At 41.1% G+C, this 144,179-nt stretch overlaps 2 protein-coding genes across 3 annotated transcripts; one reads left to right on the forward strand and one right to left on the reverse strand.

Annotated features, from left to right (window-relative positions):
- Window positions 1-2,283: 2,283 nt before the first annotated feature.
- ARFGEF3 (ARFGEF family member 3) lies at window positions 2,284-99,461 on the reverse strand. 2 transcript variants are annotated; one of them, XM_020778763.3, is made up of 34 exons: window positions 99,221-99,461; window positions 92,681-92,732; window positions 67,627-67,708; window positions 66,837-66,968; window positions 52,773-52,841; window positions 51,938-52,060; window positions 51,565-51,607; window positions 50,318-50,396; window positions 46,989-47,093; window positions 45,701-46,025; window positions 42,844-42,956; window positions 40,662-41,572; window positions 36,300-36,466; window positions 34,882-35,047; window positions 32,634-32,741; window positions 30,560-30,775; window positions 29,976-30,086; window positions 28,573-28,723; window positions 27,077-27,391; window positions 25,742-25,875; window positions 25,396-25,541; window positions 24,109-24,288; window positions 22,226-22,370; window positions 20,810-20,932; window positions 19,033-19,136; window positions 15,926-16,070; window positions 15,219-15,347; window positions 14,747-14,923; window positions 13,740-13,854; window positions 12,851-12,953; window positions 11,974-12,105; window positions 10,723-10,853; window positions 6,954-8,181; window positions 2,284-5,328 (listed from the first exon to the last, which is right to left on the reverse strand). In XM_020778763.3, the coding sequence occupies exons 1-34, from the start codon at window positions 99,303-99,305 to the stop codon at window positions 5,137-5,139; spliced, it is 6,537 nt and encodes a 2,178-aa protein (XP_020634422.3). In that variant the 5' UTR covers window positions 99,306-99,461; the 3' UTR covers window positions 2,284-5,136. The 2 variants fall into 2 exon arrangements, with proteins under 2 accessions (XP_020634422.3, XP_020634295.3); XM_020778636.3 differs by having other exon boundaries at window positions 29,931-30,086.
- A 23,644-nt stretch (window positions 99,462-123,105) lies between these two features.
- PERP (p53 apoptosis effector related to PMP22) lies at window positions 123,106-135,842 on the forward strand. Its single transcript, XM_072996195.2, has 3 exons — window positions 123,106-123,587; window positions 132,780-132,923; window positions 134,273-135,842. The coding sequence occupies exons 1-3, from the start codon at window positions 123,374-123,376 to the stop codon at window positions 134,491-134,493; spliced, it is 579 nt and encodes a 192-aa protein (XP_072852296.1). The 5' UTR covers window positions 123,106-123,373; the 3' UTR covers window positions 134,494-135,842.
- Window positions 135,843-144,179: the final 8,337 nt, after the last annotated feature.

Below are 144,179 nucleotides of genomic sequence, written 5' to 3' on the forward strand. Positions count from 1 at the left end.
TTGGGAAGGCATTTTTAAAATTTAAAATCACAAGGAAAGTTAGGGAAAAGAATTCCAGACACTGCGATGACAGAAAAAAAACTATGCAGTTATGAATACCTAACTTTGTAGGGTGACTCTTTATAGGGAGACAAGCCAAGGGGACCAGCCAAGGGCCTACTCCATCACTGCCACACTGTACTACTATATCGCTAATCTCTTCCTGTGCTTGGAGTACTGTACTTGCAGAAGGTTTTGCAAATCAAAGAACACACGTACTCTAGGCTGGTGGAGACACCAGATTTACAGTACTTTCTCCCTTCAAAGTATTTTTGATTCTTATTTTATACCTATATGGATGATGGAGCAAGGCTTCATACAGTACCCACCAGCTTTGTTTTCCTTATGTTCCCTTCTGAACAAGTTAGATCTTTGGCATAAGAAGGTCAAGAGCTTTCTTTTCACTGTGACAACTACAGAGAGTGTCTTCTCATCAGCTTGGCATAGCATTTCAAATAGCAATCAGTAACCATTATTGAAATGGCCCAAGGTATTTTATTACCTCTTTCTCATAAAGTAAGCTGTAAGAGTGATGTTGCGATTATTTAACATATTTCTTTCCCTTTTAGTTAAGATAAAATTCTGTCCAGATCTTAGTTACAGTAAGAGAGGAGAGGGGGCTAGGAGTGGGGCATACCCTAGCCCCACTTACCCCACTGACACAGCTATGTTGTTGGGAAAAGACTGAAAACGAGAAGTTAACTATGTCTGGCTGATTGTGATTACAAAGTTCCATCTAACTGGAGACCCTGAAAAGCTGGACCTTCTTACCATATGGAACTATGCAAGAACATTCACTGGACAGCTCCTTTTCAGTTCTTCCTTTGCAACACAAAAATGTTGTTGGGAGTAGAAGTGGGAGGAGTTGAAGCAATCCTCTTCCACCAGTTACGTACATACTGTATGAATAACAACTACAATAGACAAGGCTTATGTGGATCTATAGCACTGGGATGTGGGCAAGGTAAAGGTAAAGGTTCTCCCTGACATTTAGTCCAGTCATGTCCAACTCTAGGGCGCAGTGCTCATCCCCATCTCCAAGCCATAGAGCCAGCATTTGTCCATAGGCAGTTTCTGTTGTCAAATGGCCAGCGTGACTAGATATGGTACGCCGTTACCTTCCCACCGTGGTGGTATCTATTTATCTACTTGCATTTATATGCTTTCAAACTGCTAGGTTGGCAGGAGCTGGGACAAGCGACGGGAGCTCACTCCGTCACGTGGATTTGATCTTATGACTGCTGGTCTTCCAGCCTTGAGGCACAGAGGCTTCTGTGGTTTAACCCGCAGCACCACCATGTCCCAATATAAAATTGTAAGTGGTACAGTCCAAATGACAGACCTGTGTTGAAACTGTCATTCTGTTATTGTGTATGTGTGTGTGTGTGTTTTACTTCTACCCTCAAAGCCCCACCAGTTGCTGGCAGAGAAATGTTTACAAGCCAAGACACAGATAAGAGGAACACCACAGTACAGAGGTGAGAAGTGGCCTCTATACTGTGGGATTAGAGATCAAAGCTTTACATGTGAGGTTACAGCTTACCTCAACACTGATGATGAGACATTGTCCTCTACAATTCAGTGGTCCCCAACCTTTTCCCAACTGTGGACTGGTTGGGGTGTGTGGCACACTTGTGTGGGGGGTATGGCATGCCCACATGGGGGTGGAACGTGCATGCGTGCATGATTGCGGTCCCCCCGCTTACGTGCATGTGCACGGAACGCTTGCAGGGAGCAGAACGCTCTTGCATGTGGCGGTGCTTGCAGGGGGCGCTCACACGCATGTGTGCAGTGCACTCACAGGGGGTGGAGTGCACTTGCGCGCATGCGCATGGTGCCGCTTGCGGGGGGAGCAGGAGATCTGTGTCCGTAGCCTGGTCCTGCCTAGGCTGCGGATCACTGCCCGGTCACGGGCCAGGGGTTGGGGACCCCTGGTCTACATCACCTGCGGGTAGAATGGTAGCCTATGGAGTGAAGAGCAGGCTGCACTGTGTACACAGCTTCGTCAACTCCCTACCCTTGAGCTTCTGTAACCTGAGGCACCTTCTCCACTCTATTTAATGATGCTTGTTTCCTGCCCATGCCTTTTTCCAAGGTACAGCACACCCGAGACCAACTTACATTAACACTCCCCACCCACCCCACCCATATTTGGTGTAACATCAGGGCAGTATCTAGTGTTTCTGCCTTGGTCGACTGCATAGGAACAACACTTAACTCATAGGGCAAGACCTGCAAGGTGGAATGGGGTCAACTTTATAGTTTCAGTCTGTGACAGTAATGTTTAGCATCTCCCTTCAGAAAAGTAACAATGATCCATTTTTACCACTCATGCAGCAATGGCTATGTCACAAACCACGTATCTTCTCAGCATGTGCAGCTCACAATATTGGTTCACAGATAATATACGCCTCAAAATACAGAAGAAAAAAAGCATCTTTTTTTGGCATTCAGTAGAACAGATAAAGAAATCCAATATGTGGCATATCTATGACTTTCCTTGGTTATTCTGTTCAATAGTTGCATATAAAATCCCACTGAGAAACAACGTAGGCGTGCACCATTTGAAAATATTCCCCTAAAAAATCCAACCTCACAAAGAGAGCCGTACAAACACCACATATTTAAAATGAAAACAAAAGGAAAGAACAAAACAATCAAATCAGGGCACAACAGCAACTCCTTTGACAAAGAACTGTGTAGTTTCCATTAGACTGTCACAAAGGTTCAGCAGCCGAGAGAACTCATACATTCATAGTCTTTTGTTATTTTTAATGAAAGAAAGAGAGAAGAATGGGAGGAGCAAAGGAAATGATGATGTTATTCATCAAGGCTAACTACACTGCGTGTTCAGTGAGACTCTTATACTTTTTCAACTCAGTAACTCAGGCCAGTCGTCAGAGTTGGCACAAGAGGCTGTGTTTCATGGTCCAAGTGTTGGATCCCAGTATCTTCTGAGACACTGCAAGATGTCTGCCTGTCTTACCCCTTGAAAAGCAACAACACTTTTCCCTCTCCAAATTCTGTTTTGCCAGTAATCACCTCAAAAAGAGAGGCAAAGAATTGCAGCAGTTGGATATACCTGTTATGTGATGGGCATGTGTATGTATGCGCTCACAGGTCATCAAAGTGCTATTGTCAAATGGCTGACACATGACAGGCAGCTGTTGAGTTTTTGAAATAGTTAAAGGACAGCAAGCCTCCCTTTTGGTTTGGCTTGGCTCAGCGATAACCTGGCTCTTCTACTCCTGGTTAGTTAGTTATGTGCCATCAAGTCGAAACTGACTTATAGGGACTGTAATAGGGCTTTTAAAAGTGGTTTTAAGGAGTGCTTTTACCAGTTCCACCCCTCCAGTGGCCAAGTGAAGGAATCCTGGTCTCTAGAGTCCTAGTCCATCACTTGATACACTATACCACACTGGGTACCAGTGTTCCCCTCCCAGCATTTTCTTAAGGAGCAGGTACATCATTGCTTGCATAAGGGATTGGTGACAACAAGGCCTTGCTGGTTCCTCCTTTCTGGGAGCAGCTTCAGTCAGTGGCCATTTCACTTGGCTACATAAGGGAGATAAAATGGCAAATGCTCAGCTAAGACCAAATGACCACGGGTTCTGTTTATCCTAGAACAGTCTCATACAGTGGCCATGATAAAATGCATTTACTTACTCTTCTATACTTCCCTTGCCCTTTTTCTTTTTAGCATTTTATCTGTTGAATTGTAAACCATTATTTTAAGATACGAACTACCTGGAATATAATGGAAGAAAGGCAGCAGATAACTATAGCAAATAAATGAATAACAACACTCATATTTAATAGGTTGTTTTCTAATCAATGGGCTATATATTCAGCTGCATATATTAACCTGGCTTAAGAAAAGAAGTTTAAGAAAAGAGGGGAGGATTTTAGATTTGGAAGGTGGTCTCAATTTCCAGGTTCTTTACTCTTGAAGTATTTTTTGATGAAGTAATACAAAGTAACATGGCTACAGAATCCAAAAACTGGGGAATTTGAGGTCAATAAATGGCCCAGCCTATTTCATGACCTATTTTCTTCTCCAGCATGCAGACTAGAGAAGATGTGTGTCACAGTAAACAGCTAAGGAAGTGCATTGCTCATTTTGGTGGGAACAAACAGGAACTATATTTTTATCTTCCTTATTGAGCTAAAGACATCAAAAGGAAATAAACAATTTGAAACTTTTGCCATTAGACTCGCTACTTGGCTGGGGTACTTTCAGACATACTGTTAACATCTCCAACTCTATTTCTTACCATTCTAAGAATTGCCAGTTAAGCCCCTTGTAAAAGTATTCCCTTCTTTGTTTTATGCATATGTAGTCATTTTTGGAATTTCTACGCCTACATTTAATTGTCTATTACATAAGCAAAAAGGCAGTCACAATAAACTGGCTCAGTTTTACTACATTTATTTACTCATTCTTCCATTATCCATTTGAATTAGCGCAGATGATTTCAAATGGCAGCTTGCCTCATTTGGATGAAGAGCAAGATTTTGCACTAAAAACACCCAAGTGATCACTCAATCTGAGCCAAATTTGAATGCAAATCATTTTGATTTCTGAGAACATAAATTCACTAGAGTAGAGCTACACTGGCCACACAGAGGGTCTGATACTGAAGTGGTATGACTGCCCCTCCTGCCAAACCTACTTTCTAAGGGTGTCCCTTTTATGCTACCAGCATTAATACTATGCTGCAATCTTTGTTTCCTCTCTTCCTGCAGAGAAATACTTTCGTATATGTTTTTTCACCCACGGAAAAATGTGTAACATTGAACGTGCTGAGTTTTCACGTGTCAGTCTGACAACAACATTTTTAGATTTAGTTTGCAGTATTGCTCAGTGATCTAGTCAGCACATGAGCCACACTGCCATATCACATTCTCATGTGGACGTCAGCAAGACTGGATTGTGCTCTTAAGCAGTTCGCAGCATCTGATATAAGTTGCCACCCATTAATGACCAGCAAACAGGGAGTCACAGACACACCTCTGTGCCACTTTATTCGGATGCCTGGAAATGCTTTAGATTTGGTCTCTGCTTCTGTCCCTACTTGATAATGTGCCCAGTGTCTGCTATATGATAATGTCATAAACTCTTCCCACTCTTCCCAGCCATTCTCTTACAGCCTGACGAACCCGAATATCAGTCACATGACATGTCAGCTGGCTGATGCAGGGAAATACTGCTGGCTGAAGAGCTGTGAAGATCTGGTCTGGTAGAGACTGAATCTGGTTAAGAACTGTCAGTACCATGTTGGTCCATGCCTGAAATAATGCAGGGAAAGAAAAGGGAAAGGATTAAGTAAATGTATTGTTGCACGGAATACAAATAGTAGTACAAAGAGTGACTGGAAGAATGTATTTCAATAGGTAAAGTGGAAAGGATATTTTTAAGAAACAATGCCGCATCAAAATGATGTGAGAACACAAAGCATACCAGTTTCACAACCATGAAGGCCATCGCTGAATCCTGCCTAGGAGCAGCTGGCTTGGTTCATGTTTAAAGATTTCAAGAGACTTTTTTTTAACCTTTCTTCTCTGAAAAGGCCAAAGAATATACAGCGGGGCAAAAGGCATTGGTTAATGCAATTAAACATTTTGAGACAACTTCTTTTGATCTTTCACCAAGTGAATGTTAGACAATTTGGGTTCAATCTCAAGGTGGGGTGGGAGGGAAGGACAGCATGCTTGAAGTGTGAATGGATAGACTTTCTCTCTCAAGCCATCATTATTCACAGAGCTGACCCAAGATGTTTTGCTGCCAGAGGGAAAAGGATGAGATGGTGCCCTCCCCACCTCAATTCAATATACAGCTGAGTTTTACTTCAGCATGAGAGCGAAGGCATTGCCATCCACTGTGGTAAGTCAGTACTGAGACTTAAAAATGGGATTTGTGATGCACGCTACACTATCCTCCATTAGAACTGAAAAGCCAGAGCTTGAGGGGAATATCTCCCTGTGCCACTGGCTTCTCCTCTTCCCTGACACATCGGATGCGATTACCTTGGCAGACACAAGAATTGCTGAGGAGATTTTTAAGGAACTGGAGACTATAAGAAATAAAACTGTGGTGTCACCACCTTTAGGTTTTCTGTTCTTACTCCTGAAAACAATTCACAATTTCAAACACAAAAGATCAATAACCTATGTGTATCTGCACATCTAGTGATTGCCTCTGGCTGGAAAATAAATGTGGTAGATTGGTCTGATGGAAATACTAACAGTTCATGCATGCATCTGAACAACTTCATCTAATTACCATAAGCATTAAGAAACATGGTTCCTGTTTATCAACTATGCCAATTTAATTAATTGTCTCTTGTTTCCAGTTGCAACTCACAATTACCCCTAGAAATATTTATTAAACTGAACTGCTCCTAAATGTAAAATTCCCACCACTCTATTTATGTCAATAAATTGTTTGCTTGTTATGCATGCACTGTTATATTTACTCTAGTTATTTGTACTTTTCTAATTATAATAATTTTTCTTTTGTTGTCTTTTTTTTTTAAAGAAGCATAGAGAAGGATCTGGTATACCTAGGAAGATAAAATGTGCATGGGGATGGCGCATGTGTGTATTGTGGGACTGCAAGCCCCACAGCCTTAGTCAGCATAGCCAAGGGCAAAGGGTGATGGGAACATCCCTCTCGGGGGGGGGCATATACCCCTCAGGCCTGAAGGACAGTGCCCTTGCTGAAGCTTACCAGAAACCTATGAGACAGATTTGAATGGACCACTCTGGGTAAGATCTTGCAAGACTCAGTCCATATGGGACACCTTAATATTTTGGGGAAGGTGCAAAACGAACACAATCAAGGAAAGAGGTCGCCTTAATTTGAAAGGTTTATTTTATACAATGTTAGCCACTCCCTTGTCCTTTTTCCTTACCTGTATTTGTGCCTCACCATCCCGGACAGATATGTTAAGTGAGCTGACTGTTGATCCAGAGCGTGGCCTCTTCTCTGGTCTGAGAATCTCCGGTCCTGCACTGAACGAGTGCCTCATTTGGCCCTGGTCGACGAGATTTTGTGGCCTTTGCAGGAGAGGCGAATCCGGCCCCCTTGTGCTGAGGGGGTCTCCCTTCTTGTCAACTTTCATATCTTTGGCAAAAGTAGCCAAGTTATGTTGCTGCTTCCTTTTCTTATATTCTGTCATTAGCTTTGATATGGTTTTGTCAGTGGCTATGGTGTAGATTTTGTTGCCAGCACTTTCCCACCATTCTTTTTTTCTGCTCTGGTCCTTCCTCTCTGTTTTGGGGCTCAGTGGTGGAAGAACCAGTATCTCCCCGCTTCCTCCTTTGGGTGTGAGGTTCTCTGACAATGAGTCTCTGATCTGGCTTTTGTCATCTTCTGAAGGAGTGTCCTTCCCAGAGAGACCTCCCGTGGACGGAGTGGATGTTTCAGACTGGAAGGATGGGAGGATGAAGAAAGGATCTCCTCGGAAAACCGGGAGTTCATCTGCACTACTTTCCAAATCCAGATGCATTTGAATGTAGTTGTTGCACAATTCCATGCACAGCTTATGAAGTCTTTTGATTAACCAAGCCCAGTCTGCGTTGCTAACTGGCTGAACACTCAGAGATGGCAGTCTGGCTCTCCACTGTCTTTTCTCCTTCCCTCTTGGTGGACTTACTTGCGCTGTCTCTTCAAAAATGTCTTCATCTTCTGAAGAGCACTGTTGGGATGAATCAGTACTCCTTTCATCGTCTTCAAAGAGGATCTTCTTCACTTGGTCCGCAGTGATGTTTTCCTGGTTCGTTACAATTGCACAGATCAGGGCATGGAAGTAGATGTTGAAGCTCATTGCTGACTGACGGTACAAGTTAGCAGCTCCACCAATTCCCGATACCTTCTTAAGCAAACACTTCAGTCCTGTCCTTGTGTCAAACTCTCTGGCTGTTCGATAAGAATCCAATAGTAAGTCAAAGATGACTGCCAAATTCTGCATAGAAATGTACCTGAGGAAGCCAGCCAGTTTGGTTTCTGGTGGCTGTTGCACCATCTTCTCTTCAGACTGAGAGGGTCCTTTCACAAACTCTTCCAACAAAATATCATATAAATTCTGCAACAATACTTGGTGGGACAACAGGCTCACTACAATTGTTCTGAAAGGGATACTTCATGCAATCAAAAGATAAAGAGAGGAATAAGATTTAGAATTTCACTAGTATCATTTGAATTACCTTGACTACTTGGAGAATTGTTTGTTCTCCAAGTAGCTTGCAACTGTTTTCTTTCTTTCTTTCTTTCTTTCTTTCTTTCTTTCTTTCTTTCTTTCTTTCTTTCTTTCTTTCTTTCTTTCTTTCTTTCTTTCTTTCTTTCTTTCTTTCTTTCTTTCTTTTTCTTCCTGTCTGTCTGTCTGTCTGTCTGTCTGTCTGTCTGTCTGTCTGTCTGTCTGTCTGTCTGTCTGTCTGTCTGTCTGTCTGTCTGTCTGTCATAGATAGCTAGATAGTTGTGAAATATTCCTCAAAATATTCCTCAAAACAGCTCTAGATCATTTCTTCCTAGCCTGATGCCTTCAATATGTGTTGAACAATTCCCATTTCTTCCCTTAGGCATACACAACTGTAGTTTTCACAGCATCAGGTAATATTCTACTGTTGTTTATTGTGGCAAAGCTGATGTTTGGTTGATTTGCAGGTGTTTTTCTTGTCCATAGTTTTGATTTACAAACTTTTTTTAAAAAACAAGACAGAAATTGAGATAACTAGTCTGTCAGTACTAGCTGGGATGAGGTCCAACACCATCTGGAGAGCATCAAGTGGAGGAAAGATGGTATAATATATTGTTTCCCATTCCTACAGCAAAACTTGCAATTCATTCGTTTCCTCTACATTTTCTTTTCCAATTGTGCACAACTTCAACCTAAACTGGTATTTAAATCTTCATGTCTTTTTCCCCAAAGAAATGTAAATTTATATCTTACTTTCCTACATGGAATTCAAGCAAATGAAAACTGAACACATAAGTTTTAAAAGAGAAACCTTCACCAGTCCATGGGTAATGTTATCTCTGATCATATGATTTAAAATAATTTTCATGCCAACTATCCAAACCAGTTAATGTTTTCAAAATTTGAATATCTCTATTATAGCCCCAATCATAAAGACATCAAACACACAAACCAGAGAAGCTATGGATTAGTTTAGTCCCAATTTCTATCAAAAGAATTATAGACCAATTTATGGTGTCTATTCTCTGCTATTTTCTCTTCTGGGGCAAACATGTAAGAAGATAAAGTAGGCACAGCATAAAGACTTAAGAGCAGCAATTCTTCATCAGTTACTTGGTTGGCAGTCCCATTTAATTTCATGGGATTTATTTGTACACAGTAGCACTGCAGCCTTCACCAAGAACACAAAAGTAGCATTTTCAAGCAGGAAAGATATTTATTCAGTGGGTGAAAATGCAAATAAACAGATCTGTTTGCTGTTCTCTGTTACCAATTTTGCTGCCCTTACACACACTGTAATTTGTTTTCTGTGTTCCTCCTCCATGCCCAACTTTCTCCCCTATTGCTTGTGTGTTAATACACTCCTTCCATTGTCCTTTGACACTCTCTAGTGGTTGTACTTTGTCATTCATGGGATCAAAGCACTGGCTCTCTGCAAAAAGTTCAGAAAAAAGCTATTGACAGGTGAACTGTCCTGGGACAGGCAGAAAATATGGATCCTTTCATATTGTCAGCTGGACAATAACAACTTATTTTGTTCTTTATTCTCTGTTTAAAAAAGACATTTTTCTGTGGAAGAGTATATGGATGTATTTCAAATATTTCCCCCCCCCGTCTAAAACCACATGGAAGGAGAAATAAAATGTTCCCTTACCCAAGCTTCCTAAGCATTGATGGCAGCATTATAAAAACAGAGAGGGAGAAAATCTACTAAGTAAAATCAACATTTCAACACTGTTCTGTATTTGCACATGCAAAACAGATGGAAAAACAAAACCCAAGCATGCAAGCAAGCAAACAAGCAAATTCACTGCAGTAGCAAATCTTGCAAACAGGTAGAAGATATACTTTTCCTAAAATACATGAGGGATGGCAGACCCTGGAAAAGTTATTTTGGAGATTACATCTCCCAGAATCCTCCAGCCAGCATGGTGAATGGCTGTGGGAGATTCTAGAAACTGTAGTCACAAAAAGCAACTTCTCAACAGTCTGGAATCTGGATGATATACTTTGAATACACAAATAAGTTCTTTATGGACAGATGTTCTTCAATCTGCCCAATCTGGGTTTTTATCCCATGTAATGAGAATAACAAAAGAAAGCACCTTCTTACTCACATGCTCAATGAGCTGCATAAATGATGGCTAATACTTCGTTGCTACTTGGCAATTACCTCCAAAAAAGGAGAGCATGCTAAACTGACCAAAATCACTTCATTAAGCGCAAAACCTTTGCAAATGTTACCTGAGACAAAATTGGAACAGGAAGGTTGATTGGGTGGGTGGGTGTATTTCTTCCCACCGTGTCTAGGCAAAACTATATTCATTCTTGGGATTCATAGAGACTGCCTTTGTCCTCCAGTAGATGGGAAAAAATAGTCCAGCTTTAAATATACTGTACTGTAGATGTAGGTTTGCCCTTTAATGCTTCCATCTGCCTCATGCCTTGTCCTGCTTTCCCCTTAACCTTAAAAAAATGGCCTTACCTTTTCTGTGTATGCCCATTGGGCTTCTTGTCAGGAGGCAACTCAATGATAAGCACACAGGACTGGGCGTGTTCAAATCCTTCCTTGTTGTTTGGTGTTTTGGGAGAACACTGAGTGTCTAACATGAACACCTATAGAAAAAAATCATGTCAATTTGCTGAACCCCTCTCCTGATTCAAGGAGCAGGTGCAACACAACAGCAGGGCACACAAACGGGTCATGTAATGTCCCTCATCCAGTCCCTTCTGCTGAACGGACTGCAGGTAAAAACATGAAGCTCAGGGAGCCAGCAATGGCCTGGGGTCATAGTACTGCACTGGATCCCTGGAACCCACAGAGGCTGGGCCATTATTGAATTTCATCATCACCATCTTAGAACTGCATAGCTGGAAGGGAATTTGCCACCATTACTGCAGTTATCACTACATTTTACCAACAACTGTGTTGGTTCTGTGTGCCAGGCAGAAGAGAACAACAGGAAAGGAGGGATACAGGAAGCAAGAAAGAGGAAGGAGGACTGGAGAGAAAGTAAGAGACAAAAGCCATAGGAGTGAGATTTTGCTTCTTGGGGTGGGGGCACACACCTGTTATATGTTGGATGCATCACCAAATTTCAATGCAATGTTTGTTTGTTTATTTAATATACTGCCCCATTAGTGTAAATGCACTACTCTGGGCCATTTACAATCAACCAAACAGTACATGTAAATTAAAAACAACAATATATGCAAGGATACACCAAAAACAGACTTTGTTTAAGGCTTGTGGGACTGTATTTTTACAGAATAAGACTAAGATTTTCAAACCAATTTTAAAGTTTCATTTTATATAACTTTCTATGTAGCTTTTTAATTTTATATAGCTTTCTCAGGCTGCAGACTCTATCTCAGCCAGAAACAGTGAGAGGCATGGCATAACAGAATGGAACAGAACATGTAAAAAGCGAACCAAGACAGCTGAAACAGAGACGACACCTGGAAGTAATGTCCACAGCATAAACTCCAGTTTGGATCAGGCCTTCTGAAGCTGCAATACCTCCAGACTTCCACACTTCTTTTAGACTATAGTTCGCCAAATCCTGCAGCCAGTGTGACCACTGCTCAAGGCATATTGGGGATATTGAGGTCTGTTGTCCATAAAAGTGACATTTCCCTACTCCATAGACTTTCACTAAAATGCTAAGAAAGTATAAGTGCTTGGGTTGTTTTAATTGAGCAGAGAATTGTTCGTGTCATAATGAAAGCCATTCACCTGTTGGGCCATCGCCCTTATTCTCCAGTACTCAGCTTCGGCACTAGGGGAGAGGCAAGGGGCTGCCACTTTCACCTCACAAGCGTCCCCACTAAAGTTTTCAGAGCCACTATGAAAATAACCCAGCAGATTCTGCAGGGAAACAAAAATACAATATCGGACTGTTTACCATGTTTACTATATGTGAAGCCGGCAAAAGCACAGATGAAAAGAAGAGTGAGATTATGTCTTGTCTTAATCTCCCCACACCCTCCCATATAGCATCCCGCCTGTTAAAACAACACATTGTATATCAAGGAAGTTCCTTCCTTCTTTCAAAAAAACAAAAACAAAAAAAACCCCTAACCTCCACCCCCAGGCTTACAGATATATTCAGTTCCCAGAGAGGCAGGCATGCTAGTCGGTGGTCTGTTGTAACAAAAATAACAAACAATCTGGTAGCACCTGAAAGACTAAGAGGGTTTATTTGTCACAAGGTTTCATGGATCGTAGCCCACTGCTTCAGATTCAATGTACTGTGTTCAATGCACTTCTGAACTTTGTGACAAACTTCCACTAAGGTTGTTGATGCACCTGTCTTCTCCATGATTTGCAACAGTCTGTGACAAGAGGATTTAGCACAGGCTGTGGGATCCTTAAGAGGAAGCCTGACTCCCCCAGGAGTCCTACAGAGATACAGAGATCTCCAGGGCAAAGAATGCTTGTCATAGCTGGTATCTGTCCCAGTAAAGGGTTAATCCCAGGAAAAAAACAAGACAGTCATAGACAAGCATTTTAAAATTCATCTGGGTATCTGTATAAGTCTTTGTTGCAGCAATTTCAGACCATATTAATAACTTATTTCTAGAGATACCTATAGCATCCATGCAGATTTTACCTTCACGGGTTCAAGAGTGGCTGAGAAAGCATCCTGTAATGCACAGCATGCAAGCCTCCACATTTCTTCTGTAAAAACAGGACCAGCTGTCACTAGTACATATCTATAGGTAAGAAAAAAAGACCACAAAACACATTATCCAGTTTTGCCTCTCTCACTATACAATTGATGGCTCCCTTGAAGGAGCCAAATGAGACCTAACTGAAATGGAGTTACATTTAGACCAATGCAACTGGGGAGATGAACTGTGAGTGCTTTTGTTTGTACCTCCTATGTAACATCTAAAAGAGATCCTAATGCATCTTTTAGCCAGGGTTAAGTGTATAAATTTCAAGTACAAGTATTTTTCAGCAGTATAATATAATAAAATAGAAGAAGAAATAATGGAAATATGAACCATTAATGATAGAGAATGTTTCAACAAGAGTATCATTTGGGATACATTGAAAGATGTGATGAGAGAAATTAAGGAATGAAATTGTTTTAAAAAGACAAAGACAAAAGCACTTAAAAAGATGGAAGAAGATTGTTGGAGATGAAATACATAATTAGCAATGTCTGAAATTACAGTTCAGGCCTAGAGTTGTTGAGCAGCCTTATTTTGTTAAAATCTCAGTTTCCTGTTTTCACTGTTCTGCTAAGTAAGATGTAGAGACAATACCTTCTTCAAGCTTGAAGTAGGTATTAATCGCCTCATTGTTATTCTATATTAATTAGCATGTTATTCAGTGAAAAGCAAGAGCCAATCATGAAACAGCAATGCAGCTTCCACAAATTATATTTTGCTAAGAAACAAACCAAGGTTTGCAGAGAGACAGGACATTCAAACATTGACTTAATTCTACCCTTGGATTGCAATGAACTACTGTAGAAAAGAAATCTATATTACCTGATACATGAGCACCCCACTCTAGAGATGGTTTCTGTGGGCTCTGCTACACAAGCTACCAGTAACTTAAAGAGGTCTTTCAGCATTGTGTTGATCATATTCTCATAGCCAATATCTAAAGAAGAATAAAGTTATTACCAGAGGCTTTGGTGGTAGGGAATTACAATAAAGAGGGCCCATGATTACTTATTATAATCATCCTTCTTCAAGTATATTCTGTCCATTCATAGATAAGGACATAAGTCATGCACGAAGACCTAAGGTATATTTTTGTTTACATACACAGTGTATGTGTTGAATTATTTCAGCATGAGGACCATTCTCTTTTGGTACCCTTTAGATGAGGATCCTTTCTTGCTCTTGGCCTCTGGCCTGAGGCCCACCTTAGAAGCAGAGACAATTCAAATGCTTTAATCAGAGTAGAGATGCTTGCCTACCCAGGATCAAGTTTCTATACAGTGAAACAACCAGACGATGTTCTATTTTTACAGTTCTGTGATATACTGTATGGTATTGGGGGAGAAATTCCTAACTACTTCCACCACTGTTTTAGTTTTTCTATAGTTTTCCTAGGTGGAGAACTATTGTGGTCCTTGACTTGAGCTTTAGTAAACATATTCCTCGGCAAGCAGATATCTATGATGCAGTGTACCTTATACTAAATCTTAGCTAGGGATGCCTGGCTATAGAGAATGTTGTTGCTATTCTTCAGCATTTTATCCTGTTTACTGAATCCAGTGCCTATGTTTTTCTCCAGTCCCCAAAACATGGGAAAATAAAATCAGCATATGCAAATCAAAATCAAATGTACAAATAAATCAACATACATAATGTGTACATAAACTGAAATTATACCTTTTTACTTTTAACAGAGCACTCTCCCCACTCTGATGGTAGCTCATTCATGTTAAATCTCAGTCTCAGTCATGTTGCTGTTAAGAATAAACTCCAAGAGTCAAGTGTGGCTGTAACAATTAAGTTTAGTTGCTGAGAAACATTTCTCTCACCTGAATGTATGAAACTCTGAATGTGCTCCACTACCAATTCACATGAAAGGCCAATAGCATGCTTGAAGTTAGCAGATGCCATATCCCAGTACGAATGATCACTGTGGCTGCGATGAAGCCAAAGCGACATTGTTGGGAGCAGAAGGTGTACAACCGCATAGATACCAAATCCAGGTCCTAAAGGAGAAACACACAATTATGGACATCAAATACGGCTCAGGCTTACTTATGTTACTTTATGTCCTAATTCAGATTATTACCTTATATAAATACATTCATTTCCCCTTTTTTTCCTACTGGCTAGGCAAAGAAAACACAATGCAAGACTAACTTTTCAACTTTTAACTAAGGCTCCAGAAAAAAAAAGAGGAAGAAGAAAAAGCCCATAACAACAGCAACTTCCACCTCTTCTAAACAGAGGTAGAAGTCGTACATGCTTTTCCAACATTAGTCTGACAGTTCAATCAATTACCAGGTGTTTTTGTAACATCCCTCAATAGTTCAAAGAGGAGATCCAGAGTGGGAGGCTGGTGCTGACGAGGACAGTTGGATATAGCAGTGGTCAACTGTTCTAGCAGAATGATCCACACATTAATAAGGCCTAGGAAAATAAAACTTCACGTGAGAAGGACCTTGTACTACAATGTATGTTTTCTACATTCTCAGTTCTTTTCCCAGTTCAGTCTAGTTTTCTTTCATTAGCAACTGTGAGATATTGATCCCATTGTTTCGTCTCTGAGGTTCCTGGTTAAGAATGAATTAAGTCATTCAACAAATGCAATACTTGCAGAGAAGAATATGACCAGATGCCTAGTCTGGTCTTCCTTTGCCACCATTTTGCGGACGCCTCCCCATCCAAGTACCGGTCCTGGAAATACAGGAGATTTTTCTGCAGAATACAAGGGTGTGGTCTGCTTCTAACAGGGTGGGGAAGAATAATAGTGTTGGAATTTCCAAAGTCCAAGTCCCTGCTGAGACAGAAGTAGCCTACATGCCTGGGAGCAAATTTATCTTTGTTGTCAAATGGCAACGGTGATGTCAGGCTACAATCTGAGTCTTCCACAGCAAGACGCATTGAAGGCAATGATGCAAAATCACTCATTCTCTCTAACAAACCATGTTCAGTTGGTACCATTTCAGTTCATCCCACCTTTGGGCCTATAGAATGATTCTGCTTACCTGTGTCATCATCAAACTCAGAAAGGACACACTCAATGGCATCCTCACTGCTTGCAGAGCGCTCCTGTATTCTTTGTGGTAAGTTAGAAAGTTTCCCACCAAGGAATATAGGCTTCAATGGCATTTTGTAGATTTTGGCAAGTAACTGAAAGGGCACAGAGATAGTATGACTCAGATGGGACACGCACTAGCATCTCATGTTACTCAGAAAATTGTTCTTAAGTTTAGCGTGGAATACTTACGTATTCATAAAGCAATACTACTATATCTTGAAATTCTATTTATTTATTTAAAATATTTTGACTCCATCTTTCTGCTAAAAAGGACTCAAGGTGACTCACACCATTAAAAACACAATGTTAAAAGTTAAAAATAGTAAATTATTCAAATATTAAAGAATATTTTATTAATGTTAGGTGAAAGCATTGTGAAAACCAAATGCAAACGAAGCAAAAATATATAAACCAGCCCATTTATTGTCTCCTAGACAATCCGTCACTGAGAAAAAGCCTGCCTGAAAAGAAAGATCTTTGCCTACTTGCAGAAGGACAGCAAAGATGTCTAGATAGCAGTGCTTTTAGGACATCCGCCTGGGCTCTTAGTTAAGGCTTCAAGGCTGCCGCAGGAAAAGAAAGGAGCAACACATGCCTGATTTCTAGTTTTAACATGTCACCTGTTCTCATATAGTTATTTCAGCAGGAAATTCCATATATCTGTCTTATGGGGACCAGGCTGGTTTGCACACAGGGTTTTCTTGCCAGAGGGTGGTGAAGGAACACAGACAAGATCAGAGTTTGAAAACATATTGTAAACACTTTCTAGGCAATCCCAATGCTCTGGAAGATAAAGTTCTACTTTGTTCTGCCAGGAGTATGGACTACAGTTCCCATGCTCCTCAGGTCAGCGTAGCCAGTAACCTTTCCAAAGCTCTGGGCAGAACAGAGGCAAAACCTTGGTTGCTGTAAGTGCTGCTTTGTTGTGCTTTCAATTGGGAAACAATACAGAACAATACAGAACACTGCAGCTCCTGTGCCTGCAAACTCCCACTGTCTCCCATCTGGCAGTCGAAAGAACAGAGAAATGGGTGGCAATGACATCCGTGCTCCCTGTAGCTGTGGAGAGAAAGCCCACATGGCCAGGAACGACAATGGCTTGCTGTGTCTGTCAGCCTGGGAAATGCCACAGAACACAAAGGCTCTTAATGCTCCTTCTTTTCTTTCTTTTATAGCAGAAATGAGGAGGGAGGGGGGAGGGAGGGAGCAGTCCTGGCATTCCCTGGACTGAGTGATCTCTAGGACCAGCCTCGCCCTTTCGATTCTTCTCCTTCTTCTGCCACCTGAGATTGGACATCATTATTTTAGCCCTGACTTTGGATGTGGCACCTTTTTTAGTCTCAAACCATTCCTCAGTCACACCGTTCTCCTTCCTGAAGTTCTTTCCCCATTTATTTTACCCTGAATTATCAGCTAGAACAATCGGTACTTTTCCTTTCTCATTATATGGCCAAAATATTGTAGTTTCCTGCATTCGTGTATTTTAATTTTTGAGGTGTGTATGTGTGTGTATTGATTTGTCCTAGAACTTCTTGGTTGTTTACCTTCCTGAGTCAAGAAATTTGCAGCATTCTGTAATAAATGCACATTTCCAATGCTTCTGTCTTTTTCTATAGTAGCGTGTGTGGAAGTCCACATTTCCATGTGATACAGTAGAAGTGGAAATACGTAGAGTCAGAAGATGGACATTCTCAAAGCCAGATTTAAGTTTTTATCATGTATTGGCCACTATTCTATTTCAGAGCTCTACTGGTGCAACAGGAATGACATCAGTGGCTGACAGATTGTTGCTAAGTACAGAGTTCTTGTTTTGATCTGGATGTGTGCATAACATTTTATAATTCTGCATGTGCACTTCGAAATTGAGGAAGGAATTATTTTAGTTAGTAGCAATCGACTGCAGCCAGCAGTATAATTCCTGTGGCACCTGCAGAACTCTGCAAGACAATACTGGCCATTATATTCTTCAACTTACAAAGCTGCTCTAGGCCATCTCTGTTCAAAGCTTTACAGAAAGCTGTACTCCCACTGTTCATTCACCCACCGTCTTCACGTACGTAAGTCTATAATGGCTGCAGAGAGAGGAGATGTTGCTTTTTTGGACAACAACTAGCAGAATTCCATAGCCACCATGGACATCCCAGCTGAAGGATTTTGGGAAATGTAGCCCCCAAGAGCAATGTTTCCCATTTCTCTGAAGTTGCTTCTCGGTTACCTCTCTCTCTCTCTCTTATGACAGGACAAATGAAAAGACTGGTTGCCAATTAGTCACTTGTATTCCCCATCAGAAGAAAGGCAATCATATGCAGCCACGAGGAGGAAGCTAGAGTGACAACTGGAGCAGAACATGGGTACTGTACAAGTTTGAAAGAGACTTGAGGGAGAAACAGCTCTTACATTTAAGTTGACCCTGAGCTTGGAGTTCAGGCCAAACTATGTGGTTCACCAAACCACCATTATCACAACTTTTCAATCACCCTCCTAGCGGTTTCGGCTATTTAAAAGGAAATGTTATAGAAAACTAACATTCAGTATCTAATTTCTGGGGTTTGTCTTTCATGCCAATTCTTCCCTCCAATCCATGTGTATAATATTGTAAAGAAAATAATGTAATGGTGATAAACCTGATCCAAGCACCACTTTTTAATCTAGAAGATACTGCTTGAATAATAAAAAAAATATGTGCTGTCAAGTCAATTTGGAGTTATGGCAATCCTTTTCAGGGCTTTCTAACAGAGAGTATTCAGAAGCGGTTTACCATTCCCTTCTTTTGGGGGGGGCACTCCGGGGCCGTGCAGCTGGCCCAAGGCCACACAGGCTGGCTCTTCTCCCAGGAGGCATAGTGGGGAATCAAATTCCCAAGCTCCAACTCTGCACTCAGATACATAACTCGCTGAGCTACTGCTTGAATTCCTGTGTGTATTTCTCTCTGCTGCAGTGATCACTATATTCAGCAAAGCTTCTCTCATGGTCACTGCTTTATCTTGCTTAGATGGCACGTTCTTTGTGAGCTGGGTTTAAATGACCGCAGAGAAAGGTGTAATTTTTGTGCACCTGAGAACACCGCCTGAGGTAATCGAGAGCAGGAAGGCACAGGTCTGTTGACATGGAATCTGTTCCCAGCACACAGTCACCAATCTCCTTGCAATCTGCTTCCCCTGGTAAGGGAAGAAAGTTGGATTTCAAAAAATGAACAAATAAACACAACGCAAGATGGTCTGTACAAGGTGATTGTCATAAGCTGAACTGGTCTCTGTGAAATTCAAATGGATTTCTTCAATCACAAAAACAGATGGAGATTATGAGGATTAATGGTGTGTTTGTGGGAGGGTGCTGGAAGCTAAAGAAGTTGTTATTCTAGCAGTGAAGGAGCTTTGTGCAGCACTGCAGTCAAGACTCTGCTCATGACCTGAATTCGATCCTGAGGGCCCAAGTAGCTGGCTCTCAAGACTGACTTTGGCCCTCCATCCTTTTGAAGTTGGTAAACTGAGCATCCAGCTCCCTTGGGGCAAGGCAATGAGTAGCCTGCATAATTCAATTGTAAACGACCGAGATAATGCTTTAAGCACAATGGGCTAATGTATAAGCAGCATGCTTTGTGTTGCTTTGCTTTAATTATGTTTTTACACATATTTATAGATTGCTGAGATCTCATTAATTCTAAGTAGCAATTTGTTATTCAAAAATAATAAAAACATATAATGCCACAATGCACAAAATTAAAATACAATGGCCAAAATCCTCTTACATGGTTGCACTGGCATAACCTTTGGGGTTGAACTGCCTCAAGTTATGTAATCACTGCATCCGTTATCTGTTGCATGCTGATCCTTGCAGCTCATTATGTAATAAGAGAATATCTACAGTGATTTCTTGAAGCAATTTCCCTCCAAGAGTTACAACACTTTGTGTTACGCCAGTATAATCATGCAAGGAGATTTAGACCAGAATTTTACACTGACCCTGAAAGAGATGGTAGGCCTACATAGGGAAGGCTTGCACAAATAAGTAAATAGGTGGTTGTTGCAGGTATGTCTGTCCCATGCCCCAAGACAATGCAAAGAGCAGACACAATGGGTGCAATTCTGGTGGCACAAAGAATCTCTAAAGGAGGGCCAGTATGCCATTGTGTCCCTTCATGACTAGCTGTTACTTTACTCTGTGCACTACACAGACTGACATTCTGTGATTCGCTTCTAATGATGCAGGAATATGCTGGATAGGCTGAGAAGATGATGCAATACTGCATGCCGGGGCCTGAGGATAAGTAAATTGCTCAGAAGCAAATTTTCTAGTTCCAGATGGCAGTCTTTATTATTTTTCAAAACTAGAATCTTTTATTAATCACAATAGTCCCCTTTAGTGGTTCTCTTAGTTAAGAAAAACATAACCAGGAGATTACTCCTGTTCTACCTTTTGTCTGAGCTTAGATTTTGATCCAGTCTAAGCTGTAGTTATTATGACACAATTTTTTTCTTGTTACAGTACACTATTCCATTCTCATTACTAGGAAGGAACAGTTTACTTTACCAACAGAGAATGAGCACACCTATATCTTATTAAACTTTGTGGTTGCTGTAGGTATTTATATTGTAAGCTGCCTTTTAGGGAAGGAGTCAAATAAATAAATAAATAAATAAATAAATAAATAAATAAATAAATAAATAAATAAATAAATAAATAAATAAATAAATAAATAAATAAATAAATAAACTCCTTCATACAGTACTGCTTATCATTTTTATCTGTCTTACATAAACATTAAGTCTTACAGTTAATATGTTTTGTCAGGTATTGTTTTTCAGTTTTTTGTAACTAAAAAGAGCCTTACCTAATCCTTTGACAAACTTCATAAGGCACGTGATATAGCTGGTGGCTGCATTTGCAAAGACTTGGATGTTGTCTGTATTTAGAAATGCTTCAAAGACATCAAAGACAGGAGCCTGACATTTCCCTGAGGGAAGAAGAAAAGATGAATAGGGGTTGGACATTCACATTAGCAGTTCCTAGCTATGCGCTATGCTTCTCAAGAAGTCAGTATTTTATAAATTGCTTCAGGTTAATTTGTATCACAATCCACTGTGTTTTTATTTTGAAGCAAGTTCCAATGTGTTTAGCTGGTTAACGATGATGATGGTGATAAAAACAATGCACTTTTAAATCAATCCCAACTTATGGTGATCCTTTCTGGGGTTTTCCAGGTAGACAATACTTAGAAGTGGTTTATCATTCCCTTCTCCCAGGGACACTCCAGCTTGCCCATGGAACACAGAAGACTGGAAATCAAAACAAGGAGTCTTGTGATGCTTTAAAAATTAACAGGGTTTATTCAATTTTGGTATGTTTTGTTGACTGTAGTATCTGATGAAGTGTGCATCTGAAGAAGTGGACTCCACAAAAGCCAAGTAAAAGAAGCCAGTCTTTCAGGTGCCTCAAGACTCCTTGCTGTTTTTGCTACCACAGACTAGCTACCTCCCCCGCCCCCATGATCTCCTTTCGAACAGCTGATTGGTCTTGTGTTCCTGATGTTCAGGAGTGAGTTACACTCATGCACACCCTCCAGCTAGATGGGGTCATTGTTCTTTACCTATTTGTAGGACTACAACATTGATCACCAAAAAGACTCCCCAAATAAGCCTTTCTCGCCGATTTTCTTTGCTACTCGCTTTGACCCTATGGCTAAAATCCTGTTGCTCAGCATAGTAAGTCACAAATGGAATAGGCCTATTTGAAGCAATAGAACTTACGGAAGAGCCGACTCACCCAATTCCCACTGATTCAACAGGCGTACTCTAGTTGTGACTTACTAGGCTAAGCAACAAAATGTCACCCTATTCTGTTCATTTCAAGTATACTGGTTTGATCCCTTCTCCAACAAATCTGATCATGTGGCAAAGTTAATTCAAAACAAATCCCCCCTCTCCATCTCCAGTTTAGCTACATTTTATTTATGTGCTATCTGCAATTAGTGGAGTGTTTTATAAAACAATGTAATCATTAGTCCCATTGGGCTGACACTGATGTTCATTCATAGCAATGTCACAAGGGGAGATCTGTCAAAATTCCTTTCCAATTCCAAAGATCTGCCAGAACAGCTCAGCTTTTGCACGTCAGTTTTGTCAACTATGTTTAGGACCAATTTACTAAACATTGTTATTTATTATTACTACTTTTATTGTGGTTTCTATTCAAAAACTTACTTTGAAAAAAATGTGAGAATGGGAAAGACAATACAGACAAGACTTACCCATTGAATAGTCTCCAACAAGATAGTCCTTCACCTCTGATTTGCTGCTACTGCGCACAGTTTCTAGAGCACTAAACAGTGGCCTCCAGCCTGACTGAATTCGAGTCGAGCACACCTCCACAAGCTCACCGATTGATGTGACCACCTGATACAATCGGGTTATAAAAGAATCATCTAAATTGTTGCTTTTAATCACTTTAAAGCTGACGACATTTTAATGTATGGAACATTAACAATTAAATTGGAAGAATAATAGGCAATGTTTACTTCTTACTTCAAAAAGCTGTTCTGGGAAGGGTAGTTTTAGAACACTTTTCTGCATTTTTCTGAATTGTTATTTTTTAGATTTAAAATATAGAAAGCAATGCACTGATAAAGACTAGCATGAGTCAGTAACAAGTGAAAGAGACAGATTATTTTATTCAGAAGTAACCTTATCATTAATGCATTCTTTTCTGAAGTCATGTTTCTATGCTCAGGGTTGGCTGAAGACTTATTTATGTCTAGAGCAGATCTACTGAAATCGGTTGGATAAGTAAACTACCATTGATTGCAATTGATCTCTAAGCATAATAAAGTTTGTATCTCACTGACTGAGGCAGAAGTGGTTTTGTATACATAACAGGAGAATGTTACCAAGTTATATTTTCCCATTAGCTAAAACACATATAGTGGTGCCCCGCAAGACTATTGCCTAGCGGGATGAAAAACTTGCTGGACGATTGAGTCCAGTGAGGGTTTTGGTGCCTCACAAGATGATTTTTCCTATGGCCCTGTTTCGCAAGACGAAGCCCCGGGAGGCTTCTGAAAGTGGAGCTTTGCTGGGGCGGGGGGGCGGGCTGTGTGTGCTCTTCTACAGGCCCGCCCCTGCGCGGCAAAGCGCTGCTTTCAGAAGCCTCCCGGGGCTTGTTCAGCAGTGGAAAAGCACCCAGGAGGTTTCTGAAAGCAGTGCTTTGCCACGGGGGGGCACAGGGGGTAGTGGGCATGCCCCTGCCAACCCACCCACCCATCCCTGGCAAACTGCCACTTTCAGAGGCTTCCCGGTGCATTTCCACTTTCTGTTTACCTGCTGGGCAAGACTAGGGAAGCTTCTAAGACCCAGCACTGATCAGCTGTGAGGTGGGGAGGGGCTGGAATGGAGAAGAGCACAAAATGGCTGCCGGCTGCCTGCTGAGTGCCAGCTCTGAGCTGTTTGGCGCTCTTTTTACTGCTGTTCTGAGGCTACCAAGGCAGTGTGGAAGAGCTGGGCTCAATCTACAATTTTTTTTGTTTTGGACTTTTCCCCCCATAGAAACGCATTAATTAAATTTTAATGCATTCCTATGGGAAACCGTGCTACGCAAGACAACACTTTCGCTGGATGGCATTAACCGTGGAACTGATTAATTTCGTCTTGCGAGGCACCACTGTATATTGAATATGTGGTGGGGAACAAAACTCCAAAGCAGCACCATGTAATTGACTTTTGTATCTTAGTCCCCTCCAACAACGTTGTTTATTTATTACTGATTTTTTTTAAAAGGCTTAGCTTTCATGAATTTAGTGGTTGTAATCCTATGTTGCAGTTACACAAATGCTGTACATTTTAGACACAAATTGCCATAGTCAAGAAATTGCTGCACATTTTACTGGCCAAGATCTAGGTTACCTAAAGGAGTGTCTCCTACCATATTTACCTATTCTGAAATAATGAACCTGCAGATCCAGGGTTCTCCCTTCCCAGTGAGCTGAACAGGGTTGGCTATGCAGCAGGGTCCTTCTCTAGACAAGTGTCACCCTGTTTGCGGAATGCCTTCTGAACCTTTTATTCTCCCAAGTTTTTAAAGAGCTACAGTTTAAGTTTAAGAAAGCAAAGCTTCTAAGCCCCACCAGATCCAACTTGCCTGGTCCTGCACATCCTCATCACAGAGTTCCAGCTGCATGATGCGCTCAAAGGGGCGGAACAGTGCCTCATTGAAGTGAAAATGCAGGGGCTCATTCCAGTCTGTCAGAATCTCAGTAAGAATGTCATGGATGAAAGAGACAGCCTTCCGAGAAACATGTCTCTCTTTATGACAGGCAGCCTGCAAAGACAGGAGAAGAAAACACAGTGAATTTTCAGAAGGAATTGGCATGAAATACGGGAGGTCTCTGCCTCGTAAAAATTCAAGTACTAGTCTCAACTAGAGTAGACCCATTAAATCAATAGGATTTACATCATTACCTCATGGGAACCACCCACTCAATCAATGGGATGTACACACTGCAGAATTACCATTCAGCAACTGATTCACGGGGTCTACTCTAGCTGTGACCAGTGATTGAATTTAGGTCTCTGTCTTTACCAATGAGAACCAGAACATTACTCCAAAATATTATCGGAAGAGTCTATTGTGCTTTATTTTGCCACCTTTTATTTGCCAGACCACACAATTCCCTTGAGGACAGGCCTATTAGCATATGGGCACAGGGAAATGTTCTGATCTGATAGAACAGAGCCAGTGTGCAAGTAAAATATAATAATGATCTGCTGTCAAGTCAACTTGGACATTTCAGGGTTTTCCAGGTAGAGAATACCCAGAAATGATTTACCATTTCCTTCTTCTGGGGGCATCCTGGAACTGTGCAGCTCACCCATGGCCACAAAGGCTGGCTCAACTCCCAGGAGGCACGAAGGTGAATCAAACTCCCAACTTTTGCCTCCGCAGCCAGATACCTAAACCACTGAGCTATCCAGAAAGCTTGCAGGTAAAATAAAGAAACTGAAAATAAACAAAACAATTGCTAGACATTCATACAAGAAATGAATGCTACTAATTTTACACTGGTGTTTTTTGGAACTGATGGCTAGGAATGCAGCTCATCATACAGGATTATTTTTCTGACAATATCCAGAGATGTTTTCCTCAACCTGGTATCCTCTAGACATATTGGACTTCAGCTCCCATCAGTCCCAGCCAGCATGTCCATCAGATAGGAATTTTGGGGTGGGGTGGCCCAAAGTACCAAGAGAACAGCCAAATGGAGAAAGCGTCTCTAGATCTAAACTCACCTGTAAGGTTTCTCCCATCTACCATCTTTTAATGTGTCTTAAATTTGCAAAGACTTCCATTCTGCAACCAGAAAACTGTAATAACCCACAGAACGCGTCATATAGTTCCTCCCACCCCTCCCAGCCAGAGTTCTCTCACCTCAACTAGGTGAGGGGCCACCAGGTTCCAACACCGCATAAGATGAAGCAGAGGGCGCGATTTACTCCTTACAATTCGAAGCATGGCCCCTCCCAGGCGGAACAAGTGGAGGGCACTTTTCCTGTCCTGAGTGGATTTTACTTCTCCTACAATGGGAATAAAGTGCAGAACACTTATTAATATATATGAAAGATGAATATCAGTGCACATGCAGGTATGCAGGCATGCTCTCTCTCTCTCTCTCTCTCTCTCTCTCTCTCACACACACACACACACACACACACACACACACACACACACACACACACACATCACATGAATTGCACTTTCTGACTGAGAAGCTTACCTGGCATTGCCAAGGAGTAATCCACAGTGTCAGTGACTGAGTGGAAGAGCTGAGCTTGAGAGGCTTTCTTCAGCTGATACAGGAAACCACACAATGCCATTAGATTCAACTTGTCAACAGCATCTTCAAACAGCCTGCAGGCAAAGTGGCAGGATATTTAGCTAAGACCATTTCCCATAGTGCAGAAGGAATACACTGAACCATTCCTTCCTCCCTATCTTGGCCTCCCAGATGCTCTTGGACTAAAACTCCCAGAAGCCTTCACCACTACATGTGCTGACCATGATTTTTGGGAGCTGCAGTCCAAGAATATCTGGGGACCCAAGGTTGGGAACCACTACACTAAGCAGACACAACTATCACCCTTGTTCCTTATACAATGATTTATGAGAATGGCTTTAAGGGCTGGTGCAATCCAAAAGCAGAGAGAACCTAGATGACATGGTGATTCAGCATATCAAACGGAACTAGAGTGAAAGGAGTAAGATCCAAATATGATTATCATCTATTCCATTTCTGTCCTTATAGGCAACTAATAAAATCCAGAAAAGAGACAGCGCTTGAAAAAGATGGAATTGGACAATAGCATTACATAAAGATCCTCATATGATGTGTAATGAAGTGGTTATTTACTGCAACTATTAAGAAAAACATATGCATTCAACACAACCAATATTCAAACCACAGTTATTGAAGGTGGCTTGTTCAAACTAACCAGAGCTAAAACTAGCCACACTTGTAGGTCCTGATAACAAGAAAAGTTACAGTTAAGGAAAGGCAGCTATGAAAGTGTCTTCCCTAACTTGTGGAAGTAGGAAAGGAAAGAGAGGAGTGCAGGAATACTTGGCTCAATGAGGTTCATTCCTGTTTATTCATATTGTCCTACAGTACAGTTTAAAACAATGTACAAATGTGTCAAAGGGAAGGGGATGAGCATCCAGGAGACACTTCTGCACATTTCTACCTTTCATGCATATTACATTCCCTGACTAATTCTGAGAACAGCTGAAAAACTCCAAGGCTGTCACTGCTGGCTGGAAAGGAACTGAGCAGGACAGTGAGGCCTTTGAGCATGCGCAGCAGAACAGAAGGGGAGGTTCTTGCCAAAACTCTCAACACTTGAGCACTGTGAAGGAAATTCTGTGCAGGTGGGGAGACTCTTACGTAATCTAGGGAGATCATGATGAAGCTACAGTTAAATATATTATTGTCTTTGCACATTTATGAAAGTCATCCAGGACTGTCAGCACCACAGATGAATGCCAACGCAGTAAAGTTTACGCTGCCATTTTCTGAAGAAACGTCAGCTCACTGTCAATGCGTTATTGTCCATACCTGTCAGCCTGGGTAGAAAGAGTGAGGATAGCCTTGGCAGCATTACTTCCACTCATGAGGCTGCCTCCGCGGAAATCAAACGCCCTCCCCTTGCTAGCCTCCTTGATGAGTTCTTGAATGGAAACTGGCTGAATGACGGGTGTGTTCCTCAGTGCAGTCTCTTGCTCCGGGTTCAGTTCTTGGGAAAAGTCAGGGGCCTGATCTTCTTCTTGTGGCCCTCCTGGTGCCTGCTGTGCCTGGGTAATTGTAACGGGTGGCTGAGGTGTGCCATCGCTGAAGTGAGCATGTTCCAGAGTGCTGATGTACTCGCATACTCTGAGAAATCAAAACATTCCCAAAAAATTCACTGATGGTTTCAGAAATGTTTAAAGATTTCACAAAAATGTTGGGAAAGGCAAAGAAAGATCATTTTGAATAGACAAGCATCACAAATATATAATGTGAGAGGTAATAACTGTAAGACACAAATGGTTTTGTACCAAGTAGATATGAGTAAATGGTATAGAGAGGATAAAAGTTGAAAAGTAAGTTTTAAAATAGAGATTTTGTTTTCATTTATAATATTTTTTTAAAATTACAATTTAACAATTTTTTAAAATGCCAAATTGGAAAGAGAATGTAAGAGAAAAAAAACCTAGGAAGATCATGATATATAAACCCATACACTATATTACAGAAGTGAGTACAGCCCCCTCACATTTCATAAATATTTTAGTATATATTTTCATGTGACAACACTGAAGAATTCTGATGGATGTATCTGCCTGCCTGCCTGTGGATCCAGTATCTGCCATGTTGCTGTAGCAGGACACCACCTAGACTATCAACCTTCTGCACAGTATCTTCAGCTACTGGAAGGGGCCTGTGGAACAACCTGCCCATTGAGATCCACCTGGCACCCTTGCTGGATGGATTCAAATGAGCATTGAAGACATGACTCTTCTGCCAGGCTTTCCCTGACCATTAAGATCTCGGGCGGCCCTTTTACCATCCCTTCTGCCATATATATATATATAAATAAATAAATAAATAAATAAATAAATAAATAAATAAATAAATAAATAGGCAGACAGACAGACAGACAGACAGACAGACAGACAGACAGACAGACAGACCATTAGTCATCCTGGGCTCCTATAAGGGACAATTTGATGCATAAGACAGATCTATTCCCTTTTAAAAAAATTTTTAAATCTGTGGTACAACTGTGGCAGGTTACCATTGTCACTTAGTGAAGTACCACGTACATACTAAAATCCTATATGACAATTTCAATTGCTTTTGTTATATTGTTGATTCAGAAAAATAAAGTGAGTAATGTTTTGTGTTATTTTTGTGGCAGGTGTGCTGTCTGGCTGCTTTTATGGCATTAAAAAAGTCACACCAAAAGTGTTGACCAGGCAACCCACAATCAAACACTTGTTTGTAGTTTTCAAGACTACTGTGTGTGAGTACCTCTTGGAACTGAAAATAAACCCACGGTTGCCAGCTCCTACCTAAACACATGTGGCCAGCAGTCTTGATTGTGGCTTCCCATCTCCAGTCCTACGCTGAGAATGGCATCCATGCACAAAACATGAGCTGTGTGGAGGCAGACGCCTTGCGTCTTCCCAATCTGCTCCAGTTTTTGCTCCACCTTCTGTTTCACTGTAGCACATGTGAGAAAGACAGAATTGCTTATTTCTACAAGAGCATGCCTAGTAGGTTTGATATAAGACAGGCTCTCTGCTCTAGGTCTCTCCTTGTACCACCGCCCCATTTATTTAGCACCTCAGATTGAGTGTAGGCATACCCACTCTATTTCAGAACACAATGGGAAGATGGAATCGATGGAAGAAAAGGGATTGTATTTGCCAGCACCTCTCCCAAATTCTAGGTAATCAGTGGAAAGCATGAAAGGAGCTAGGTTTTTCCATGCCATTCAGATTTCTCTGCTACTATAGGCATCTGGAACAGCTTTCATACCCTCCACTAAAAATGTTCAGAGGCTCAGCTGTCCGCAAAGATGTGAAAGTTCAGGTGGAATAACTAATTTCGAGACAAAAGTGGGTGACACCTTTATTAGACCTTTTTAAAAAATCACAAACATATCAAGCTACCTTTCAATCCTGCACATGTCTTCATAAAACTGTGCCCCACAGAGTTTGAGGTGCTGAAGAAAACACAAATGTTCCAAAATAATATCCTGATCTACAGTATGTGCCTGACACCTTGGCTTAAAGTGAGCTGCAAGGCAAGGACTGCAGACTCAGCTTAGAAACGCAGGCATCAGATTCCACCTTTGGTGGTACAGATGAGAATGTCTTTCCAAATCTTGTTAAACAGAGTGTTATCAGTCACTCAGAGTCTGCACTTCCACGGCCCTACACTGAAACTCATGGCTCCTTTTTGGCTGGGTGTAGGGCAAACAAATTTCCTGACATCCTCAGCTACTACAAGCTAGAGTACATTTTCTTACTTTCTTTCAAAGACTGTTGGCACAACCTTACACAAACTTATTTGGGAATAAGTCTTGCTGAAACGAGTACTGCATATACTTAGGTAAGTGCATGTCAAATTACAATTCTTGTTTCTGTCCATGGGAGTCGAGTCTCCTTTGTCTTTTTTTTTCCTGCTCTCTCTCCCCAGCCCCAGCGTTACATCTTTGTGGTGCTTTTGGAAAAACATTGTTTGAATTCCTCAGGCAGCATAGCCAGTGTGCCTGCCAGCTTGCCCGTTCTATTTCTTTGTCAAGAGCCAGCCGTTGTTGTTGACGCACATACAGCGAGAGAGCAATCTCTATCACAGACAGGTTGAAAACAAAAACATTTTTAAAAGGGTTCTAAGCAGTCATAACACTTAACTCAACACTGACCTATGTCCATGAATGAGCATTGAGACAGTGGATGCACTGCTGTACCTTGGGCGATGGTATCGCTGGGTTCCTGCACCTCCCTTTCCTCTTTCTCCTCCTGCACGCAGGAAGCAGCGGCCATTTGAGCAAGGGCAGAGGCACAGTTAGCAGCAACCCCTACAACAAGAAAGAAAACCCCACCCCAAAGGATCAGGAACCAGAGCTTGGACAAGTTACTCTTTTTTCCCCCCGATAACTTCCAGAAACCTGAACATTCAGGATTCTGGAAGTTACAGTTCAAAAAAGTAAAATTCCCAAGCTTTGCTAACAAGTTCAGTAACATGATTGTTAAACTTTTGGCTGCAGGAGAGGAAACATTTCTGCATCATTAAAAGAGGTGACCTTAGGACTTTAACAGGCTCAGGGGTGCAAAGTAGCCCATCCGGAGGCTTCTGGAGGTACATAAAGGCATGCTTGCTACTACTGTTCTGTGGGGAGTAAGGTCAGGGCATCAGAAGGCCCACGGACTACTCTGCCTTCCTCCAAGTAGGAGCAGCCCATTTAACTTACTGCACTTCTGTTTTCAAGCATGGCATCCAATGTGTGAATTCACCTAAAAAATGCAACCTGTGCCGATTAATGCCACCTACCTAAAGCACAGCTAAGCCGGGCTGCTTTCCTCAGACCATCTAGACTCATGCAGATGGCATCCTTCTCCTTTTGGTTCTGCTCCTTGATTCCTTCAGCTCCCAGAATGAATGCCAGTCCTTTGGAACTCCCTGCCATACGGCCGGTCAGTGGGGTCGATAAGGTATCAATCAAATTCTTCCAACAACCAATTAGCAGATATCGGGCAAAAGCAACACCTGAAGCAGCAGAAATATGAAACAGATTGTACCTTTTGGCTCTTAGTAAACTGCATAAAAAAGAAAGAAAGGCGTGCTGATGGGAGGGGAGGAGGGAGAAGGAAAATCCAAAATGCAGAATTAGGCACGATTTTCATTTATGTGAATCAATCAATGTGTCACCAGAGTGTTATGACAAGGATCTCCAGAGCTCTTCATGAGGTGGCATCGGCAACAATGTCCTTTCAGACATCTGTTCAGGGCCAACCTGGGGCCATGACATCAATAGGACAGCCTGCAGCACAAGCATATTTCTGCTATTACATGGGTGACTTGAAAGCGAGTACGTGCGTGGATAAGATTTTGGAAAAAGACCCGCACTCTACAGTTTTCCACTCTTTTAAGCAACTTCAGCAGAAAAGTGATTGCTCCCCATTTCTAACCTTTTCTACTTCTTGCTTGTCTTTTGTCAGAGGATAACATCAACATGGATATTTCAACTTCAGATACTGCAGCTCTGAATAATGATACAGTGTTGCACCCAAAGCATTCTCTCAGATTTTCCAACAAGTATTTATTTATTTTTACTTATATACCACCCCATAATGCTTGCAGAACTCTCTAGGTGGTTTACAAAGTAATTGCACAGAGAGCACTTTGCCCCCCAGCAAGGTGGGTACTCATTTTACCAACCTCAGAAGGATGAAAGGATGAAACCACCTTGAGCCAGCCACCTGAACCCATCTGGATTGAACTCAAGTTGTGAGCAGAGGCTTATCTGCAGTACTGCTATTTAACCACTGCATCGGGTCTCACATGTAAGTTATTGCCTTCCTGCAGTTAATTTCTCATGCATTTTACCTTGAATGATCCCCTGTAACTATCTGGTTTTTTTTTCTTTTTCGTCTTTGTTTGACTGAGGTATTCTGGCTTTCAGTAGTTTGTGTTTCCATGATTTTTTGGGGGGTCTTTATTCACATTAATGCACAGTAATTAAACTAGGAAAACCTGGGAAAACAAAGGTGGATTTTTGTGTGAAATAACAGTGTGTTTCACTTTAGTATTCAGAATGTGTTCCTGGACTCACAACTCCTAATTCTACACCTACATCATTTGCACCAGGCTTTGGCTGATGCATCAGAGAGTGCTAATAAAAACCAAAGTAGACCTAACAGGCTACACATCTACAGTACTATTTGATTGAGGCCACAAAGAAAAAGTTGAGCATTTGGCCAACCACTAGACATGAACGATAAAAGGAACAGAATCTGAGAAAAGATATTTCAGTTAAGAAAACTACATCTATCTCATGAAATTGAACATTTGGTCACATTGCCATTCAATTTGGCTTTAATTACTCTGCACTATTTTACACATATACTGGAACAGAACTGTTTGTTCTAGAAGTAGATTATATCTACCACAGCTTGAAAAAAACACTACTCTTCTAAAGTACAAACATCAAAAACCCCTACTCTGCACAGTTACTGATAGTCAAAAAAGTAGTTTTTCCAAGCTCTGTGTCGAAATATAATTTTTAAAGAATAAATCATACTAAGTGAATTTATCGTGTGATAAATATGATCTACCTGGTAAAGCCCTCTGATTTCTAAAATGCTGAAACAGGAAAATAAATCCTAAATTCGTTAAGGAAGATGCAAACTAGCCCAGAAGCTTAAAATGGGGAATGTTTTGCTAGAAGGCTTCTTAATCTAGCATGCAGTTGAGGCACACATAGGAGCCAAAAGAACAGCAAAAATACCCTTTGATAATCACCAAATAGTCAATGTGAAAATATAAAACCACCTTAAAAGAAATCTAAAATATAACACATTTATGGGGGGGGGGAGTCATGCTTCACAATACGTGTGCTTTCTACCTGCCACAACTGCATCATCTGGCTTCCAATTCTGGGTAAGAGGAGACTGTGTGGATGCTGAAGCCATCAACTGCCCACCAATGGAACTGCTCCCCAAACCATCAATGTCTGGAAACAAACACAGCATGTTTATTATGGATAAGAAAAAAAAACATGTAAGGATGGATTCCACAAAGCATATGTCCTTCTCAGTGCCTCACCATTCCATGAATGTGTGAAACACCCCCATTTAAGAAGCATTTGTATGCAAGGTAATGTGAGGCAAGAAAGCTCTGGCTTCAACATTTGACCAGTGTGTGATGCTGGGCAATTGCAGTGAATGTTCTATTTGTTTATTTATTTCTGTCCTCACCCTCAACATGCTATCTTCTAAAGAACATCTAACAAGAATTCCTCAAAGCAATGCACAAACAAGCAATACAGTGCAATATTAAAATGAATGAGTTATAAAGACTGAAGGGGAGGCCAGGAAGACATAACTTGGCTCCTAAAGGAAACTGAACGAGTGGCCATAACTGATTCATTAATTAAAATGAACACCAGGAAGGTGCTTCTCCCTGCTTGTCAGCCACCTTAGCAGAAAAAATGAGGGAACCTTGAAATGGACCCTCAACAGCACATATGACACATTACATAATATATTGTATTGTATTTAAGCGTAAGTCATCACAATGAGACATGGCAATACAGGCAAAATGAAACTACAAGGGAGAGAATGCTACTAAGGAATATAATTTAAACAAAGCTCTAAGATCAGTCTGGTAGATATATATGGCCAAAGCTGAAATAAGAGCCAGAAAGAAGATAAAATTAAAAATAATTTGAATTTGAAAACAGGACACTGAGTTATGCATTTGTTTTTCACTAAACATTCCATTTTTATGAAAGAGTGGCATAAGTTCTTAGTTGCCACAATGAACAGAAGGATACAGGTGAAAAAAGGGTGGTCCTCATGCAAGAATTCTATTATTTATGTCCTAGGATGTTTTGTCAGCATATTGGGCAATAATACAATGGCTCCATATAGAAGGGGCCATAAAGTCCATAGTGTATGGCTTCCTCAGCCTGGTTCCAACTAAAAGACAAATTTGTTGTGATTGACAAACAGTGGAATATTTCTCTTCTAGATAAGCAGATGGCATAACCTGGAATCTCAGTTGAATATAAGCCCTGCGAACCTGGGAGAGGGTCAATGGTTGGAGACAATTTACCCAAAAATGGGTTTCTTTTGATCTTTGCAAACCAGGATGAGAAACGAGAGTCATAGATTCCCCCACACACACACACACATGATCCCCCACATCCTGATCAAAAAGCCAGTTTTCAAAGTAAGGGTACACCCAAAAACAACCAAAATATCCATCAAGAGGATGAAGGATTGCCCAGTTTTGGCCAAGCTGTCCCCAACCTCCTAATCTCAGTTGCTCAGGATAGCAGTGCCTGGCAAGACGTTCATCCTCCATCTTGTTCAACTTCAGCCAATATCTAAAATGAAGCAAGTCAATCCTAGCAGTGAGGGAGGGTAATCCTAATTCAGATTTAAGAAGGGGGAGGGGGTAGTAGTCAAAGAATATTTCCCATTAACTTGTTCTACAAAATATCTACAGCTGATTTGGCTAATTTAGCTCCTTCACCCAAGATTTCTGCGTGGTGTGTTGCAAGTTTAGTTTTAAAGATTGTAAACATGGATTAAGTAGCTGGCAACCTCTTAGAGTCTCTGCAGGTGGATGATGATTTTGCTACTTGACAGCCTTATGGCAGCTTTATGTTTCATTGAACCTTAAATATTTGTGTACACCAACCTGTTCTGACTTCCATCCAAGGGCCAATTGAATTTCTGAGACCTCCTCCCAAACACAATGACTTTAGGTTTGGAATAGTTAATAACCAACTTTTCCTCCTTATATGCAGAGCCAAGGGTAGTCAATGATTTCCTGAGGCCTATTGTATTACAAGATAACAGAGCCAGGTCATCAGCACACAATAAAGCTGTGACTGTATGAGCTCCCACAGAAAGAACAGGAAGGAAGGTGAAAACAATTTTTTAATTATATGACTACTAGAGAATGAAAAGAAATCCTTGAGAAATCTTTAGGGCCCCAAGGTCCCAACACGGCCATGCACTCAACTGAGTACTTGTCAGACATTTCTGAAAGGAACGAATTACTCAAGCAGGATGCAACTCCAATTAACATCTTTATTCAATGGTGTGCCTTATATTCCGATGGCTATGTGCCCCAGTACTGACCGGTTAACATGGTGATGAGTGGGAGGCTATGCTCTTCTGGGCTTCCCCAATATCCAGCCTCTCCCAAAAGGTTTCTCTCCAGTACCTGATGATAAATTTCTTCGACCCAAGCCTGAGAAAATACCATCAACACTCCACTGGACTGGACCTGCTTCATAAACTCCTTCTGCAGAGTGGAAAAACACAGTCCGGATGGCAGGGCAGAAGCAGACAGGATGGATTTCCTCATAGTCATTTAAGTTGACTACTATTACATGTGGTTGGCATGAAACTGAAATCACAAGCTTATACAAAATTATTCTGATGTTTACGAGCAACATACCAACTTCTCTCTTTCTTGATGTGGTTCATATATAGCACCAAATCCTGATGTTATATCATATGGAGTTACAAACTATTGGGGGCCAAGCTACCTGAGAGACCATATCTATGAGCCTGCTTGAGTATCAATCAGAAGAGGCCTCTTTCTCAGAGGTCCTGCCACCCTCACATGGGTGTTTGGTGAGGACATGACAGAAGGGGTTCTGTGTTGTTGCTCCCAAGCTGTGGAACTCCCCCGCCCCGCATCCCTTAGGTTGATCACTTTGGTTTCTTTCTACGAACAAGCAAAGACCTTTTTCCTCAGGCAAGCTTCTTCTCAGTAACTGGCTGCCTAAGAATGGGTTTCTAAAAATGGGTTTGCTTTTTGAATAATATTTTTTAATCTCTTAAGCTACCTTGGGTGCTTTTGAGGAGAAAGTCAGGGTATAAAGGTTATCAACAAGCAAACAGGCAAGTGGGGCTTTTAAGGTTACATTCTCTCCTCTTCGCACATCAGTTTCTTAAAAAGGTTTTGGATTTTTAGCAAAATATAGTTTAAAATTTTGTTCAAACGACTGTTTGTGCAAACCAGAAGAATGAACAGAGACAAGCACACCACTGCAATTTCTTTCTCCCCATACAATTAATGAAAAACGTATAAAATTTTCTTGACTCAAGAGAAATCATTTCCACTTCCCCCATCATTTTCAATACCTTTTAAAACATTTTGTTTCCCATAACAATTGTTTACAGTGGTTTGTCTCTTGGTTTCTCTCAATTCCTCACTCTTCAGAAGCTATAAAACATATACAAACTTATCCCTGTTCCAGTTACTCTCATTCAAGGCTACAGTATGCATCCAATCTGCATTGAATCTCAGTATTTAATACTTACTATGTGATGAGCTGAGAAATTATACAAGAACTCAAGAACTGCCAAACATAATGTATACTTGTTTTTGTTTTAATTATTATCTTTGAACAGTGCAAGTCACCTTAGGTCCTTCTTAAGGGGAAAGGCAGGGCAGGAATGTTTTAAACAAACAAACAAACAAACAAATAAAGACCACCTCCAGTCAGTCTTAGTACATCTCTTCCCCGTAATCTGTATTCACTCACCACTAGCACGGGGGATTGGGACGGCTTCTTTCTGTAGTAGTCTCCATTAGACAACTTCAGGTTCAAAAGAAGAGTGTAATGAGAGACCAAGTAGAGATTGTCGGCATTCATCAGTGTCTGAAAGCCAAAACCGGCATTCCCCTCGAATCCTGGAGACTGCATCATACCTAACGAACAGGCAGTTATAACAAGAGGTGACATATATCAGAAATCCAAATTTTATGAATCAAAGCAATTTTTTCTCCTCACGGCAAATTACAGTTATTGAACTGCAGTGCACCTTTCGGTAACACATAATTGCCTTGCAAAATCCTCATTTCAGGCTGCTCTAGTTGAAGGGAAATAGGTGCAAGGCTTGGGAAAGTTACTTTTCTGAACACCAGTTCCCACAATCCTCAGGCCAGCATGGCTAGTGGATTCGGAGAGCTCTGATCTTAAAAACACTTTCCCAGCTTTGGAAGGGGAGTCACAATGAGTTAAATGCTCCAGTGTAATAATCAGAATGCTGGATTTGGTTTGGAGAAGTCCTGATGCTTTCTGCACCATCTCTTTCTCTTTCTCACATGCACACATTGAATGACCACCATGTACAGTTGTGTTCAAAATTATTCAACCCCCAATGCTGTAAAGGGGTTTAGGAACTATAGTGTACATTTGGAATTGTATTCAGAATGAAATCCTACAAGGACGTTTTAAAGAACCAAATGCAACTAAAATAACATCAATTGTTTATGTAATACAGTAGTAAATGTTTCTTTTGTGGTTTCTTCATTGCCACAATTATTCAACCCCTTAAAGACTACCACTCTGAAGAAGAGAGGTTTATTCAGGTGTTTTCGATCAGGTATTGAAAACACCTGTGGATGTCACCGAGCACCAATCAAGCATAATAAGCACCAATTAGGCAGCTTTAAAATGACTGTGATACTCAGCTCCTTCTAGACATTTACTGGTGTGGTTACAAACATGGTGAAGTCAAGAGAATGGTCCAGGAAGACAAGAGAAGAGGTGATTTGTCTTCACAGGAAGGGCAATGGCTATAAGAAGATTGCAAAGAAGTTAAACATACCAAGAGACACCATAGGAAGCATCATTCGCAAATTCAAGGCAAAGGGCACTGTTGAAATGCTACCTGGTCGTGGAAGAAAGAAGATGCTGACTTCGACTGCTGTGCGCTACCTGAAGCGTAGTGTGGTGAAAAGTCCCCGTGTGACTGCTGAGGAACTGAAAAAAGATTTGTCAGATGTGGGTATAGAAGTTTCAGCTCAGACAATAAGGAGCACACTGCGTAATGAAGGTCTCCATGCCAGAACCCCCAGGTGCACCCCCTTGCTGTCTCCCAAGAATAAGAAGAGTCGACTGCAGTATGCCAAAAGTCATGTGGGCAAACCACAAAAGTTGTGGGATAGTGTTCTGTGGACTGATGAAACAAAATTAGAACTGTTTGGGCCCATGGATCAACGCTATGTTTGGAGGAGGAAGAACAAGGCATATGACGAAAAGAACACCTTGCCTACTGTGAAGCATGGCGGAGGGTCAATAATGCTTTGGGGCTGTTTTGCTTCTGCAGGTACAGGGAAGCTTCAGCGTGTACAAGGTACCATGAATTCTCTTCAGTACCAGGAGATATTGGATGAAAATGTGATGCAGTCCGTCACACACCTGAGGCTTGGGAGACGTTGGACCTTTCAACAGGACAATGATCCCAAGCATACCTCCAAGTCCACTAGAGCATGGTTGCAGAGGAAAGGCTGGAACATTTTGGAGTGGCCATCGCAGTCACCAGACTTAAATCCGATTGAGAACCTCTGGTGGGACTTAAAGAAAGCAGTTGCAGTGCGCAAGCCTAAGCATTTGACTGAACTGGAGGCTTTTGCCCATGAAGAATGGGCGAAGATACCCGTAGATCGCTGCAAGACACTTGTGTCAAGCTATGCTTCACGTTTAAAAGCTGTTATAACTGTAAAAGGATGTTGTACTAAGTACTAAGATTGAATGTCACTTGGGGGTTGAATAAAAACTAATAATGATGTGAGCACAGAAAAGACATTTGTGGTTATTTCATTATAAACTTAAGGTTATATTTCTCTGACCTACAAGTGCCTCTTTCATGTAAATGTAAGCAAGATGACTGAATGATCAAAATCAATGTCAAAATGGCCAAAACATTCAATTTCAGTGGGGGTTGAATAATTTTGAACACAACTGTATGCCAAGGGCAGGACACTAATGCGATAAAGAAAAGAAAAGCCGACAAAGAAGGAATTTATTGAGAAGATTTTGGAACTAGCAGAAATGGATATTTTGACAGATACACTAAATGACAGACTGGATAATAATAAATGGGAACCTCTTTATACCTGGATGAAATCTACATCAATTTAAGTAGATTAGATTAGATTAATATTATGTTAGAGAGTATAAGAGAAGATTAAATGAATGGAACATATTGTAATGGATCACTCTGGCTGCAACAGATAGAAAAGTGGAAAAATACAATAAAATATTTTTTTAAAAAGAAAAGAAACAAATCTGTAGAATAGTCATGTTTACATACAGGGATATAGAATTATGTGATCCAACAACCACATTTTTTATACAAGCACATAAGTGGAAAGTGTAAGTTAAAAGTCATGAAATAAGGATAATATTCGAAAGAGTGAGGAGAAAGGGATGGAAAGTCATGTGATCTGCATGACCTGTATCACAGCACAGAAGTCCACAAAGCTTGACCCTACACAACAGAAGCACATTTCAACACTGGTGTTGACACAGCTTTACAAAGAGCTCCTTCAGAACATATGGGAAGGCTTCTCCAACATCCTTAATGGCACAATTTTGCATACAAAACAGTTCATCATATTAGTGTGCACAACGAATTAGCTGTATATGTCTATGAAACAGCTTGCTTCTAAAATCTGACTAAGCATGAAAATCCAGCTTCATTCTGAGCAGTCAAGTATACAGAAACATTTGGATTTATGGCTAATGGAACAATCGCCTCTAAAAGTGGATTAGTGTTTAAGATTCATAAATACCAGTGAAACTCCTATGTAATCAGCACTTTGATTAGATACTCCATAGAAATATGTCGCTGAAATGTGATGGTGGCTGAAAAGTTTTGTTAAAACAGTGTATATATAACGGGCAGATCTTAAACATGACCTCTCTAACACTGAAATACACACAGAAGCATTTAAATCAGCATGAAGACTCCCCATGGATTTTATAGGAAAAATCCATGAGAAAACAAGATAGGTATTCAGCACCCCGTGAACAGATTTTCAGAAGTCCATAAAGATAAGGATTTGTAAATTAGCTCTTTTTGAGGAAAGAAGACTACGATCCCTCCACAGAATTGATCCATAAGTAGAAGACAGCTTGAAATGTTATATTTTAGAAGGGACTTGTTACCGTGTTATTTACTAATAAGCCAATAGGTTGTTATATGGTTACTCTGGACAGTCAAGTAATTTGTTGCACTGTGCTTTATTAGCATGTTTCATTGCCATAATCAGCAGCACACGTGCGCACACACACACAAAGCACAGAAAAATATTAATTGGTTTCTTCTAGTAGCCAATTCCAATTCCCCCTGGAAACAGAAAAATAAAAAAGACAAAATCAAAGAATATTTTCCTTATCACTTAGGACTAATAAGAGAATGTCATAAACATCTGACATAATGTCTCTAAAAATGCTTTCAAGGTCTCTTTAAAAGTAACATTTGAAAGTAACTAGGTGGTACTTGTTATGCATAAATAACATAGGTATTTACCTGTTGCATCAAAACAGTAACTTTGTACCTATTAGTTACATTGATTGCCAACTAAAAAGTAACAAGTTATAGGTAACTATGTTGCTTGTAACTAGCTATGTCAGTGCTCAAGAATGTGGATGAATTTTAACATAACTAGATACAAGACCATTCAGTCACTCCAATATAGTATATTTATTTGCCATGGACACAATGCAATGCTACATCTCTGCTCTGCTCTGTTCCCAATGCTGCCATTATGCATCTGAAGAAAGCTACCTTTCTGCTGTGAGCACTCTCCAAGTGGGTCGAGACCTGGAAAAATCAGTGTCCCAACTCTCATACGAGAGAGCACCCATGGATGGAGAGGCTCTCCTTTTCAGACAAATCATCTTCCATGTGTAGGACAGCAAAACAAGGGGTAGGGCTGCAATACTCCTATTTATCTGTGTAAATAAATACAATTTTGAAATGACTGGACTGGGTTGCTATGTCTGATGTATCACAGATTCTTAATCATTGATGTTCCATAATAGGTATTTCCAAAAAGACACTGTGGAAATTTATTTAATACTGATTGTAAAGCAAACAATCTTTTCACAAACCTGAACAAAAAGTTGAGGAGAAGTTCTGGAGGGCCAGATCAACGTCTTCTACTTTTGGAAGTGCTATTAGCCGAGGGAGGAGAGCTTCAAGAGACTGGATAAAGAATCTAGCGCTGTGCTGATCAGCTTCCTGGTTCTTTAGCAGTTTCAAGGAAAGGGCTGCTGTCCGTAAAGACTTGTGTCCTGGACAGTCTCTTGGCGTCTGCTCTTCATCAGCTAATGAGCAGTTGTCTGAACCTATGTCTGAAACATCGGATCTTCCAGAATCCTTCTCTGCTGCCATAGAATATTGGTCACATGAGTCAAACTCAGTCCTTGAAAGATCCTGGTCATCTATGCTGAAATTGCTCTCACTGTACCTGGATCCACAGGAACGTGCCCTGCAATCTACGGACAGGAAGTTAGTGATATCTGGATAGACAACTGTATGGCTCCGTTGAACAACATCTGGTTGGTCAACAATTTCAGATTCTGGTTCTTTATAGTGAATTTCTTTGCCTGATTGTCCAGCTGGTGAATGTAGAGAATTTTTGCGCAATTCCGAATTATCTTCCGGCGTGGTTTGCCCAAGTTCACCTTCCAATGTTGTCTGACCAGTATCTGTGGTGACACTAATACTAATGTCAGGACTTTTCTCAGTGCCTGCATCCCAGGGAGTATGCTCTGAGGAGAGGATACGTCTTTGCCACCTGAAATCCGCGTCATTAATCTCCATGGAATCTCTACTTGTCTCAGCCCCATCCTTCAGTTCATCCAAGCGTCGGAGAAGCAGGTGGACCTGTTCCTCCTCCAGGCCTTTTCCTTGACTTAACTCATCTAAAGTACCAAGAAAAGCACAGACGCAAGACACTGAGGCATAACATGCTTCAATGCCACCTTTGATACAAGCTTCTGTCATCCCATCCAGGATCCTAAAATGAAATGAAGAAGAAGAAAAATCATTGCTGTTTTTTTTTCCTTTGCTGCACTAGGCATTCTATAAAGTCACAGCATTAATAAGGGAAGAAGGTGGGGGAAGGGTCCTGTGATAAAAAGGAGAAAGAATGTGCTTTTTCGCTCTTTACAATTAACCTCTACTTAGCACATGAATAGAATGAATATGAATATCCTCCATATTACTTTACCCAGGCTTCATGCTCTGGAGAGGACACTCCTCAATTCAGAGCATGTTACCATGGTCTCTCGAGACCGAAGGATGCCTATGATGAATGCAGATGGACTCACTATGCCCTTATAAATGCAAAAAAGACTTATTTGCAACACTGGAAAGAAAAATGCCCACCACCAATCACCCAGTGGACAGAAGACCTTACAACATTGTTGATATACAAACATATGGTATATAGATAGCTATTGCAGATGGATATATATATTTATATTTGGACGCCTTTTATAGAAGCCTACGTGTAGACACTCTTGTTTTGTTTTTCTTCTTCCATGCTTCCATTTCTTTCCCCCCCTTTCCCTTGTTTACATTATTCTAATCTGGTGTTTAGACCTATTAAATCTCCATTTTAGCTGTTACATGATTCTTCTTACTTTTAAGTAATCAATACAAAAATCATTTTTTAAAAAAAAAATCTGAAGATAACATGTTTTTTTTTCCAATTGCAACCATTTATTCTTGCTGAAACCTCAATTGTTTTCTTGCCAAAGGTACAGAGAACAGCCAGGGATTCTTGATTCAGGAACTTCACAGAGCCGAGAAGGAAGTCTAGCCTGGCAAGCTACCACGGATGACATCATCCTCAGACCTGGGAAGAAACAGGGGTAGGTGCACTGCTTGTGACTGAAAAGCAAGGAGAATATAAAATGGTGGATAGACCTGGCCTCATCTAAGTACTATCCGATATGTACATAGCAGTTCAAAGTTCTAGTGATAAAATCTTGTGGATTCCAGTGTCAGAACTCTTCCCATTCCCTCAAATGCCTTCTACATATTTTTTAAATTTAAGAGTAAACTCAAATTGTAAACTCTTTGATCAGTTTTTAATGAGGAAGGTAATTAGAACTAGTTCTAATTAACATATTATGTATTAATTATAATGCTATAAATCAGATCCATTCAGTTTTTTTTCATTTTATTTTTCTTCTTCTTTAACAAAGAAAACTTAGCCAATAATATGATAGTCATCTAAGTGGTTAGGTGAAAATATGACTCAAATTAAGAAATGGAGCATACAGTTTCAGAAGATCCAGATGGGATTTTCTTTTTGAAATGGACCTCTTCCTGGATTCTGGTTCAGTGGAGCAGGGGCCTGCCAAATCACAGAAGCGACGAGGACTGCCAAGTATCTAAACAGAATACAGTTAATCTCCGTATGAAAAAAATAAATACTTCATGCAGCTGAGATAAAATGCACAGCACTGGAAGGCAGCTTTATTTCTCCAATAGTCTGATATGCCCAAGAACACCCTGAACCAATTTGTAAGCGCTCTTTAAAGTAGGGACTCTATATTTAGATTGCAAAGCACTGTTTGGAATCCTGTTTGTCCAGGCATAATGTAATGTTATGACGGTGTAAATGTGTTGGGTGTTCCACTCCGTCAACAAGGACTGAGCAAGTTGACTGTGTAATTGGTCACACGGTCCCTGTTTTGAATGAATGTGCAAGACATCAGTAGAAATGCTTTGTAAACAGCACTTCTACCTTGGCACTATTGTCCCTAATGTAAGCATAACTCAACATTATGCCTACATAATGATTCAACAGGATTTCTGCCACTGATAGTTTTAGAGTATATACAGACACATATGGCAAGTATGGGCTGGGAAGTGATACTAGAACTAATGCTGGGCCATGAAGCTCACTGGGTGACCTTGGGCTCACAGTATCTTTCAGTCTAACCTATAACACAGAATTGTTGTAAGGATAAGGCAGGGAGAAAGAGAGTCATGTGCAATACTATGAGCTCTTTGGATGAAAAGCAGAACATAAATGTAATAAATATACAAGTGAACAAGGCTGACTGAGTGGTGCTGTGCATGCTGAACTCACAAAGGATCCTGTTTTGAATTTTTCTAAGAGGCCCTTTAAGGAAACTCGCCTTATTCCTCAAGGGACAGCATATAGATACAGTGGTGCCCTGCTAGACGCTTACCCCGCATGACGACGAAATTGCTTGAAGATGACTTTTTTGCAATCACTATAGAGATCGCAAAACGATGTTTCCCATGGGGGATTTTTGTTTAACAACGATTAGGTCCGTGCTTCGCGAACCGATTGTTCGCAAGACGACAATTTTAAACAGCTGATCGGTGGTCCGCAAAATGGCTCCCCGCTGTTTTCCGGACCAATTTTCACAAGACAGCAATTGTTAAATGGCCGCCCTATGGAGGATCTTCGCAGGACAATCAGGTATTTCCCCCACTGGAACGCATTAATCGTTTTTCAATGCATTCCAATGGTTTTTTTTTTCACATGACAACGATTTCGCTGTACAGCGATTTTAACAGAACGGATTATCGTTGTCATGCGGGGCACCACTGCAAGCAGTTCACAAGTTCCACTTAATATTATCACAAAAAGAGATAATATCCCATCAGACAACATGCAGTCCCCCATGACCACAAAGGAGGAGAAGATCTGGCCATGAGTCTATGAGTAGCTGCTGTGAATGAGCCATTTTAATATACATTTTAATACATGGCTTCGGTTACTGTAATCAGAAATAAATAAATGCGGGGAAAACAGATTCTGATGATATATTAATCAGACTAATGCCATAGCATGAAGTGGTAGCAAAGCAGCATTGCTGCATTATTAGTTTTGCTTTTACAACTATGGTGGAGGGCAACAGAAAAAGCCAAAGCAATTTCAACCATTACATTTAATTCTCATCGGCATCACCATGTTTTCCTCTGTAGACATTTTCCCTGCGATGCCAATTTCGTCAATGCCAATTTTATTTGCATTTCACTTTTCCAAATATGTTCCAGAGATGGACCTGAGGGATCTTGTGGAACAAAATCATCTTTAGATTACAACCCTGCACCTACAAACCTGGAAGTTAAAACCTATTGATCTCAGTAGGACGTCTGTACAGGACTGCTATGTAACAAAACGGCCCTTAGCATGATTACTCACAACACGGCAACTGGATCATGCAACACAAAGAAAAGTACTCTACTATGGTGAACAATAGCTATGTAACGTGTCATTCTAAGTTTGTATTCTATGACCCTGCTTCCATTGACACTCCTGTGTATATATTTCCTGGATACATATATTCCTCAAACCCTCCTGGACTAATTATCAGTTCCCTGAATGCTGAGCAAATTACTTCATATTTTGGCAGATCTATCTCTATTCTCAGTAGTCACCTGGAAGCACTAAAGAAAACAACAGCAGTAGCCTATTCCCTTTACTTCAGGATAGGCTGCTAAGCTAGCTGTAGTTGCATCTTTGTTAGTTTTATTGCCCTGATCATGACTTATTACATGAATGGTCTACACAGGACTACCCTTAAAGCTGATCAGGATAGTTCAGCTAGTGGAGAATGCAGACAGTTTATTCATAGGAGTTGGTTGCAGGGATCACAATAAGCCTATATCTGCTTGGAGGCACCAGCTGCCTACAGCAGTGGCTTGTACTATCTGTGAGAGATCACACATCTCCGCTCCTACTTCATTGGATCTACTGTGGTAACCCTGCTTCGTATCCCTTCTTTGAATACTGCAAAATGGTGTAGGAGTCAGAGAAGGGTCTTTCATACAGGTAGAATCCAACTGCCCAGAGAATCCCCATCACTACTGAAATTGAGGTAAAACTTGAAAACATTCTAATTCTCATGTATTTTGATGAAAATTGTTTCAAAAGTATTTCCTTCCCCCCCACATCTATTAATTTTACCATTGCATCCACCTACCTATCCTTTTAAGCTGCACAATAACCAAATTCTCTAACTGGCTTTGGAAACAGTTTGCAGTGGGTACAAACAAACAAACAAACAAACAAACACGCTGCTGTCCTTTCCTTGAAGTCAAGGAGAAAAAACAAAGAAATAAACGAACCAAAACCTTTCACTGGTTAATTCACCTCTTTCATGATCTTGATAGCTTCCACTCTGTGCTGGGGTGGGGGATATAAAAGCATCCGATGGTAAAGGGACTGTAGGACAGGCTTCATGGACTCCACCGACCCCACTAAACGCACGAGTTCTGCAGCGATGTAATAGATGGTCCGGGCCACAGGGCTACTGAGGGCAGGTGCGGTCGAAGAGCAGCCAGACCCGCGGCCATGATCAGAGACCCCCAAGGAAGGAGAGTCAGCCTCATGGCCGCTGCTGCTGTGAGCGGAGGTGATGGTTTTGTCATGGAGTGGATTTCCCAAGATAACTACCAGGGCTGGGCACAACTGTTTCCTGACAAGTAAAAAGAGGTGGTAGTGGAATAAACAAAGAGATGGTACAGAAAAACAAACAAATGTTGTATTCTTACATTGACAACCAATAATCATCCACATAATTATGGTTATGTGGATAAATGAGATGACTGGAGAGTAAGCTGTCCTATGATCGTAGTTTACTGCTAGCACAATAAAACTTTATACTTGTACTCCCCCCCCCCCACCGCCGCCATGCTGCTCTGCATGCACCTTGAGAACCTGCTCTGGAGAACTGCTTAGCCGTCTGAAAGAGATTTCAAGGATTCATGTGGGGTGGTAAGGAAGGGGTGGAATTGTTTCTCATCCTGGTTCCGCTGACGGAAGCAGCTTTGCCAGCAAAACAAGTCCTCATCCTCTGACCTCGACATTTTGAAAAAGCCAACAAAAATTAAAACAGCAGCAATGAAAGATGTAACTGTACATAAATGTAGTGTTTTTTTAAAAAAAGTAGCCAGGTTAGCCTGTGCAAGCACAGCCAGACAAAACTAAAAATTAAGAAGTGTTATGGTACCTTCAAGGCTAACTGTTAGTTTTTGAAGTGCAATAACATTTTTTTTTTAAAAAATTGTCTGAATGTATACATAAATGTATCCTTTGGGTCTCTGTCCTTCAGCCACTACAATGTACCGGTAACCTGCATGCGTGCCTGACTTGCTTGTGGTTCCATTCCAGACACAATATGCCACTAGGCAAGCAGAAGATGTCTGTTCTAAGTCCCAATGTTATAATGCATGGAAAGAAAGCTCTTGCATTTCAGTCCTGAAGCAGTTTCATAGCATGGTACATCAAAGCCTACCCCCCTCCCATAATACTATTTCTTTTTTTTAAATACTGCAATAAAAACTATTTCGTCTTTGCTCATATATGAAAATCCAAGTCCTTTTATGCACGGCTAAAGTTCTAGTATGTTTGCTGAATAGCTGAACACAGGCCAACCTACCAAATGAGGTCAGTGAATCCTTTATGGTGACGCATGCTGGGAGAGGAACTAGTCAGCATTGAGAGGATGCATTCCAGGTAGAGAAGCTGCAATTGCTGATTCTCACTGACAAAATGGAAGAAAAACAATTAACCTTTCATTGTTCGTTAAGCACAGTTGCAATGAAAAGACAGAGGATAATTCCTCCTGTATCACAAAAGGAAGGTTCTCTACTGAGCAAGTGAAAAGGAGAACAGTTGAATGCAATTATCTGGAGTCCATTTAACCTAAAGAGAAAAATGAATTTATTATGAAGATGGAGGCATCATATTGTCAGCTTACTCATAAAATGTGAATTACATCAGGCCATCCGAACACTTCACAACATTTAAAACAACGTTTTTGTCACTGTTTTTGGTAACCCATTCATTTCAGCAGTAGAGGGTTAAGCTTCTACTTCTCTTTCTCCCAATAACAATATACCAAGTAAAAGCTCTTCCATTCATTTTTGCAGGCTCTGGTTGTGTTCTAGTCATACTCTTGGATGGGGATACCTTTTTTCATGACCATTAGAGATGTGTGAAGTAAGTTCTGTGAATCTCAGGTGAACCTTCTGATGTACAGGAAGATACACAGCAACTATGTACCCATATGTCTGCTTCTGTACATGGATCTTCCGTGAAGGAGTGGGGCAAAAATAATGATATAATTGCATTATTTATATACCCCAAATTCTCCTTCCGAAAAAGATGCTTTCAGTAGTATACACAAAAATAGGACTAAGAATAAAAACAAATTTTACTTAAAACATAACATTTCAAAACAAGTATACTAAAGACAACAAACATAAAAGGGAGGTTTACATTGCCTGAGGCAAAAAAAATGTGTTTGACAATGGAAGGGCAGCAGAGGGAGACCCAGTGTAGACTCCCTTGGCAGGAAAGTTATGTTGACTCCCTTTTATGCTTCCTTTGTAGCTTAACTTCCTTCAGACAAATGTTTGGTATAAAAATAACATGGTGCAAAAATAATGAAATGAACCTATGGCCCATTGTCCTGAAAACTGCTGAATCTGGCTTTTCAAAAAAAAAAATGATGCCAAGGTTGGCGTACTATAGGAAGGACAAGATTTTCTCTGGAGTAACTCTTGCTTTAGAAATGGCAAATATCTAAGCTACATTATGTTTCTCTAGAACTATTTATTTATTTATTTAGTAAACATCCAAACTGCACATGTACATCTTATTAAGGTATAGAAGAGCAATATAACATAGTGGAGCTGCATGATTTAATGTTTTGAAATATATTTCAGTGAAAAATCCAGGGAATTCTTGGGAAGAGACAAATTAAAATATACACTGGCTGCAATCCTGTTGCTTAGTGCAATATGCAGCACCAGAGTAGGCCCACTGTACATAAAGTGTAGATCTAGTGAGTCAACTCCTCCATAGGTTACATCGATTCAAATGGGTCTAGTGTAATTTAGGAAGTCACAACTAAAGCAAGCCTATTTGAATCAATTCATTTTAAGGGTTGACTCAACAAATAACCACTAATTCAACAGCTCTACTTCAGTTTGACTTACTTCACCATACAACCGGATTTCAGACATTATATTATCCCTCTGTCAAGGCAATGGTTGTAAATGATGAATCACTAAGACATTCTATTCTAGCTTTAGTAGTTTAAAATCTTTAGTAGTTTAAAATAATGATATATGGAGAGAGGGATTTCCTACAAGACGGCATCTAGAGGCAAAAAAGAGTTATCACTACAATGCCTCTTTGGAGTGTCTTTTGTGCCTGGTCTTGACAGAAGCAGGGCAGCTGGATCTACATATAAGAGCCTGGAATGTTATTATTCAAAAGTAACTTCTCATTATTTGTTACCATCACCTGGCTTCCAGATGCAAATGCATTGTGTTGCTGGCACATTATTTGTTGGCTTTATTGGTCCTGCTTGCCTTTACTTGATCAGGTGGACCAGATGGATGTGTTGTATTCTATTTCAGCTTAAGAATAATAGTTCTCCAACACCTTAAGCAGTCCAAGAACTGGTGTTCCTCACCGGAAGCTACCATTGCCACGGCCTGCTCCTGCTAATCTGTGAGAGAAGCAGTCTTTGTGTAAGAACCCTACAGCAACTTCGCAGCCCCTGTGGGTCCTGGAGGATTGGGGCAGAGTTGCCCTTGACCCTGCATGAAGGAAACTGTATCCTCATCTTACTGAGCTCATTTTGGTGGTGACATTATTGTGGTATGGAAAAGCAAGTAAGGACTGCCTTATCAGTCATTCAAAAGAGCGACCTTGCAAATACTGCCCCTCATAACAACTGCAATTGACTGTATGATAACACTGGGAAATATATGCTTCTGTGCAGTATTAATAATACAAGACAACTGCACTGGCAAGCCAGTAACAACACATACTGTTCTGTATTAATAATAACAAGAAACTACACTAACAAGCTACTATTACAGTAATTAAGAATGCACGTACAATTAAAATAAATATAAACACTACTATTGCTAATAAGCTCCTTAGTTTTAACAAAACCAGAGAGATACTATCTGCCTATAATTACAACTGTGAAAGTAATTACAGTCTCCAGACGTAATAAAGGATGCACAAGTAAAAAAGTACTATTGAGAGAACTAGACCTCTGCTTTTCCAGTACAATATGTATAACCTAGAGTTTCCCAATTCACTCCTCAGTCTTTCCATGACGCTTTTCATATCCCGCAGTGCAACACATCAAAGAGCACTGCACTTAATTGGGCTGATTACATGTAGGCCAGGAATAAAAGCTGGCTTGCCATTGTCTCATCAAAAAAGACTAATGCTTAGATGGAGCATTTTTATTTGAAAGGAATACTACAAGACTCATTGTGGGACTCTTCAAAATCAAGCCAAGGCAGAAGCAAACTGAAGTTCCACCAGGAGGTCCAGTAACAAGAACTGTGGGTCAATAACTTTTATTATGCACAGCTTTGCCCATAGGTCTACAGCTAGCAAAAACAGTTTTTCTTCACTGAAAATCTGCACTAAGCCCTTACATTTCATAAGATGTTTTGATTGCCAACTCTTGAGGCTTCTGCAAACACTACATGGAACGGTGTGGCCCAGGAGGCACAGTTTGCATCAGAAATGGAAGTCATGTTGTTAGTACACAGTTTTTCTAGCTATTGTCTGTATGCATGAAAGTTACAAGCCTGTCCTTTAAAATGAGAGATATAGCAACCAAGATCCCTAGAATTCTGGGATGGGGTAGGGGACCCACAGAATACTACAAGAGCAATCCTGGCTAGGTACAATGGCCGACTCTCCACCACTTCATGAAAACCCATTTACCTGATGACTGTCTGAAGCTTTTCACAAAGAACGGCAAAAACTGAGACAACATCATCGCAAAGGGATTCTGTTGTTGAATCTGGAAACAGGACAAAGGGCACACATTAGCTGCAACATACATGCAAGAGGTCACTAGGCAGGAGGAGGCAACTGTGTCAAGCAGCTGACACTGAGTTAAGTGGAAGGCCCTCAATTTCTCCCTTCTGTCTGTATGACATTGCCAATCCTGCACCACTAAACTGGCCAGAATTGAAAGAAAACTCAACTACCTGTCCAGCCTGCTACTGGATGGATCAAGAATATACTACCTTTTGCCTCAAGCAGCAAAATGTTTTAGGCCAATCCTCACATTTAGCTACACAATTGCAGAACCATCTCAACTTCTGTAACTGTGGACTTGATAAAGACAGTGCAGTGGGAACCCAATATGACAAGAGAAGCATTCTCTTCTTTGGAATGTCTGTACAGGAGCCTCCATTGCTTCCCAACTACTGCTTTGGCAGAATGTTTTGAATATAACCTTGGTGAGAGAGCATATAGAAGGACCTATAGAGCTTCACACATTCCCCTTGTAGGTCTTCGGGAAAGGTTCTCTTAAAGACATCAAGAAGCTCACAGGAGAGAGTTTGCTTCTGTTGTGGTTCTGCCACTACTGAATGCATTCCCTTTCGGGCTGTGATCTGTTTCCTTCCTGACTGATTTTAAGAACAGAGTAAAAAAACAACGTTGTGGACTGGTATAGGATGTCTATATTCTTTGTTGATTTTAATTGCTCTTAATGTACTCATTCAATTCTAATGGTTCTATAGTATGACTGAGACTAGTGGCAATTCAAAGGCATAAATTCTTCTATCAGATCTCTGAAGAAAGGTGCACTCTTCTGGGATTTTGATGTGCATTCTCTGAATCCACAGCACTCATGCCTTAGCTACCTCTTTCTGGTGGCTCATTTGCTGGAGCCAACCTTTTTTATGCTGGTTACACAATGCTAGAAATTACATGCACTATAGATTTGGAAGCAGTACACATTGGAAAGTAGTATAAGATAAAGGTTGGCAGTGTTATGGGAACAAAAGGAAACACCATTCACTCTGAAAGACTGTCATGATGGCTGAAAAAAGTAAGGTAATGCTCATGAACAGAAAATTTAAAATGCCTGACTGTTTTGCATAAGTATGAGAAAAAAAACTTGAAGGATGGAGGAATCGATCAGCGTTTAAGTAAGGGATAAAGTAATTAAAAGATACCTGGGCTCTTGATCCCCTGAAGAACTCCTTGGCTCTCAATTATCTATTGAGAAAAGATAAATGCATTGTCATTAGCATGGATAGAAGGAAAACAGCAATATTTACTGAGGCCAGATTATACACATACTAGCAATTCTGGAAGTGCATCTTGGGATGGAAATCATAAAAGTCAATGTTCTCCACTGGTTTAGATGACGCCTAAATTAGGGAAGAATTTTCAAGCCTATTAAAGCTCACCTTAGTTTGGAGGAAGGCTTTAATGGGCTGTTTTAAATCATGGCTCTTGAAACTTTAGGCCATTTTAAAATAAAATACTGTATGGGCAGCAGAAGCAGGAAACACTGATCTTATCTACTGATAACATCAAACTCACCGTATTCTCTTGCCTTTGCCGTAACTGTACAGTCAAATCACTCAACATCTGGCTAAGGGTTGCTCGCACAGCTGTATTAATACTCCGCTGATGATAACTGGACACATAGGTTTCAATGCAAACCTGAGGGAGGGAGGGAGAAATGACAGCAGCATGGCGTTCGTATCGATTGTACGGTAAGAACATAAGAAATGTACAGCCCTATTATAGACAGAGCATTTTGAATGAGCATGCAATGTCCTTTATGCCACAACACTACGCCAAAGAAAAGGACTAGATGTTTAACCTAACTGACTACACTACTTGTTTGTGTTCACATCCCCACCCCCATTTTAATGGACGAGGTTTCCTTGCTTCATTGACATATAGGTCCTGAACACTTGTGACGAGGCTGTAACATTTGTGACAACAAATAAAAGTACAACCACCATTAAAATTTGATCTAGCCAATAAAATGTTAGCAAAACTTTTTCAGAGATCCATAGGTGCTCACTGGATCTTCATTGTCCTCATGAACTGCCTAAGAGTGTGTGTGAGGAGTGGGGAAACACTACCCCCTCTGCAGCTTCTGCCTGCAAGGGAATCAGTACCAGGTGCAGAAAAGAGAAAAAAGCATTAAAGAAAAACAGAGAAATGAAGGGAGAAGTCAAGGGCCTGATAAATAAATGGATGCTCTTCCTTGAATGTTTTGTTTATAGATGTGAAAGCAGATCACAATGGCCAAATTTCAAATTTCAACTGAACTGTTAAAAAGATATGTTCTATTGGACAGCACTTTGATTATTTTTATTAAATAACCCAGGTGTAACTTCCAGAGGAAAAAAAAGGTACTCACCTCAGCAATCTTAAGTATGGAACTTCCATTTAGCTCAAATGTTGGAGTGAATGTTATACAAAGCAGGACCTGCAAAGTAATGAACAAAAGCTTTAGTGTCAAGCTAGACATTAATGGGAATGAGTACCGGTACTTCCTGTTACTAACCCTTTATGTTATTTTCCTCCCAGAAGAGGATTTCCTTAGAAAAGGATTTTCTTGGAAACTTTAGCCAACCAGACTTGCAAATTAAGCCTCTGTTTTCATTCAAACAACTATTTACAAAACATAAATATTTACAGAAATATACAGATTATATGTGTCTATCATATAATCTTGCTCTAATTTCTGAGGACATGGACTTGAACAACAAAAGTTCAGATTAAACATCACCATTAGTCTCTAAGGTGCCACAACATTTTTGTCTTTGGTTTTTGTCTGATATATTTGCAAGCTGAAATCTGGCATTATTCCTGACTACTCAAAAGTCTAAAAACGGGATGTCTCAAAACTCACGTTACAAATTCTGCCTTATAACCAGTGGACAATACTATGTGAGCCAAACTGCACAAGTTATGGCACAGTACGCGGAACCGTGGCCTTCTCAAACCACATCTAACTCAGGTAAGGGAGACTGGGAACGCCAGCCAAGAATGTGCAGGGGCTTCCAGATGAGGCTTTTATTGTGCAACTGCCTTGATTCCAACATGGCATCTAGCAAGCTGTCCAAATGTCAACATATTTCATTGTTAAAATGTGGGTTCATAGTGCTATGTGCAACTTCCCCTCTTTTTGTACCATACACATACATAAATGCTCTTTTAAGGAGGGAGAGGGAGAAAAACTGCATAATAACTTTTGATTACTATAGTGTGCCTGAAATAAGCCCAAGACCTTGCTGGGTCATGTTTATATGGGACTTGCCTTTTCAAAGGCTTTAGAGATCCTTGGGTTAATGGATGGAGGAGATTTATAGTAGTCGGAAGGAAGCTAGCTGTACTGACTTATAATTAAATATATCTACTAAAACTGCATACAGTATATCTACATATATCTACCTCGTATTAAGATTGGAGAATACAAATGTTTTCAATGTGGTAATGTTTTAAAGAATAGTTTGGGATTAGTTTTTTCCCCTTCATTTTTAACAAGTATGACTACATTAAAACCTTATGAAAATTGACTATTACTTATACAACAAAAATGATACTGTAACTGAGCATACCATTACCATCATCCCCTGCATTGACTAATCAAGGCATTTTAATCAATGTAATACTACTGTTCAGCAGAACATAACATTAGCTATTAATGCATTGTTATTACTATATTTGTTCTAGTTTTAGTAAAGTAACCACATTGATTATTTTGTATATTGCCTTGGATAGTTGGAGCTTTTTCCTTTCATCTTCACTTTGTTCTGCTGAACAAATAAATAGAAACCAAAGAGCTTCAAACTGGTATAGCTCATCACATTGGAGTTATTTTATTTTATTTTAATGTCTTATTGATATTATTTTCATTTGTCTATATCATATTGACTATTTTATATTATAGTTTCAGGGCTTTCTCAGTAATACATTTAACAATTCTCAGCGTTTTCCCAGTGCAACCTGAGTAATTCAGGGAAACCACATGAATATTAAAAATGGGTAGATGTTACACATCTTATATTGATTGATTGATTGATTGATTGATTGATTGATTGATTGATTGATTGATTGATTGATTGCTTTTATACCCCGCCTATCTGTTCAAAATGACCACTCTAGGCAGCTTCCAAACATATAAACACAATAAAATGTACATATAACAAAAAACCAATACACTATGCACAATAACAATAAGCAGCCAACAATAACCAGTAGACATATTTTCAAGATGCCAATATAACAAAAAGTAAATTAAGGAAGAAAAGGTTAAGAGTTATCTGGAGGGAAAGCCTGCTTGAACATCCAAGTTTTGAGATGGGTCTTAAAAATACCCAGCAACGGGTATTCTGAATATTATTCCTGTCTCCTTCGGCGGCCACCTGAGCACTAGAGTTCTGTCCACTTTACACCAGCTTCTGTAAAAATCATGCAAAATTTGTACACTGTATTTCTAAGATCTCCAAACAGAAAGTTCTAAGCATTATGTATACCATGGACTTGCTTAGAGATGTTGGTCTACAATTATTTACCTCAAGATGGCCAAAGATAATCTTTTTCTTATTCCTCTCCTACCAGACCTTGGACATCACTGTGACTATTTTGACTCTGGGATTATTACAAGAATTTGGAGTCACTACATGCATTGCTAAGTGAAACCCTAATTTAAAAATATTTGTCATATGCTTCAGTTTTCTAACATAAAACTACATTATGACAATGATAGGAATGTGCTAGGGATTTATGGCAGTGTCTGAGTTGGAGATGGCCACCTGCTATTTAATGATTATTCATTATAGGATTTTAAAATTAAACCTTTAGTCAAAAAAGCTGTATAAGCAAAGGTACAGCAACAAATAAACATGCATAAATTAGGTAGATGGCAACAGGCAAAATACTAGTAGGTTAAATAGTCTTTTTGTCTGTGAATAACAGATTCCCAAGAATGTAACATTAAAATCCATGACTAAATAAAAAGGTTTAAACTATACACTTAAACAAGAAAATTGCCTTCAGGTCTCTTTAGGAAGGCCATTTCAGAATGTCTGTGCTAATAAAAATAAAATCCCATCCTACACAATAGAAATCTTCCTTTTTAAAAAAAGATAAGATACCCCATTAGAGGCCCCTCTCCCAGAGGGCACTAAGAACACAAATAGCACCATGGAGACAAGAGCAGAACATGAAAAAGAATATTTTCTTATAGAAAAAGAACATACTGTTATATTTAGTAATAATATGTTACAAAGGCAAACAAGATTAGATACAATCTTATCTTGCAAATACTATGGTGAAAGCTGTTCTCATTAATTAGAGTTTCCTGTCTTGAAAGAAGAAATGTGATTTTCTTCCTTAGTTTCCAAGAATATGGATGATATTATCTTGATGAGGTTAGCAAGTAAATGAACAAAGACTACAGAAGATATTTTCTCTATAAAAACAATTTCTCCCAGGACTGGGTAAAGGAAGATTTTGGAACAGTTTTTGACTGTGGACTTTTTACAGAATCCTAAAACTGCCATTTTTATCCTGCATAATGCACAATATTTAAAAATGAATGCCAAAAAATAATAATCTTAAATTATATAAGAACAGAAGGAACATACAGGCCATATTTTTCTAATATCACAAATTTTACATCTACTAATCAAAATTGTAAGGGTTAATGCTTTTTCAGATTTCAGGAAAGCCCTTTTTATATATTGATATTCTCTATTTGTGAACCTGAACATTCACTTGCCTGGGTAAAATAGCTGTTTACAGTAACCTCAGAGGGAAACATTGGACAGCTCTTTCACAACTACCACAGCTGATGTACACTTCTCTGTGAAAAGGCCAACTAGTAAATAACAGGACCTCATATGAGGAGAGCCATTTTCTAGTGAACAAGGAACAAGAACCGTCTACACCACTTAGGGTACAACTAGCGAATCCTATTGTCCCAGGGTGAATTGCCCTAAACAGGGTTGCTCTGAGGTATGGTATGGTATGCTATCTGAGGGAATTCATGCATCCACATGCAAGGATTGGGTGGTCTGGGGGCAGGAAACCACACGGCACCTGAAACTATTTAACCCAAGAAGTTTTCAATTTAATATATATATATATATATATATTTCCAGGTGGAATAGCATTGAATTGGTTTGATGGGCAACCAGCACTAGATTACAAGGCCTTTAAAACATCAGACCAGTGTGTGGCTCCTGCAGGTGTGGGGGAAAGAAACGCAATTCCGTGTTGCAAATGAATATGAAAAAAACCCTGAAACTAAAAACTGCACAGTCTCAGGGTGCCCCCACAAGAAGGAAATGATACACCACTCCTGAGTATTCTCTATCTAAAAAACCCTGGAAAGTTATAAGTCAGAACTGACTAAAAAGTTGCTGCTGCTGCTGCTATGATGATGATGATGATGATGATGATGATGATGATGATGATGATGATGATGATGATGATGATGATGATGATGATGCAATCTATTCCATAGTGAAGTATGTTACCTGATGCTTAGGTATTATTCCTTTCTCCTCTTTCTCCCCAAAAGACGAGAAGCAAGCGCTTTTTAAACAGGGCTCTGTTTGGCTATGGGCCAAAAAGAAATGCTTTTTCCTTCTTTCCCCATGTGTCAAATTTTATTGACTCTATTCTTTCCAGCCTATATATAGTAATTTATCTCAGTTCAAACAACTACTCCCAGTTATCTTCAGATATCAGTACATATGGTTCAGTGATATGGAACATTAATAGACACGGATGGATTATGTGCTCCTTTCTCAATGTATAAAGCATGGCATATTTAATTATGAAGAGAATGAACAGAGGGATTTCTTATTAATCAGTAGAGCTGTAAAAAGGTTCTACCTTCATTGGAAACTATTACTCAGAGTGATCAATGCTTCAAGCATCAGAACAGTCTTATATCAGGAGTGCAATAATTATAAAGCATGTGACATGTTGAATGTTCTCTAATGAAAGAATACATAATATATTCGCGAAGACTTTCACAGCCGGGATCTAATGGTTGTTCTGGGTTTTTCGGGCTCTTTGGCCATGTTCTGAAGGTTGTTCTTCCTCCCAAGCCAACTACACCAGAGTACAGGTTGCTGTCCTCTGAAGATGCCGGCCACAGAGCCTGGCGAAACGTCAGGAAGAACAACCTTCAGAACACGGCCAAAGAGCCCGAAAAACCCTGAACAACCAAAGAATACATAAATTTGTTGGGTTAAGGCAGAACTCAATCATGTGGCCAAACAAAATGTCTTTTTATGCACAGCAACAATAGTAACAATGAAACAAGATCCTGATAAATTATTTAAGAGTCTTCCTTTAATGGCAACAACTTTGTGTTCAGAGTTGCATCAATGTAAGGAAAGTAGAATGTTGTCTTAAAGCTGTACCCCATTCTAGCTCTTTTTCAATCTCTCAGGTATGAGGTAACCAGCTTAGCCAGCCTTCCACTCTCCCTCTGATGTTGCTAAATGCCAGATCTACCCAGAATAAAGCCCACTTACTTCCTGGATGAAGAGGCAGATCTAGCTTGCATCACTGAAACCTGGGTGGGCACAGAAGAGTGTGTGGCCCTGTCCTTAATGTTTACTCCATCCAATATCAGGGGAGAATGGAGGGACAGGCAGGCAGTAGCCATTGTTTACAAAAACATCTTAGAGTCTGTCAGGCCTTGGTGATTCCAAGGCCGGAGGCCCTCCACATGTCATTGAGGGCAAGGGATGGACTTGGGATGTGCTGGTTTACCATGTTCCCTGTGAACCAGCACTCTCCTTTCCAGAGCTGTTGGACTTCATCTCGGTAGCACTGTTGAGGTCCCCCAGACTCCTGATTCTGGGTGACTTCAACATCCATGCTAAGACTGATGTTTCTGGACCAGCTCATGAGTTCTTGGAAACCACAGTTCCTTTGACATGTCCCAATTTGTCAAGAGCTCCACCCATGTGGCGGGCCACACACTGAACTGTTTTTTTTTCCAACAGGGCAAGAACAAGGTGGCCAGAGGATGACTGACCTGGTGCCTGTCCCCCTGTCATGGTCGGACCCCCACCTGATAAAATTCAGTCTCTCAGTGGCTCCCCCCACCCATGTGGAGATGGGACCCATTGGTCCTCCCTCCAATAGTCTCACCTGTGAACAGTTTGCAGCATTTTTAAAATACAAAATGGAGGTCATTCCCCGGGACCTAGACCACTAGGCAGTAGATCAGGTTGAGATATCCACTGCACCAGCTTTTCAGGTTATATTACATCAATTTCAGCTTGTTTCATCATCTGAGGTTGATAAGGTGTTAGATTGCTGCAGGGTCACCGCAACCTTCCTAAATCTTTGCCCAGCCTGGCTTTTAAAAGCTACCAGACCAATAACTAAGGAATGGACCACCTCTATCATCAATGTGTCTCTCCTTGAGGGTCAGTTTCCCAAAACCCTAAAGGAGACACTTATCAGGCCCATCTGGGGGAAAATGGACTGCTTTAACTGGAAAACCTGTCAAGCCAAGGACACATATAGGTAAAAACTGAGCCTGTGAAAAAAGCCTAGCCTCAGGTAATTATAGACCAAGTTGCGCCCCTAGAAGCCTTGGTGAGCTTCACTGTTTTAAGCTTTAATTAGTGTGTCAGTGGCATTCTCTCCTGGGAAATCACCACCTCAACATTGACATTTACACCCTGGTATCCTAGATAGTGGAAAGTATTACTTCAAGGGATTCCCTTTGAAATGTGTTCATTGGGTACCGGATGTGGTGGTAAGATTGGTAACAGGTCCATCCCGCAAAGAACATAAAATAAGCTACTTAAGGAACTTCACTGGCTTCCAACTGCATCCTAAAGGTACATTACTATTTTTTTTATTATATCTCTCAACTTGCAGTATATAAGTCCCCAAAATGCATTTTCAGTGGCACAAGTGAACTCTGTCCTAGATTTTCTTTTAATAAGTAAGCACCTGTGTGCAAATTGGCATAGATCATCATATTCCCTTGTCCACATTGTCAAGATGTCCCACCTACCTGCTGTCTTAGTTTACCAACCACTTTTTATTGTTGCTATGATGAATTCCTGCTTTTATGAACAAAGAAAATACTATTATTCTCCATAATAAAACCAATCATTGTATATGTTAAGTACCTGAAAAATGTTGTATACAAAGCAGTGCAGTTTATACAGACTTTTTAAAGATGAAGCTTCAGTGCAACTTGCTTCTCAATGAGAAGTACAGTAATTTTAAAATGATCCCTTTCAAGATTTAACTTTGTTAAATGATCAGTCACATATACTGAATGAAGGCATGCATTTTTCAGAACACAGCTACCTCTCTTCAAATACTGTACTCAGTGTCTGTTGGTGTTTATCTCTTGCTTGAAAGAAAAATTTGAATTACAGTGTAAGAAAAATGCCCTATTTTTAATGCTGTACATTCTCTCTAGGTGTGAGTGTGGTGTTTTATGTCCAGAAAGGAAGATAGGGAAGAAATCTCATTGAAATCAGTCAGTTTGACTTTGGGTAAAACAAAATCACCATGGGATACAATTTAATATCCTGAACCTTGTTAGCTTTTGTAACTCCACAAAAGCAAAACAAAACAAAAAACAAAGTAAAGTAGGAGCTGCATGAGTTTAAGTTTAATTTATCACTAGTAGAAGCTTTTGGACAGCTTAATAAAATGTCACCTACAACCCCTGCTTTTACTGCTGTTCGTTACAATAGGCAATAACCTGCATATGTACTTCATATATAAAGTGAGTATGGAACCTGTTCCAAATATCATTTAGACTGCCGCCTTATGTATACTTAGAAATAAGCCTCACTGAATTCAGTGGCTAAAATCCTGTTGCTTAGTGCAGTATATTTATTTATTTGAATTAGTACAACCTCTACATCGGGTAGTTTACACAGGATTAAAAACTCACAAACCCTCAATACACCATAATAACAAAAAATACAAATACAAGAACTATGGCAATAAAACAGATGATAATTGTAATCGTAAATTATTAATAACACTATGAAAATTCTAAAATAATATAAAACAAATAAAATTTATTAAAACATCAACAAAATCACAAATTTATTGACCATACTCAGGAGATTCAGTAGATAAAGGCAGCTTTAAATAATCCAATATTTATAATCTTTTTAAATGCAAGGAGGGAAAAGATCTGGGTATATCTCTGTTGGCATTTTATTCCAGAGACTAGGAGTCATAACCAAAAAGGTGATTCTTCATATTCACTTTTTTGGCTTCCCTTGGTGTAGCAACTTTTAGCAGCACGGATTGAGAGGATCAGGTGAGACAGATAGCTGATTTCTGGAAGAGAGGTTCTGAAAAATATCAAAGTCCTAAACAATTAAGGGATTTATAGGTCACAACCAGCACCTGGAACTGAGCACAGAAACTAACAGGGAGCCAATGAAGGTGCACAAGACTGGGGATATGTGATTAAATTTACTAGTCCCTGTGGTCAGTCTGGCCACCACATTTTGGACCTGCTGAAGCTTCTGTACTGTTTTCAAGGACAGCCCTACAAAGAGAGTGTTGCAATCATCTATTTTAGAGATTGTGTGTGTGAATCCTGTTGCCGGGCATTTCTTATCCAGGTAGGGGCACAGCTGGGCAATCAACCGAAGCTGGTCACAGCAGCTCCTTAGAGAGAGCTGGGTCCAACAGCATTCCCAAGCTGTGAACCCAATCCTTGGGGGAGTGTAATCTCATTGAGGCCAGGTAAATTTCCCTCTAACTCGTTCAACAATTCTCCTAACAGTATCACCTCCATCTTAGTTTATTGGTCCTCGTCCAGTCGATTACTGAAGATAGGCAGCATTCAAGGACCAGCATACTGGTGACAGCAAACTCCAAATCACCATATGACTTCTCCCAGTTGCTTCATATAAATAGTAAAGAGCATTGGGGAGACCCCTGTGGGACCCTATAACAGAGGTCTCAACAGCATCTCCAAGCTGTATCATCTGGGATCTGCCAGAACCACCAAAATATGGAGTTCCTGATCTCAAAGCTCAATAGGTGTCTCAGAAGGATGCCATGATTAATGGTATCAAAGGCCACAGAAAGATCCAAAACAACCAGCAGGGTCACACTCCTCCGTCTGCCTCCCTTAGAATATTGTCTTGCAGCTTGACAAGTATTTCAGTACCATGTCAGAGCCTAAGCCCTGACAGAAATGGATCCAGACTATTAGTTTATTTCAAGAATGCCTGCAGCTACTACCCTCTCAATCAACCTTGTTTAGGAAAGGAATATTTGAGATGAGTCTGTAGTTGTTCAAGCAGCCAACTAGATTATGCCCACTGAACTACATGGCTCGCCACTGCCCTTTTAACCATAAAAACAACCATGTGATACAGGTTATGCTGAGAGCAGCCCCATTCTGTCATAATAAAGGATTTGTTCTCGACATGCAATGAAGGACACCGCTCATTTGAAGAGAGGAAGACTACTATATCTGGGCAAGCTCTCTATGTATGCTGGCTCACACGGACTGCTTAAACAGATACACTCGCTTCAGAGTGTTGATTTTGCATGGTGAAGGGTGGTGCTAACATAAAGTATGTTTGTGTGACCCTCGAGTGTCATGCACACATACTTTAGGAACACTTGGATAGGGCTAGACAGTAAGTAGTGCAAGGTCCCTTAATGAGTTTTGCAACTCAGTGGGGACTTGAACCTTCATATTCAAAATCCTTGACATGACTCTAACAACTGTCCCATGCAAGAAAAGGATGAAGGCAAACTTGTTATCATATGATGGAAAATTCTGAGAAGAAAAACCCCCAAACATCAGGGTTGTTTTTTTTTTTTGGTACATTAATTATGTTTTCAGTATTTATTAAAAGGAATGTAAGATTTCCTAAAAGAAAAAATAAGAAAAACAATGCTAACTGGAAAACATCACATCTGCTCCAGGTATCAATTAAAAGAACACTATGCCCTTTTAAACAGAGCAGGTGACAGACTGCTATGCTCTGCAAGTGAAAACAGGAATTAACAGTCCTTATTGAATCCCAAACCCTTATGTGTAACTGTGTATTCTTTTTGTAATAAAAGAGCTTCTATTTTTAACATGTCCACATGAGACACTGAAAAGATTTGCTAAAATTTACGAAGATTAGTTTTTCCAGAGTCAGGGTGAAAATGAGGAATACTATCTATTAATATTGTGAGAGAAATTCACTGCACCAGCCCAGGGATTCTTTATCACTTTAATTAACAGTAAAGAAAAAGAGTCTCATAAATAGTAGAAAAGGTCACTGCTGACAGTCGTTCAGGGAAACTGTTGAGCAGGGATTAATTAGCAATTTCCATTTCTCCTCTTTCATGCATGTGGCAGCTTTCTTAGCAGTCTCACATTTTCTAGGGCAATGAGGAATGCAGGATTAAGCCACATCAAGGAAAAAGGACACTGAATATCCCACTCAGATCAATGCTGCAGATTGTATGTAACTTGGGGCTGCCAGTTTTTCCCCATGATGGGCAAGAAAAATTTAGTAGGTTTAAAGAGAGACACACACACACACACACACACACACACACACACACACACACACACACACACACACACACACACACACACACACACACACAATAACAGAGAAGGCTTTACCAGCTACATTACTGTGAGTTGAGCTGCATCAGGAAAAATGGTGGAAATGCTAATACTGTATAAAATTAGTAGGTTCCCAAATGGTGCCTTGGAAATCTCCACACAGATATCTTGCAGCTGATCATGGGGTTGGAAATCTCTCCTATGGAATATCCAGAACATGCTTTCACTGTTAGGGGCACCAAGCACCTCAGCTGCTCATCTGACAGGCTTTAAATCCACACTATAATATGATGTGATAAAACAAACCTGGGACTAGCAAAAATAAAAGCATACTTTGTAAAATGTAAAAATAGGATGCACACCAGTACTTAGGGATGAATGCACATCAGTACTGAGACTGAAGCACAACTGATTTGTATGCCACACAATATCATTGTTTAGAGTCGTTGCATTAAAAGTCATAATAGCTATCATGCTGCCTAACTTCTGGGACAAAAAGATAGTTAGGTCACAGGCCTAAATTCAGTCAGTTTTTGTTAGTACAGACCCACTAAAACAATAGGAACTTGGTAAGTAAACATTACTTTAACTGCATTGATTCAATGAGTCCACTCTAGCTGGGACCAACAACTGAATTAAAGGCTTTGAAATTTCAGACAAATACGTAGAAGAGAACATTACTACGTACTCAGTTATCAAACTGACCTGAAACACGGGCAATAGTTAAGGACTTCAGTAATGTTAGGAACAGGATTTTTTGTGAGCTAAACCCAGGTCTACTCAGTGCCTGGGTTTTTCCCCCCCTTACATTATGTTTGTAGTTGTTTTTGCACTTTACCAAAACCAACTCAGAAGGACATTTCCAAAGTTTGGAAAGCTAGGAGGTAATAAAAGATATAAGGAGACAGAAGCAGTGTCATCATCATCATCATCATCACACAGATAAGGTTTCTGTTCTAAAGTAAGTCACAATTAGAGTAGGCCCAATTGAATCAGTGGAGGAGTTGACTAACTAAAGCTCCACTGATTCAATGGTCCTACTCTGGTGCAACTTATTATAAAAAGCCAGTGGTTCACAAACTTGGGTCCCCGGATGTTCTTGGACTGCAACTCCCAGAAATCATGGCCAACACAGCAAGTGGTGAAGGCTTCTGGGAATTACAGTCCAATAACATCTGGGTACGCCAGTTTGAGAACCACTATGCTAACCAACAGGATTTCAGCCATTCATTGTTGAACAAAAGATATAATCCCATACAGAGCTACCTAAGAATAAACCCTACTGAATTCATTGGGTCCTTGTAGGTAGGTAGGTAGGTAGGAAGGAAGGAAGGAAGGAAGGAAGGACTATACTGTATCTTGTTGTAGTTTAAATATTAAGGCCTGAATTCAAGTAGTAGTCCTGATTGCAGCAGACTTATTAAATTAGGAGGATTTATACAGTAAAAGTGTTGATTTAGCATTTGATTTAATGGATCTTCATGCAAGTGATGGTGTGTGTTTTTTCACCTAGCTAGTAGGAGTGTTTCTGTCTCAAGTACCTTGAAGCCTTGAAGTTCTGCCCAGAATTGATAGTAAGGAAACAATATCAGGAGGGAGAAAGGGGTAAAAAAGTCACCTTTGAAAGTAATGTACTATGCATCTATGTCTTGCATCTCTCAAACAATATTAAAAATAATAAATATCAATACTGTACTCTTTCATCCTATATTAATATGCAAGGGTTAAAAATTGTCCCATCATATGAAAGGATTCTGGAAAGAATTATACTAGCTTTTAAAAAGCAAGGTAATCCATGTTTGAATCTCAGAAAGATTAAAGTTCAAGATTCTCACCCTTTGTACGTAAGTGAGACTGCTATGGTTTGTAGGTTTGCCTCTTGGTGGATTACTACTACAAGTGGTGCCTCGCATAACGATGTTAATTGGTTCCATTAAAAACATCTTTATGTGAAAACATCGTTAAGCGAAACACCATTTCCCATAGGAATGCACTGAAAACCGGTTAATCCGTTCCAATAGGAGCCTATTCAATACATTTCAATGGTGAAAAAAAAATCACCAAAAATTCAAAAAGACTCAGAACGAAGCCAAATTACTTTAACAAAGGTTTTATTAGGTGCACTAACGATTCTAAGCATTTTAAACATTTTTAAACATTTTAGAATATTTTTAAAATAGCGAAAACAGGGCTGTCAAAAAAACGTTAAGCAAAACAGGGGACCTAAAACTGTCATCGTTAAGTGAAGCAAGGTCCCAAACATTGTTATGCAAAAATCCCCCATAGGAAACATTGTTAGGTGAGGCGGCAAAATTTCCAGCAAAGGCCATTGTTATGCGAATTCATCGTTGAGTGAGGCACTCGTTAAGCGAGGCACCACTGTATGTGATCTAAGTGGTTCTTTTCTTTCTAGATTAGTCTTTCTAAGCTAACATATCCAGCGGCTACACTGGTATGTTATAATGAGATGTACAAGGCCGTTTGAAACTGTGAGCACGTTTTGAAATCCCAAATGTTTACAGTAAAATCCTGTGTTTATAGAAGAGCTTGCTTTGTACTCTAGGCATCAACATGATGAACCTTTTTGTCATGTAATTGTTCTTGATTATAAGAAGGATTCACCTGATTTTTAGTCAACAGAAGGCCTGTGGTCCTACAAAGTGTGCTTACAGGGGATGGGTAAAGTGCACCCCACAGGCTGCTATTGGCTCCCAAGGGCCCATGCGTGGCCACTGAGTATCCTTGACCCAACCAGCAACCCACTTGAAGAAGAAGGAGAAGGAGAAGAAGAAGGAGAGGGATAAGAAGAAAAATTGGCTCTAGGAAAGTCCCTGCAGGGAACAATTTTCCCTCCATTTTTTACGACCACCACCACCACCTAAATTTTGTGGGGCTTGGTACTCTCTTTTGGAAGCCAGAAGACACTTAGAGCCACTTAGAACAACTCAAGGAGTGATCACATAGACACAAAGCTTGCATTTTGGACCGCTTGTGGCATTGCCCAGAATGAGTTGTTTCTCAGTGATCATGACTCCATCCCAGCCCCGATCCATCCCAAGCTGGATTTTTCTGGTCCAACAGCAGTGCTTCCACTATTTGTGACCAGGCTGGAGTGACTCCCTAACGTATGGGAAGGTTGCTTTAAGGGACATTGTGTCCAGCAAAGCAACCCTTTCCAGCACAATCAGACATGCACCTTTGTCACCATCTGATCACATCCCTTAGAAACAACCCTAAACATGGTGAGATATTTCTCCTTGTGTGCAGTAGAGAGCACAAAAGGGCGTTTTCAGTAAAAGTAAAAGAAAAAAACAATAGAAAATCTATTTGTGGGTGGAAGGGGGCACACAGGCAGGTATGGCCTTCAAAGGTCAAGGGGTGGGCATCTGCAGCCCCTGACCCTCTGAAAAATGCTCATCCCTGGTGTAGGGGCTAGATGTGATGAAAGGGAACATACACAAATATGATAGCACTGTTCTCCTCCAGCCCTACTTCCCTTGCTCTCTGTGTAGAGTGATTAGCCACAAGGAGGACTCTAGAGACAACTGGGGTTCAAAATCATGCAAAGAGTCTCTATGGATATAGGAGTTTCTCCCTGGTAGACAGACAAATAGCAGACAAATAAGACGGCAAGGCTTTGTTCACAATGCCTATGATGATCTTATACACCTTTTGTCAGTGAACTGGTGATCAAGATCCAGATATAAATTGGTAAAACCATGTTCATTTACAGCAAAACCTGGCTTTGTTCTGAGATGTGAGAAGTCTGACTAAGGATGCAGGGAACTTCAGAACAGCTGCAGATCTGAGTCAGACAGGAAGTCTCCCCTGCAATCATGTAAGTACTGACGTCTGTAAAACACTAACCTTCATCACTTCTACCTGCAGGTCTTCATGGAGGGAAGGAGTCACTCTGACTGCATTCAGTATCTGATTAAGCAACTGCTTGTCATCAGAGTCTGTTTCCATGGTTACAAATCTCTCGTCAGACAGTAGCTTCTGCAAAGAAATATGGATCTGTTTAATTTCAAAGTGTCCTCATACACATCATGCATAGAGTTGCTATAGCTTTCATATTTATGAAGAAATTACCTTACTTCCAAACCATATCACAGGAGCCAGGCTTTGATGGGACAAGAAGGCTCAATCAACATGAGCTTATGTTTTATTTGAATTAAGATACATGCATGAACTGAAACTACCTGAACCACAACTTTCAAACTTATCTATATAACCCTGACACTTGGGCTCTTTCAGTCATAAGCAAGAACCATCACTTGTCACGAAAGAGGGATATTTTTACTTGCTATAAATGCTCCTTCTTTTAGGTCAAGGCTGACCAAGGTCATTTTCCAGCCCTGAGACACACAGAACACAGAAGTGCCCAGAAACTCACTTCACCTTCAGGGAATGTTTCAGAAATAACTTCATATCCTAGGCAGAAGACATGGGTTTTGTTCTGTCTAAAAAACCTCCACGGGACAATGAGGGACTCTTGTCTCATTTGCTCTGTATACTCAGCATGTAAATGTAACTGAAGGATAAACTTTCCAGCCAGCTTTCAGACAAAATGATCTACATAACCCAGGGATTGCAACTTGGGCAGGCTTCCTGAAACAACAGCAAACAGAAATCACATTAGGTATCCCCCTCATACCTGCATTCCTGCTAAAGCATGCTGGGCCAACTTCATATTCTTGCTTTCCAAAGCCAGCTGGAGTGGAAGGAGACACTTCTCCCTGGTTTTGAGAGAGAGAAAACAATTTTTCAGAGCTCAATATTCACAATGTATGCATCTTGAAACAAAACCCTCTGTTCCAAAGTTTGTTTCCTTTACAAGATCAAAACCAAAACCAGCAGAATAACACACTTCCTCCCCTTTTTGGCGCAAATGCCTTCCTTCACCCTTAATTGCAATGAATGGATACACTAACGTTTGAAATGAGGTTCCAAAGATGGTTTTTAAAAATTCAGGTAAGAGAGAACTATGGTTAAAACTGGGGGGCAAATCATATCCCAATTTGTTCTGCAGAGAGAGAAAAAACTGAGGAGAAAGTACACACAATATTTTGACCTTCTATCAATTTCTCAGTTGTGGTTGAGCTGTCCAACATCATGACCAGGTTTTCCAAGGCTAGACCTATAGTGGGCTAAACTGTGTTCTCATCTTAGCATCTGTTAATCCAATGTTGACTCAGGGCTTGACTACAGGTCGTAATCCTCTTTTTTGTGTGTCGGGTTTAGGAGTCAAATTTAAATTATCCAACTACACGGCAAAGTGCACATTTTTTTTGGCTGGAAAGTGGAGTTTTTTAAACACGTGAGTAAATAGTGTCTGTGGGAATCTGTGGGAGCTTCTGAGTTTTGGGTGCCAAGCAATGTTCCCTCTGAACTGTGTGGCATCACGGTTGTGCAGCAGAGCTAGTGTTGCTGCCCACTTGCTTCCAGTCATAGCCAAAACCTCACGTGCACAGGATGGGGCCCCTGCCCAGTGCTCCAGATAATTAGAAGAAATCTTGGTGCCAAGTACAACAGGTTTTGGATTCCATTCTTCATCCGCGCCCTCATCTGCTTCTATTTAGCATGGCATTCATCTAGCACGATGCCATTTCAAACCTTATACTGTACCCTGTTTCCCCAAAAATAAGACCTAACCTGAAAATAAGCCCTAGTGTGATTTTTCAGGATGCTCGTAATACTGTATAAGCCCTACCCCCCCAAAATAAGCCCCAGTTAAGTGAAACCCCGCCCTCCACCATTGTGCAGCATTGTGTAGCAACCAGAAGATGACATGACTGTAAAATAAAATATCCCCTGAAAATAAGCCCTAATGCGTTTTTGGAGCAAAAATTAATATAAGACCCTGTCTTATTTTCAGGGAAACACAGTATTAAAAAAATTAAGTATTAAAAAGCACAATTTAGATCAGTCATAATGGTTCTTAAAGAACAGAGGAAATGGCTGATACAATAGTTGTAGGCTGTGCTGTAAGCGGTTGATGCTGGCTTTGCTGAATAAAAGCTGCTGAGTCTGGAGTCAGCTGTCTCAAGGCCGGCAAGCTCTGCCTCAAGAAAGCTGAGGTGGAGAACTGTTTCTGGTATAGAGGAAAACCCAGGATAAACAGGATCTGGAGCACCAAAGCACCAATTACAACCACACTAAAAATTTTTTCCTTGAGGAAGCATGTGCCAATGCAAAAAAAAAAAAAGACATGAAATCAATTTCTAAAAACCTGCACTAGCTCCCAATTTAATTTTTTTTTAATATATCTTGTTTCCCCTAAAATAACACCTAACCTGAAAATAAGCCCAAGTATGATTTTTCGGGGTGCCCCAGTTAAGTGAAACCCTGCCCTCCACCACTGTGCAGCATCCAGAAGAAATGACTGTATTTGAATAAATGCAGATTGTTGTACCTGAAAAAAAAAGTCCCCTGAAAATAAGCCTCAATGCATTTTTGGAGCAAAAATTAATATAAGACCCTGTCTTATTTTTGAGGAAACACAGTATATATACTGCCCATCTGGCTACCAAGGCCACTCTGGGCGGTTTACACAATTAAACCACATATCATTAAACAACAGTTAAAACAAAAAAAAAATATAACAATATAAATCAAAATTAAATATAAACATACCAACAGAATTTAATTAACAATTCAACAGAATTTTCACACTGTTGGAGTCGAAAATGCACATTGTTTCACATTAAGGGTGCCATTCACTTGCCAGAAGGTGCTGAGAAGCAGTGGTTAGCAGTTCTAGAAGGTGACTAAAAGGGAGACCCTAACAGCTGGTTGAATAGAAAAATGTTGAGGAAAGGATTTGACTTGGATGCAAATAGAACTGGATTTGTTGCTTTAGGAATTTATTTGACACATTTTGGTCTGAATTGTTGATGGAGCCAGACTAGAGAGGAGAGGTTGGGGATTCTGACTCCTTTTGAACTGGCACAGCAGAGTATAGGCATGAGGTAGTCAGGGTGGAGGTGATATTAGAATAAGTGTGGCAGCAAGTAGTGGGGAATGGTTTCTCAGCAAGAGTGGAAATGGGATTTTAGAGATGTGGCATCCCAGTTTGGCTGTGAAGGACTCGGAAGGGGGACATGAGGCAAGCAGACTGGCAGTGTTAAAGGGGCTATGGAAGACATTGAAAAGGACAGAATGAGCAGCACAGAGCTGATTTCTGTCAATACAGTGACAGAATGCTGTTCTGTGGCAGCATGACAGTAGGAGGAAAAAGTGGGGGGGTGGATTTCCAAGTGAAGTCATGGGAGCAGTTCTATAGCAATTGTCCATAATGTAGTAGCAGGGGAGCAAAGTGAACACTTCTAATGATATAAACACCCATTCAATATGGAGAGTCTCCTCTATGCCTCTCCAAAGCCTTCAGGGACTTAAAAAATTGACAAATGAAAAGAAATATTGAGACTTTTTTAAAAAAAGCATGTATGTGTATTCCAAAAAAATGTTTATTCTCGGCCCATATGTATCCACAGCACCTTAACAAATACAAGTTCCAATCACTGTCATCCTTTTGACCTGCTGGCAGTCACCCTGATGTCCTTTTCTTTTCTTTTCTTTTTTCAACAGTCATGGAAGTAAATACATTCTGGAAAAAGCCAGTCAGTTCATTACAATCGAAAGCCACATAAATCCTTTAAAACTCACTATATGGCAACAGCACATTTCACTAGAACAGCTGGTCATCTCCAGTCACACTCTTTTAAATGTTAAAAATGAGATTTCCCCATAAATCCCTAAATCTGAGTACAACACTGCAATATAATGGGTTTTAAACCAGGCCTGGTTCAATTAGTTAACTTCCTATCCTTGAGAAAAGCATTTTGCAAAAGCTTTAACTGATGGTAGCAGAATCTCCCTGTTCCAAGAATGGCATTTAACAAAATGAATGCCCATTATATCATTTCCTGTCCTTATCTATAAGGCTTCTTACCATCCATCGCTTAATTGGAAAGCCTATTTCTACACTCAGCAAGCTAGTCAGGCTGCTTGGCTAGCTCAGATATGAACAATTTTATTTTTAAACTGAGATTATTTATTTCATAAATTTATATATCATATCTAAATATACTGAAATGCTTATTTCCAGGTTAAATCTTGAATTGCATCAGAAAACACCAGAAATCTATGGGTTTCAAATGGACCACAATGTTCTCTATCCAACTATTCACTACCTGAAAAGGGTTGTCATAAGTCAGAATTGACTTGACGGCACACTATTATTATTATTGCTTTTTTTAGAACCGAAATTGCTGTACATTAAGTACAAAAATGAGGGGGGGGGGAGAGAGGGAGAGAGAGGAAGAAAGGAGAGATTAAATATTGCTTCCAAAACCCCATTTCCACAGACAGAAATATCTCCTGCATCACTTGCTTTCTGATAAATACTGATCGCATTTTTGGAGCATCTGTTAATTTAAGAAATATACAAACTAAGTTTGGGGAGCAGACATACAGCCAAGAGACGAGGCAAGATCTTGCAAGCAACAGCAGTAGTCCCATAAGCAGCTACCGTACATGTAACCCTCAAGTCTAGGCAACCTTCTGCAAAATTTCAAGCAACATTCCCACTTGCTCCTCCATCATACCGATCCTACTGCAACCTCAATCAGGCTGGAGAAAGGTAGTTTTGGCCTTAGCCATGACTAGTAAATATGAGCTGTGCATCTTAGTAAACATTCTGGAAAAGAAATCAGCTATCCAAAGTCATTAAAGTCCTGTACCAAATCAGGTGAAAAGTAACAGCAGCCATTTCATCGAACACAACACAATTCCCACAACAAAACTAAACTTTTAGCTGAAATTGTTGCCAAACTGAAGTAAAATAGGAGTAAGTAGACACCCATTGTAGAGGCCTGTATATGGGAAAGTAAAGCACTGTTGGCAACTTTCTTATGTCCTCCAGGCTGGTGGGACATCTCCTACCCCCTCCAACCAGCCTGGAAAAAATGGGCATAACCAAACGTATACAGAGGGACCTCATGGGGATGACTGAGTCTAGTCCCATCATGGCCAGAATGTTTTTGCCTATTTATGATTGCATAAGGGAAATTGTGTACATCTTGATGGCAAATTATTACTCATTAATGAGGTGCTGGTTGGCCCATAAAACAACCAGTACCTCATTAATGATTAGCCATTTGATGTCAAGACTTACATTACTTCCCTTATCCTAGCATCAATCCATAATAGGATTCTGTCCATTTTCGGCTGGCTTACTTAAAAGCAAGTCTCATCAGACTAAAGAACATACTTCTGAGCAAACATAAACAGCATTGCACTGCAAATTAAATTCAATGTCAAGTAAGGGCAGTTTCGCCATTTGAAACGGCAAACATTTGCAATACGTTTTCCACGGGAAGCATGTAAGCTGTTGGCAATATGGAAGAGTACAACCATGTCCTTGAAGACCCATATGTGCACACTTTTGTATTTCATCTGCATTTCCAGGTGTGTTGTAGAGAACATATTGGCAGCATATGTAGCTGTCTGTGATGATCGCCCACGTCACTCATGCTATTCATATTCATGAGCTGATTTGCATGAACCTATGAGAGGTGGAGTCAGCAGTTACACGAGGCTTGGTGGGAGAAGGAGGAGTCAGATAGGACTGGTTAGTCAGAAAGAGAGGGAACAGATACTGAGAGAGATAAAGCTGGTTAGGAAAACAGGTAGAGAAGGTGGCAATGATATAGCAAGAGAAAAGAAGTATGTACTGACAGAACTGTTGATGAATTGCTTATGTATAATGTGTATCTGAAGAACTTCGCTTACTATTCAATCTGCTTCACTCCAATAAATAAGTTCTGTTTCTGTTCACAAGTGTTCTGACAAACATCATTTATATTGTGGTTTGAGGTAATCCACTGGTGGGAGCAAAAAGAAAACATGTGAGCCTTTGTGAGGAAAAGACAAGCAAGGGACCACAAGGGCAAACACCACACTGTCCTAATTCTTTGGAAGATATAATGGCTAAGAAATGACAGCACTCTACAATGGCAGCAAAAGCTCTCCCTAGGAATTTCTGCACCCTGTACTGTGCTGCCTTATTAGTCAAGCTTGGGCCTTGTGCAATTGACACATACAGGAAGAGGATAAAGGCACGTAGAGGAAGACACTCTGAGAGTGTGGCACCATATTGGTTTGACACTGAGTCCCCCTGTTTTTTGCTTCCTTTTACCTAGAAAGAAGCAGCTGGAAGTGGTGTAAGACAGATGGCTTCACAGCCTTCTAGTAGCAAAAGGAGGGTTTCATGTTCCTCCAACAGCACATTTTGGGGGTCCCTAAATTCCAGGGCCCTAGGTCAAACCCCTAGTTACTCTTCCCTAGTTACACCTTTGACAGCCATGCAATTCTGTGAATTCTTATTCAAATTACAGCAAGAAAATATCATGTGGAAGCCAATCTTCAAATCAAAACTACGAGAAGAACAGAGAAGATCCATTTGCTGGCTCTTGGGAAGGATGATGACCGTCCTTCCCTCCTGAAATGTCTTCCACAAATAGTCTTTGCACAGACAACATGATCTGAAGAGCCATAAATATGAGGGAGGGGGGGAAACAGACACAACTGCTGAAATAGTTATGTACAAAAATGCAAATATCAGTACGTACTGGCATTTCCCACCTTTTGTTTTTGGAACTGGCAAAACTGCCAACGTCTTGTTTACAAGACAGAGAGGCCATTCTTACAAAGGAGGCTTCATGACAGGCCAACTAGAATCACAACATTGGCAAGGTCACAAAAAAGACAACAGCTGACTATGCAAACTGGTTCATAAAATGAAAGTTCAACTACCCCATTTTAGCTCTATAGCACATTAAATGTGAAATGACTAGCAATGGCTCATTAATGCACTCGCAGAATGGAAATTAATATGGAAATGAGAATTATCACAGTTTGAAAACTCCTGCCCCATGACATAAAGAATATTAACAACCCTGGTAGCAAGTAAAGGCTGATAACAGCACATGGGGAAGGTGTATGGAACACACAATTTTTATTTTCTTTATTTTCTGGAGGTAGCCACATCAGTGTGTTGCAGCTAAATCAACAAAGACTCTTGTGGCACCTTGAAAGTTAACACATTTATCTGACACTAAGCTTTCATAGACTTTAGCTCATATATACAGATGCATCTTTATTTGTTTATTTTATTTATTTCATTATATCTCATCTTTCTTCCAACATAGGGCCCCTGAGTAGGGGCCTATTGTTACTCCATTTAACATCCAAGAGCTTTGCTACCTGATTGGTTAAAGTGTCCACCCAATACCATTTTAGCTTTTGAGCAATACTTCTATTAAGAGTCTCCAACAGAAAAATCTCTAAGGAAATGGAGAAAGGGCAACTGGTAGCTGCTATTTACACTTTTTTTTTGGTTTGTGCATGACTAAATGGACACATTATAGGGATGTGGTGGCATTGCGGGTTATACCACAGAAGCCTCTGTGCTGCAAGGTCAGAAGACCAGCAGTTGTATGATTGAATCCATGAGATGGGATGAGCTCCCATCGCTTGTCCCAGCTCCCACCAACCTAGCAGTTCGAAAGCATGTATAAATGCGAGTAGATAAATAGGCACCACCTCAGTGGGAAGGTAACAGCGTTCTGTGTTCAGTCGTGCTAGCCACATGACCACAGAAACTGTCGACGGACAAACGCTGGCTCCCTGGCTTGGAGACGGGGATGAGCACCGTCCCCTAGAGTTGGACACGACTGGACTAAATGTCAAGGGGAACCTTTAGCTTTACAAATGGACACATTAGCACATATGTAAGCAGGAGTGTGCTGTTTCTACATAGTTAAATTTATACACTTGATATAAATTATGTTTCACAAAAATGGCACAGTGTGCATGTAGGGGGAAGCTCTGGCTAAGCCTTGCATATATTCACAGTTTCCTTTAAATATACCTCTTCTGTGATGCTAAATCATTAAGAAAGGATGTTGGTGTCCCTTCCTTCTTTCTCTCATTTGTCTTCCTTGTCCTCTCTCTGAGAGAACAGAGAAGACATCTTGCCTTTATACTTGTGCCATGATGAGCTGCTGCTTGGGTAACAGCCTATCCTCCATATTACCTTACCCGGGCTTCATGCTCTGGAGAGGACACTCCTCGATTCAGAGCATGTTACCATAGTCTCTCGAGACTGAAGGATGCCTATGCTATGCTATGCTATGATGAGCCTCAAGGCATAGTGGTTAAACTCCAGTACCACAGCTAAGACTCTGCTCATGACCTGAGTTTGATCCCAATGGGTTCCAGCAGTCAGCTGAAAGTTGACTCAACCTTCCTTCCTTCTGAGGTCAGCAAATTGACTACTCAGCTTGCTGGGAGGGGGCGCAATGTGTAGCCTGCATAATTGAAAGGTAAACACTGGAGAGTGCTTAACACTATATGGAATGGGATATTAGTAGCACACTTTGCCTTAGCTAATAGTTTGCTGCATTTCTCCCTTAGTATGCAATTACAGTGGAAAATACTTTATAGTTTACTCCAGATTTGGCACGGGTGAATTTGAAGTATTTTTCAATGATCCGACAACATAAAGGTCAATGCAAATCTGCCTTTCTTTCTTTCCAACCGAGACTTTCCCCCCAGCTGCTATGGGCTTCTGCTTTTTTCTAACTGCAACAAGTTGAATTGTATTCTCGAAGGCTTTCATGGCTGGGATCCGATGGTTGTTGTAGGTTTTCCAGGATGTTTGGCCATGTTCTGGAGGTTTTTCTTCCTAACATTTCGCCAGTCTCTGTGGCCTAACTCTGTCCTAACTCCTGTCCTCTGAAAATGTCAGCCACAGAGACTGTTGAAACGTTAGGAAGAAAAGCCTCCAGAACACGGCCAAACAGCCCAGAAAACCTACAACCAATTTGAATTACAATACAATACAAATTTATTCTACAGCCAAAGGCCTGATAAAATACAATATAGGTACAGTATAAATTCACAAAGTACATTTAAAAAGTTTAAAATTAGTTGCACATCAAGATTCTTTTTTGAGTTTTCTGGGCAGAGAGAAGGAATTTAACCACAAGTTCTGTAATGGACTTATTTGTATCTTCTAAAAGGTATTTTGTATACCAGTTCAATGATCTTTCTGGAAAGCTTCTCATTAAGGGGTGTAGGATCCTGGCACAATCAACCCTGTAATGTACAGAGAACATGTTGCAATGTTTCAATTTGAATTGTATTTTACCTGTGTGATTGTAGGTTTTGTTCTACAAAAGGATGGGGGGCATAACTGGGTAGCTTTCTGGTGACATAGTAAGTTGGGGAATGTTTTGGGATAGTGAGAACACTCACCACCATAATCCTTCTCCATAGTTGTCCCAAAGTTGTTTTTTTGCTAATTTTTTAAGACAAACTATTGAGCCCAGTGCTAGATCACTTTATCACTGCATTGTTACATTTGTTTAGCACTAGATCACGTTTAGCACTAGATGAACGTTGGGAAGCTGGAGGTGGTCAAACAGGAGATGGCAAGAATAAACATCGACATCCTGGGCATCAGTGAACTAAAATGGACAGGAATGGGCGAATTCAGCTCAGATGATTATCATATCTACTATTGTGGGCAAGAATCCCGTAGAAGGAATGGAGTAGCCTTCATAGTCAACAAAAGAGTGGGAAAAGCTGTAATGGGATACAATCTAAAAAATGATAGAATGATGTCAATACGAATCCAAGGCAGACCTTTCAACATCACAATAATCCAAGTTTATGCACCAACCACCACTGCTGAGGAGACTGAAATTGAACAGTTTTATGACGATTTACAACACCTTCTAGAACTGACACCAAAGAAAGATGTTCTTCTCATTCTAGGGAACTGGAATGCTAAAGTAGGGAGCCAAGAGGTAAAGGGTATAACAGGGAAGTTTGGCCTTGGAGTTCAGAACGAAGCAGGACAAAGGCTAATAGAGTTTTGTCAAGAGAATAAGCTGGTCATCACAAACACTCTTTTCCAACAACACAAGAGGCGACTCTATACATGGAAATCACCAGATGGGCAATATCGAAATCAGATTGATTATATTCTCTGCAGCCAAAGATGGAGAAGCTCTATACAGTCAGCAAAAACAAGACCTGGAGCTGACTGCGGCTCTGATCATCAGCTTCTCATAGCAAAATTCAAGCTTAGACCGAAGAGAGTAGGAAAAACCACTGGGCCACTCAGGTATAATCTAAACCAAATCCCCTATCAGTACACAGTGGAAGTAAAGAACAGATTTAAGGAACTAGATTTGGTGGACAGAGTGCCTGAAGAACTTTGGATAGAGGCTCGTAACATTGTCCAGGAGGCAGCAACAAAAACCATCCCAAAGAAAAGGAAATGCAAGAAAGCAAAATGGCTGTCCAACGAGGCCTTAGAAATAGCAGAGAGGAGAAGGGAAGCAAAATGCAAGGGAGATAGGGAAAGTTACAGAAAATTGAATGCAGACTTCCAAAGAATAGCAAGGAGAGACAAGAGGGCCTTCTTAAATGAACAATGCAAAGAAATAGAGGAAAATAACAGAAAAGGAAAAACCAGAGATCTGTTCAGGAAAATTGGAGATATTAGAGGAATATTTCGCGCAAAGATGGACATGATAAAGGACAAAAATGGGAAGGACCTAACAGAAGCAGAAGACATCAAGAAGAGGTGGCAAGAATACACAGAGGAATTATATCAGAAAGATGTGGATATCCCGGACAACCCAGACAATGCAGTTGCTGACCCTGAGCCAGACATCCTGGAGAGTGAAGTCAAGTGGGCCTTAGAAAGCCTGGCTAACAACAAGGCCAGTGGAGGTGATGGCATTCCAGCTGAACTATTTAAAATCTTGAAAGATGATGCTGTTAAGGTGCTACATTCAATATGCCAGCAAGTTTGGAAAACCCAACAGTGGCCAGAGGATTGGAAAAGATCAGTCTACATCCCAATCCCAAAGAAAGGCAGTGCCAAAGAATGCTCCAACTACCGCACAATTGCACTCATTTCACACGCTAGCAAGGTTATGCTCAAAATCCTACAAGGTAGGCTTCAGCAGTATGTGGACCGAGAACTCCCAGAAGTACAAGCTGGATTCCGAAGAGGCAGAGGCACCCGAGACCAAATTGCTAACTTGCGCTGGATTATGGAGAAAGTCAGAGAGTTCCAGAAAAAACATCTACTTCTGCTTCATTGACTATGCAAAAGTCTTTCACTGTGTGGACCACAACAAACTATGGCAAGTTCTTAAAGAAATGGGAGTGCCTGACCACCTTATCTATCTACTGAGAAACCTATATGTGGGACAGGAAGCAACAGTTAGAACTGGATATGGAACAACTGATTGGTTCAAAATTGGGAAAGGAGTATGACAAGGCTGTATATTGTCTCCCAACTTATATGCAGAATACATCATGCGGAAGGCTGGACTGGAGGAATCCCAAGCCGGAATTAAGATTGCCGGAAGAAATATCAACAACCTCCGATATGCAGATGACACCACTCTGATGGCAGAAAGTGAGGAGGAATTAAAGAACCTTGTAATGAGGGTGAAAGAAGAGAGTGCAAAAAATGGTCTGAAACTCAACATCAAAAAAACTAAGATCATGGCCACTGGTCCCATCACCTCCTGGGAAATAGAAGGGGAAGATATGGAGGCAGTGACAGATTTTATTTTCCTGGGCTCCATGATCACTGCAGATGGAGACAGCAGCCCCTAAATTAAAAGATGCCTGCTTCTTGGGAGGAAAGCGATGACAAATCTTGACAGCATGTTAAAAAGCAGAGACATCACCTTACCAACCAAAGTCCGAATAGTCAAAGCTATGCTTTTTCCTGTCGTGATGTATGGAAGTGAGAGCTGGACCATAAAGAAAGCAGACCGCCGACGAATTGATGCCTTTGAATTGTGATGCTGGAGGAGACTCTTGAGAATCCCCTGGAATGCAAGGAGAACAATCCTATCAATTCTAAAGGAAATCAACCCTGAGTGCTCACTGGAAGGACAGATCCTGAAGCTGAGGCTCCAGTACTTTGGCCATCTAATGAGAAGAAAAGACTCCCTGGAAAAGACCCTGACATTGGGAAAGTGTGATGGCAAGAGGAGAAGGGGACGACCAAGGATGAGATGGCTGGACAGTGTCTGCGAAGCAACCAACATGAATTTGACACAACTCCGGGAGGCAGTAGAAGATAGGAGGGCCTGGCGTGCTCTGGTCCATGGGGTCACGAAGAGTCGGACACGACTAAACGACTAAACGACGAGATCACCTCCACAGAGACTAAAAATTAAAAAGGATATAATATTGAAATATTTCCAACAAATTCCAGGAGACTACAATGTTTCCATGCATATTTTTGTATGTATTCAGAAAACTGTCCCTTTGTCAACACACAACCCTTTAAACCATTCTCAATTTTTGGCCACAACCCTTTCAGGATCTCTTCTCAGATTCCAGGGTCCCTTGTGAAACAAAGATACAACACAAACAGATATCGTTCAGAAATTTCTCACACTTTCAAGTCTGTAACCACCTTCATATATGCCAGGGCCTCCCAGAGGGGGCATATGGCCCCTTTGAGAATGGCTGCTTTAAACAGTTCCAGCAGCTTGACAGCAGATTATAAAAGGAGAGCTGGGGATCAGAAGGAAGGGGGTATCATAGGAAGGGGTATTGTGGAGGTGGATCAAAGCACATTGGATTCAAGGGCCAGTGTGGATAATGGCACCACAACAAAGTATCCCCAAGTAAATGCAGTTACAAAAGTGACTACAAATCAAGCTGATGCAAAAGCCTAATCACTCCAATTCAACTTGCCACTGTAGTTGCACTCTTAGTTAGCTTGAGCTAAAACCTCTATTATCTTTCTTATCTCATTACATTCCCCTACAGCAGTGGTTCTTAAACTTGGGTCCACAGATGTTCTTGGACTTCATCTGTCAGAAATCCTGGCTATCACAGCAAGTGGTGAAGGCTTCTGTGAATTGCAGTCCAAGAACATCTGGGGATCCCAGTTTGAGAACCACTGCTCTACTGTATTAAAGATTAGCTTTCTTATATAATAAGATGGGTGTGATTTCTTTCTAAAGGGTAAGTATGCTCTGCTAACCACTCTGCTATTCAAGGGTTGAATCTGCATATTAACTGCTGCTTGCTCTGATAACAGGTAGTAGATCCCAGGGTTGCTCAATGAAGCTTAATGACAGACAATTCAAAACAGATGAAAGAAAGCACTTCTTTAAACTACCAGTCTTTGCAGAGTTAAACTACAGTTAATTCCAGAGTTTATAATTTATTCCAGAGTTTCCAGAGCATGGACCATGCTGATTGGCAGATTCTTGGACTTGTAGCCCAAAAAGACAACTTTTCCTAGCTCTAGTTAGTTCAGGTGGTCCCCTACTCAGAGATCATCTGTACTGTTTGTTGAATTTTCCTTACACTCATGATACAGGTATGAGATCACAGTGTCCGCACATTGCAGAGCCGCAATTGGCGTAAATGGTTAAATTTTCACAAATTTGACAGGATTGTAGTTGATGGCCTTCTCTAAACACTGGAAGTGTCTGTTGGCTGGAAAATGTTATCTGAACATGACACACACTTCCTGAATGGGCACAAGGTAAAGGTAAAGGTTCCTCCTGACAATTTTTGTCCAGTCATGTCCGACTCCAGGTGGCGGTGCTCATCCCCGTTTCCAAGCCGTAGAGCCAGCGTTTTGTCCGAAGACAGTTTCTGTTGTCACATGGCCAGTGCGACTTAGAACCGGAACGCTGTTTACCTTCCCACCGAGATGGTACCTATTTATCTATTCGCATTTACATGCTTTCGAACTGTTAGGTTGGCGAGGAGCTGGGACAAAGCGACGGGAGCTCACTCCGTCACGTGGATTCGATCTTACGACTGCTGGTCTTCTGACCTTGCAGCACACAAAGGCTTCTGCGGTTTAGCCTGCAGCGCCAGCATGGGCACAAAGGAGTCAATAAAAATGTTGGTGAAATGAAGCAAATGGACAGACAAAATACATTATAATTTTTTAAAAAAATTAGGCTGAGATGCAGACTAAGCCAAGAAGAAGAAAATGGAACTGTTTTCAAAAAGATTGCTGCTGGAAATATGATAAACAGAAGAAAAACGCCCCAGAAGCTCCCTTGAAGTGTTACCTCACCACCAGCAAAGAGGGAACCAAGGGATAGTTGTGAGGAGAGGGACAAACAAAGTGAAGGAAATTGATAGAGACTTTTTGTGTCACTAGGTTCTAAAAGTTTCTGAAGACTTTGCACAGGTGCAAACTGTACCCAGTGTGTGATTCAGAGACCACAATGAAGAACTTTGCTTTCTAGAGGCTCTTTTACCCCTCCCACCAGATGATGATGTATTTTTCCATTCATGTAGAACAGCACACAGTCTTCTTCTGAGTAACACTGAGCCTCATTGAGGAACAGCAGGTGATCAAAGTGCATTCTCAGAAGAGAAAGGCTAGGCTCGCTAACTAAGTACCTTAATCCTTTTTATACAATAAACAAACTATTACACATCTGTCACAATCAACATCTTAATCCCCTTTCATGTTCCCTCCCAAAACAAAAGCATCTCTGCTTTGCAGCTTCCCAGGCAGTCGCAAACTTCCAGTAAATGAACTCTAAGTTCCATGATCCCCACTTCCAGTTTTTTTCACAAGATATACAGTATTGAGACAGAATTGCCTGAAAAACCCACAACAACCATATGTGCTCTCATAACTGGAATTTGTATAACTTCTGGGGAAGGAAGCAGACTGGTATTTTAAGTCAAGAATTAAAGTTGAAGCATCAGATTTCTTTCGGGGCTGCTTTGATATACGCTCAGATAAAAGGTAAGAATGGAAGCTTAGCTTCTTCAATCTTTCTTTGAAGTGTTTATTAACAAGAGATTAACTGAAGGTGTGAATTGTCCTTTTGTTCTGGGCACATACTGAGGACTGTCTTCCAGGTCAGCTTCCCAGGCACTCACAAACTTCCAGTAAATGAACTCTAAGTTCCATGATCCCCACTTCCAGTTTTTTTCACAAGATATACAGTATTGAGACAGAATTGCCTGAAAAACCCACAACAACCATATGTGCTCTCATAACTGGAATTTGCATAACTTCTGGGGAAGGAAGCAGACTGGCATTTTAAGTCAAGAGTTAAAGTTGAAGCATCAGATTTCTTTCGGGGCTGCTTTGATATACGCTCAGATAAAAGGTAAGAATGGAAGCTTAGCTTCTTCAATCTTTCTTTGAAGTGTTTATTAACAAGAGATTAACTGAAGGTGTGAATTGTCCTTTTGTTCTGGGCACATACTGAGGACTGTCTTCCAGGTCAGCTTCCCAGGCACTCACAAACTTCCAGTAAATGAACTCTAAGTTCCATGATCCCCACTTCCAGTTTTTTTCACAATATATATTGAGACAGAATTGCAAATTTTGCTCAGGTGTTGCTAACAGCAACCTAAATGGAACAGAAATTCAAGACTATCTATAGAGAAAATGAGGTCTTTTTTAATCTGGACTGCTTACATCAGAGTTGCCATGACAAACTTTACTGCTTATGTACTGAAAGCTATAAGCAGCATAGCCCAAAGCAAACACAGGCAGTCTTATTGACTTAGCACCAGCATACCAAATACTACTACCCACCTAAAAGTAACACAAGAATAGATCTGTCTGCTTTTTCCCTTTCAATAACAGAGTCACTGCAACAGACACAAAGTTCACTACCATCAGCATTATAGTCTTATCAGCAAGAACTTTAAAAACATGACATTCTTGCAGAGGAACAGATGAGTATGGGAAGAAAACATAAAAAATACCAAATGAAAGGCATCAAGCATAAAATATGAGAAAAGGATGGCCCTGGAACACAATTTACAGCAGGAATCTAAACACAGAAGACTCAAACACACACACTATCAGAGCTGGAAAAGTTACTTTTTTGTGGATCGGAAGTCCCAATTCTTGCACCAATATGGCCAGTGGGAGGGTTCTGTTAGTCATAGTGGGGAAAAAAGGTAACTTATCCAAAGTGTGCAAGAATTTTCAATTAACTCACTGAAAGAGTTTATTTTATACTTTTAAATGTCACATACATTGCAGCTCGCCTTAGATCCTTCAGGAGAAAGGTATCATATAAATATTTTAAATAATTATCCAATTCAAATATATTCTGGTTTTTTTTAAAAAAAAGTTTTACTTTTTGCTTATTATTATCTGTTCCTGGGCTTTATTTCAATATAAGTGACACTCAACCTTTCTGGTTTTCTCGCAAGTGTGTTTTATGCAGAGTTTGTTGGCTGGGGATATTCTGGGAGCTGCAATCCAAAACTGGAGGAATTTTGAGAGTAACATTTCTAACCTCCAGTCTAAGGAGGAATTTTCATGTGTAGCAGCTTGCTCTCATAGTATTTCTTCTGCACATATATCCACTTGGGACAATCTTAAGAAAACAACCCCCTCAGAATGGACCCAGCATGCAAACGGGGGCTGGATACAGTTGCTCTGTGCAATTGTCTCAATCATCACCTTTACATGCCTCTCTGGTGTTTCTGCTTCACATAATCAATCACACACGTTAAAACTAGTCAGTGTATTCGTTTAGCAACATACAGCATCTTCCAGGATGGTGCTGCTGCGTTATCTCAGGTAGAGATATAAAACATACCGTTGTTGCCTGGTAATGCTGTTGGACCATGTGCAGTTTTCCCCCCATTCCAAGGCTATATAAAGCATGTTTGGATTCACACAATCAATTTGGTTGTGGTTGTAATCTTATGAAAAAAATAATTAGCCCAGAACAAAAGTAATATAAATTTTGGTGTATGGCTAAAGGTAAAAACGTGTAAAACAGAGTAATGATCAAACATGCTGGCATTTGTTTTGACAATCTAGCTAATTTACTTGGAAGAAGAGGAGCTAAATCTAATTTCTCTTTCTACTTGAAACTCCCAGTGAAAAATGATGGGGAAGAAATCAGATGGGAAAAGTAAATAAATTATAAAATCAACACTGCTTGGGTTCAGGATCATGAATCTACATTCCAGGGTGCAAAGCTTCTTAAACAGAAATCTCAGGTGACTGAGTTAGAGGGTTCGATACAACTCCTTACTAGTGCTGAGGAGCAGTTCCTGCTCTTGAGGGCAAGTGAGATGAGAGCAACTCATAAATATGATGCCAAGTTTTAGTATCGTTTGGCTAGGATGAATTATGCCAAACTATTAAAATAAGAGAAGGCACAAGAGCCTATGAATGACACATTTTGCATAGTGTTAGAATGACACATTTTGTATATTGTGTTTGAATTAGGTTGACCTGGAGGATATGACTAAGTATTGGTCACAATTAGTGAGAATATTAAATATCATATAATTTCAAACATCACAGCAAATGCCCTGATCCTCCTCTCTATAATCAAAGAATAATTTGTTGAGTCACACCCAGTAAAATGTAGATGCCAGTAAGATTATCATTGCCCTGGCAATAGAATTTGCATAAGGTTATTTAATGATTGAGAGTCAGATAGTTTGGCTTCAGGTGGATATCTTTTGGCTGCTTATCTTTGCACTCCAATTGCCTTTGACAGCATGCTGTGGAGGAACAAATAGCCTTATGTCAGATTTTTCATGGTTATGTCTTAGATCAGCCTGTTCCTAACCTGCCATGCACAACAACAAGGGAACAATTGTGTGCTATGTATAAAAACATGTTCCACATAAAATGATATCTTTAACTGTGGCATATACACCTTAAACTTTCTCCTTAGATTATAGGAATTTAACTTCCTTCCAGCCATGAAGAAATTCTTCCCAATGAATTATGTTTTACTAAGCATTCTAATGGTTATGGAACTTCTAATGCCCAGCAGATCTGTCATTCTTTATGCTAGTAGGATTCTAATCCATGCCAGAGCCTGAGTACACACTTTTATATTTTGCACCAAGCTTTGCCATGATTAGTAAAATTGTGCTTCCAAGCTCATTATCCAATTATCTGACAATAGCCATGACACAGTTATCTGAGAGTTGTTAAATTGAAATTCATGGAGAAAATTAAAAAATATATCATTATGTAGGGCAGGGAGAGTTATCTCCAGGGGCCACATAGGCTCTCATGACTTCTATCCCATTTTTTTCTTACATTCATTTCTTATTCATTTATTTAAAATATTTATACCCCACCTTTCTCCAAAAAAAAGAACCCCCCAAAACCCCTTGCACTCTCTAGTGGCCAAAATGTAAAAAAAAATCTATATAGGTGTGTGCCATCCCCAAAGGCATTATAGGTCCTTTTTTAAAAAAATGTATTTTTCTAAAGTTGTTTAGCAGTAATTCCTTTCAGCAATGACATTTAAACCCCATTTTTAATGAAAAAACTGTTCGGAGACAATAGGTGCTTGCCGCACAAGAGCCTCTTTGTACAGCATCAGGCAAGCACACAGAAAGAAAGCAGAGAAAAGCTGTACCAACACAGAACAACATTTAAACTGCATTTCTATGAAGAAGAAAGAAGAAGAAGGGAACAGAAAGAATACAAAGGGAAGTGGAGTCACAATATATATAAAAAAATACATATTCCTGCAAAGGCAAAAAGGAAGATGACCTTGGTTGCCCCATCAAGAGCTTCTTGATTAATATAATTGGGGCAAAAAACATAAGAAGTGTGGTAGTTAGTCTACTATCAATCACCCAAGAAAGGAGAAGCTGTGGATGGAACCTTTGAAAAACAAATTGCAAGAATTTCAAAGAAACACGATGTAGTCGTAATAGGTGATTTTATTTATCTGGATTCCTTTGGGAAGCAAATTCTGCCAAGTATGACCCTTCTACGAAATCTCTTGTTACAATTGCTCATAATTTTCACCTATAAAAAGTGGCAGAAGAAACTAGAAGATTAGCTATCCTAGACTTGATTCTAACCAATAGAAGTAACTTCTTGGAAGAGATGGCAGCAAGAACCCTGGCGAAAATGACCAGAAATCTCAGATAGGACCTGAAAAGAAAAACACATATGGAGAGTGAAAGGAAGGGCAGGCTATAAAGGAAGAGTACAGACAAGTAAGAAAGAACTGCAGGCATGGCATTAGGAATACAAAAGCTGAGAATGAACTGAGGTTAGTAAGAGACACTAAAAGCAATAAAAAAAAATTCTTCAGGTACATGCACAGCAAAAGAGAGAAAAGAAATAGTGGCTCACCATCTCAGTGGAATGGAAAATGGTAACAGACAACAAAGAAAAGGCAGAAGTGCTCAATTACTGCTTTAGCTTAATCTTTTCCAAAAGAAAGTCTATGACTTTTCAGGCAAATATGAAGTACAACTAGAAAGGATAGGATTGCAGCTTCAGATTGCTAAACAAATTGTGAAGGAATACCTTATTACTTTGCATGAGTTCAAATTTCCAAGGATGGATGAACTGCACTGAAGAATATTGAAGAAACAGGCTGAAGACCTCTCGGAACCACTGTCTATTATTTTCTTGATATCATGGGAGATGGGTGAAGTGCTGGATGACTGTGGAAGGGCTAACATTATCCATATCTTCAAAAAGGTCAAAAGTTAGGAATCCGGGAACTACAGATAGCCTGATATCAATCCCAGGGAAAATTCTGCAGATTATAAAGCAGCCACTCTGCAAGCACCTTGAAAACAAGGCAATAATAACTAGAAGTCAACACGGATTTGTAAATCTTATCTATTTTTTTTAATCAGTTAACCTCCCTTGTGGACAGTGCGAATGCTGTAGGTGTAATATATTTTGACAAAATGCCCCATGATATTTTGATCTGCAAGGTAACTAGCTGTAGGCTGGACTGAATAACTCTCAGGTGGATGCACATTTGGTTACAGAATTGTACTCAGAGAGTGCTTATCAATGGTTCCTTCTCAAACTGGGAGAAGGCGACAAGACTCTGTTCTGGGACTGGTGCTCTTCAACATTTTTAATTAATGATTTGAATGAGAGTGTGCAGGGAATGCTTATCAGATTTGCAGATGACACAAAATTGGGCGGAACAGCTAATATCCTGGAAGACAGAAACAAAATTCAAAAATAACATTGGGCTGAAAATAACAGGATGAAATTTAACAGAGATAAATACAAAGTTCTATACCTAGGGAGAAAAAACCAAACATACAATAACAAGGCAGAAGATACCCTGTTTCCCCAAAAATAAGACCTAACCTGAAAATAAGCCCTAGTAGGATTTTTCAGGATGCTCATAATATAAGCCCTACCCCAAAAATAAGCCCCAGTTAAGTGAAACTCTACCCTCCACTATTGTGCAGCAACCAGAATAAGATGATATGAATGTATTTGAATAAATGTAGATTGTTGTACATGAAAATAAAATCAAACATCCTCTGAAAATAAGCCCCAATGCATTGAAAATAAGACTTTGTCTTATTTTCAGGGAAACACGTTACTTGTCTCATTAATACTATGAGTGGGAAGAATGCTTCCTCAAGTTGGCCCTCCCCCCTCGCAGGGAGCAGGGATCTATTGTCATGGTCCGCCCTCGAAGGCTACTGGATCCGATTGGATTCCAGGATGCCATGAGAGGGGTTACGGCTGACCTGGCTGGCGCTCCTGTCGAGGCCCTGGTTGACGGCTGGCTCACCGCCGCGACTAGTGCCGTTGACACGATCGCACCTAAACGCCCTCTCCGCCGCAGAGATCGCCCGGCGCCCTGGTTTAACCAGGATCTTCGGGTGTCGAAGCGGGTCAGGAGACGGCTGGAGCGCAAATGGAGAAAGGACCCGACGGTTTTCAATCGTATAGCTGTTAAGGTCGCAACTAACCTTTACCAGTCTAAGGTAAAGGCTGCCAGTAGAACTTACCTCGCTAACCGGATAAGTGAGGCATCCAACCAGCAGGCGGAACTATTCCGTATAGTACGTGACCTATCCGGAGTTGACCCGGGAGATAGGCCTCCCCCTAGTCTTACCCCGGACCAATTTGCAGCATTTTTTAAATCCAAAGTGGAGGGCATCCGCCGGGATCTCGCTCCTTTTTTGAATACAGTGAGTCGAGTTGAGATGTCCAGCGGTCCGTCTTGCCCGGTGTCTTTTGACTCTTTTCAGCCCACATCGCCCGACACTGTGACCAGGACGCTTGATCGCTGTCGTGCCACCACCTCCTCTTTGGACCCCTGCCCGGCCTGGCTAATCAAGGCAGCCAGGCCCTCAACAACGGAATGGGCTACTGTAATAATTAATGGGTCTTTCCTTGAGGGTAGATTTCCCTCTGCCCTCAAGGAAACACTCATTAGGCCCATAAGAAAGAAACCCAGTTTGGCGGCGGACGAAATTGGCAACTATAGGCCCATCGCCAATGTTTCTTTCTTAAGCAAGGTAGTCGAGAGGGTGGTGGCCGATCAGCTCCAGGCGTTCCTGGATGAAACAGATGCCCTGGATCCATTCCAGTCGGGCTTCAGGCCGCGCCATGGGACAGAAACGGCATTGGTCGCCCTGTGTGATGACTTATTGAGGGAGGCCGACAGGGGCAAAGTGTCTCTGTTGGTCCTCCTCGATATCTCAGCGGCCTTTGATACCATTGACCATGGTATCCTCCTGGGGAGGCTCGCCGAGTTGGGGATAGGTGGCCGGGCTTTTGCTTGGCTCTGTTCCTTCTTGGAGGACCGTCCCCAGAGAGTACAGCTTGGGGAGAATGTTTCGGCCCCGTGGTGCCTTAATTGTGGGGTCCCACAGGGGTCGATCATCTCCCCAATGCTGTTTAATATCTACATGAGGCCGCTGGGAGGGGTCATCAGGAGGTGTGGAGCGCAGTGCCATCAATATGCGGATGACACACAGCTCTACATCTCCTTTTTTCCAACTGCAGGAGATGCCGTTCTGTCCCTTCGGCGTTGCCTGGAGGCTGTACAGGAATGGATGCAGGAGAACGGGCTGAGGCTGAACCCGGACAAGACGGAGGTACTGAGGGTGGGCTCCCCCACACCTGGGGACAAGGGAAACTCCCTCATTTTTTGGGGGGTGACCCTGCCCGCCAAGGATGGGGTCCGTAGCTTGGGTGTCCATCTTGACCCGGCGCTCACCATGGAGACCCAGGTGGCGTCCGTGGTCCGTTACGCTTTTTTCCATCTCAGGCGGATAGCCCAGCTGCGGCCCTACCTTGATGTGGGGTCTCTCACCACTCTGGTGCATGCGCTTGTAGTCTCGAGATTAGACCACTGTAATGCGCTCTACGTGGGGCTACCTTTCAGATTGCTGCGGAAACTACAGGTGGTGCAGAATGCGGCGGCCAGACTACTCAGTGGGCTGAGAAGATACCAACATATCTCCCCCACTCTGGCCGCATTGCATTGGCTGCCCATCCGATTCCGCATTGATTTCAAAGTGTTAACGCTTACTTACAAAGCCCTAAACGGTTTAGGACCTCGATACTTGGCGGAACGCCTTCTCCCACCTAGATCTACCCGTGTCACTCGCGCGAGCCAGGAGATAAGGCTGAGGAGCCTAACGCCGAGAGAGGCCCGAAAGGAAAAGACCAAAAACCGGGCCTTCTCGGCGGTGGCTCCTCGCCTTTGGAACAACTTGCCCCCTGAGATTCGCGCGGCTCCCTCGCTGGGCATTTTTAAGAAACAACTAAAAACATTGATGTATAGGCGGGCCTTCCCAACAGAAAACCCTTGACGATCTTTTTTCTTATTCTGTTCTTTATTCTTTTTTATTATTTACGTTTCTGCTGTAAAGTCTTAAAATTACATTGTTGTTTTTACAGAAAGCCGCCTAGAGTGGTCTAATATGATCAGATAGGCGGGATAGAAATAAAATAAATAAATAAAATAAAATAAATTACGGTATTACTGTAGATCAGAAGCTGAATGTGTAAAGTGTGGTGTGGCTGCAAAAAAGGCAAGCGCTATTTTAAGCTGCATTAACAGAAATATAGTTTCCAAATCCCATGAGGTACTAGTCCCCCTCTATTTGACACTAGTTAGGTTTCATAGTGAGCACTGTGTCTAGTTCTGGATACCCACCTTAATATGGATGCCAATAAAACAGAACAAGTTCAGAGGAAGGCAATGAAGATGATCAGGGGACTGGAAACCAAGCCCTAACAGGCTGACAGAAATGGGTATGTTTAGCCTTGAGAAAAGAAGATTGCAAGGAGATATGATAGCACTTTTCAAATACTACTTGAAAGATCATTGTACAGAGGAGGGGCAGGATCTGTTCTCGATCATCCCTGAGCACAGAACATGTAACAATGGTTACATTTGGCCTGATATTCAGCCGAATTTGGTTGAATATCAGGAAAATCTCCCTAACTGCTGGAGCAGTACATCAATGGAACCAATTACCTTGGGAAGTGGTGAGCGCTCAAACGCTGAAGACATTCAAGAGGAAACTGGACAACCATCTGTGAACATTCAACATTGCCCCTGCCTTGGCTTCCCCCTCCAACAAACACATTAGACTCCATCTCTTGTTTTAAACGATCTATATTTACCAACAAACCATCTAACAATGTATTAATATCTTCAGTCAACTCTGGCTTCACTTTCCTCTCCAAGGAGAGGTAGGGGTTTAAAGACTTAGTTTCGGAAACTTTCAACCCCCAGTCCTTCCCAAGCCCTGAGTTCCATACCACTCTGGGCTCAATGCTTCCATGGAGTCACCAGACAGTGCCAGTTGCAACAAAGGCCACACGTTGTGCCCCCACCTTTCTGTCTGGCTTGTTAGTTTAGAGGGTGCCATTTCCCACCTTCTTGTGGAGAAATGATTCAATCCGGTGGGGGTGTTTCCATTCTGTTGTCCCCCTTTGAGTTTCCACCTTTGCCCTCTCTTCTCAAAGCCTCTTATTCCACTCTCTCCTTTCAATCCCCACACCATAGAATGGTTTTCTGTGCAGACAATGTCTTCTTCATTGTTTGACTCTTGTGGCAACCTCAGTCTTTCCCACTCATGAGTCCATGGGTTTTCCATCCATATCCATTCCCAACCCTTAGGCAGGGTGCATTCTTCTCCCCTGCCTATTATTCCAGGCTCCATCTTTCTTGTCTTTTCCCCCTTATCCTCCTCCTTTTCCTTCCCTCTCCCGTTTACATCTGCTCCTTCCTCTATTTCCCCCTCCTTTTCTTGTTCACCTTTTCCCGCCTTTTCCCCTCTTTCTATACTTTCTTCTCCAATAGGGGGCTTCTCTTTTTCTTCTTTTGCTTTTCTTATTGGGCTGGTGGCTTGGGCTCCTTCCACTTTCCGTGGAAGCGTGGACAGCACATGGGCAGAAGATGCTGCCTTTCTACCTACCTTTCCCACACCATCTGTCAGATATACTTTGATCTGGATTTCTGCATTGAGCAGGGGACTAGACTCAATGGCCCCTTTCGACTCCATTATTCATGATTCTGTGGCATCCCTCCAGCTACCCCCCTTTACCAGGCTACTCCAGCCTGGGTAAGGACATTTTGTTTCTCCTCCATCAGCCTTCTGCCTACTCATCAGATGACTCAAGGATATGGATTCCCATGGACTTACTTACTTACATGCAACACCTGATTAGCTAAGGCTACCAAATTAGCACTTAAACCCAAATCTGATTTTTATAGTTCTCCAGATTATAGCATTTAACATCAAGGATCACAGTAATAGCTATAACAATACTGTACTAAAGTAGATCCCTATTACATCACATATGCAGGTAACTACAGAGAGAGCTTGCAAGTGGCACCTACAGCAAGAAATGGGGGTTGGTTGGGGGAGAGGACTGGACATGATTTTTAATATATTTTTTTCACCACCACCATTCTGCATCACCAGCCTAAAACTGCAAAATAAATTGATATAGTAGAAATGTTATGTCACTAATTCATGAAGCTCCTTTAGCCTTAATATTGAGAATAGTCTTGCCTAGCAAGACTTGAATGATCCCCAAAACATGAGACATCCTTTCCTACAAAGGAAGAGGAGACACAACTGTTCCCTGATCCCCTATGGTAGGTTTCTCAACTGCAGAACAAAACAGAATGCAACATGAGCATGGGCAATTTTGATGGTTCCACATTAACACCTCCTTATGTGGAGCTGTGTGTGGAGTTGCAAACACTTCTTCTTTCCACCAACAACTGCAGCTGATAAGACCTTGACTAGGATACTGCCATGATCATTAAGCCCCATGAGGTGCATCTCCAATAGGAAGTAAGAGTTTCTGTTCCCAAGAATTCTGGCATAATTAAGAATGTAGGGAGAAAGAGGAAAACTGGCAACCAACCATTAACCTGCTTGCCTCCATCTTTTCAATGAAGGTATACAACAGAGCATTCCGGGGACCTGACTGCTTTTTTGAAGACTGCGCATCTACACAGCATAGAGAAATTACTTGCTTGGTGAACAACTCCAGGAATTTCTCAGCTACCATAGTCAATGGGAATGCTGGCTAGGACTTCTGGATATTGCAGCCTATGCACAGCAATAAACAGAAAGTGAAACTGTAACCCATAAGATGTGATGTGTAGATTGCTTGTGACACATCTGTATGTTTTCCTTCTATGCCAGAGCTGTTTGAACAATAAACAAACCTTAAATGCAAGAGCTAATTCATCTTCTTGTTGTTTCTTTGCTGAAATCCCTATCTTTGTGTGAGTTGTCAAAGTGTTTCAAGGTGATTTTCTTGATTGTACCCCACTCCTGCTGATACAGGAAAGTTTAGAAATATGGATAAAATTAAGAACGCAATATACATGTCCTACCTCAGCTGATATGGTGGGCTCTTGATAGAAGCTTCCGGGGACTCTAACATTTCTGCATAGAAAAAGGAGAAAAGGAGAGAGTAGTCAAGATGAATATACAGTACTTCTCAGCCACGGTCCTGAATGACTAAAAATGTCCAAACACTGTATCAAGGATAGTAGTATTACTGTACATATCTTGTTTTATTCTTATACTAACCACCTCAAATTTCAGATCACATACTGCTGAAATTCTACAAGTCTGAAAATTAGATGTAGAGCTTCAGGCAATCCTGAAGTAAACCCCACTGGCACTCACATCAAAGCAGAGTCATATAAGGTTGCCCTGTATGTATTTGAGGCACCTGAATCCACCTACTTAGCCAAACAGACTTGATATGTGGTACATTTCTTTGTCAACCTCAGTCTGAGAATGTCAAACCTCAACTTAGAATTTTTCATATTAAGCTACGTTAATACATAGCTGTTTCACTGGAAATTGTCTGATCAATTGCCTTGACTATTTTTGGATATGGACAAGACTTACAGCTCAGGACTACCTAAAATCTGCATGCAGCTTTACTATACTTTTCCAGGGGGCATATACTCAGGCAGGTCTAGCTGCCTCTGAAGAAACTCAGAGGGAGGAGAAGCAGTTAGGTCTGATAAAGACAGAGTAATTGATTGACTGCGAAAAGAACGGGCAATGGAGCTGCCCAGGTCTTTTCTATTGCTTGGCACAACAAGATCCAGGAAAAATGGGGGCAAGATGCTGCTATACTGCCTGAGGAACTCTATCTAGGACAATGGTATGTGTTATAGGCCATCACGTGGATTTTGACTGATGACAACCCTAATAGGGTTTCTGAAGCATGTAAGGTATTTAAGTCCTAGTCCGACACTCAAACCACTATACTCACTGCAGGGTGGATTTGATTTAAATCAAATCAATTTAAATCATGATTTTAATCACTGCATAGTGGATAAAAATCAATGTTTTTTAAAAATAAAAATTTGATTTAAATAAAAAATCTGATTTAAATTGAAAAATCCATTTTTTTATTTTTTTTAATTCTAAAGAAAAAAAACCATTGAATTTTATCCACTCTTCTATACTGGCTGTCCTAGTTTTTCCCACTCAGCACAGAGATGTCAGGGTTGAATCTGGGACATTTCACATATAAGGTACTGTACATGTTCTACTTCTAAGCTATGTCCATTTCACCCTTCAGCAAGCAATCCAATAAATCTGGAAAGCACTATGTTGTGGAAGGCTGACCTAGACCATGACTCTGTACTTTCATGGTGCTTCTCTTAATGACTATCCAGAAGCTTCAGCAAGAGCTTCAGAAGCTACACAAAATGCAGCAGTTCATCCTACGGCATGAGGTATAGGCCACCTCAAGGATGTAACACAGCATTTGCACTACCTCCTGAGAGCTTTGCCTCCACTATTTGCAGAACCGACACAGCCCTGACACTGTCCAAGGCCTAATCTTTGCAGAAATGACCTCCTTGGCTAGGCTGTGGTCTATGTTCTTGCAGACATTATAATGTACCAAGGGGAGGGCTTCTGAGTTGTATCCTGCCAGATACCTTAGAAAAGTGGTTCCCCACAGCTGAAAATGAAGGCTTCTGGAAACTGCAGCCCAAGAGCACCGGAGAGGCCCGAGGTTAGAAACCACTGCCTTAGAAGGTTCATAAAGAAGGATATTTTTGGCACAATTTGATAAGTTAAATCAGACAACACCTACTTCATGAGTATGTTTTATATATTTTTAAATAAAAATCTCAGGTTTGTGGCAAGATTGCAAAGGGTCTGTGTATGTGGCAACAACAACTGCTGTTTACTTAGGGTGGTTCTGTGTTCATCATTAATTAAGTTATTTCTCTTTCATTTATACAATGATTTATATTATCTAGTTTTTTATAAGTTACATCTTGATTTCCCAAAGCTACTGCTTTATGTACATGCAGAGTGTGTGGAGGTATGAATATTAGATTATGATCCAGGAGATACTGGTTCAACATCTCCCACTGGTCATGGAACCTTAGTGGGTGACCTTAGGTCAGCCACATTCTCTGGGTCTGACCTACTTCAGGGGGCTGTTAAGATTTAAATGGAGGGAAGAGAGCAATGTAACTTGCTACAGGAAGGGGAAGATACAAACACAACTAAGCATATAAATAGAAAAAATGTGTGAAAGAGAAAAATAGAACCTCCACACTCCCTTTACTTACAAAAACAACCCAACACAACTAAAATTATGTTTATTTATTGCCTGAGTTTTAGGACTATACCTAACAAAAGCTTATCAATATTTGCTCATAGGTAAGTTCCACTCTGTTTAATGATGCCCTCAGGTAAATGTGTAAGGGAGTGCAGCCTAGAGTGAATGTTTTACAGCAACTCTAGAAGCCTGCAACTTGCACGTACATGGGCTGTCATGCATTCCTCATTTCACTGTTCCCATGTTAACACTAGGAGATACATTAGGAAACATTTTCCTAAGAGTAACAGGCTTAATATTAATACAACAGTGCAGCTACAGGCCAAAGGTGCCATGTTTTCCCACTTGGTAGGATGAGGCAATGTTCTGTGCAGAGAGATCTCTCACTTACTTGCCTAAATTACACTTTGTTTAAGATTTCCAACAGGCATAGCATCCATTCTCTCTGCTAATTATTGTTTTGTTAAACTGATGTAAAGAATCCAAGTCCTGCAACAAGAATCACAAAGGCTCAGGGAATCATCCACCTACTTTTAATCTCTAATTGTCTTCCCCAGGGAGACCTAAGACTATGTTTAATTTTTTTTTCTAACTAAATCAATGGGATTTAAATACACTTAATTTGGGTTACATTATGCCCGTTACTCATACACCTTCAATCCATTAAAACTAGCATGTTCTCTGAAAATTCTCAAACAATAAAACAGAGCAAAACAAAACAAAACCAAACCTCATGGATATGCTCTGCTTAACACTGGGCTGAATTAAAGAGTGTGCTGCTCTGATGAAAGTTTTATGTAAAAACACTTACTTCAGAATAACATGTAAACATATTGACTATAAAGAAACATATAAAAAGGAACTTTACTGAAAACATGGGTGGAAAAATATTAACCAGTACAAGTCATGATCTGCACATTTAAATGGCACCAGAGAGCTGAGGCAGGATTGAGGAAGGCACCAGCTGATAAAAAGGCAGCCAGACAGCAGATGTTTCTTTCTTTCATGTAAGAACATTCTCTCTGATTCTCCACAATCTGATGCTTCTGCCACATGGCCCAGGGGCGGGCGGGCCGGAGTGGTGTGGTCCTTGTAGAAAATCCCAGAACAAAGATGAGCAGCATTACTTAGCTGTTAGAGGAAGATATATGCCTCAGTGTGGTGCAATCCTTCTCAAGTGATGCCGTGGTTTGTAAACCCAACCCTGGAGTAGCTACTCAAGGTCTTTTCCACAGGGAAAGGGAAAAGAGGGTAGGGAAAATTCTGGGGGGGGGGGTTCCTTTATAACTGATTATGAATTGAACATTGCCCACTTTTGTTACAGGATTTTGTAAAAGGACCACATGGCGCTCCCTCCTACGGAAAGTACCCTGAAGAAGAAAGGAGGTACAATCACAGCAAGAACATCAATCAACACTCAGAAACAACTGCATCACAGGGCATCTTTCAGTAGCCACTAGGCAATGTCTTAATTTGGCTCAAGCTGACAGGTTTGTATGTCTTTTTTACCCCTAGCATGCCAAGGAAGGACCAGCACCCCTTTGACTCTAGGCACAGAGAAAGACAATTGGTTCTATATCAGGTGACACTTGAGAATACAAGCTGGTTACAGGGGACGTGGTGGCGGTGCGGGCTAAACCGCAGAACCCTATGCTGCAGGGTCAGAAGACCAAGCAGTCATAAGATCGAATCCATGCGACGGAGTGAGCTCCCGTCGCTTGTCCCAGCTCCCGCCAACCAAGCGGTTCGAAAGCATGCAAATGCGAGTAGATTAATAGGGACCACCTCGGTGGGAAGGTAACAGCGTTCCGTGTCTAAGTTGCACTGGCCATGTGACCACAGAAGATTGTCTTCGGACAAAACACTGGCTCTATGGCTTGGAAACGGGGATGAGCGCTGCCCCGTAAAGTCGAACACGAGTGGACAAAAATTGTCAAGGGGAACCTTTACCTTTACCTTTTTACATAAATTTGAAGACTCCATGTTAGGATTTAACTTGAACTACAGATCTTTAAACTTCATTACTTAGCCAAGATGGTTTTTTGGACTTCCTACATGCTCTGCAATGTTCAGCTTGAAGAGGTAGCCTTGAGCAAGCAACATGCTCCTAAAGTGCCCTCAGAGGAAGGAAAGACTAAACCATTTCTGAGTATACCCAGAAAACCCTGGAAAGGGCTGTCATAAGTCAGAATTGATTTAATGGCATATTATTGTTGTTGTTGTTTAGTCGTTAAGTCATGTCCGACTCTTCGTGACCCCATGGACCAGAGCATGCCAAGCCCTCCTGTCTTCCACTGCCTCCCAGAGTTGTGTCAAATTCATGTTGGTTGCTTCGCAGACACTGCCCAACCATCTCATCCTCTGTCATCCCCTTCTCCTTTCCTTCACACTTTCCCAGCATCAGGGTCTTTTCATGGAGTCTTCTCTTCTCATGAGATGGCCAAAGTATTGGAGCCTCAGCTTCAGGATCTGTCCTTCCAGTGAGCACTCAGGGTTGATTTCCTTTACAATGGATAGGTTTGTTCTCCTTGCAGTCCAGGGGACTCTCAAGAGTCTCCTCCAGCACCACAATTCAAAAGCATCTATTCTTCCGCGGTCAGCCTTCTTTATGGTCCATCTCTCACTTCCATACATCACTACTGGAAAAACCATAGCTTTGATTATGCGGACCTTTGTCGGCTAGGTGACGTCTCTGCTTTTTAAGATACTGTCAAGGTTTGTCATCGCTTTCCTCCCAAGGAGCGAGTGTCTTTTAATTTCATGGCTGCTGTCACCATCTGCAGTGATCACGGAACCCAAGAAAGTAAAATCTGTCACTGCCTCCATATATTCCCCTTCTATTTGCCAGGAGGTGACGGGACCAGTGGCCATGATCTTAGGGTTTTTTTGTTTGTTTTTTTATGTTGAACTTCAGACCGTTTTTGCACTCTCCTCTTTCACCCTCATCACGAGGTTCTTTAATTCCTCTTCACTTTCTCCCATCAAAGTGGTATCATCTGCATATCGGAGGTTGTTGATATTTCTTCCGGCAATCTTAATTCCGGCTTGGGATTCCTCCAGTCCAGCCTTCCGCATGATGTATCCTGCATGTAAGTCAAATAAGCCGGGGGACAATATACAGCCTTGTCGTACTCCTTTCCCAATTTTGAACCAATCAGTTGTTCCATATCCAATTCTAACTGTTGATTCCTGTCCCACATATAGACCTCTCAGGAGATAGATAAGGTGGTCAGGCACTCCCATTTCTTTAAGGACTTGCCATAGTTTGCTGTGGTCCACACAGTCAAATGCTTTTGTGTAGTCAATAAATCAGAAGTAGATGTTTTTCTGGATCTCTCTGGCTTTCTGGAACTCTAATGGCACATAGCTACTATTAATTAAGGTTTTGCTCACCATTGTTTTTGGATGCTCCAATGAAGTAGTTTAAAGAAATGTATTTATTGGCATAATCATAATTAGTCAGGCACATGGAGCAGACTCAGCTTTCCTCCTGGATCACTACATTTTATTGAAAACACACACCATCCATTCAGTTAACAGCTAACCCTGCTCTCTTCAGTGCTCAGAAACTAGTAATGAGCACAAGGAAAGAGTCAGATCAGTAGCCCTTTGAGTTTAGACTGAAAATAGGTTTGGGCTTAAAATAATAACAACAGCAACGATTCTAATTGGAACACAATAGTGAACTGCCCTGCACTGGTACATTATACATTTTAAAAAATAATAAGCAGCTGAGCATTGACATTGCAGGGCTACAGGCAAAGCAAGAGAAAATCATTACAGGAGAAAAGATTTACTGGGTTTGGAAAATCCACCGAAAACGTTTCATTTGACACCTGCTATGGCTCGTGGGAAAGATTCACGGAAGCTTTCAAAGAACCCTAGCGCACCCTAGAAGGATGGTCCTGGCAAACGGTCCTGCTCCGCCGACTGGTCGGGAGCTCAGGCGGAAGGCCAACAAACGGAGAGCCAGCGACGGGTGCGTGCTCGCAAACCTCCCGGCCATTCGGAAAAGAAAAACAACAACAACAACAAGAACAACACAGCACAGCCCAACATCAAACCAGGGCGGTGCTTTTGATCCCGCGAGCCCTGCAGAGGCTGTCCATCGCCGGAGGAAACATTAAGCATATGGAGAACGTTCTTTCCCACCAACGCGAATCAGAAAAGCCAAGCCTCGATCAGCGATGGGGCGGGAGAGCGGCAGGGGTCTGCCCACCCTGGTCGCTTAGGCACCGGCGGCCAGACCGAGCTAGTCCCGCCGCCCCGGCGACGGCGAGGAAGGAAGGGGGCGAGAAAGCCACCCCCTGCGGGCCTCCCTCTTCCTTACCGGTGGCGCAGGTGCAGCTTTCCTTGATCGCCTTGTATTTGCTCCCCGAGGCTTCCTTCTGCAGCTTCTTCAGGATTTCTTCCATCTTGCCTCCCTGCCTTTCCCCAACCCGAAGCAACAGCCTCCGAAAAGCAACGGCCCGGGCGGGCGGTGGGAGCGATGCGTCCTCCGCCCCCTCCTCGCCTTTAAACGGGAGCTGCGCGCAGCATCTCTAATTCTGGCGGCGGCGGCGGCGGCGGCTGATGAATCATGCTCGGCTCCGTGACAGCGACACGTCACTCGGCCTCAGCACCGCCCCGCAGTCCCCCGAGGGAGGAGCTCCCCCTCCCCACACACACATATACGCTTGGCGCGGCCGGAGAGGCCGGATTGAAGTCTTCCGCCCGGTCACCCGATGCCTCGCTTCTTCATCCCAGCCCTGCCCACCCCAGTCGCACACACACACACCCAGGAAAAACGCGGCGATCCGTCGGTGAACACGCCAGGATCTGGAACGAAAAGGAGCAGAGCGGTGTGGGAAAGAAAGAGAGATCGTTACAGTACTTAAGGACTCGTTTTGGAAGGAGGTAGCCCTGGTCGTCTGGGCCAGCATATCGAGCAAAATCCGAAGAAACAAAACAAAACAGACAAGACCATGTGGCACCTTAAAGAATTGACTGCTATATTTTAATGTAAGCTTTCCTGGACACATCGACTTCGGCAGCCATATGGAAACAGACTGAAATGTGGATCGAAATATCAGTTTCTAAACACTCATTGGCTGTTGGGCACAGGGTACATCTACATGCAGTAACTTATGGCCTATGTTGTTTTAGGGTACCATTTTAAAATTATTTTTATATTTTCTTTTCTTCCCCTCTTGAGTTTTAACTGAATCCCCAGCCTTCCAGTCCCACCCCCACCCCCCTTCTCTCTGACCCCTCATCTTTGTTCAGGCCTGGTGTGTCCGTTTTCTGTCTCCTGGATGAACGTTTACAATAATACTCTAAAACAAATTAGGCCATAAGTTACTGCATGTAGATGTACCACACAGTTGTTTATCTGGTTGGAAACCAGCCCTAGGACCAGTCATACAACTGATACCTTGTTCATTAGCTGCACCTCACCATCTCAATTTACACAATTTCACTTACTCTGTGGTAAAACCCCAACAGGATTCTGGACTTTCCAAGCAAGATAACTGATTCCTGTTCAAAGATAATAGTTAAGATGCTTTGCCCTAAGAAAAAATAAAGAAAAATATACAGAGGAGCTTCATGACATGTACATTTCTAGTCTGGAGGGATCAAGTTAGGAAAATGTATTTTTCAAATGTCCAGAGATCTGCCACTATGGGAGGAATATGTTCAATAGCAAATTCAAAACAAACAAAGAAACCATTTTTCAGAATTAACAGAGAAATATAGTAAACGTCACAAGACAGAGATAGGTACCCACTGGCCTTCAAGATACTGGCCAACAGTGACAAATGATGGGAGTTGTAGGCTAATAAAATCTGGAGAGCCACCACTTCTCCGTTCTTGCCATAGGACATTATAATGTTTCTTTGATTTGTGTTTTGTCACATTAATCAGTCCAACCGGTTCCCAACACAAGTCTTTCTCTCTGACTGTCTTGCGTTATTTGACTACACTTATGTTGTTAGGCTATATTAATATTAATAGTAATAGATTAATACTATAGCCAGTGCAGTGGGTAGCGTTGGAGAGAACTGGGATTTAAGCCCAGGACTCAAGACGCCTGGGCTCAAATCCCAACTCTTGTCTTGAAACTCATAGATAACTTTGGATCTGGACAACCTCTCAGCCGGATTTTATTCACAGAGTTGTTTTGAAGATCAAGTGGGAGGAATGCCACAATGCTCCCTTCAGTTCACTGAAGGAAAGGTGGACCAGCATTCCTGCCTGCAGAGGAGTCGTCCGTCATCTGCTCTCTCACAGGGCACTGGGTGAGAGACAGTGTTGTTGCTGCTGCTGTCGGCTGCCAGCTTTCCCTGTGGGAGTTTGGCTCCCGACTTCTACTGCCCTGCAGGACTGGGTCCCTGGAACAGGCTGCTTCCCACCCCCTTGTCAACATAGGCCACCTGGCTCCAGGGGAGAAGGGGGTCTACATGAACAGAGTCTTTTCAGCAAAGGGGTGGATTGGTGGGGTGTTGGTTGTTCGGTTTGGGGATTGAGAAATAAGGGCGAGGTCCATTCTTCTTGCCTAGAGGGATACCTTTTTATTTGCCTGCCTGTTGCTGTTGGTCTGGGGTGGGAGGGATGTGCCTTTCAAATAAGGAGGCCAATTAGGGGGAGGAGGGAGCTGCCATTGGCATTACGCTGGGTAGAGGGAGATAGGGGAAAGGAGACAACAGAATCATTGCAGGAGAAGGGGAGGGAACAGGATCCTAGTCACCCCAAAATTGTCTCCCAGTTCAGACAGCCTGGATAGCTGTGGCAATAGTGCCCCTGAGTTAGAAATGCTGCTGCTGAATGCCAGGTCAGTAAAAAGGAACACATTAGCCACCCAGGACCTGATCCTGGATGAGCCGGCTGACCTGGCCTGTATTACAGAGACCTGGCTGGATGAAGCGAGAGGAGTTACTGTCCCAGCTTTGCCCACCTGGGTGCTCTGTGCAGCAGCAGCAGGCCAGACCTGGGGGGTGGGGAGGTGGAGTTGCAGTAGTCTATTGTGAGTCCACCCCCCCCTCACCAGGTGCCTTGTCCCATAATTTTCTGGGTTCGAGTGTGTATACTTAAAGGTAGGCACCCGGGACAGAGCAGGGATTTTGTTGGTGTACTGTGCACCCTGCTGCTCCCTTCCTGAGCTGACCAAGTTGGTGTTGGAGGTGATGTTGGAGTCCTCCAGGCTTGGTACTGGGAGACTTCAATGTCCATGCTGAGACCAACTTATTAGGAGCGGCTCAGGACTTCATGTCCTCCATGACAGCCAAGGGTCAGTCCCAAGTGGTTTCTGGCCCCACACATATAGCAGGACACACTCTGGACCTTGTATTTCATGCTGGGCATGATGATGGTGATCTGGGTGTGGAGGAGCTCTCTGTAGTTCCATTGTCATGGACAGAGAACTACTTGGTGAGGTTTAGACTCACTGGAATTCTTTACAGTGGTGCCTTGCACAGCGAGGTTAATCCGTTCCGGATTAACCCTCGCTGTGTGAAAGCATCGTTGAACGGGGCAGGAAAAGCCATTGGAACGCATTAAACATGGTTTCATGCATTCCAATTGGGCTGAATACTCACCGTTCAGCGATGCTTTCCTATGGCTGGCAGCCATTTTCGCGCCCTCCCCTCACTTAACGAGGGCGTGAAAACGCTGCGCACGGCCATTTTGGGGCTTCTGGCGACCATTTTGTAGCCACGGAACAGCTGATCGGCAGGTCGCAAAGCGAAGGTCGGTAAGTGAACCGCTTACCGACCTTCGCTCTGCGATTTTCGCCCATTGGGGCCGTCGCTCTGCGATCGCATTAGCGATCGAAAAAACATCCCCGTAGAGCGAATTCATCGCTCTATGGGGCGCTCGTTGTGCGAGGCACCATTGTATCTCTTCAGGGGTGGAGGACCCGTTAGAATGGTCTATGCCAGGAGACTGATGGATCCAAGTGGTTTCCTGACAGCTCTCGGGGAGTTTCCTGTTGCCTCAGCATGCGATCCTGTCGAAGCTCTGGCTGATCTCTGGAAAGGAGAACTGGCCAAGGTGGTGTACGAAATTGCTCCCAAGTGCCCTCTTCCACGAAGTAGAGCCAGGTTTACCAGGGAGCTGGCAGTGATGAAAAGAGTGGGACGGAGACTATAGAGCCACAACGGCGGAAAACTCAGAGTGAATCCAACCGAACACAGGCTAGAGTCCATTTGAAGGCCTATTCTGTGGCAATGGCTGCAGCAAAGAAAATGTTCTTTGGTGCTGCCATTGCATCTGCACAAAGTTGTCTAGCGAAGTTGTTTCGAGTGGTCAGGGGCTTAGTACATATCCCACCAAAAGAACAAAATGTCCTTGGTGGTTCTTCTGGACTTCTTGGCGGCTTTCAATACCATTGACCATGGTATCCTTCTGGGCCATCACTCTGGGATGGGACTCGGAGGCACTGTTTTACAGTGGCTCCAGTCCTCCTTGGAGGGGAGAACTCAGAAGGCGGTGCTGGGCGACTCCTGCTCAACACCCTGGCCGTTGGCCTGAGGCATTCCTCAGGGTTCTCCTTTGTCACCCATGCTTTTTAACATCTACATGAAACCACTAGGAGAGATTGTCTGGAGTTTTGGGGTTCGGTGTCACAAGTATGCAGATGACACCCAACTCTCGCTCTCCTTTCCGCCTCATTCTAGGGAAGCTGTCTTGACTCTACACCAATGCTTGGCATCAGTAATGGGCTGGATGAGGGCAAACAAACTGAAACTTAATTCAGACAAGACAGAGGTGCTCCTGGTTAGTCAGAAGGCAGATGAGGGAATAGGGATACTACCTGTGCTGGAAAGGGTTACACTCCCCCTGAAAACTCAGGTCCGCATCTTGGGTGTACTCCTGGATTCATCCCTAAAGCTTGGATGCCCAGGTTTTGGCGGTGGTCAGGAGTGCATTTGCACAGCTAAAGCTGGTGTGCCAGCTGCGCCCGTTCCTTGAGATGTTGGATCTGGCTACAGTGAGACATGTGTTAGTTACATCCCGTTTGGATTACTGTAACATGCTCTATGTGCCTTTGAAGACAGTTCGGAAACTTCAGCTGGTGTAAAACTCTGCAACTGACTACTGACTGGAGCCATCTACAGGGAGCATATAACACACCTGTTACTGGCTACTAGTCTGTTTCCAAGCCCAATTCAAAGTACTGGTCTTTACTTATAAAGCCCTAGACAGCTTGGGTCCAGGATACCTGAAGGACCATATTTCCCTATACAGTATGTGCCTTCTCGGCAATTAAGATCAGCAGACGAGGCCTTCCTCTCGGTCCCATTGCCAGCACAAGCACAGCTGATGGGGACACGGGAAAGGGCCTTCTCTGTGGTGGCTCCCAGGCTATGGAATGCTCTCCCTCGGGAGATTAGAATGGCCCTTTCCCTGTTATCCTTTGGAAAAAAGCTGAAGACCCATCTCTTCAGACAGGCTTTTAACAACTATAACTGAATCCCTGAACTCCATTTTAGTAGATAATTGTAATCTTCTTTCTGTTTTACTCTTTTAATTGTATTTTAAATTGTATATTATTTAATTCATCTTTTAATATTCAACTTGCTGTGTTTTTAACTTGTGTGAATTTTAATGTATATAAATATACATTAAATACTACTTAAATCCAAGCATTTAAAACATGTTCCAAACATTTTAAGACACTTTTAAATGAGTGAAAACGGACATCGGAAAGGGCTTCAAAAGCACTGAAGCTGGCTTCAGTGCTTTTGAAGCCCCTTCCGAAGTCTGTTTTCGCTCATTTTTAAGTGTCTTTCAATGTTTGAAACCTGTTTTAAATGCTTGGATTCGGTAGTGCACCTTCTGAAACATGTGCAAAATTAATTTGGTTTTGTTCCGAGTCTTCGTTAATTTTTGGTGATTTTTTGTTTTTCCCCTTTAAATCCATTGAACTGTCCGTTCAATGGATTTAAATGGGGAAAACAAAAACTCACCAAAAATTAACGAAGACTCAGAACAAAACCAAATTAAGTTTGCACATGTTTCAGAAGGTGCACTACCGAATCCAAGCATTCAAAACAGGTTTCAAACATTTTAAGACACTTTTAAATGAGCAAAAACGGACATCGTTAAGTGAAATTCCCCCATAGAGAACATCGTTAAACGATGGGGAAATTTCCTCAAAGAAACCCATCGCAAAGTGAATACATTGTTAAACGAAGCAATCGCTAAGCGAGGCACCACTGTATTTGAAAAGTGCTATCATATCACTCCTCAGCCTTCTTTTCTCAAGGTTAAACATGCCCAATTCTTTCAGCCTTTCCTCATAGAGTAGACTATGTCTAGATGGGCAGCATATAAATGCAATAAACAAACAAACAAACAAACAAACAAATAAATAAGGCTTGTTTTCCAGCCCCCTGGTCATCCTCGTCGACCTCCTCTGAAATTGTTCCAATGTTAGCATCATTCTTGAAGTATGGTGTCCAGAACTGGACACAATACTCAAGGTGAAGCCTAACGAGTGCTGAATAGAGGGGGATTAGCACCTTGCGGGATTTGGAAACTATACTTCTATTAATACAGCCTAAAATAGCAGTTGCCTTTTGATCTATGACAATTCCAAGACCCTTCTCGCTCATAGATTTGTTGAGCCAGGTATCCCCCATTCCCCATTTTGCTTCAACTGTTCTCTTACAGTAAGGTGGGCTCTCAACCATGCAATATCCTTCCTGGGGATTTATGACCCTTCCTTTTCATATTATTTTTAAAAAGAAACTTAAAGTCCATGTACTTAAAGCAGGTTTGTAATATTTAATGGTGCCCCCACCCACCCAAAAAACTATCTCTACTCCGTGGTTGCAGTATTTTAATACAAGCATTAACTATTTTTGTTTTATATATTCGCAAAGGCTTTCACGGCCGGGATCTAATGGTTGTTCTAGGTTTTTCGGGCTCCTTGGCCGTGTTATGAAGCTTGTTCTTCCTAACGTTTCGCCAATCTCTGTGGCCAGCATCTTCAGAGGACAGCAACCTGTGCTCTGGTGTAGTTGGCTTGGGAGTGCAGTATTTATGGCTGTGAGATAGGCTTTTGTCTTTTTCTGTAGATGGGTGATTAGTGTGTATTGTTGTGGAACTGAAGAAGAAAAACAGCCACCCACAAATAAAGTATGTCTGCCATACATCAAAGGGGTCACGGACCGCATGGGGAAACTTTTGAAAAAGCACAACCTACAAACAGTATTCAAGCCCACCACAAAAATGCAACAAATGTCAGCAAAGGACAGAAGGGACCCCCTCACCACCACAGGAGTATACCGGATACCTTGTAGTTGTGGCCAGGTATATATTGGAACCACAAAATGAAGCATCCACACCAGAACCAAAGAACATGAGAGACACTGCAGACTAAAACAACCAGAAAAATCTGCAGTAGCTGAACAAGCCCTGAAACAAACTGGACATGAAATTCTATTTCAAAATACTGAAATACTGGACAACACCAGCAATCATTACGTCAGACTGCACAGGGAAGCCATTGAAATCCACAAGCACAAGCACAGTTTCAACAAAAAAGAGGAAAGTATAAAGCTCAACAGAACTTGGCTCCCAGCTCTCAAAAATACAACGTGCAAAAGGTCAACGAACTCTACCCAGCCACAAGGACAGGGGATCACTACACACAAAAGACCACCTAATGACACCCATCAACCACAGGAACAGATAATCTCTTCTCCTTAGCACAACAATACACCCACAACAATACACACTAATCACCCACGTACAGAAAAAGACAAAAGCCTATCTCATAACCATAAATACTGCACTCCCAAGCCAACTACAGCAGAGCACAGGTTGCTGTCCTCTGAAGATGCCGGCCACAGAGACTGGCGAAACGTTAGGAAGAACAACCTTCAGAACACAGCCAAAGAGCCCGAAAAACCTAGAACAGCTATTTTTGTTTTGGTTTGTTTAAAATTTGTTTAAAACATTACTCACCCTGTTGTTGATGGTGAATCATATTGTGGTATGTTTTATTTGTTCTTGTTATGTGCTGTCAAGTCAGAAGCAACTTAAAAGTGACCTTAATATTTATTTATTTATTTATTTATTTATTTGATTGATTTATACCCCGCCTATCTGGTCCAATATGGCTTTCAAGATAAGTGAGGTATTTAATTCATCTTTTAATATTTAACTTATTGTGTTTTACCAGTTCCACACACCTCAGTGAGTTTCCATAGCCGAGCAAGGATTGGAACTCAAGTCCCCTCAGTCCTGGTCCATCACTCTATCCACTACACCATGGTTTATTACCATGCTGTTATTAACAGAACTGCTAAGGCAGAGCAAAATGTCAGTTATTTCAGCAGCAGAAGTTTGCTAGAAATCAGCTTGTAGGGCTTTATATTTAAACCTGTTTATCCTGTTTGGGTTAGGGACGTGGTGGCGCTGCGGGCTAAACCGCAGAAGCCTGTGCTGCAGAGTCAGAAGACCAAGCAGCCGTAAGATCGAATCCACGCGACGGAGTGAGAGCCCGTTGCTTGTCCCAGCTCCCGCCAACCTAGCGGTTCCAAAGCATGCAAAATGCAAGTAGAGAAATAGGGACCACCTCGGTGGGAAGGTAACAGCGTTCCGTGTCTAAGTCACACTGGCCATGTGACCACAGAAGACTGTCTTCGCACAAACACTGGCTCTGTGGCTTGGAAACGGGTATGAGCACCGCCCCCTAGAGTCGAACACGACTGGACAAAAATTGTCAAGGGGAACCTTTACCTTTTTATCCTGTTGGGGCAGTCATATTTGCTTAAACTACAGGAAATGTTATAAGCAAAACAACAGTGTGTTAATGGTTCCTGCTTTTGTTGTTTATTACCTTCTTTCTTAATAATTATCTTTATTTCTGAGCGTCACGATGTACAAGGCTTAATTACTTTGTGCTTGTTCTAGACAGAGCTCATTGTTTATTGAGCCCAGTCAGGCGTTTGGTGATCTACTCTTAAACTGAGATGAGGAGGGGAGCTGGTTCTCTCCATGTATCGAGAAAGAAGGCCTCTTTTCCGTGTGTAGGTCATTCAAGTGAACAGAAAAAAAAATCATGGCTTTTGATTGCATGGGCAGTCTCTAGTAAAGAACAGCCCAAATCCCCTCACTGGGGAAAAACAAAACTACATTTCCAATGTATATAATCCTGGTAGTGTAATGAAATCACATCAGATCAAAGGCTACTCAGGATTCCACTCTCAAAATGGTCAAACAGTAGCCTATGTGGAGGAGCAAGGTAAGAGTGCAGTAGGGATCTCCTAAAGATAAGTGATAAGACTGGTGGAAGGATGGAGTGCGATCTGCCATTCGCTTGTATCCAGCTACGAACCAAGTGGACTGCCTGCAACTGAAAGATCGTCATTCCTCTGACAGTTCATTGTAAATTAGTGCATTTTCTCCCCTAGGAAAGTAACTAGAGATGGGCATGAATCAGAAAAAAGGCGATTCCTTTTGATTTGTGACTCATCAAAGTTGACAAATTATGAACAACAAATTTCTCTTTTAGTACATTTTGCCTTTAAAACGCAAAAAATTCCCCCAGGTACCTGGGCTTTAGATGTCTGAGTTATACACCCACAAAGAGGTTCTCTCAGTTAAGTTCCCTCCAGGCAACTAGAGAACCAAAATCGCAGAGAAGCTTCCCTTGACACTCCTCTATCATCCCTCCAACTTTGGCAAAGATTGGGTTTCCTCCAAGCCAACTACTAATGGGCACGTTCCTGGAGGGGGGAACCCACTTTGCGGGTGTGTAACTCAGATGTTCAAAATCAAATCTTCATCAAACTTGGAGGGATGGTGGAGAAGAGTCAGGGGAAGTATTTTTGCGAAGGCTTTCACGGCCGAGATCTAATGGTGGTTGTGGGTTTTTCGGGCTCTTTGGCCGTGTTCTGAAGGTTGTTCTTCCTAATGTTTCGCCAGTCTCTGTGGCCGGCATCTTCAGAGGACAGCACTCTGTGCCCTCCGGCATCTTCAGAGTGCTGTCCTCTGAAGATGCCGGCCACAGAGACTGGCAAAACGTTAGGAAGAACAACCTTCAGAACACGGCCAAAGAGCCCGAAAAACCCACAACAACCAGTCAGGGGAAGCTTCTCTGTGATGCTGGTGATCCAGGTGCCTGGGGGACCATATTATAGCCCAATGAATGAACAAATAAAAAAATTGCTAAAATTCATTGATTCATATTCATCAGGGAGAAATATGAATGTGAATCAATGAATTAGTGATTTTTAATGAATGTTTAATTCATTTCTAATTCCACACCCATCTCTATTAGTAACACATTAGAACTTATTTGCAAGGCTGACAGGTTTTCAAGGGCTACCAACCCATAGAAATGACATGGTATATCCCATCAATACACAGAATCCCAAACATACAAAATACTGTGCTCAGGAATGATTTATAGCTTAGCCTTCTTTTTGACCTCTCAGATTACAACAGGACAGAGTTCCAGGGGCCACATACATCCATTTTTGGACCTTGGAGGCTGTAACTACTCCCATAACCTCCACCCATTAAATATTTCTTGGAAAAATTGTGTACTTGCTTTCTTTAAGCAGAAAAGGCACCCTTACACCCTAGCAGGGCTTTCAAGATAAGATATTTAAAGAGTGGGTTTACCAGGTCCATCTGCCTTCCCACCTCTGTGAATTTTTGAGGCTTGAATTTGAACTCAGGTCCCCTAAATTCCAGTATGTCACTCTGTTCATTACACGACATGTAACCCTAACCACTGTGCACCCACCAGTGGCCAAAAAAAAAAAATATCAAAGTTTTAAATGTGGTGGAGTGGGCCCCTCAAATCATGCCACTCAGATGTGCTAGACAGCAGAAAGGGGACTTGTTGAGACAAATCATCTTAAAAGGTGGTGGGTGCTGAGTACCACATTTCAGCCCTTAAGAGGCTGCAACTAGTCCACAGTTCTCATATTACCCACTCCTGGTTTAGAGGGCTCATTGACAGGATAGTCAGAATTTTGAACTTCCAACTGTAATCTGGAACAACTTACCTCCTGAGATTCGCGCGGCTCCCTCGCTGGGTATTTTTAAGAAACAACTAAAAACACTGATGTATAGGCAGGCCTTCCCAACAGAAAACTCCTGACGATCCTTCCTTTTCTATATCTTTCTTTGATTTCTATCTTAGTTTAGGTGTAATGTTTTTAAAATTATATTGTTCTTTTTTTTTATTGTAAGCCGCCTAGAGTGGTCTAATATGTCCAGATAGGCGGGATAGAAATAAAATAAATAAATAAATAAATAAAATAAATAAATAATTTGAAGCGGTACAAACCAAAACATTTGGTTTCATTGTTAAGATCCAGAACCTCTTAAATCATATGTATGATCCTACTGTATGAATTAAGGGAACCTATTAAGGATGAAGTCAATTTGCCTTAAGGGTTGGGCCACTTTTTAAGAACAGCAGCATATTTAAGGCAGACATCTATCAGGCTATAACAATTTAATAATCTGCATGCTGCTGACTCACTAAAAATATTGGTAGATTTCTTCACCAGAACATAGTTACACCCACTTAATAGCACTGATAAAGTGTGTCTCTGTGTGTTTGGTGATCCTAGGTAAGAGTCCATTCCAAAAGTCCTTCTATGATTCATTTCAAAAAGAGGTAAAATGAGATGCAACAGACCCATTGTTACCAAATCTCTGTGGGGAATCTGCCTTAAATATGCTGCTGTTCTTAAAAAGTGACCCAACCCTTAAGGCAAATACATGGGAGTGGATGGTTCAATCTTCCCTCCCTCCAGGTTGGGCAACTGGCAGCCTTTTGTCACCGTCTGTCTACACATCCCTGCTGCAGATGCCACTGAAAACTTATTTTGCTCAGAAACAGGACACATATTTCGCCCAGTTGCAGCCTTCTGTTATATTAAACACCTGTTTGGTAGGCTAGCAGAAGCACAACTGTACTGTGAAACAGGGCAAGTCTCTCATGTTGAGTGTTTCCCAGAAGAACCACAAGGGCTTCTGAACTGACAGCCACTGTGGTGGTGGCCAAGGAAGTGTGTGCCCCTCTACGTTCCAGCGAGACAATGACTCTGCTTCTTACTCCAAAAAAGTTCTTCATCCTGGCTCCTGATTCTTTTCTTACCTTCTGTCCCCCATATTGAAAAAGACTTGGACGGAAAACCTCACAAATGTTTGGAGCAACAGATTTCAAGAAGTAATATGAAAAAGTGGCTTGAGTTTTCCTCTCCACACACTTTAACTCTCAAATATCCTACATCTTCTCTTTACATTTGAGTGGAGGGACACATAAAAAGGAATCTAGTACTGTATTGTTCTATATAGTTTGGTCTGCAAAGGGCCCTATAAACTGATTTCCCAGCAGAGGGCACTACAAATAGAGGATCAGCTTCTTGTTAATCTCTATTACTAGGATGTACATTTGAGGCAAATTAGTAATGATGCCTAGCTCATTGATTACTTTTAAGCAATTCACTCCTTAAATAAAAAGCATCACACAAGAGGTGGTAAATTACCCACGATCAAAGGGGGAAAATGAAACACAGTGTGTAAGTGAAGTGCCTTAAAATGCAATAGATTTTATTCAATATACTGTAATTCAACACGAGAAATTGTACACAAATGCTCACGCTATAATAAATAGTTTTAAGGGTGCCACATAGTTCTTTGTTATTTATAATGCTTTATGCATAAACTGTCTGAAAATGTAAAATAAAATAAAACACTTTTCAAATGGAAGATAAAGAGAAACATGCCTAACTATTCATACAGAGTGAAATCATATGCCTAAATTCGAGTTCTGGCTGAAACCCATCAATGTAACTAACGCTGCATAAGGTCATCAGCCAAGGTAGATTTTTGTACATTGAAAACGTCCCATTCCCCCCCAGCTCCGTCTTGGGGTTTCCTTGGGATCCCTTTCATCTTGGGGAAGCCATTGAGGCCCGTTGGATGTGAGTAAGACTTTAATTTCCAAACATCCCTACTGGTGGGATAATTTTACCAGTGGTGATGATTTTTACAAATTAAGGGCTCCTCCCTTGTCCCTCAGCCCAACAGTTTCCCATGACAAAAGGGATCTCAGGGTAGCCCCCGGATTTTGTGGAAGTATTTTTAATTTTTGATAAACATTTCCACAGATGACCTCATCAGTCTTATGCCATATAATACTCTGCTGGATTTCAGCCATTAATTTCTGTCAGAGCAGATCAAACTAAAAATGGCTCAAATAAAACAATTGGTAAATCATTACATCTGTAAGTTCTATTGAGTCAACTATTCTTCCATAGCTGAGACTAGCAACTGTACTTAGGCCTATATACATACTAATCCAAATTGCCAGGCATGTTTCTACCATAGGTGCCATGGCAAATAATAGTCAACAGCCTTGACTGTGCAGTACTTGGGTGGATTATAGCTAAGACTATCTCACTCTGTGGCACTTCTGAGTAAATGGGCAGTGTCAGTCTTGCCCTGTCTACCTTATAAGCAGGTGACTGTACTATAAGTGGCAATGTGAGTTTCTACTATCTTGTCTTTTCTCTAACTTCCCTAATTCTACAAAACATGTTTAGTGATATAGCGATCACAAATGCGCCTGATATTTCAAAAAATGGGCAAACCATCAATTTATATAAAGCCATCATTTTAAACGTTTAGAGGATATAACCAGTCAGATCAAAGCTAGGTGGGAACTAGCTGTTTTCCTTTGAAAATTGGCCAACCTAAATACAAATTTCTTTTGACTCCACCCAGATGCAGTTATATCCACTGCCACCTTGTGATTAAACAATATGATGATATTATCTACACAACCTTTCATTTAAAGGAAAAATTACACATATCATTGCTGTTGAAACATCTGGTAATTCATGTAATCAGTGATACATCTTTGCATCCCCAAGGCTTCTCATTGACTCTTCTGAATCTGTCACAGTTGTACTAACATTGTCTCATGAGGCAGATCTCACAGGGTGACAACATGGACTTAGATTTTCATGAACTACTTGAGCATTCTGCAATTTTATCACCTGAGGGACAGAAGGAAAACATGACTGTTTCTGTTGAGTGCTCCATGTTAGATCTTAACAGAACGTGTTCTAGGAGTTCCTGGTTTTTGTCATCAAACCTACAGCTTTCCTGCTGTTTGTAGGAGGCCTTAAAATATGCCTCAGAGTAAAATTCTGCATATTCCACCACATGCCATGCTTCTCAGCAGCATCACTGGGATTTAAAATATTATAAGAACTAATAAACCTTCCAGGTAACAAGTCCTGTCATAAGAGAGTTTGTTTTGGGGCAGAAATGTTCACAGTGTACAGACCTGCACTCTGTGTGTGTTTTGAGCGTGCACCCAAATGGCCAGAGGAAAATATATTGTCTATTTGAGTAGCATAACCAGAATGCTTTAAAATCAATCTGATTAAAAGTTGTGGCACTGACTTAAATAGCTCTTGTTTGTGGTAATGTTTTTAGCAGTAAACATACAACATGCCGTTGCTGTTATTTCCCCCTTCCCTCATGTTCTGATCTGCAAGCCAGCACAATGTATTTATTATTATTATATTCATGTAATTTACCTCTGTCATAAAGAGGTCCAGTGAACATGAACTCAATTAAGATCCATGAACAGAAGGGCTCAGACAGTGAGTGCTGCTAACTATGCACACAAGCTACAGCCAGTGACTCAAGAGGGAGAGATCAGCCCATGCAGGAGGATCCTGAAAGTGCAGAAAAATGAGGCAGTAAAATGCTGAGGTGGAACAATAAAGTGTGTGTCATTTCAGACTAAAGGTGTTGACAGCTTCCCAGTCATAAACACACTTTACCCTCCCATATTTCCAGCTGTGGCACAATCTTCATTACAGTGCTCCATTGTCATAACAAAGGATGCTAGAGGTTGTAAGAGCAACCTTTGTAAACAACATACTTCAGGAGGGAAAGCACTAATACAAAAATCTTACAGAACCCTGCTAGTAGAAGATCAAAAGCAGCATGCCTCCAAGTGTGTGGGGGATGTTCTCATGGCCTGCTTTTCTCAGTGGCATCTGCTCAGTTGATAGGAGAAACATACTGCAGGACAAGAGAGCCCTTTGATTTGATCCACCTAAATACTTCACGGAATGAAGAATACTATCCAACCAGATACTTCCCTGAGAGACTGGGTGCACTGATACAGCGTGCCCAGAACATGAAAAGTTAAGTTTAAAAAGTAATTCATTATAGGATTTGTAATATACCCCCTTCAATTTATTAATGGAGAGGAGTTTTTGTTATAGTTGTTGTTTTCGATTACTTTTTATTTTCTTTTGAAGAGGAGGAAATCTATCAAAAAAGGTAGAAAATTCATACATTTGAAGAGAGCAAGCAAGCAAGCTTACCTACCTCCAAATTCTTCCTCATGCATTTTTACTGAAGAGCACTTACAACATACTCCGCTGTATAAAAATCTGTGCCTGTGATTGTGCCTCAGATCTGAATCATTTTGTACATTTTCTTTATTCTTCCCAGAATCAAGTTTGGCCATTTGATCCTGAACTCAGTTGGCTCTAGTAGGTGGATGTGGCCAGTTAGCCCAAACAGTCCATGCGGCTTTGTGGAAGTAGAGGACTTATTTATTCCATCATTTGATGTTGCTGTGGAGGAACATATAAGGAGCCTCCCCAAAGAATGTGAGGACTGAACACATGTGGGCATTCCCTGGGCAATGACAGCATCCTTTTGGCAGAGTCTTCCACTCCAGAAGCACCTTGAATGGCTTCCGAAACAATCAAAGCGGAAACATGCCTCTGCCCTTTCTGTAAAACCCCACCAGAGCATGCCAGCCATTTTCATAGTAATTATAACACTACTGACATAAACCAATCGAAACGAAATACACAAATCCTAATTTTTTAAAATGTAACATTAAAAAGCAATAGTGTTACAAGTTGTCAGGTAATTTGCAAATTAAGCCTCATTATCCCAAATAAGAATGCATTTCAGATTATATTGTTACTTGTAACAAATTACAGTGGTGCCTCGCATAGCGATTGCTTCGTATAGCGATGAAATCGCTTTGTGATGAAGATTTTGCGATCGCTTTTGCGATCGCTTTGCGATGTTCCCTATGGAGGAATTTCGCTTTGCGATGATCGGTTCCCTGCTTGGGGAACCGATCAACGCAAAGCAATGCTTTTTTAACAGTTTTAATGCATTTCTATGGGCTTTTTATTTTCGCATTGCAACGTTTCCATTTAGCAGCGATATCGCTGGAACGAATTAACATCGCAATGCGAGGCACCACTGTACTTCCAACCTCAGGGTATGCCCAATATCTTTATGCCAAAGAGGGATTATACCATTGGTTGTTGTAGGTTTTTTGGGCTCTTTAGTTGTGTTCTGAAGGTTTTTCTTCCTAACTTTTCTCTAGTCTCTGTGGCCAGCATCTTCAGCGAACAGGAGTCAGGACTGTTTGTTTGGATAGTTGAGTCAGTTTGTTTGGATAGTTGAGTATTTATAGCTGGGGATCAGCTTTTGTCCTTTTCAGGAGATTGGGTGATTATACCATTCTCTGCACTATCTATCTATCTATCTATCTATCTATCTATCTATCTATCTATCTATCTATCTATCTATCTATCTATCTATCTATCTATCTATCTATCTATCTATCTATCTATCTATCTATCTATCTATCTATCTATCTATCTATCTATCTATCTATCTATCTATCTATTTATTTAACATATGCCACCCACACTATCTAAAGCTCTCTGGGCGGTTTACAACAATTAATCTGCTTGCCCTAAGTACCAGTGTGGGTGGTGACATAATCAAAATACAGTATTCATAATACATAGTAAGGCCACAAGGAAAAACAATTTTCTTCACTTGGAGGTAAATGCAAAAGCAGCCTTTAGGGAAGCCATTCTCTGAACTCAGCACCAAGTTGTCAGAACAATAAATGAAGCAAAAATATGCTGTGGCAAGGCTCATTCTTCTCCACTGAGTCATCCACAATTTTAAAGACAAGTTTAGTTTCATCCCTGCTTGTGATGCAAGAAAGAACATGCTAGGAAGGGCATGTGCTGAGTCTAGGTCTCGTGGGAATTTTTAATAACAGGTAGAGTTGGGATTTGCAAACTGAATCATTACATCAAGGCATGTAAGTCTGCATCCCTTATTATGGAATGCTCTTGCTTCATCTCAGGTCTGCAGAATGCTCAGGCTTGATGATATTTGAATTGATAGCATACCAGAGAAGTCCAAAAGAAGTGCAGAGAGCTCTCTCCTCTAGGGCGCAGCCAATGAAAACATATTTGACAGCAGTCTAGTCTAAGATAAAAAAACAAATCCTCCCCTGTCAAAGAATGTGTGAGTAGTTAGAATTTTGCCTCACTGCGTCTGAGAAAAACTATAGTTAACACAAAAAGGATGGTTTGAATGTGTTTTGGTGTTGCTTTTGTTTACCATCTTTTAATATGATATTTGATCCTTTTTAGTATTTGTATACTTACTTATTTTAGCTTTCAATATTGTCTTAACAATATAAGCAACCTTGGGTCCTTTTTAAGGAGAAAGGTCGGGTAAAATAACAAAGAGTCTGTAACTTTTTGTAGCAAAACAACAGGTGGGGTAAAAATATTTTAAATTTTTAAAGAAATAACTCCTAATACTGAACAACTATTGGGAGACAGGGTTAAACCACTTGTTCCCTTCTATGCTGGAATGACAATCTGGATTCATGGTCCTAATTTAATTTACTCTGGAATAAAATTGAAAAAGAAATTAGAGCTGCTAGTTACATATCTATAGCAACATCTGTCTTGGCACCCAGACATTCATATTAGACAAAACCAATAAAATATTATGTGACTTTAAAGACTAAGACAATTGGTAGTCTGCACTAGAGTAGACTCATTGAATCAATGGGACTTACAAAACTATTGGCTCATCATTCAGATATTGATTCAGTAGGTCTACTGTAGTTTGGTGTAGCAGTTATTAATCTAAATAGATTAAAATGCAGAATTGGAGTACAGTCCAGGGAAGCTTATGCCAAATAAAACTTCTTGGATGTAAATCTAATTGTTTTGTTGTTTTGCTACAAATAGTTATAGGCTCTTTGTTATTTTTGCTGTAAGAGACTGACATGGTTGCCCCCTTTGAATACTATAGGCAGTGCTGTAGCTGGAATAAAAATAGCTGTTTTCTCGGACTGTGCCTTACTTTAGTCTACAAGGTGTGCTATCATTCCTCATTGGGTGAATCTTTGTTAAAGAGTCATTTGGAGCCCACTAAGCCAAATTTTGCAGAGGATTGGTGAGATTAACTAAGGAAACTAGAGGCAGCCCTGAGAGATCTTGGGCCTTCAGGGGTTAGGGGAAAAGAATTGAAATTTGGTGTCAAAATGCAATTAGTCGGTCTCTAAATTGAAAAGAGGCCCACCAAGGAACTCAAGACACCAAAAGCTTCAGGTGTAGTCAAACTCCATATATAGGCGTATAGCCTGGTGAAGATCTGTTTATGACTAACAGTTACTTGTGAGCAGGGCACTCCCCATGAGCAGACAAATTCTAGAGGCAACACCGACAGTTTCACTTTGGGTGGGGCTCTGAAATCTCAAGCTGAAAAGCCATAAGCAGAGTGTATGTTTGAATCAGCTGCCAGTCTTGTGCTTCTCCAGACTACCCAGCTCTTTACTGGACCCCACTGTCCTGTCTGGATTGCCTTTGAACTTACATCTCCTGCAGACCCAGTGTTTGGACGTTAGAACTACTCTTGGTGGCTAACAATCTGAGTGGGGGCAGGTTAATCATGCCAGTGTGAAATAAGGCACCCCCTCCCCGCTTGGAGCATAGGCTGCCCCAGGAACTATTTCTACCTTGCAGGTCTGGTCCTGACTCTGTAATTCCATATACGTACACTGTAGCTGCTAACCTATCAGGGTATTCAAGCTCTGCATGGCTTTTTTTTTCACCACTCTGCATCACACTTCTTGTTTCTGTGCCCAGACACATTTCCCCACCTTCTCACATGCCTTCTCTGCCTTGGCCACCAGCATTTCACTCATGCCTTGCCTTCACTTATTCCCAGCTCTCAATTTCTACACGGCATGCAATGACAGAGCTTTTTCCCCAATGCCATGAGTGGTCATCTAGTGTTAGTCTGGTTTCTTTGTGGGAAGGGTTCTTAATTCAGCAGTTTTATCTCTTTAAGTGGAACAGCTGTTTTGTTTAAGGGGTACCCATATAAGAAGGGAATGGTAAACCACTCTGGAGTATTCTGTACTTGGAAAAACCCCAAAAGGGTTGCCATAAGTCAGAATTGACTTGGTGGCACATGATTATGATTATTATTATGTCAGAAAATATGGACAGGAGGAATCGGTTTTTCAATTCGCACAAATTACATCTGTATTTCAAGAAAAGTTAATCTAAGCCCCACTAACAAAATATCCAAAAGCCTGCAGCTGGAACACTCCTATAAGGGATATAATTACATATGGAAAGAACCATAATGCTAAACTCCATCTCATCATAAATAGCAAATAAACCAAGGGCTTGTGAGTGGGGGATAAAAAAAAGTATGGAATTCATGGTGACTCATGGTAAAAACCCTGGTACAGTATAAACTGAGATGAAAGGAATGCTTGCTCAAAGTTAAGGAAATTATCCGTAAAATGAATGCATAACATGGTCCCCAGAGTGGACAAATACTGCATCCATAAGACCACACAGCAATAACTCCCCCCAAATCTTCATGGCTAATTATACTTATATAATATAATCATAATATAATAATCTTAGAACTGCAGAGCTGGAAATGACCCTATAGATCAACAAGTTTGATTCCTCACTATCCAGCCTCTGAGTAGTGGGGAACTGAACTATCCCCACTAAGATATCCAGCAGCTATATGGATTCTATTGGGGAATTCTGGTTTTTACTTTTAGTTAGCAGAGTATAAGATAGGAAAAACATCAACACAGAAATGTGGAGATCAGCTCAGTCTCATCAGCACCTCCTCCTTGGTTTCTGTCATATTAGAAGGGCCTACCTCAGTCTCAGATGTCTGAAATATCTGGAAAACTGGCAACTCTAGGGGACACATAAATATATAACTGAGATCCATGAAATTTATTTTTCTAGTGTATATAGTAACTGAAAGATTTCACTGCAGCTGTCGCAATAAAAAAAGGCTTGAAACAAAAACAATAAAATAAATATGTAAAAGGACACAGAAATTTGCAAGCATAGTAGTAAAAATCTAAAGTACCAAAATAAAAGAAATGTTTTTGCCTAGTGGTCAAGAGTTGTGCTGAAGAGGCTCCAGGTGCTTCAGACAGAGTCTATCCAGAATCTCAGTGTAGATTTCAAGCTAATAGATTCACCACTGACATGGTATTCTCCCTCAGACAGTTGCAGGAGAAATGCAGGGAACAACAACAGCCACTCTTTGTGGCCTTCATAGATCTCAGAAAGGCCTTTGACTTGGATAGCAGGGATGGTCTTTTTAAAATACTCCCCAAGATTGGATGTCCACCTCGGCTCCTTAACACAATCAGGTCCTTTCATGAGGAAAAGAAGGGCACTGTAGTTTTTGATGGGTCAACATCAGATCCCTTAGACATCCGAAGCAGAGCAAAACAGGGCTGTGTCCTTACGCCAACCCTGTTTGGGATCTTTTTTGCAGTCATGCTGAAGCACGCCTTTGGAACTGCAACAGAAGGTGTCTATCTCTGGACTAGATCAGATGGAAAGCTCTTTCTCACTAGATTGAGAGCAAACACCAAAGTCCAACTGAAATGCATGCGGGACTTCCTGTTCGCCAATGATGCAGCCATTGTTGCCCACTCTGCTGAAGACCTCCAACAACTCATGAATTTTTTTAGCAAGTTCTGCCAAGACTTTGGACTAACAATCAGCCTGAAGAAAACACAAGTCATGGGCCAGGGTGTGGACTCACCTCCCTCTATTACCATCTCCGCACAAGAATTGGAGGTTGTTCATGACTTTGTGTACCTTGGCTCAACGATCTCTGACACACACTCTCTAGATGTGGAGCTGGATAAATGCATTAGGAAAGCAGCTACCATGTTCTCAAGACTCACAAAGAGGGTATGGCTCAATAAGAAACTGACAGCAGACACCAAGATCCAGGTCTATACAGCCTGTATCCTGAACACATTCCTGTATTGCAGTGAGTCCTGGACCCTTTATGCATGGCAAGAGAGGAAGCTGAGCACATTCCATATGCGTTGTCTCCGACTCATTTTTGGTATCACCTGGCAGAACAAAGTTCCAAATAGAGTAGCCCTAGATTGAGCTGGAATTTTTCGCATGTATACATTACTGAAACAGTGACGTCTACATTAGCTTGGGCATGTTGTGAGAATGGCTGATGGTCGGATTCCAAAAGATGTCCTGTATGGAGAATTAGTGCAGGGAAATCACCCGAGAGGAGACCACAGCTGCAATACAAGGATATCTGCAAGCGGGATCTGAAGGCCTTGGAAATGGACCTCAACAGATGGGAAACCCTGACATTTGAGCGTTCAGCCTGGAGGCAGGCATTGCATCACGGCCTCTCCCAATTTGAAGATACCCTTGTCCAGCAGGCCGAAGCAAAGAGGCAGTCACAAAAGCAGCAAAATCAGAGAGCTAGATGGGGTACAGATTGTATTTATCTTCAGTGTGGAAGGGATTGTCACTCTTGAATTGGCCTTCTCAGCCACACTAGACACTGTTCCAAGTCCTCCATACAGAGCACAATACCATAGTCTCTTGAGACTGAAGGATGCCTAATCTAAGTGGTCAAGAGCGAACACCAAGGAACCTAAGGGATGCACAGAATAGCAACTGCTATTGGAAATAAAATAATTAAGTGGGGTTCTTTATAATAGCAATTTTGTGCTTTCAAGTAGGTTCCACTTTATGGCAACCTTTCCATGGTACAGACTACTGAGAAGTGCTTTACCACTCCCTTCTGTGGGTGCACTCCAACTGCGTAGCTAGCCCAGGGCTACACAGGCTGGTTGTTCTACTGGAGGAATAACATGGAGTCATACAGTTGAAGCCTATGTATACAATGTGTGTGTATGCGTGTGGGTGGGTGGGTGGAAGGGCGCGCAAGCGCTCCCTCTACTATCCAGTAGGTTAGGCTTCTTTGAGGAACACACAAATATTTCATGATGCCAAATACCTAAAACATTGGAAATTATTTTCAGCAGCCAAGGAATATTTGTTGATGGGTGTTTTGTTCTAACTAGACTTTAGGACAGCAGGACAAGAGTATCCATTAATTACAGTGTATGGCTGCATTTAAAATTGTATGGAATGTGTTCTGATCATTTAGCCCACTTTATTCAAGGAGTGGTAGATTGTACAAGCTTATTATAATCATGACATAGAATTAGATAATCTGATAAAAAAACTAGGTTATTTTTTCCCCTAGATGTGAGAGATGCAACATGTTACTCTTCTTTAGCAATGGCTGTCCCTCATAGAGTAAACACAGGAGAATGTGTTTAGAGTTGTTCTGGTTCTGTCTTAGAAATGCACAGATTGTATTTAGTCATATTGTAGTAAACTGTAAATTTTACATGCGCTCTTATAAATAACACTCGCTCTGAAAAGAAAGCTAGCACAGCAGAGACTCGAGCGTTCCCCTGCAAATGTGTGGGAATTTGTCAGACAATATTCCCCTTCTACAGTCTAAAGAGGCAAGTCAGAATTCTGCCACCTCATTCTTCTGCATGTATAGACACGACTTGAAGGAAGGTCTAGAACTTGTTTGGTTTTATATTTGGTGAAGATGATTTGGGTTCAGGATCCCTGGACCAGAAAATGGGAGCAGGTGCGAGTGCCTCATGCAGAGGCTGAGAAGCGAAGGCGTCAAGGGGTGCCCCAGAGACCTTCATATTGGGGTGAGTCCGAGACCAAGGAGTGGCGAAGAAAGATAAGGGAGGAGAAGGAAAAGATTGTCCGTGAACAAGAGGCTAAGCGGGCATGGCATTTGGAGGAGCTCCGGAAGATGGGCTGCTTCCCGGACGGTGGCTTGAACCCCAAGGAGAGGGATCCCCGTTATGGGGGTGGCTCGGAGATGAGGAGACCCTCCCCCTTCTAACTCCTGACGAAGAAGAAGGTGAATCCCAAGAACCTGAAAAGGTGTTGGCTGGACCGTGGGATTTGAAGGACATTAACCTGTTTAGTAACAGTTCATGGACACCCTTGCGTGCCACGTTCCGGCCGCAAGAGAAGTTAGATGTACAACATGTTGATGTTTCTATACCTGTTCCCAAGTTAATAAATCAAGAACATTTGTTTGAATCACAATCGCCTCATGGTTTATTTGGGAAAAAGGAGAGCCCCATAAATAAACCTTCACAAATGCAGACACCAGAAAGCAAGGTAGCCATCCATCACATTTTGCACTAGTTCTTCAAGACAAAGCTCCACCTATAACAATTTAAATGGGAGGTGATAACAGCATAGATTACTGTGCCCAGATCCATCTTTTCAAGAAAGGTGCACAAGTCAAAACTGGGCAAACTTGCTTCTGGTAGCAGCAACTGCCTCCCCCCACCCACCCCCAATCCAGATAAGCCCTTAAATGAAGCCCTGTTACAACAGAGAGTTCTGTCCCATCCAGAGCAGACTTTCCTCTGATTAGATCGTCTGTTGATCTCCAGGTATGAACTGAGCCATATCCTATCCATCAGTGGTCCAGCTAGAGTAAATCTATTAATTGGATTTACATCTGTCTTGAGTTACCATTTAACAATTGATTCAATGCATCTCCTTTCTGTTGCAGACTACCAATAAAATACTGGCCATGGCGTCTAAATAATAATTTAGAGAGGATGATAACCTCCCTGGAGTTCGTGGGGGAAAAAAAAGAGGAGCTGAACACAACAATATGCACCTTGATCGCCACCACTTTTACTTATGAGCAACGCACCTTGGCTTGCCAAGGCGTTTTCTTCCCTTTGAAAAACGTCCGCTTGCTGTATTATGGGCTTCCCTCAGGGACTTGAAACTTCCAGGGCTGAGCTGCTAATTGTATGCACAGTATCTCTAAGAAATGCCGTTGTCTTCAAACCGGTTGGTTTGACACTAGAGGAGACCTGTCTCCTCACTCCCAGGAAGGCAGCAGGGCTAGGTAGGCCTCCTGTGTTTGCTAGGAATGGGTTAAAAGCCTGGGAGCGGGCTTGGCTCGGAGGTTTGTTTACCAGCCGGTTTCTCTCCGGCTCAACAGGTTTACAGCAGCCCTTGATGTTCTCCGCGCCTGGAATCTAGGTGGGGCCCTGCCGTCTCCTCCCCGGGAGCTTTTGTGTCGGTTCAAAAGCACCACCCCACGCCCGCCCATCCTCAGAGACACAAGCAAGGCCCTCAAGGAGCCCTCTCGGGAGGGAGCCCCGCGCCACGCTTTCTCTCTCTCTCTCTCTCTCTCTCTCTCTCTCTTTCAGGCTTGCCCTCTTCCACCACCATCTCCACAGATTGTTTCTGACAAAATGGTCAGGTGCGGTTTGGCTTGCTGGAGGTGCAGATGGCTTCTGCCCCTTCTCTTGGGCATCGCCATCATCCAAGGCATCATTGCCTTGGCCGGCAGGGGATGGCTGGAGTCGGCCGAGGCGCCTTACGTGCGCCGGGCGTCGCTGTGGTGGGACTGCTTCAAAACCAGCCCGGCCGACCTCAACTGGGGCTGCAATTCCCTCATGGATTACAGTAAGTGTCGGTCGTCATGGGGCGTGGAGGCAGCCGTGGGGCTGCTGTCGGGCTGAATCCTGAGAGGCTCCGAGAGAAAGTCTTTTAAGCTCTGGCCTCAAAGGCAGTTACTACGATCGATATGGGCCCAAATGTGTATTGAAATAACGGCGTGGTGGGAAGCTACGTGGTGTTTTTGTAGAGGAAAAACAGGGTTACAACTGGCACAGCGGTGTTGAAATATATCTGGAGGCGTGGGATGACAGGGCGTAGCTCATCCAAAGGTTGCGCTGGCTATGGCTGTACTTTAGAATTCAAGGGGGAAAAAAAAGATATCGGTGTGTGTGTGTGTGGAGGTAACGTTGTTGTTAGTCCGGTGCAACGGAAAACAAGCAAGAGACTTGTGGCACCTTAAAGACGAGAAGTTTTATTTGGCATAAACTTTCGGGGATTGTAGCCCAGAACGGTGGTTAGTCGTGGCCTAGGCCCCGGGGCTTCGGGACACGGGCCCTCCCGGTTTTGAGAAACATTTATTTCGGTCCCGGCGTTCACCGAAACGTTTTTAGCCGTGGCGGTGAGCAAAAGCAACCCTCTTCAGAGGACGTCGTGACCTGGCCCGGATTATAGGGATGATTCGGAACAAACGGAAATCTCTCGGGGTTGGCATTGAAGACGGGCAGAGCAACAGGGCGTGGGGCGACGAGGGAGAGGCAAGCCATAGCGAAATTATTAGGAGTAGTAGTGGGGGAGAGAATTAAGGAGCAAAGCCTTTATTTGGTTTCACGTACTCGTTTAAATCAGAAATTTAGTGCGTGGTATAAACCTTGCTGGCTGCGGGAAGAAACAGTAGGAGGGATCATCAAAACAACCCTCAAACCCCTTTGCTCCAGATGCCATGGATCAGATTCCTGGTTACCCCAACTGAACTGCCATCTTTTTGGAAAAATCTGGATCACCTGGAGTTTGATTTGCCATTTGTTTTAAAGTTCATTTGTATGACAGTAATAGCTGAGTGCTGGAAGAACTATTTCTAAGAGTTGTAAATTGTATCTTACTGCTTTGACAGTGCTTTCATGTTGTTTGTTTTTAGTATAATGTTTGTTTGATCCATTTTGGATGTGCATAATTCACCATTGTTGCTTTAAATACTGCCTTTTAATTATGTGAGTCACCTTGGGTCCTTTTTTTAAGGAGAAAGGTGGGGTTAATAAATAAATAAAGTGTTCTTGTGGTTTATTAGCCTGTAGAGTAATGTTTGAAATGTGACTTCTGTCACTTCTAATGTGATTTTTTTTTTTGCAATGAGCAATCAAAAACATGTTTTGACTTGTATAGATAGAACTTTTAAAGTTTTCTAGCAAAGGTTTCTCATCACAACTGCAATTTAGTTGAGAGTGTTACCCCAAATGGATTCTTGTTCTTTATATTCTGGGGAGAGGGACCATGAGAGGAGAGAGAGCCCAGCCAGACTACTGACAAGAAGACCATACACCAATAATTTTGGATTAAGCACTATTCATGTACCATTTATTGATGAGACATAAGATGTAGGATATCAGACAAAGGGTTCCAAGAGGCCTCTCTTTCATACTTTGCATTCACATAAGATACTCACAAAACATAAACCCCAGGTCTGGGGTGCTGGTCTTGCTGGAACCCACACACACTCTTCACACTCTGTCACTCATAACAAGAGGGGTACCACAGGTAATCTGAACAAGACAATTGTTATGTGCCTTACAGAGACCATCACAGTCTTCTGGCGTGGCCCACCATGCTCAGTTCTTTCAAATTGAAAGGAGTGGTTTCCTGCTTTCAATCCATCCCATGTTCAGGCTTCTTTCCTACTGCAGTCAGCTTTTCCTACCATCACTGCCTTTTCCAGTGAGTCTCCTTTTATCCTGGTGTGTCCAAATTCCGATAACATTTTAGCTTCTGGTTGAGAGTTCAGGCGTGATTTGATCTAGAAGCCATTAATTTGCCATAATATTTGTAAAGGTCTCCTCCAAAACCATGTTTCAAATGGATTGACCCCCCTCTCCCTGTGGGCTTTCTTTATCACCCTGCTTTTCAAATCTGTGTACATAATAGTCAGGAATACCATTCTATGGATGATTTTGCCTTTGGACTTCAGCTACACATCCTTACACTTGAAGATCTTTTTCCACTTCCTTCATAGGTGCTCTTTCAAGTCTCAGTCATCTTCTGATTTATTGTCTCTAGTCTCTGAAATTGTTAGACTTTAACAATTTCATTTTCTTCACTATTACCATTAACATGTAATTTTTCTGTAGTCATGATTTTTGTCTTAATCTTCAGCTGTAATCTGGCTTTGGCACATTCTTCTTCCTTTTCACCAGAAGTTGTTTCAAATCATTGCTATCTTCTGCCAGTAATATGGTGTCATACGCACATCTAAAATTACTTGTATTTCTTCTACCAATTTTCCACTTCTCCATCTGAATTTAATTCAACTATCTGATGTGGTCCGCATATAAATTGAATAGATAAGGAAATAAAATGCATGCTTGCCTTATATCTTTGCCTATCAAAAGCCATTACAGTATGTTTTTCCATATTCTCTCTTAACAATAGTCTCCAGAGTATAGACACCATTTTAAAGGATGATTCATGGTCACTCATTGTCCTATGCAGTCAAAGGCTTTGCTAATCTATAAAGCACAAATGGATTACCTTTTAACATTCTTTAGTACTCTGGTAACATACATTTGCAATACGTCTTTGGTTCCTCAAACCAGCATTAATGATAATCTTGCAAATAACTGCAAGTAGCAGTAATGGATATGGAAGTTACTGCAAGCTTAATTGCTGTCGTTAGAACTTTTAATAACAAAGGTATAGTTGAAATATAGTCTATTTTGGGAACAGACATAGTTGTACAGTATATAATAGATAAGTTCCATTGGTGTGAAGTCAAAGACAACCTAGAATTTATGGTGGAGCCAAATTCTTACTCTGGGTGCAGCAAACTAGTTCAATTGTATTCACCATCCCCCTCTATGAAGTCCCTAACTGCACTTAAGCAATACATTATAATTACATAATAAAACTGGTTAATAGTGTCTTAATTATTAAGGGCTAGATGTTGCTGTGGATTTGTACTGGAAGAACATCTATCACTAATCCTTCATTGTAGCATTGGACTCCTTCAGTATGTCCTTAGTTCTCAAGCTTTCAGAACCATAGTTTGCTCAGGCTTTGAAATAAGCCTTCTAATGAATGTTCTGCTATGTCAGCAGTGGGGAAAACTGCTTTCTAACTCAGCTTCTATGTGTGTACTTACGGTACTTGGAAAGAGACAGAGGGCCTGTCCAGGCTGGCTGTTTTGGGTGTGGGGTGGATCAGGCAACAAAGGATTTGTTGAGATTGTGGGGAGGAGTGGTGTGCTATTTGGTGTGCTCCTCCCATCCGAACAGCAAATGACCCCAGCTGTCAATTAAGCCCTTCCCAGATTGTCTGCAGAGGTTCTTGTTTCCCTTCCGTTTTTCCCTCCCCCACTGTATCTGCAGCTATGATAGTGATACAGCAGTTGAAAGCTGAGGCTGTTGGAGGTGGCTATCTCCCAACAAAACAACAAGCATGCCAAAAAGAACCCATGCCCTGCTGCTTGGCTAGAAAGGTGTGTGTGGCAGCTCTTAAAGGGGAAGAATGGCTCATTGTACATTGAAACTGTGCAATCAGCAATCCATATACCAGTACTGTACCATACTGTGTTTATGTGCAACCTCAAAACTTCCCCTGTTCAACACAAAGCTCCTTGTATAAGACAAGGCAGTGGTGTCCCTCTGGTAGTTTTGGGGCAGAATATTTGAAGTGCCATTATGACATCTCTGGACTAAGTCTTATAGGATCAGGTGAGCTTAAGAAATTGTGTAGACTCCTGAACAGTAGCAATAAGAAATCAGGGATTTTACATAGAATAATGATTGTGCGCTGTCCAGTTGATACTGAGTTATGTCCTGCCTTTCCAGATTTTTCCAGGTAGAGAGTATTGAAAAGTGGTTTACCAATCACTAGTCTTCTATGGGTGCTCTGGAACTATGCAGCTTGCCCAAGGCTTCACGAGCTGGTTTTTCTGAAATGCTCTGTGGAGAACAGAACTCTCAACCTTTGACTCCACAACCAGATAGCAGAGTCACTGAGCTACATACTGTAGTTGTAAAACTGAGTAGTGTAGAAATAGAGTAATTTGTCTCACCCCCCCCCCTTTTTTTTGCAGTCATGCTGGTGAACAGTTGATTTCAGAGTAGACAAGTACATCTTGATACTATGCATGAGAAATTTGAGAGCCAGCGTTATGCACAGTGGCTGAGTACTGTTGGATTGGGACTGAGAATATCTAGGTTCAAGTCCCCCCACTGAGCCCTGAAACCCTAGTGACCTTGATTAAATTGCCCCATGAGAAATCAGTGAAGGAAAAAGTGCAAGAAAAGGTATTTATTTGTATTCATTACAGTGTTTATTTACTTTACATATATGTCGCTTTTCTCCCTGTAGGGGGGTGAAGATGGCTCACAATCACTTAAAATGGCACAATAGTCTCAATTAAAAGCACTGAACAATATTAGAAAATGATGAAACATGTGACAGTATTAAAACCACCATTAAAATCACTTTTAAAAACTTTTTTTTTAATTCCTGATTTCAATATTGCAGCATTCCTAAAGCTTCCATTTAAGCAAATCACTTTAAAACTTGCCTGAAAACAAAGGTCTTTGCCTGCTGGGGGAAAGGTCATGGTACAGGGATTATCTTCCACTGAATAGTAATAATAAAACTAAAGAGAAAAATACTGGTTTTCACAGAACAAGGGAATAAAGAAGTGCTTTTTAAAAAACCCTAAATTTTAGTACTCTGACTAGTATTGCTATAGCTCTTCAGTTTATTTCTTTCTCTCTCTCCTCTCTGTGATACATAGAATAAGTCAGTCATACAACGTAAGAGTAATGGCAAAGTAAAATCAGAAGTCAAATTTGAGGTTTGCTGAAATACAAAATGGCTGTGACATGAGTATGAAGAAAAAATATCCACACAGAAAATCAGTAAAATCCCTGCTCATCTGCTGGGCATCTCTTTGAGATGACAAAGAGATTACTTTTATCTGGAGTACTGCTTATAATGAGTGAGAAGAAGATTTGCTCCCGGTCTAGGCTCTAGGGTGTTAATTCTCATCTACTGATGGCATTACTCACAAATCTCTCAATTTTCCTGACAGAGGTTGCTGTTGCTTCCTTGGCTTCAGCCTTGTGTTCTGGGCAGGAGTAGAAAGGGCGGTGACCATTTTGTGTATACCTGGAATGTCAGCCTAAAGCCTAGAAAAGCAAGGATAGCCAAACATTACCATATTTTTAATTATTATTATTTTGATCTCCATTACTGCAGAGGGTGTAGTAGTGCTTGGGAAAGTGCCCGTTTCTATTCTTCACCGCAAGCTGTGGCTGTTTAGGAATGAAGATTTGAGGAGAGTGAGAGAAGCACAGACAAGTAGAATAAAAGAACTGGGACACTTGTCGTATTGCCAAGAGAGTGGAATCCTAAACTTTTTTTTTTAAAAAAAAAGACATAAGGAATAATTTACATTTTGCACATGGCAGCATTTGGGAAAGAAGACGAATGGTGTTGTTCAGGATCTGGGTGAACTGGATTTAAATTAAGTTTAAAAATAAGATTTTTCTAACATTTAAATAAACAAATTGATTTTTCAGAATTTAAATCATGATTTAAAACAATTTGATGTTAAAAATAATGACTTTTATCCACCCTGGTCTGGATGCACCTCTAGGAGCCAAGTTTTGACAGTTAGGACACAAAGTGTTCAGTACCTAACATAGAGGAGCCCTTAGAGTCTGGATGCTCTATTTATCGACTGTACTCTTTTGCAGCATTCCTGAGCTTAAGCATGCTTAATGCTAACTAGAACTTTGAATGTTGCTTTAAATCTGTGTTCAAATCCTAATTAGCAAATCTGGTTACTATTAATCATTCTGAAGAACTTGGAGTATTATATACACACTAATTATGTAATTGTTGTAGAGTAGTGTAGTGGGTAGTGCAGCTAACAGTAATGGCTTATTACTAAAACGTTTCCTCTTAGTTTCAGGGCACAATTAAATGGGGGATGTTGGTTCATGCTTAAAAAGTTCTTATCATTGTTTGATGTGATCTGTTATCTCACACTAGAGCAATCCTTCCATTCACATGGTAAACGTTTCTTCTCATGTGAGAAGTGCCCAGAGAGTCTTTTGGATTACTCCAGTTTATCCCCCTTTTGATTTTGATGCTCCCGCCCCCAGCTTTCTTTGCGGCTGTCATTCTATAGGTCGTGGTGACTTCCCTCTTTTTTGTTAAACTGATATAACGCTACAGCAATGCATCAAACTCTGCTTAATAATATTATCATCTTATTATGGTTTACAGTTTATTTTGACCAAACTCCGGGAGGCAGTGAAAGACAGGAGGGCCTGGCGTGCTCTGGTCCATGGGGTCACAAAGAGTCGGACATGACTTAACGACTAAACAACAACAAAATACAGTTTATATACAGTATTGTGCTGAAAGACACCTGCAGTGTATTAATATTTCCACAGCTGCATCAATTAGGGAAATATAAAAAAAGTAAAATGAAAATAGGAGAGGGAGGGAGTTCTATCCTTCCTTTTAAAGCCACAGCCCACAGAATATGTCACAGGGTTGTAATCTCAGATAACACTGCCCACAGCTCTATTTGGATGTGAAGTAACCAATTACATGGACAGCAAATGGGATAATTAGGAGTGTTCCTTATCACACTAAATAAACTTCAGCCTTAGCAATGCACCAGAAAGGAGCTGGATGGTTTGTAAAATGTGTGGAATGGATTGCTCTTAATTGAAAATATATGTGCTTGCCAGAAAATAAGATCAACCAAATCACACAAAAAGTGAGCTATGTAGTGAGCTATATGCCTGTCTGATTTCCCTCTCAGTATACGAAACAAATATGACAGCAAAATTACACACTCAGTAGTGATGTTATGTCCTGGGTATAATGCTACCTGACACTAAAGTCTAATGGTTTAACAATATGAAGATAAACAAATTTGAATAATGGTTTTACTTCATTTGGACTTGTAAATCAACTAAAGCACTTATGAAAGAATTAAAAGAGTTTGAAGAGATGGCAGGTCTGAAAATAAATGACAGAAAGACATTCGCGCGCCCCCCTCGCTGGGTATTTTCAAAAATCAACTAAAAACATGGATGTTCGTTTAGGCCCTCCCTCCAGTTAATCCTTGATTTCTTTTCTTTTTCTCTCCTTTTCTTCTTTGCCATCTTGAATAATTTATTAATTTTTAGCTTATGTTATAATTTTTATGTGTGTATATTTGTATGTTTTATCTATGCATTGGAAACCACCCAGAGTGGTCGGAAGACCAGATGGGTGGGGTATAAATTAAATTAAATTAAATTAAATTAAATTAAATTAAATTAAATTAAATTAAATTAAAATAAAATAAAATAAAATAAAATAAATAAATAAATAAATAAATAAATAAATAAATAAATAAATAAATAAATAAATAATCTAAAAACATGCAACGTAAAGAAATAGATGACCTCTTGAATCTTACAAATTTCCAGGAGGGAAAGAAAGTAAAATTATTTGGAATAACCTTTACAAAAAAAAAAAAAAAACCCAACTCAACCCCCCCTAAAAAACGCACAAGTACCTCAATGAAAGATAATTATCTGAAACTGATAAAATAAATAAAGACTTGACTAGATGGGGAAATCTACAATTAACAATGATCGGCAGAATTGCAACAGTCAAAATGAATAATTTACCAAAGTTGATTTTCTTATTCCAAAACATTTCAGTGGTTCTGAAAGAATCAATATTTAAAGAACTTGATCAGATTGGCAAGGAAAGAAACCAAGGATAAAATTAAAATCACTTAAGGATAGGAAACAGAGAGGAGGAATGGGTCTTCCAAATTGGCTGTTCTACCATAGGGTTGCCTCATCAACGTGGATTAAAGATTGGATTTTATTGGAAAATCAAAGACTGTTAAAATTGGAAGGTAATGATTTGAACTGGGGGTGGCATGCCTTTCTTTGGTACAGTAGAGTGGGTGACTTTAAAAATTCAGTAACCGTATTTTGAGAGAATCAGACTGAATTCTTGATTAATGTATTTCTCTGCCTCTGAAATAATAGTTTCAATTTGTTGGCTCTCTGAATATAGAGTATTTGAATTAAAGTATGTTAATTAGTTGATACATTCAACAGACCTATGCACTTCTTCTCCATTACTTGTGGCTAAAATCTGCTGAGCTCATTGGCTAAAATAGTGGATGTATAGAACAGGATGTCATCTTTCAGAGTGTTTATGATAAATGGCCTATGCATTTTGCTTTGTCTAGGGATTTTTGCATCCTCTGCTGATGAGATCTGGAAAAGCAGGCAAGGGCCTTAAAATAACGGGTCAGGAGAAGTCCCAGCAGTCAATCTGTGGCTAACTCCCTAAATTCAGTTTATCAGTTGCTTGAGAGTGTGCTCAGCTTTTAAAGTTCGTTTTAAGATACTGAATCAGATCCAGGTCTCATTGCTCTGGGAACTCTAGGGTTTGCATCCTCAAATGCATTATAGCATGCACCTGAAGCCCTAGACCAGTAGTTCCCAACTTTGGGTCCCCAGATGTTCTTGTACAAAAACTCCCAGAAGGCTTCACATCTGGGGACCCAAGGTTGGGACCCACTGCCTAGACAGTTGAATGGGATCCAGAAAAGCTTTATAAATATGCCTTGTACTTTTATTATGCTCTTTTATTATGTATATTAGTTTCTGCTTACAGATGTTTTATGCCTTTATTTTCTTATATTTATTGTTATATTTATTAAGATCTAGTGTAACATTAGTATTATCCTGAGTAAACCTGTTATAATCAGGGGCACTTGAGGTTCAATTTGTGAATAATCAGTGATACTTCTTTTATTCAGTGATCAGTAAATAAAACAAATGAAATTATTTTATACATCCTTTTTGAAGCTGAGCTACATTCCATACTTTGCTAGCAGTTTAAATTATTTTAAAGGAGTGGTGTTTTTAAAGAGGAAGAGGGAAAAGCAGGGTTTGATGGATGTCCATGCATACCTATATTTAAAATGTTTTCCCTCTCAAACTCCCCACTTTTTCACATTTGTCTTCTTCATAGGTTGGGGGAAAGCTGCTGCTGCTACATATCTTGTCGGTTTTATCATCCTCTGCATCTGCTTCTGCCTTGCAGTCATAGCATTTTCCATCGAAATACTGCGGTTTAACTTCATTCGAGCAATTGGAGGCTTACTCTTTGTTGTTGGTAAGACTGGAAACAAAGACTAGTTCTTAAACTTCTTGCTTCTCACTGATACACCTTTCCCAAAGTGACCTCCTCTTATAACAGAGAGAATTATATTCTCATAGCTGACATTAGACTGGGGGCATATAATTCAGAAGTAATCAAGATTATAACAATTGGGGGTGTATAGCTGAAATTTGAAATGGCGCACATGCATGCCCATTTTTAAGGCCACAAAACTCCAACATCCTTTCATCTTCCTGATTATCTGTGCTATGCAAACCTCCCTGACCCCAGGAATGTTTAGGTAAGAGAAGTGTTGTTCATGTTAGGAACATTGTCAAGCCAATAACTCTCCTTTTGTCTTTATGGACTGATAACAAATACGCTGACTAGCTATCTTGTAACCAAGAGATCCCTCTTGGCTGTTGTGTTTTTTAAAAAGGAACAAGCAACTATTTTAGTTCAAAAACTAATAGCTACAGTTTTTGAGGAGTAGCTTTTCTTACATTTCTATTCCTGAAAAATAACTAAAATATGCACATTATATGCCAGTGATACAAAACACACATTCATCCTTTCTGCCCCATGGGTACCTCAGTAGTCAACACTTACCATGGACACTAAGCCACAGCATAAATCAGCACTTCTGCCTTCTTCCTCAAAGGAGAATATAGTGAGGGAACATCTGCCATAACTGGAAAAGTAAATAAAATGGTTAAACTGCAAAATGAGTTATCCTTCAGTAAGTTATGGTTGCAAGGTGGCTTGGTTTCATTTATATAGATTCTTATAAGAGAACGGCTGTTAAAGGTCTTTAAATTTCTAGTGTGGATAAATGGGGCAAAATCCTGTTTGTTCAGTTTGCTTATGTGAACTGAATGATATTTACAGAGCTTGCACAGTATCCAGTTCCCCCTTAGGTATGCAGAAGTCCTAGTGTTGGGAGTGTGAAGGCTCTGCAGTCCACACCTGCACAGTGAAGTTTAGGCAGAGATACAGTCAGTGGAGTGTTGTGCTTCTGTGAATGATCAACAGGATACTGCCATAGATGTCTGATCTGTAAACAAAGTACTGAGTTGAAAATTCATATGACTTAATCTGCTCTCAGAACATTTCAACTAGAATTGTCCCTTTGACCCAGTGGGATTTTTTATAAGTGTTGGCTTTGTATTTAACAGTTGATCAATAAGTCTACAGTGGTGGGGAATAATATGATGCTGGATGTTGTTTATTATTCCACAAAGCTAAATTAGGTAGCAAAGGTGGGTGTAACTCCTCTTAATCACTTGACAGGGATACAGTTTATACAACATGCCAATTAATGAATCCAATCCTTAATTGTTTTTCTTCTTTTTGTTTCCATTTAGTTGCTTTCCAGATTATAGGCCTGGTCATCTATCCAGTCATGTTTACTGAAGACATTCAATTGACAGGAAGCAACATGTTTAGTTGGGCATATGGCTTTGGCTGGGCAAGCACTATTGTGGCGCTAGGCTGTGCTTTCTTTTTTTGCTGCCTACCCAACTGGGAAGATGAAGTTTTGGGTAATGTGAAGCTCTATGGATATAATGATGTGGATCGTATTTGATGTGAAGGTGATATAAAATACTGGTTTGAGTATATAAAACAAGATTCTTTCAGCTTTTTTTATCAGGGGAAATCACATGATTATAAATGACAAAATGTTCTAATCATAAACCCAGAAACCTACCAAAAATTCTTGTGATACATTAAAGATTAACAAATATTATTGTGGTGCAAGCTTTTGAACATTACAGGCCATTCCATAGCCCATTGCAGTTTATGCCATAATAAAATCTGTTAGTTTTTAACTGCAACAAGTTCTTGTTTTTGCTGCAAGAGAAAGACTGGGCTTGTCCTTCAAAAATTATTACAAACTCCTTAGTTTCTTCGACATATATGAATTTTCCACTCTGGCAATAGTGTGTATTAAAGGAAGACAGAAGGAGTTGTGCTATGGATTTTGATATCTCAATATGAGTTTCCCATTTTGATAATAGTTTTTATGTAGGGAACAGTGGGTTTGGTGTAGTTTGTTCCTTTATACTAATATCTTAGTCTGTAAATGGATCTCAAAAAAAAGGAACCCTTTTTGTTCTGCAAGACCAAAGTATGCTTGCGTTTTCTTCCATGCTTGTAGTTTAGCCTTTCCTTCTGAAGTAGAGTATGTTAAAACTTAAACCAATTACAGAACAACATCTATTAAAGATGTAAAGCGAACATATGTGTAAGTGATGTGGGCAGTGTCAGAATTCTCAGGGCTACATATGGCTCTGGACATTGAAAAGTAGAATTCTCCCACCCCATTTTTTGTTGATTTAAAAGATCACTTTCATTGCACGTAACTTCTGGTTTTAAAACGTGCCCTAAGCCAAAAACAGCTCAGCCCACACAGTCTAAATCTGGCCAAATTACCATGTTTCCTTTAAAGGATGCAAGGGGTCTTTTCAAGTTAAAAAAAATTGTGATGACAGTGGGTGTACAGATGCTTGGAAGCTCCAGTGGATCCCGACTCCTGATGAGTGTGTTCAGCATGCTCTCTTTTAAGCACTGTTTGCTACATTAGCCTATATTAGGACTAGAGCAGCATTCAGGGGATTAGAGCCAATCAGCCAGTTACTGCTTACTGTAAAGTAGATTCCAAGTACTGTATGTGGATTACAGCATTTTGTATGTACAAATATAACTCACATTGGCATTTTATAGATGTTGAGCCTGCGACAGTTTGCCCCAAGTTGTCAGTATCGTTCCAAATAATGTAATATACTTATTATTTCAAAAATGAGAATGTTTAAATCTGGAAGGTAAAGTATAATGAAGCTGTATTTCTACCCTGGCCCAACTGATGTAATGTTATCTTCATCTGATAGACCTTAACAGAAATGCATACTGGAATAAACATTTTTTTTCTAAGAATTTTGGTGTATGTTTTCTTTTCTTGAGACCAAAGACAGGGCAAAGCAATGTGCTGCATCAGAAGTCACCGCAACAACGAAAAAATAGGCGAATGCAGGAATTCTCCTCTGTTCTGAAGAATGATCACACTTTGCTTAGTGTAGTAAATTGTACTAGAGCAGGCCCATTGTATCAGTGGGGATTTGGTGAGCCCGTAAGTTCATTTGATTCAAATGGATGTACTCTATGCAGAAGTAAGTTGAAGTAGGCGCATTTGAGTCAATTAAACTTACAGAGGAGCTGATTCACCAAATCCCCACAGATTTAATATGCCTACTTTAGTTTCATGTACTACACTAAGCAACAGAATTTGGGCAGTTAATTGGATTCATCTGTGGGAAAGAATTGTAAATTTCGTAGATACCCACTAGTTCAAACTGTCTCTAATTAGAGCTATTACTCATCACAGCAAGTTCTGTAGAGACAATTATTCAGCAGTAGAATAATATATATTTCAATCTGTGGCCATGATCAGTTTGAAGTTAAGGACATTCACAGTGCAATCCTCTACATGTTTACTGAGAAAAAGTACAAAAGTACCAGGTTTCCCCAAAAATAAGACAGGGTCTTACATTAATTTTTGATCCAAAAAACATGTTAGGGCTTATTTTCAGGGAATGTTTTATTTTTTTCATGTACAACAATCTACATTTATTCAAATACAGTCATGTCATCATCTTCTGGTTGCTGTACAAGGGTGGAGGGCAGGGTTTTACTTGGGCTTAATTTTGAGGTAGGGCTATATTACAAGTATCCTGAAAAATCATATTTTATTTAATCTTATTTTAATAATTTAATCTTATTTTCAGGTTAGGTCTTATTTTCGGGGAAACGGTACAACTTTAGATGCCTTAAGTTAGATATAAGAGCATTTGTTTAAATTCCCACCTGGAAGTGGTGGAATCTAAAATTATTTTACACTGGCTAGATTGTGGATCATCTTGTCTATTGTGGAACAAAGAAGATAAGTATTTTTAGGATTTTAGAGCACTGAGATTTTTAATACTGCAGTAATAATTGACAGCATTTAAGACTGGAGGTACTTCCCACATAGCATTTCAAACGCATTCTGACTAGAAAACCTGACTAGAATATACATACACTTTCGTTTACAGAAAATAATTGTGTAATATTCAGTCACTTCTAAGTGATAATTAATGAGTCTCTGCTGGGGTTCCCAAATGTGTGCAAGCCAGTGGGCTTACGCATCCATGAGAATCCCATGAGAATACTCTCATTACTAGTTAGAAGTTACTGGATATTATGCTATTTGCCTTCTGCATGCATAGCAAAGCAACAAGATTTCATCCATAAAGTGGAACATAGCGCATATTTGGTGAGATGCTGAGAATCACTACATGTTTTAGAGCAGAATATTTTGAGAGATAATTAAAAGGTATTATTATGCATACCGCCATTCTTCCAGGATCCCAGCCCTTACAGCTCAAAGTTATCCTCCCATAGTCATAGAAATTCACTGGAGTGGCGGCAGCAGTGGTAAAACTACTCCATAAATATCTCACGTTGAAAAGCCCTATTACGGTCACCATAGTAAGTTGGATGTAACTTTGTGGTATATAACAAAAGCATAGAGGTCGAACATAGGGGATCTGCACACATTAGCACTCAAATTTTTGCACTAAATTAGACTTTGGAGGAGGGGGCAGCCAATAATTTTAGATCTTAAATGAACAACACAGCCTCATTTGTCTCATTTTTGCACATACGTATAGCCCTGAAAAGCTGGCATACTGATTTTTTGCTTCTTGTTTACACATTCTCACTCTGAACCAGAAAGGCATCTTTCGCTAGCCACTTTGGTAAGGAGACACTTGCTAATCATCTTAACATAAGAGTCCCGAAGCTAAACATGTTCAACATTTTCAGCTGTTTTACCAGTCTCTTCCAATTTCAGAAACAAAAGATTTGGAAGATCTTCAAAATACCACCTTGCTCGACCCCCATTTCATTACAGTGTTCATTTCCAAAGCAGAGAATTCTGCACTATACCCTGGAAAGATGGTGCAAGTCAAGACTTTAAAGTACTATGCTAGATGGGCAGATAGCCTGACTCTGTAAGACAGCTTCTTATGTTTCTAATGTGGGCCTTTCCTGTGGATTACTGGTAAGACCAGTTCTTTTCTCACAGTCATAAAGGGTGTGGTGGCTATGAGCAAAAGTCAGCTTGAGTTTAGGACAGCTGACTAACATCTGAGGAAGCTCCAGACACTATTTTCATATGTCATCAAAAATCAACACTATGCTAGAATGGGCTGATTTTTTATGACACTACTAAGCCGTAAGCCTTTCTGGTCAGTGTCCTGTTTTATAAAGGCCCCCTCTGAGGGGAGATGTCAGCCATATTGAAGTGCAGCACATACTGCCAGGGTGTCCCTTTGTCCTAGCCATATACTCCACATGCCTCCTGACTGGCAAGAGAAGAAACAAAAATATGGCTGAGCCTTAGTATAAGTGATCAAGAGACAAGTTCTTCCACAGGTGGACAGAGAACCACTGGATGACAAAATAAAAACTGCTTGATTATTTTATTTTGTCTGAATATGTGACAGATCCTCGGGTGAAACCAAGTTTCTCATTAGGAGCAGGCAGTTGTAATTAATTCTTTCAGCAGTAACTAATATGCAACTAAGTAGTAGTAGTAGTATTACACTTTTTATGCAGGATTCAATTTCATCCCAGGTGACTCTATCGTTTAGTTACCCTGTTTCCTTGAAAATAAGACCTAAACTGAAAATAAGACCTAGTATAATTGTTCAGGATGCTCATAATATAAGTCCTACCCCCAAAATAAGCCCCAAATAAGCCCCAAGTGAAACCCCACCCTCCACCATTATGCAGCAACCAGAAGAAGATGATATGGCTGTATTTGAATAAACGTTGATTGTTGTACATGAAAAAAAATGAAACATTCCCTGAAAATAAGCCCGAATGTGTTTTTTGGAGCAAAAATTAATATGACCCTGTCTTATTTTCGGGGAAACACGGTACTTTTATAGTTAGTTACAGGAACATGCCACCAACTATTCATTACTTTTAAATAATGAGGAAGCAGTTACCTAACATCAATTGTAATTCTAACCCCTCTGTCATCTCTTTTTGGCAGCAGTTAAAAACAGTTTTATTCCAACTGACTTCTAGTGTTTAATATCTAATTTTAACATAACTAGTTCCGCTACATTTGCTGCCATAATGCCCTTTTTAATGTTTTTTCAAATGTTTCTACTTGTCAGCATCATCTTGTGCTGTCAAGTCAATTCTGACTTATGGTGACATTTTTCAGGGTTTTCCAGGTAGAGAATACCCAGAAGTGATTTACCGTTTCCTTCTTGTTGGGGCCATCTTGGGACTGTGCAGCTTGCCCAAGGCCACACAGTCTGACTCTACTCACAGGAGGCAGGGTGGGAAATCAAGCCTCCAGCCTCTGGGTCCACAGCCAGATACCTAAACCACTGAGCTATCCAGCCAGCTCATAGATTTGCTTCTAGATTTATTAATTCATTTTTATATGATGATTTTTACATTTCCTTGTTTAATACTCTTAAATTGCTTTTTAAACATTCTTGTCTTTTTAAACCATTTGTGAGCCACCTTGGGTCCCACTGTGAGAGAACTGCAGTACAGAAGAGCAGCAAAAAACAAACAAACAAACAAACAAACAAACAAACACCTATATAGTCATGGAGCTGTAATTATAATTAATTACTTCATGGTAATTTTTCAAGCTCTGTGTGATACACTGACCAAGGAAATCAATTTTCAAACAGATGATTGAGATGTTGCAAAGGAATAGTTTATGGTTATTGTGTCTGAAGGAGAGGAATCCCAAAACATCAAAGACACACTGCAGGTTGCGTGTTCTAAAGTGGGAAAGCATGGACATTTTGCCAACATTGTACGTACATTTTTTGTCAGCTGCTTTGAGAATTTAAAATCAGGATATTTTATTTATTTATTTATTTATTTATTTATTTATTTATTTATTTGATTTATATACCACCCATCTGCCAGCCAAAGCCACTCTGGGCGGTTTACAACAAAAAACAACAGAGCAACAAAATATCAAATCAGAAATCATAAAGTGAAGTGGAGATAAAATTATAAAAAGGTAAAGGTTCCCCTTGACAATTTTTGTCCAGTCGTGTCCGACTCTAGGGGTCGGCGCTCATCCCGCTCTTCAAGCCATAGAGCCAGCGTTTGTCCGAAGACAATCTTTCCGTGGTCACATGGCCAGTGTGATTTAGACACGGAACGCTGTTTACCTTCCCACCGAGATGGTACCTATTTATCTACTCGCATTTGCATGCTTTCGAACCGCTAGGTTGGCGGGAGCTGGGACAAGCAACGGGCGCTCACTCCGTCGCGTGGATTCGATCTTACGACTGCTTGGTCTTCTGACCCTGCAGCACAGGCTTCTGCGGTTTAGCCCACAGCGCCACCACGTCCCCCAGATAAAATTATAATACAATAAATATGATTAAAAGCATAGAAAAATAAAAACATGGAGAATGGCAGTATGATAGAAGTTATATTATTGGACACTATTGTATCAGAGTATAGTTTGTTCAGGGAAGGCCTGTCTAAATAGCCAGGTTTTTAGTAGCTTTTTGAATGTGCCCACTGAGGGGGCCAGGAGGACTTCAGGCAGAAGAGAGTTCTATAGTTGTGGTGCTACGGCTGAGAAGGCCCAATTTCTAGTGGTTGTTTTCCAGGCCTCTCTCGGGATCAGAACTCTCAGCCGCCCTGCCTGTGACGATGTTATAGGACAGGCAGATCTAACTGGAAGGAGGCCAGATATTGAGGTCAAAACCATTTAGGGCTTTATAGGTTAGCACCATCACTTTGAAACTGGAACGGAAGCGAACAGGTAGCCAGTGTAAGGCGGCCAGAGTGGGGGTAGTATGCTGGTATTTTCTAACCCCACTCGGAATTCTGGCCGCCGCATTCTGGACCCGTTGCAGTCTCCGTAGCAGTCCCAAGGGCAGCCCCACATAGAGGGTATTACAATAGTCTCATCTCGAGATTACCGGTGCATGGACCAGCGTGGTGAGGGACGCGGTGTCAACATAGGGTCATAGCTGGGTGATCATCCCCTTTACTTTGCCCAAGTGCTTCAGGAAACCCTTCCAGGCCCGGCTGATACGAATGCACCTGAACGATGGGAACACTTCAAGAACGCTGTTTATAACACTGCCTTGTCCACATTTGGCATGAAGACCAAAAAGACGGCTGACTGGTTCGAAGCCCATTCAGAGGAGCTGATTCCAGCTATCGAGGATAAGAGGAGAGCTCTAGCAGCATACAAAGCCTGTCCTAGTGAGTACAACTTTCAGGCTCTTCGAGCTGCTCGTAGCCAAGTCCAACAGACTGCCAGGAGATGTTCCAATGATTATTGGCTTCAGCTCTGCTCTCAGATACAGATAGCAGCGGACACAGGTAACATCAAGGGAATGTATGATGGTATCAAGCAGGCTTTAGGTCCAATACAGAAGAAATCTGCTCCCTTGAAGTCTACTACAGGCGTGATCATCCAGGATCGAGCACAGCAGATGGAACGTTGGGTACAGCACTACTCTGAGCTATATTCTAAAGAGAATGTAGTAACGGAAGAGGCACTAAATAACATTGAGTGCCTGCCTCTCTTGGAAGAGCTGGACAGTGAACCAACTTTAGCAGAAATAAAAGCAGCCTTGGATTCCCTTGCCTCTGGCAAGGCACCTGGAAAGGACAACATCCCCGTTGAAGTTTTGAAGTGTTGTAAAGAGATCATCACCACTGAGCTGTATGAACTCTTTTCTCTTTGCTGGAGAGAAGGTGGAGTACCACAGGACATGAAGGACGCAAACATCGTCACATTGTATAAGAACAAAGGCGACAGGGGCGACTGCAATAACTACCGTGGTATCTCTCTTCTCAGCGTTGTAGGGAAGCTGCTGGCCCGTGTTGTGCTGAAGAGACTTCAGGTGCTTGCAGACAGAGTGTATCCAGAATCACAGTGTGGTTTTCGAGCTAACAGATCCACCACTGACATGGTATTCTCCCTCCGACAGCTGCAGGAGAAATGCAGGGAACAACAACAGCCACTCTTTGTGGCCTTCATAGATCTCACAAAGGCCTTTGACTTGGTTAGCAGGGACGGACTTTTTAAAATACTTCCCAAGATTGGATGTCCACCTCAACTCCTTAATATCATCAGGTCCTTTCATGAGGAAATGAAGGGCACTGTAGTTTTTGATGGCTCAACATCAGATCCCTTTGACATCCGAAGCGGAGTAAAACAAGGCTGTGTCCTTGCGCCAACCCTGTTTGGGATCTTCTTTGCTGTCATGCTGAAGCAGGCCTTTGGAACTGCAACAGAAGGTGTCTATCTCCGGACTAGATCAGATGGAAAGCTTTTTAATCTCTCTAGATTGAGAGCGAAGACCAAAGTCCAAATGAAATGTATGCGGGACTTCCTCTTTGCTGATGATGCAGCCATTGTTGCCCACTCTGCTGAAGACCTCCAACAACTCATAAATCATTTTAGCAAGGCCTGCCAAGACTTTGGACTAACTATCAGCCTGAAGAAAACACAAGTCATGTGCCAGGGCGTGGACTCACCTCCCTCTATTACTATCTCCATGCAAGAACTGGAGGTTGTTCATGAATTTGTGTACCTTGGCTCAACAATCTCTGACACTCTCTCCCTAGATGTCGAGCTGGATAAACGCATTGGGAAAGCAGCTACCATGTTCTCTAGACTCACAAAGAGAGTATGGCTTAACAAGAAGTTGACGGCATACACCAAAATCCAGGTCTATAGAGCCTGTGTCCTGAGCACACTCCTATACTGCAGCGAGTCCTGGACCCTTTGTGCACGGCAGGAGAGGAAGCTGAACACCTTCCATATGCGTTGTCTCCGACGCATTTTTGGTATCACCTGGCAGGACAAAGTTCCAAATAGAGTAGTCCTAGAACGAGCTGGAATTTTCAGCATGTATACAATATTGAAACAGCGCCGTCTACGTTGGCTTGGGCACGTCGTGAGAATGGCTGATGGTCGGATTCCAAAAGATCTCCTGTATGGAGAATTAGTGCAGGGAAGCCGCCCCCGAGGGAGACCACAGCTGCGTTACAAGGACATCTGCAAGCGGGATCTGAAGGCCTTAGGAATGGACCTCAACAGATGGGAAACCTTGACGTCTAAGCGTTCAGCCTGGAGGCAGGCGGTGCATCATGGCCTCTCCCAATTTGAAGAGACACTTGTACAGCAGACCGAGGCAAAGAGGCAGTCCCGAAACAAGCAAAACCAGGGAGCTGGACAGGGGACAGATTGGATTTGTCTCCAGTGTGGAAGGGATTGTCACTCTCGAATTGGCCTTCTCAGCCACACAAGACACTGTCCCAAGACCTCCATACAGAGCACGATACCATAGTCTCTCGAGACTGAAGGATGCCTACAAAAAGATCCCCTTTAGGTGGAAATAAGCAGATCGAATCACAAACACTATCTGAGATGTCATTGATAGAAATGGCTCCAAAAGCATGCCCAAGCTACAATACTCATCCATGGAAAGAGTGCCCCCCCAAAAGAAGATAGGGAAGCACCCACACCACAGATACTAGGCCCCCCCACCCGCAGGATTTCCTTCTTGTCTGAGTATATATATATATATTTAATGAATCATAGAAAACCCCAGGTCTCCAGACATTCCTGTTTGGAGTGCAGTCATTTTGCACTGCCATTAGAATCATCACCACGTTAGAACTGCAGAGCTGGAAGGGAGCCTTTGGCCCATCAAGTCCAACCGCATTGTAATCCAGCACAATTTCATGGAATCATGGAATGGTAGAAAAATGCCTTTGGTCTTAATTCCCACTAGCCTCTTTACTTAAAAGTAAAAAAGTTTTTGGTGAAACACAACTTTGCTTACTTTTCGACACGAAATCGGGCCTTCTTGGCGGTGGCTCCTCGCCTCTGGAATAACATTCCTCCGGTGATTCGTGCGGGCCCTACGCTGGGCACTTCCAAGAGTCAATTAAAAACATGGTTATACGTTCAGGCCTTCCCTCCTGTCAATATATAACTCTTTTTTCCCTTCTATATTTGATTTACTATTGTATGTGTTTAGACTGTTTGTAATATTCTTATGTTGTATTGTATACATTTCTGTTGGAAGCTGCCCAGAGTGGTCGACCAGACCAGATGAGTGGGATATAAATAAAATAAAATAAAATAAAATAAAATAAAATAAAAATAAATAAATAAATAAATAAATAAATAAATAAATAAATAAATAA

The sequence above is a fragment of the Pogona vitticeps genome, chromosome 1 (genome assembly GCF_051106095.1).
Source record: "Pogona vitticeps strain Pit_001003342236 chromosome 1, PviZW2.1, whole genome shotgun sequence".
NCBI classification, from domain to species: Eukaryota; Metazoa; Chordata; class Lepidosauria; order Squamata; family Agamidae; genus Pogona; species Pogona vitticeps.

Bases quoted from the DNA above. Each gene is read 5' to 3' on its own strand.
- ARFGEF3 (XM_020778636.3), bottom strand. From the start codon at position 99,305: ATGGAAGAAATCCTGAAGAAGCTGCAGAAGGAAGCCTCGGGGAGCAAA. The intron at 14,924-15,218 runs GTAATTGATTGA...TTTCTCCTTTAG, and splicing joins GGATGTTACAAAAACACCTG to GACCTGGATTTGGTATCTAT. The intron at 10,854-11,973 runs GTGAATGGCTTT...TTTTTTCTATAG, and splicing joins TAAGGGCGATGGCCCAACAG to GTGTTCATGTTAGACACTCA.
- PERP (XM_072996195.2), top strand. From the start codon at position 123,374: ATGGTCAGGTGCGGTTTGGCTTGCTGGAGGTGCAGATGGCTTCTGCCC. The intron at 123,588-132,779 runs GTAAGTGTCGGT...TCTTCTTCATAG, and splicing joins CAATTCCCTCATGGATTACA to GTTGGGGGAAAGCTGCTGCT. The intron at 132,924-134,272 runs GTAAGACTGGAA...GTTTCCATTTAG, and splicing joins AGGCTTACTCTTTGTTGTTG to TTGCTTTCCAGATTATAGGC.